The 114,529-nt window shown below is 39.8% G+C and overlaps 10 protein-coding genes, 1 long non-coding RNA gene and 2 other non-coding genes across 18 annotated transcripts; 6 read left to right on the forward strand and 7 right to left on the reverse strand.

Moving 5' to 3' along the window:
* The first annotated feature begins 1,447 nt into the window (after positions 1-1,447).
* On the forward strand, positions 1,448-3,506 carry LOC122043468. Its single transcript, XM_042604086.1, has one exon. It carries the CDS (start codon positions 1,493-1,495, stop codon positions 3,368-3,370), a length of 1,878 nt encoding a protein of 625 aa, XP_042460020.1. The 5' UTR covers positions 1,448-1,492; the 3' UTR covers positions 3,371-3,506.
* Positions 3,507-20,203: 16,697 nt separating this feature from the next.
* LOC122040330 lies at positions 20,204-21,206 on the forward strand. The gene is made up of 3 exons (XR_006128585.1): positions 20,204-20,276; positions 20,356-20,550; positions 21,091-21,206. It is a non-coding gene; the product is annotated as an uncharacterized LOC122040330 (long non-coding RNA).
* A 3,487-nt stretch (positions 21,207-24,693) lies between these two features.
* On the reverse strand, positions 24,694-26,495 carry LOC122040332 (agmatine coumaroyltransferase-2-like). The gene is made up of 3 exons (XM_042599655.1): positions 25,547-26,495; positions 24,882-25,381; positions 24,694-24,778 (listed from the first exon to the last, which is right to left on the reverse strand). The coding sequence occupies exons 1-2, from the start codon at positions 26,444-26,446 to the stop codon at positions 24,890-24,892; spliced, it is 1,392 nt and encodes a 463-aa protein (XP_042455589.1). The 5' UTR covers positions 26,447-26,495; the 3' UTR covers positions 24,694-24,778; positions 24,882-24,889.
* Positions 26,496-27,480: 985 nt separating this feature from the next.
* Positions 27,481-30,689, reverse strand: LOC122043470. 4 transcript variants are annotated; one of them, XM_042604090.1, is made up of 3 exons: positions 29,700-30,689; positions 29,540-29,598; positions 27,481-27,948 (listed from the first exon to the last, which is right to left on the reverse strand). In XM_042604090.1, the coding sequence occupies exons 1-3, from the start codon at positions 30,676-30,678 to the stop codon at positions 27,799-27,801; spliced, it is 1,188 nt and encodes a 395-aa protein (XP_042460024.1). In that variant the 5' UTR covers positions 30,679-30,689; the 3' UTR covers positions 27,481-27,798. The 4 variants fall into 4 exon arrangements, with proteins under 4 accessions (XP_042460024.1, XP_042460023.1, XP_042460022.1 ...); XM_042604089.1 differs by having other exon boundaries at positions 27,481-27,969; XM_042604088.1 differs by having other exon boundaries at positions 29,480-29,598.
* Positions 30,690-30,872: 183 nt separating this feature from the next.
* Positions 30,873-35,604, forward strand: LOC122043471 (eukaryotic translation initiation factor 3 subunit M-like). Its single transcript, XM_042604092.1, has 10 exons — positions 30,873-31,086; positions 31,467-31,596; positions 33,285-33,423; positions 33,495-33,707; positions 33,791-33,935; positions 34,532-34,682; positions 34,755-34,864; positions 34,924-35,021; positions 35,148-35,217; positions 35,388-35,604. The coding sequence occupies exons 1-10, from the start codon at positions 30,994-30,996 to the stop codon at positions 35,472-35,474; spliced, it is 1,236 nt and encodes a 411-aa protein (XP_042460026.1). The 5' UTR covers positions 30,873-30,993; the 3' UTR covers positions 35,475-35,604.
* Positions 35,605-36,105: 501 nt separating this feature from the next.
* On the reverse strand, positions 36,106-38,045 carry LOC122043476 (1,4-dihydroxy-2-naphthoyl-CoA thioesterase 1-like). Its single transcript, XM_042604096.1, has 3 exons — positions 37,737-38,045; positions 37,482-37,673; positions 36,106-36,364 (listed from the first exon to the last, which is right to left on the reverse strand). Exons 1-3 carry the CDS (start codon positions 38,028-38,030, stop codon positions 36,209-36,211), a joined length of 642 nt encoding a protein of 213 aa, XP_042460030.1. The 5' UTR covers positions 38,031-38,045; the 3' UTR covers positions 36,106-36,208.
* Positions 38,046-39,066: 1,021 nt separating this feature from the next.
* On the reverse strand, positions 39,067-46,299 carry LOC122044312 (serine/threonine-protein phosphatase PP2A-2 catalytic subunit-like; the record flags this gene model as incomplete). The annotated part of the gene is made up of 6 exons (XM_042604817.1): positions 39,067-39,423; positions 39,734-39,841; positions 39,924-40,013; positions 40,094-40,285; positions 45,288-45,354; positions 46,244-46,299. Coding segments are annotated over 6 exons (579 nt in total), but the record flags the coding sequence as incomplete, so codon positions are not given.
* A 298-nt stretch (positions 46,300-46,597) lies between these two features.
* Positions 46,598-50,756, forward strand: LOC122043472 (eukaryotic translation initiation factor 3 subunit M-like). Its single transcript, XM_042604093.1, has 9 exons — positions 46,598-46,748; positions 48,437-48,575; positions 48,647-48,859; positions 48,943-49,087; positions 49,684-49,834; positions 49,907-50,016; positions 50,076-50,173; positions 50,300-50,369; positions 50,540-50,756. Exons 1-9 carry the CDS (start codon positions 46,649-46,651, stop codon positions 50,624-50,626), a joined length of 1,113 nt encoding a protein of 370 aa, XP_042460027.1. The 5' UTR covers positions 46,598-46,648; the 3' UTR covers positions 50,627-50,756.
* A 501-nt stretch (positions 50,757-51,257) lies between these two features.
* LOC122043475 (1,4-dihydroxy-2-naphthoyl-CoA thioesterase 1-like) lies at positions 51,258-53,197 on the reverse strand. The gene is made up of 3 exons (XM_042604095.1): positions 52,889-53,197; positions 52,634-52,825; positions 51,258-51,516 (listed from the first exon to the last, which is right to left on the reverse strand). Exons 1-3 carry the CDS (start codon positions 53,180-53,182, stop codon positions 51,361-51,363), a joined length of 642 nt encoding a protein of 213 aa, XP_042460029.1. The 5' UTR covers positions 53,183-53,197; the 3' UTR covers positions 51,258-51,360.
* A 1,020-nt stretch (positions 53,198-54,217) lies between these two features.
* On the reverse strand, positions 54,218-65,719 carry LOC122043473 (serine/threonine-protein phosphatase PP2A catalytic subunit-like). The gene is made up of 11 exons (XM_042604094.1): positions 65,337-65,719; positions 64,288-64,344; positions 62,367-62,450; positions 62,187-62,258; positions 61,694-61,765; positions 61,403-61,443; positions 60,439-60,505; positions 55,245-55,436; positions 55,075-55,164; positions 54,885-54,992; positions 54,218-54,574 (listed from the first exon to the last, which is right to left on the reverse strand). Exons 1-11 carry the CDS (start codon positions 65,430-65,432, stop codon positions 54,509-54,511), a joined length of 945 nt encoding a protein of 314 aa, XP_042460028.1. The 5' UTR covers positions 65,433-65,719; the 3' UTR covers positions 54,218-54,508.
* A 313-nt stretch (positions 65,720-66,032) lies between these two features.
* LOC122043477 (splicing factor 3B subunit 3-like) lies at positions 66,033-79,406 on the reverse strand. 3 transcript variants are annotated; one of them, XM_042604098.1, is made up of 16 exons: positions 79,111-79,406; positions 76,940-77,074; positions 76,702-76,781; positions 76,500-76,583; positions 74,546-74,633; positions 74,258-74,415; positions 72,123-74,118; positions 71,096-71,406; positions 69,585-69,715; positions 69,403-69,506; positions 69,111-69,266; positions 68,837-68,978; positions 68,122-68,198; positions 67,375-67,514; positions 66,989-67,097; positions 66,033-66,633 (listed from the first exon to the last, which is right to left on the reverse strand). In XM_042604098.1, the coding sequence occupies exons 1-16, from the start codon at positions 79,285-79,287 to the stop codon at positions 66,436-66,438; spliced, it is 4,086 nt and encodes a 1,361-aa protein (XP_042460032.1). In that variant the 5' UTR covers positions 79,288-79,406; the 3' UTR covers positions 66,033-66,435. The 3 variants fall into 3 exon arrangements, with proteins under 3 accessions (XP_042460032.1, XP_042460031.1, XP_042460033.1); XM_042604097.1 differs by having other exon boundaries at positions 69,403-69,715; XM_042604099.1 differs by lacking the exons at positions 66,033-66,633; positions 66,989-67,097; positions 67,375-67,514; positions 68,122-68,198; positions 68,837-68,978 and having other exon boundaries at positions 69,124-69,266; positions 69,411-69,715.
* Positions 79,407-81,903: 2,497 nt separating this feature from the next.
* TRNAH-GUG lies at positions 81,904-81,975 on the forward strand. Its single transcript has one exon. It is a non-coding gene; the product is annotated as a tRNA-His (tRNA).
* Positions 81,976-110,750: 28,775 nt separating this feature from the next.
* Positions 110,751-110,899, forward strand: LOC122044488. Its single transcript, XR_006129573.1, has one exon. It is a non-coding gene; the product is annotated as a 5.8S ribosomal RNA (ribosomal RNA).
* The last annotated feature ends 3,630 nt before the right edge of the window (positions 110,900-114,529 follow it).

A 114,529-nucleotide genomic window follows, 5' to 3' on the forward strand; every position in this document is an offset into this window, starting at 1 on the left:
GATTTCTGGTCTCTAACGACTCGTGGGCTCGTCTGAGTGTGCGCAGAGCAGCAACGTCATCGTCCTAGTCATCTTCCTTCGTCAGCCGTCCGTGCGAACCTCTCCAGGGGGTACCAGGTAGATTCGACGTCTCGACGACTTTTCGTCAACTTCCAGTCCATCAAGACCCGCCTCCATCCGACTCAATTTCCGGACGGGATCAAATGGTATCTTAAATTTAATGATATCATTATGTTGTATGATTTTATAGAAAACACTGTTAATCAATGTATCTATATGAAAATTAGTGGGAACTAGTTTATTATTTTAATTCTATATATTGATGATATGTTTCTTACTGTTAGTGATATCACTATGTTACATAATGCAAACAAGTTTCCCTCTAAATTGATTAGAATTCTCTCTAAAAAAACAAAAGTCATTAGTGAAAAAGGATACCACACAAAATCCCTCAAATCTCATGCCCAATCATGTGCCTCCACGTCGTCCGACAGTATCATTGTCTACAAACCACATCAGCTTCCCTTCCCGATTTGGAAACTATATTTGAAAAAAAGATGTATATTTATTTAGTAGATAGGAAAACACTTTAGCGAATTAAAAGGTTGTTTACCCTTCTCCTCAGACCTTGTTCTCTAATCCTTCAGATCTATTACCATAGACTTCTATGGACACTATATGTGTACACCTTGATTCATTATTGATGGCATGGATCTATAAATTTGATTCTTCAATGTATAACTAACTCCGGTTCGACCGTAAGTGTTTGTGCGATCGAACCAGTTAAACCGGTTAAAGGAAAATTTAAAATTGATGTTTTTTTATATGGTATAGATTGATGTGAAAAGAATAAAGATTGCCGACCTGTTTTTTGTTTGGTTACTGTTGAAGTCACACTCATGAAATATGATTCATGCAAGATAATATCACATCTACTCATTGATTTTGTTCATCATGAGAAAAAAACAAAATTTGGCATTTTATTATTATTATTATTATTTCTTTTAGATGGAATTTATATTGTGAATTCCAATCAATGGAGAGCCAAAGTCTTCATGGAGTCGACAAATTATCCTAAAATTGAGGAACCCTATAGCATTATTCAATTTTTTTGCATCTAAAATTATTTTTTAAAAATATATTTATAATTTGGACCATAGGATTATTTTAAAAATAAATAAGTTGTTTTTTATGTGGTAAAGCTTATGTATTGAATTAATTTTTTATTTATAAAAAAAAATAGGTCACTTTCGAGGTCAATTTTATCTGAAATTATGTATGTAATTCTAAATGAATATAAAGTAAATATATTTCTTTTGCCAGTTCCTTCTAAATAAATAAAACCTAATAATTTTATCTTTTTATTCTCCTATTTTGCCCCAAATAATTACATTAAACTAAATTTTAATATTAAATAATTTAAGGCATTAAAGCTTTCTCTCCTCCAAAACAGAGCATAAAACAAGCAAGCGCCACTGACTCTGTGTGAGAGATGGACTTTTCCGGCGGCCGCGCCGCCACGGTGTCTGGAGACGGCATGAAGCTCGACGGATTCCTGTTCGCTGTTCAGGTGGTGCGCGGCCGGTGGTTCATGTTCTTCTCTTCGTGCCTGATCATGGCGGCCGCCGGCGCAACCTACATCTTCTCCATCTACTCCAAGGACATCAAGACTTCCTTGGGCTACGACCAGTCCACCCTCAACACCATCTCCTTTTTCAAGGACCTCGGCGCCAACGTCGGAATCCTCTCCGGCCTCATCAACGAGGTGACGCCGCCGTGGGTTGTCCTCTCCCTCGGCGCCGCCATGAACCTCTTCGGCTACCTCATGATCTACCTCGCCATCACTGGCCGCACCGCACCGCCCCGAGTCTGGCTCATGTGCCTCTATATCTGTGTCGGCGCCAACTCCCAAACGTTCGCCAACACCGGCGCCCTCGTCACCTGCGTCAAGAACTTCCCGGCGAACCGCGGCATCGTCATCGGCCTCCTCAAGGGCTTCGTCGGCCTGAGCGGCGCCATCATCACGCAGCTCTACTACGCCATCTACTTCGACGATTCCAAGTCACTTGTCCTTCTCATCGCCTGGCTCCCCGCCGCCGTTTCCATCGTCTTCGTCCACACCATCCGCATCATGAGCGTCGAACCTTCCTCGCCGTCGGGGAAGACTCCCCGCGCCTTCTACTACTTCCTCTACATCTCCCTTGCCCTCGCCGCCTACCTCCTAGTTGCCATCGTCGTCGAGAAAACCACCGGCATCTTCTCTCGCCCTGAATACGACATCAGCGCCACAATAGTAGTCCTCCTCCTCCTTCTACCCCTCGCCGTCGTCGTCAAGGAAGAATTCAATATCTTCCACCGGAGAAAACACGACCTCCGAAACCCAGCGCCGATCAACATAACAGTCGAGAAAGAACCATCGCCGACGGTTCCAATTGTCGTCACCGAGGGAACTGAAAAAGAAAGAGAGCATTCGGTGGCGCGGTGCGCGAGGGAGATGTTCCGGCCGCCTGCGCGCGGCGAGGACTATTCGATTCTGCAAGCGCTGGTGAGCCTTGACATGCTGGTGCTTTTCCTCGCCATCATCTGCGGAGTCGGCGGGACGCTGACGGTGATCGACAACTTGGCGCAGATCGGGGAGTCGTTGGGGTACCCGAAGCGGAGCGTCGGCACGTTCGTCTCCCTTATCAGCATCTGGAACTACGCCGGCAGAGTTACCTCCGGCTTCGCGTCGGAGATTCTTCTCAACAAGTTCAAGTTCCCACGGCCACTGATGCTGACGGCGGTGCACCTTCTCTCCTGCGTCGGCCACCTCCTCATCGCCTTTGGCGTGCCCAACTCCCTCTACTTCGCCTCCGTCGTGATCGGTTTCTGCTTTGGCGCGCAGTGGCCGTTGCTCTTCGCGATCATCTCCGAGCTCTTCGGGCTCAAGTACTACTCGACGCTGTACAACCTCGGCGGCGCCGCCAGCCCGCTGGGGTCCTATCTCCTCAGCGTGAGGGTGGCAGGGCACTTGTACGACGTGGAGGCGAGGAAACAGAGAAGCGCTTTAGGCATCGCCGGCGATGACAGGGACCTGACCTGCATCGGCGTGGAGTGCTTCAGGAAGTCGTTTCTCATAATCACGGCGGTGACGGTGGTCGGCGCCGCGGTGTCGCTGGTGCTGGTATGGAGGACGAAGGAATTCTACAAAGGAGACATCTACGCCAAATTCAGGCAGCAGAGGGAGGGGGCGGAGCAGGAGACGACCACGGCATGGTTCAGATTCGAAGGAGAGCTCCATGATCGAGATAGGAAGAAACAAGCTGCTCCGGCTCCGGCAGAGGAGAGCCCTGGAAATAGCAAAACAGTAAAATCAAGCGACGCCGATTAAACAAAAGATTTCTTGTAAACTCTTTTACTAATTAAGTACTTAGATTTTTGTTAGAATCAAATTACTATTAGGCCTGTGATCCTATCTGAAAGTTGGAAAGTAGAAAGTTAAAGATGTGATAGCTTCGCTGACTGTAGATCACATTTCGCTCTACAAAATAAGTAATGTTAGTGTCGAGTCAGCGAAGGGGTCTCCGACGTTGACCTTCCGACACTCAAGTCAATCATTGAAATTGTAAAAGAAGTGGAGCATCAATAGAACTAACGCAAACAGTAATAACGTGTACCTCCGCCGGTGATGGATCCTCCCTTTATATAGAGCTTTGGTGGGCGACAAGTACGCTTCTCGAGGCATGGATGCATTCTCTCATATTTCCTATGAAAGAACATGTCAGAAAAGTATTTATGATACCATATCTTAACAGGGCATGCATATCCTTGACAAGACAGTAGAAACTTCCACCGTATGATCCGCCTGTCGACCATGCCTCGTGTCAGCGGCACTATCTCCTAAAAGGATGTCGAGAGATATTACAATAATACCGTTGCTTGGCCGAGCAGGGTCGCCGCTCGATCGAGACTCCTACGCTTCATCCCTAGCCAGTTTTCGCTGCTTGGTCGAGCGAGGTAGCTGCTCGGCCTGGACTTCTCTGCTCTGTTGGTCTCAATCACTCTTCCTTGTAGTGACTGTGTAGTAACATGCCCTCCCCCATTCAGACAAGCTATCCGATCTCCTTCAGCATCCTGCTGCTCCATACTGAGCGTTGACTGTCTTACGTATTATCATAAGCTGGGCAGGCGGTTTGCTCGGACATGTCACTAGCCGGTCGGGCCTTGAGTGACCAGACCGGCCCTTGCGATTATCTTTTGTTCGACCCTTTGACACCTAGGCGTTGACCACCTTGACCTTGGCAGTTGATCACGTGCTAGGTGAGCCTCCCTCTCTCGCCGCATCAAGTTGTAAATGAACCAAAATTTCGTGAACAAGTTTGGTGTTTGACTTGGTAAGAACTTACTAATATTCGTTCAATATACATAAGATTAATTAAACAAACAGGCTTGAATAGCTCATTAAGATAAACAAACAAATTTGAATACATATGTGTTCAGCTTGTTAATGTTCGTGAACAATATTTGTGAATAACGTTCATGAACCATATTCATTAATAGAATTATTTTCAATATGCTAAATAAATAATAAAATAAAATAATTAAAAAAATAAATTAAAATTATCAAACTCAATAATCAATCAAACAACTAAAAGTTTCAAACAATCAAACAAGTTTAAATTAAGAGTTCTATAATATTTAAACGAACCAAATTCGAATCAAACCCAAACCAAACTTGAATTGAGAGTTCGATAACATTTAAACGAACCAAACTCAAACTAAGTTTTAAATAAGCTCAAACTCATAAAAGTAAATCAAGTCAAGTTTTAATAATCATTTAAAAAGCTTAATTTATTTTAAGCTCGGCTCTATTATTTTATCAAATAAGTTTGAATATCTTAAAGTTCGACTCGGATCGATTTATTTACCGCCCTAATTACTATATTAAATTTTTTATTTTAGTATGATTTTTTTTTCTTGTACAAGTTTAGATGAGAATAGTGAGGTGAGAAGATGTCATATAATCTAAGCAATCTCACCTCAATCTTTTTAGATACTTGCTACCAAAGTATCTAAGATGAGATTGCTTAGATTATGATGTTCATAAATAATATTTTGAGGCCAACATTTGCAGAGGAGTAAAGCTCAAGATGGAGTGTTTGGCATTGCCTCTGCTACTTCCCACTCTTCTGTCCTGTTCTGATAATTGAAGTTGACTTCAACTTCGATATATAAATGTAGTGTTTATCCCTGGACAAGATGTGCTTGTCAGATATGATTCTCATACAATGAAGGGATTAGGTGTCGTTGTAAGATGCAAAAGCATGGTTCATACGGAACGAGGATTCCAATTTTTAAACGTAGAACTACTGGTGACACTTCCTGAATTTATCGGGTGACCATATAGGATCGGGCTGTCCATCGGACTAGTTAGACCCAAAAACTCAAATACCTAATTAATAAAAAAATAGTATTTTTAAATTAATCTTCACATTATTAAGTAGGATTTTTGTTAAGCATGCTTAATATTAAGAAGGCTTTTAGCTAGTTATAAAATCATTATTTTTAAATATATATTAAAAGGGTATACTATGGAAAGATCCCTCGGCTTAAATATATAAAAGTTCCTTTCAAAATGGATGGTGTTGGGCTATTTGAGCTTTAGTCATTCATTATTGGGGCCCCAATGTTGTAGGCTTTTGAGAGCTTTAAGGCCTTCTTTAGCGGTTAAATTTTAGGGTTTTATAAGACAATTGTTTTAGAAAAAACCCTAAAATTTTAGATGTGTTAGATAGTTTTTTACAAAAAAAAAAAGGGTTTCAACGGACCTTTAATACGTGGAAGACAATTCCTTATTGAATCTATAAATTTGCTACAAGACTCTCCTACGACCGTAAACAAGAGGGCGTATTTAAGTGCACATAAGTTTTATTCTAAATTTATCCGATAGATAGATGAATTAGAGGGAAAGACAGTAGAGGTACAAGCCAGGAAAAAGGGATTCAAATTTTATCATGTGGTAGAGATTTGCTTATTGAATATGCAACCTAATCCACCTCAAACAAGCTATAAATTTGTTACAAGCCTCTCCTATGAGTGTAAAGAAAGTACTAGAGTTTGAATTCAAGTAGAAATGAGGTCGGTCTTTAAATGTGCATAAGTTGTATTCTAGATTTATTTGGTAGGTGAATTAAAGGGGAAGATTTCCTACCTCTCTACAAGATAGTAAAAAGGGATTCAACTTTTATCATGTGGTAGAGATTTTCTTATTGAATATGCATTTGCTGTTGCAGCAATCCCAATAGTCCGTGCGACCATATGTTTTGATTTTGGGCAAAGAGTTTAAGTTAGATTCACCCTTATATTTGATATGTGTATGTGAGTGTGCATGTTTACAGGATACACATATGACTCAGGTTGATGACTTCAGGTCCGATCAAAGATGGAGCATCTGAGGGATCGTAGACAAGGCAGCAAGGACAAGGGCAAGGGAAGCGACTTCGTGACATACGCGAAGGATGACATTGGGGACGATTCGCGGGCTTGAATACATCCGAGGGACGAGAGCCAAAGGAAGTAGGCTTGAAAGCAAGAAGTCAACAAGGTTGCAATGAACAAGAGTCAAGTGAGTCATAAGGGTGAGTGTCCGAGTGTTGAGAGATTGTACTTGGGGTACCGGTCGACTGATGAAAATGACAGTCGACTGGACAGTCAATTGGGAGCAAACAGAATATTTCTGTTCGCTCGACCAGTGTGGAGCAGTCGACTGGTACTTTCACCAGTTGACTGATATCGAGCCGTTGAGTTGTAATGGTCGAATCTCCACAAAGGACAGTCGACTGACACTTTCACCAATCGATTGGTAGGCGGAGTTTTCCAACCCGTGACCTATATAACCAATGCTTGCATGTTTGGTTAAGGTTGACGAAATTAGAGGTAGTCAACCCTAATTAGTAGTCACCAAAGTTATCAAGTGCTTGTGTAATCCAAGAGGTCTTGGTGAGTATTGTGGTGAGGTTTCTCCACCCACAAGGAGCGACTTGAGATAGCCGGAGTTTTCGGGGACTAATCCACCGACGGATTGAGGGATCATATACCTTACGGACAGCTGTGGAATAGGAGTAAGTTATCTCCGAACCACGTAAACAAACGTGTTAGCGGTTTGCATTTCTCTTCTTGTCTTTACTTTAGCTTTCATATTTTTTATTTAATATTAGATTTCCGTTGTGCAAATTTACAAGTATAGAAAGCTATCGAATTAAAGGCGCCGTCTATTAAATTCCTTCTAATCGGCCATACAAGATCCCTAACATTTACTGCATGGCATATATATTGAAAATAGTTCAAAGTCATCAAACGACGGTATATGCTAGATACAAACACGGCGATGAAATTTTCTCCACCATCAACATCCTTGACCCCCCTTAATTTGAACTACTCAACCGACATAGCTCCACTAACCTCCTTGGACCCACCTGATTCATCACAAACATGGCTAACCAAGCCACTTCAACCCCCACATTACACCAACCCTCTTTCGTTACACAAGTCCTCGACTAATCGAAAAACCTAATCCACCTCAAACAAGCTACGCACTCACGACTTAACCGATCGAACCAAACTAGGACCACACTAGGCTAGACTTGATCGATATCGGTTTATCGTAATTCGACCGCAAAACCACCCTTTCCGCCGAGTGAAGAGGCCTAAAGAAGGTTGCAGCTAATACATATAAAATGATCAGTGGCCAACCACTAAGTTGTAACCTTGTACCTCCTGCACGCTCTTGGTCTCCTTGATGTTGATCTCTTTCTATATCTTTGACAAAACAAAGCATCGCGATGAACCTGGCTCCATAGTTTTCCTGCCCAATGTCTCCTTACCCGGATAGTCAAGTTTCCAGCTGAATTCATTGAACCCCACCACCTACTTATCCATATGTCAAACTCGATTCAAGACTTCACAGTTGTTGTAGTTCAACTGTTGTAGTAGCTTCAAGACTAGTGTCAAATGAATTCTAATTATTTCAACCTTTTAAGATGATTCAAGACTTCACAGTTGTTGTAAACCGATCAAATTAACTTAATCATCAGTTGGACCCCCGGCTAGAACTCGAATAAGCTGATGCTTGACTCCGCCATTAATTGATAGAACACGCTTTCAAACCATATAAGAAGAAACTTATCGCGGAGAGAGTCATCTATTTTGTTCAGAACCGCCACTGATTTTGGTCAATAAAGCGGTTTAAGCTAATCATATAGGTTTTGAATTTTTGTTTACTTAAAACCTACTCATTTGGCCTGTTTCACCTAATGATTTGGACTTTTATAAAATGCTGATAATATATTAAATTTATAATGCCATTTATACACACACAGGTCAACACTTGGTCACTTTATATTATTTACAAATAAGATTTATCTGTTAATTAATTAACACATGGAGCCTGTTCAGTAGACACTTGCTTAATCAATATTCTTCTAATTAAATTTATTTCCATTTTTTAAAAATTAAAATAGTTATAATTAAGTTCACTGACATGGAAAAGCATACCAATATAAAATTCTAACAAATCTACATTCTTTTTTAAGGATCACAGTTTATTAATTGTTAATGGAAATCAATGTAGACAGTAATATATATTTTTTTCCAAGTAGGAAAAGGAAATCTGAAAGGACAGTTTAAGTCAACTTCTTTTGTTATTCTCTTTGAAAAAGATGAAGGGGACCATGGAAGAAAAAAATTAGCATTACTCGCGATATATATATATCATAATCAACATCCACCAAACTAATTAATAATTATCAAACATTCATAAATGGTCACAACCTATCGTCACTTATGATTCACAATTTAATTATAAGTTTCTTTATTGGTTAAAATATATTTAGATAAACAATAGAAGATGGTAGGAAATATGTTAATTAATTAGTTGAACGAGTTTAATTTATGGGTGGTCTGTTCTGACCGGCAAAGATTTGGTTTAATTGATAAGTTAATCAATCCATCTTATTGATTGTCATTCATTTTGTCTTAAATTGGAGAAGATGATGAGCTAGATAGGTAATCGTGAGAAGACTTTGAGATGGAAGAAGATGACACCGAGCGCTCCTTTCTACACACATCATAAAAAGAGCAAACATAAACGTTAGAGTAGAATCAGGAAAGAGATCTCAGGCGCAGATACTCCGACTCTCAAGCCAGAATCGTATCCAAAAAATTAGAGAAAAAGATGAATAGTAGAGCAGTAAATCTAGATGTGTATGCGTGAGTGCGCGTAATGTAACGTAAATGAGCGTACATGACCAACAGAGACGACTTCCCTTTTTATACTAACCCTCATAATCTCTGTAATAATGAGGCGTCAGAAAATGTCTGGTGTTAGAATATATCGAGTAAAGGTAGAGGTATGACCACCCTCAGAGGAAGGTTCCATTATCTGCATATGCCAGGGTAGTGTAATATTTCCTGACGAGTAATCGTTATTCTCTGGTAGGTTGTTATGATTCTCTAACGCTGCTGTCTCCTGGAAGAAATCTGACTGACCCTATAGCCGATCAGCTATAGGCTGGGAGATTGGCACATGAGAAGTGGGGAACTGAGCTCCATAGGTCTAACCAATAATTTGGGCCCACCGACCATATGCAGGCTGCTTTACCCTTGAGGAGTGGGAAATTGAGTCTTGTAGGTCCGACTGATACTTCAGGCCAACCGACTATATGCGAGGGGCCTTGTCCCTGAGGAGTGGGGTGTTGGTACAATCAACTTTTAGGGTTTTGATGTCTGACAATATGTTTAATAGAACTTGGTTAAAGTTGACCTAGTTAAGCGAAAATTCTAGTCAGGTCAAGGTTTACTAGATGACTGGCAAGTGATGAATAGTCTATCAAGTGACTAGTAAGTCCAAGCAGATAAGGTGACTTGATACTTGGCAAGAGGAAAAATTCTAGGGGGAGCTAACCCTAAGTAAAGAGGAAAACTCTAGGGAAAGTAACCCTAGGTACTTAAGGGAGGTAACCCTAGGTCTTTGAGGAGTGAACTCCCAGTAAAAGTTCTAGTAAGTGAAGCTAGGCCCTAGTGAACAAAGTTATATGGTGAAAGCCCTAGTGAGTAAAGCCAGACAATAAAACCCAAGGGGGAGGTAATCCTAGATACCTACGGGGAGGCAACCCTAGTGATCCTGTCCGAGTGCTGAGACTATGGTCGCTGGGGATGTGGCGCTCCCTGCTGGCTTCACGTAGGCTCTGAGATGGTGTAGACCTCTATCGAGAACCTACAAGCACAAGACCGAGCCAGGAAGGGGTTCCCAGTGACGCCCTCCGACACTCAAGTCAGTTCCCCGCGGCGAGAAATCGAAGCAGAGTAACGAGTACTGTAACTACAGTGGTGAATAACGCATACCTCCGTTGAAGCCCGGGGACCTTATATAGGACTCCCCGAAGGTGCGTGCATGCTTATCAAGACGTGCGTGCTTCTCAAAGCATACCTGTAATGAGTGTGTCAGAAAAGCGTGTCTGACGCCATACCTTAACAGACCGGGCATATCCCTGACGTGACAGTGGAGGTTTCCACCGTACGATTCTCTGTCTGACCATGCCGCCAACCATGCCGCTTGTCGGTGACACCTGCCCCGAGGAAGATATCCCCTCCTGCTCATCTGGTCGTCTACAAGACTGAGCAGGGGGTCCGCTCGGCTGCACCCCCACACTGTTGAGGGAGTGACCGAGCTGAGTGGGAGGCCCGCTCGTCCCCTAGTGCTTCATCTTGCTCTCGTCTTGTCGCGTGTAGTCGAGTCGTGTCCACCGTCCGGCCGAGCGGGGACTCTGCTCGACCCTTGAGCATCGGAAACCCAACGTTGAGCTGGGTTGTTGCATTGCAGCCCGGGTAGTACACCGGCCGCTCGACCGAGCCCTGGATGTTGACCGTGCTGACTCTGACCCCCACGCGTCATTGGCTCCTCTACTATCCGAGTCCCACTTTACCCTTGGATCACCTAGGTAATGAGAAGTCTTAGAGGAGTGAACTGTAAGCATGTGTGATCGAATGGTTTCCGATCGACCGAGTGTGGTCGACCAGACTAGCAAATTTTGGTAAACCTAAGTATAATTTAACCAACACTATTTTTCATTACTATTATTTGTTGTTGTGCTAATTTATTATTGAGGGAAATATTTTAGTGGATCAAGCGATCTGACTCTGAGCAAAGAAAATCCAAACATGTCTGAATGACCAAATGTTTGTTGGAATGTATACTAAAAGTTTAACTTTTTGTATAAATATTTATTTAGAAATAAGAATAACATTGATCAAATGTCTACATTTATGCTAAATGTAGTTGTTCATTTAATTTATATTGTAGATAACATGGTGTGAGGAGACACACAGAAGATCATATTATCATATCCTTATAAATTATAAATAGTAGCACACAACCAAGATGGAATGGACAAATCATTGGAGTAGTTGTAGTGTAATTTGGTATTAGTTTATCTACACTATAAAATTACACTAGTACACTATGAGTGTATTGAGCAGGACCATTTGAGGTAGTTTCTTTTTATACTAACTATATAAGAGAACAAAACCTCTATTATTATGGAAGTGTGTGCTCTTAATCATGATATAATAACAAACACGTATATTTAATATTTATTTCTTTAATTTATCAAAGGGTGCGATTTAGCTCGTTAAATCAATAGGTCTGATAAGTTGGGAAATGATATTATTTATATGGTGTGTTGTTGATTATAGAATGAAACTGTGTCCTAGTAATCTAGGTTAATGATGTCCCCTTGAGGAGCTCATAAGGATTGTCATATAAACCCTGCAGGTGGACCTAGTCCGGCATGACAATGAAGTTGAGTAGTACTACTCTTGGAGTTAGATATTAATTAAGTGAGTTGTCAGTAACTCATTTAATTAGTCGACATTCTATATCTTAAACACAGGGAGATTAATGCACTCATAATAAGAAGGACTTCATAATGTAATTTGAGATTGGTGCGGTAGTTCAATAATAACTCTTTAGTGGTATGAGTTATTATTGATGAACTTGAGTTGGGTGTTCGGGGCGAACATAGGAAGCTCAAGCTCATCGGGAGACCAAAACCAATTTATCCTCTCGGCCCTTGTACCCTCTATAAAACCTTGTATCTACTAAGTCCACTTCTTATCCAAGTAATGGGTCGGACACAACCTTACTTGGAGCAAGGGGGTCGACCAAGCAATGACTTGGAGCTCAAGTAGTGGCCGGCCAAGCCATGCTTGGTGACCAAGCATGGGGCCAGCCATAGGAATAGGATTAAAGGAGATTTTAATTTTTGTTAAAATTTTTCCTCTTGGAGTCATTCGTGAAGGGATTTAAAAGAGAAATTTTAATTTTAAAAATTTTCCTTTTATAGTCATCCTCATGGTTTTAAAAAGAGAGATTTAGATTTTAAAATCTTTCCTTTTATAGCTATCTACAAAAGATTAAAGAGAGATTTTAATTTTATTAAAATCTTTTCTTATTTGTAGTTATCTATAATGCTTAAAAGAAATATTTTAATTTTTGATAAAACTTTCCTTTTATGTAACCATGATTTAAAAGGAGAAGTTTTAATTAATCTTTCCTTTTTTGTAGTTGTCTATATGTTTTAAAAGAGAGAGATTAATTTTAAAACTTTCCTTTATTGCCATGTACAATAGTAAATTTAAAAAGAGAGATTTTAATTGTTATTAAAATTTCCTCTTTTAAAGCGAGGTCACAAATAAGAAGTTTTAATTATGTTTAAAACTTTCCTTTTTATAAATATCATGGTTTAAAACGAAGCTTTAATTTTTGTTATAAAAATTTTTCCTTTTTAGCATACCATGATGTGGTCGGCCATAAGAAGATTAAAAGGAAGTTTTAATTAAACTTTCCTTTTTTGCCATGACCAAGGATTATAAAAGAGAGGTGTAAGATGCCTCATGAGAGGAATCTCTAATGAATTGATCTCTCTAAGTTCCCTCTCTTCTAATCTTTTGGTGGTCGGCCATCCCTCTTCTTGTTTCTCCTTGCTTGTTCTCCTTAGGGTCGGTTCCTATCTCTAGTTTGTTTTCTTCATCTTGCTTGGTGGTCGAAACCTAGCTTGGAGGAGAAGATCTATAAGGGACAGCGGCACACTTGGAGAAGAAGGAGAAGAGAAGGAAGTTTCCTATTTTGACATCCCTTAATGGCTCAAGAGTTTTGGAGAAGAAGAAGTGGTCCCAGTGGAATTCATCTTGGTAGATCATCGCCCACACAATGCCTAAGAGGAGGTGAGGAATACAACAGAATATCAAGAGGTCTTGAGCTACAAAGAAAAGTATAACTAGTTGTCTTATTCCGGATCATACTTTGTATGAATTTTGAAATACCAAACACAAGAGGCTAACGATTCTAGGTAATCGAATTTATGTTTCGATTTTGTATTTCTTTTGTTTTTCGATCTTGTGATTCGATTGTTCATAGTGGTTAAATCTAGGGTTATTATAAGGAGATTAAATATTGAATTTCGTTGAAAGGCTTTGTCTAGAAAGTGGTGGATGATCCCATACCCAAGAAGGCCTAGTGTCTCGCCATGTTTAACCTGGAAGTCGATCCTTAAAATAAATATTTAATCAACTTTATAACATGGGTGGATTTGGATTATTAATGTTAAGCATCGTTTGCGATCCAAGTCTAAACATCTAAGAACAGATAAGTTAAACTTGGAATCAATAATGTTAAGTTCTGTTTGCGATTCCAAATTTAATTTCTAAAGAATACAATAGGTTGTTAGGAAAGGTTCGAGACTTGTACAAAATTTTTGTACAGGGGAACCAGTACGATATTTTGAATAGCAACCAACAATGTTTTGCAGGTGAGTTGAGGTAAACTACTGGAGATAGTGAAGTGAGGTTGTGTCCCACTAGGGACAAACCTTAGGTACTGATCTAACTAAAGAAACCAACGGTGGTTTTTAAGTTGAGATCAGGATAGTCCAAACTGTCTGAATCATGCATACTATATTTGTACTAAACTTATCTTGAAGAATTATGTCCTAACTCTATTTTGCAAGAAAAATATTTTTTTTTTTTACTAACACTATTTTACAAAAAATGATATTCTGTCAACAGAATAAAGGTGTTCAGTCAACGGATCGATGAAATATCAGAATAGTAAATTTGAATTTGAGAACAAAAGGAAAAAGTTGTTCAGTCGACGGATAAAGTCTGATCAGTCGAAGGAACAATGTAATCTTAGGGATTGAGCGGATTAAATCTGATCAAACAGGGAAAGTAAAGTTCAGCTAACGGAAAGATCTTGATTCGTCGACTAAATAGAGAGATTTCCACAATCGAACTGATCGCATCACTGTAAATAAGGAAGGAACAGAGGATAGGTCGATGGATAGAGTGATCAGTCGATGGATCAGTTCAATCGATTGAAATTCTTATCAGTTGACGGAACGAGACCTAAAAAAGAAGCCCTCAAGTTTCGAGTCAGATAGAACTCCAGTTTTTCAATTTTCCACTGCACTTATTCTCTGCTCATGCAAGCTACAACTACTACGATGCCGAGAGACCTCCGACCACTTACGCTTCATCTTCTATACGATTATTGTTAGTATATTTATTTTATTTGCACATTGTATTCACACTTTTCTTATTCTATCATTTAGTGGATTGCCCAACTAAAGTGATCAAAAATCATCGGCCTTGGAGTAGGAGTCAGTTGGATTTCAAACTAAGTAAAAAAGAGACATGTCCCTTGTTTTTCTTTCTTTGCTTTATTCCGTTGTATACTCTGGTTTTACAAAAGAAAAAAAAAGTTTTTAAAGCTACGAGATTCACACCCGCTCTCTTGTACTCTTATGATCTAACATGGGGAATTGAGCCCTTTAGGTCTGACTGACACTTTGGGCTAACCGGGATATATGCGGGGGCCAACAACCTCCTCCTGAGGAGTGAGGAGTTGAACTCTAGATGTTCAATCAACGCTGAGTTCGACCGACTGTATGCTGGAGCCTTGCCCCTGAGGAGTGGACAACTAAGCTCTATAGTGTTGGTGCAACATCCCTCAGGTCAAGGTTGACCTGGTTGACCAAGCTTGAGTCTTGGTTTGTGTTTCAATGTTTGACAATGCAAGGTTGATTGAAGAAGAGTCAAGTAGGTCAAGGATGACCGGATACTTAACTGGGAAGTCCTAACTGGGATGTTAGGCAAAAGGAAAGACCTAGTGAGTGAAGCTAGGCAGGAGGAAAATCCTGGTGAGTGAAGCTAGGTGAAAGACCTAGTGAGTGAAGCTAGGCAATTGTGAAAGACCTAGTGAGTGAAGCTAGGCAGGAGGAAAATCCTGGTGAGTGAAGCCAGGTGAAAGACCTAGTGAGTGAAGCTAGGCAGGAGGAAAATCTTGGTGAGTGAAGCCATGTGAAAGACCTAGTGAGTGAAGCTAGGCAATTGTGAAAGACCTAGTGAGTGAAGCTAGGCAGGAAGAAAATCCTGGTGAGTGAAGCCAGGTGAAAGACCTAGTGAGTGAAGCTAGGCAATTGGGAAAGTCCTGGTGAGTGAAGCCAGGCAAGAGAAATCCAGATGGGTCAAAGTTGACCAAACATTTGGTGAGAGTCCAAGTAGGTCAAAGGGATTGACCAGATACTTGGCACGAAGAGAAAAGTCCAAGTGGGTCAAAGGGATTGACCGGACACTTGGTGGGGAGTCCTGGCAGGTCAAGGGAGTGACCAGATGTTAGGCATGATATACCAATAGGTCAAGGTTGACCGAATGTTGGATTGAGAGGCTTGGGATTTGGTTTTGGGCAAAAACCAAGAGCTGGATCGATCAGTGGATCGATCCAGACCTTTCCCAGCGAATAGAGAGCCTCTGGATCGATCCGTGGATCGATCCAGAGGTCCCAATCGATCAGCCGATCGATTGGGACCCTGCTGGTTCACGCGATAAGCGCTGGATCGATCCGTGGATCGATCTAGGCGTTTTCTCCAGAGCACAGAGGCGCTCTGGATCGATCCGTGGATCGATCCAAAGCCTCCCCGATCGATTGGGAGTTTTCGAATCGATCGGGATCCGACCGTTGCGTCGTATTTGAGCTGCAGGCGTGCGATGGCTGCGGCATCTCTTCACCGATTCATTTCAGATCTTCACCAGCTTCTCCACAGCTCTTCTCAAGCTCGAGATCGCCAGTTCTTGAAGGCTCTTGGAGGTTCTTCCAAGTCAAGAGGCGGATCAAAGCAAGAAGAAGAAACTAGGTTTAGGGATTTTGCTCTCATTGTAAGCTTGTTAGCTCGTATTTCATTACCTTTCCCTTTCTTCTTGTATTGAGTCTTGTAGGACTTCTCCGCCCTTGGTAGTTACCATAAAGGAGAGTTTTATTAGTGGAGGGTGTGTGTGTAGGTGTGGATCCTTGGACTAGTCACCTCTTGTGAGGTGGATACCAAGTAAACCAACCTTGTTAGCGTTGTGTGATTTGTTTCTTATATTTCCGCTGCGCATCTTTGAAGAAACAAGCAACGCCGAGCAACGAGCCAACGACGAGCTATTCACCCCCCCCTCTCTAGCTACTTTTCGGTCCCAACATATAGGTCTGACCGACACTTTGGACCGAACGACCATATACGGGGAGTCTTACCCCTGAGGAGTGAGGAACTGAGTTCTAAATGTTTGACTGACGTTGGGTCTAGGGCTGTAAATGAACCAAGTGTTCGTGAACAAGCTTGATGTTCGACTTGGTAAAAGCTTGTTTATGTTCATTCAATATGCACAAGATTAATTAAATAAACAAGATTGAATAGCTCGTTAAACTAAACAAACAAGCTTGAACACATGTGTGTTCAGCTCATTAACATTCATGAACAACATTCGTGAACAATGTTTACAAACTATATTCATTAATAAAATTCTTTTTAATAGGATAAATAAACAATTAAATTAAATAAAATAAACAAATAAATTTGAATTATCAAGCTCACTAATCAATCAAACAATTAAAAGTTTTAAACAATCAAATATGCTTAAATTTAGAGCTTGATAACATCTAAATGAACCAAACTCAAGGAAGCTTGAATTGAGAGCTCGATAACATCTAAACGAATTAAGCTCAAGACAAGCTTCAAACAAGCTCAAGCTCATAAAAATAAACTAAGCCAAACTTGAACAATTATTTCAAAAGTTGGTTCATTTAAGTTTGGCTCGGCTTGACTCGGTTACCTTATCAAACAAGTTTGAACACCTCAAAGCTTGGTTCAGCTCGACTCGTTCACAACCCTAGTTGGGTCCGACAGGCTGTATGCTATGAGACTTGTATAGGAGAAGTGGAGAACTAAGTTCCATGAGGTTCAACCGGCGCTGGATACAACCGACTGTATACCCTGACTACCTCCTTAAATTTGACTGTCATCTCCCCTTAACTGTCGACTCCACATTAATTTCAGGATTACCCATAACATGTCCTATCATAAGTCTCCCTTTAAGTCTAGTCGAAGGAGGCTCATGATTGACTGACTAGACCCGAGTCCTATTACCGCCTGATCATTTGAATAGATGTTGAATCTGCTCCTCGTCCCTCGATGCCATCATTTATCTTTCTTAAAATATGATTGCTAGGCATGTGCCATGCAAGGTAAAGCGAAGGTGATGAGTGTGAGAGTGTATCAAGGAAATAATTTGGTTGTCTCGTCCATCATAAATGTCGTTCTATGGACAAGCACCATGTATTGCATCAACTCTTCATTCTCCGATGTGACATCACTACAACAAAAATGTTAAACGACAACACCACAAAGACAACGGTTTTAGAAGAAACTGTTGTAAATTTGGTAAAAGACAATGGTTTTAGATAAAACCGTTGTCTTTGAGCTCCCATAAAATACAAAAGACAACGGTTTTGTGAAAACCGTTGTCGTTGAGCAATATTTTTTTAAATCAACAACGCATTTTACAATGGTTATCTAAAACCGTTGTCTTTAAGCACTTTTTTAGGCGATACGACAACAGTTTTGTAAACCGTTGTCTTTTACTTTATTCTTTCGGTGTTTTTCCCTCTCTGTGAAAAATTTTTGGCGCCGTGTTTTCCGCCTTAGCCTTCCTGAACCCTTCTTATCCATTTTTATTTCCCTCTCTCCATACGATTTCTTCACGCCCCTGTTGCCGAAAACCTAAGCATCTTCATTCAACCCCTCTCCGGCGAACCCCTCTCCACAAATTTTTAAGTGGAGAGGAGGTGGAGGAAGGTGATGAGTTTGTTCACCGGAACATGCGCCAATGACGAGAACTCGCCGAACCTTGTTTGCTAGCTTGACTGCGTCTAGGGCATGGTCGATGCTCTCTCTTTTGTCCGGTGGAAGTGTCATCAGGTTAATCTCTCCCTTCACCTCTTTCCTCTGCTTACTCATTAGGGTTTCATCTTACCTGCTTCTTGATGAGGATGTTGTCGTTGAGATCTCCGAACATGAACTCGTCATCATTGTGGAGGAGTTTGGGTGAGGGGGACGAAGAGGGGACGAACCGAAGCCAATCCCCAAGGGGAAAACCAAATCTCCGGAGCAAATCTTCCCGGTCATCTCGCCGTCGAGTGCATTCTTGATTTGTTCGCCCCCCAGTTTTCAGGGCTGCGTTAGTTGAGCACCGTACGACAGATCGAGATGTGGATTTCTTGGGCGACGCGGATGTGGGCCTCCTTCGGAGCTTTCTTCCTTTGGCTCATCACTTTGGTCTACTTCACTCAGGTTCCCTTCCTTTGGCTCTTATTTCCAACCTTGTAGAGTAAGGCTTCTTTGTCGATTCATTCTTGTACCTGCCTTTTTGGTAGTTTTCATTGATCTTGTTTCTCTATAAAAGACGTAATTTCGATCGTCATTTTTATATACTTTGGCAGGGTTTCAAATCCTTTGTGTGGACTGCAATTTCTTACCAGATGAAAGACATACTGAAGTTATCGCCGTCTTCATCACAGTTTCTAGTTTCTGTTGCTCATTCTCCATGGAGTATCAAACCAATGTATGGGTAACCACTTAACCGTCTTGTGTTTGGTCCACTTAACCGTCTTGTGTTTGGTGGTTCGATGGATCTTATTGCCTGCTGCTTGTGTTGTGATTGGTACTTCAACACTTACAGACAAATGATCTGCATTTTATGTTAGCAATCACAATATGTAGCCAATTTATCTTATAAAATTGTTTTAGTAATCTGTACGCAATTCTAATTCATGACTCTTTTGTTGTTGATGTGCATGTTATCATGAGCTTGCTAACGGTTAAATTATACTAACTCGACGTGTTTATTTCTTTTGGAACACTAAACTTTAAATGACTTGGTCTTTGTATATTTTCTCATAATAGATACACATAGCTGGACTCACAAGAACATTTGGGCATTATGTGTGAGATCATACTGTTTTTGATATTGATGCATGAAGGTGCATAACTTGTTGAGCAACACAAGGCACATATGTCAGTATAAATTTCTTAAAACATAATATTTCATATCAAATTGTTTCCATATTTGTGATGCTGCTAAATGCATTTCTATTACTTACATTTGCATTGCTCGTATGAATTAGCTTATCCACCCAAATCAAAGAATAAAGGAAAACAAATGTCAAACACGATTGTTCTCATGGTGATAATTATTTTTTCTTGTTGAACTCACACAGGATATTACTCTTGGTGTTTCCCTTGGTTCAGCAACCCAGATCTCCATGTTTGTTGTAAGGATTTAATTTGATGTAGCTTTGAAATGAAATGTTGTGTATATGTTAAAGAATAGCTTACAATGTACTAATTTGCCCTTTTAAGGTTCCATTATGTATTATGGTGGCTTGGATAACGGGAATCAAGATGGATCTTGATCTTAATCTGTTAGAAACTGGCTCATTGATCATGGCAATACTAGTAATAGCATTCACATTACAGGTAACTCATTGGGGTATGCTTGTTAGTTACACTAACTTCTGTTGTTGTTTTTCAGTTATTTTGAAATGCTAGGATTCAACCAAAATTCTTCCTGCAAGACTCAACTAATGGTACTTTTACAGGATGGAACTTCACATTACTTAAAGGGGCTTGTTCCCTTGCTGTGCTACTTGGCAATTGGTGCATGCTTCTTTGTTTTCAAATCCCCACTTGAGTAAGTCTCAAAAAAATTAAGTCTCCTCCTTAAGTGCATCTTTTTCATCATTATGGTTCAAATTTATGAACATTGATATAAATTTAATTGACGAATACATGAAGGCATCAGCCAACAAGTTCCATAACCAGAACAGCTGTAGTGATTGTGGCCTAGCTAATAGCTAGTAAAAAATGGTAAAATATTCTTCATAATTACCCATTAATTTCCTACTTGTTGGCTTTACTCTTGAATTCAACACGTACTTGCTTGCAGAGTAGGAGCTGGCGAATTGCTGCTTCAACCAAACCATATTCCCCTGAACAAATTGAGTCTTACAATAACTTTTTTACATATACTTTTAATTTGAGTTTTGCTTAGTTGCTTTCGTTTACCTCATGACAGGTGATGCTGAGACGGTTTTGTCCTCGTAAGACTACTCTACTGTTTGTTATACGAGATAAAACAAGGGTGAATATTTTCATATGTGCATTTTTCAGCTTCCGTATTGGAGACTCCTAATCTAATGAAAATGAGTATTCATGTGCATTTTTAAAACAACGATTTTTAAAAACGAAAGCAACATATGGTATAGGTCACGAATATTTTCACTTGTGACGAGTTGAAATGATATCAGCTGGTTCTAACAGTTATATTGATCCATAAAATTGGTATAGTTAGCACAATTTGGTTTATGCCAATGTTAGTTCAGATCTTATTATAGGTTTGTAAAGGTTATATGAAAATGATTCACATGGTATAGGCCATCAACTAGTTGGTAAAATCAGTCTTGTTCAAAGTTTTGGACCATGGTCACTCTGGCTTGTTATGCCCAAAGAGAGTAGCACAAACAACACCACTAAATTAGAAGTTGAAGCTTAACTAAATATACCAAACTTGATTTCCTCTTGTTAGAGTCAAGTTTATTATGTTCTAGTGTACAATTTTGTTCATACTACTGTGGCTTTAGTTTTGCTGATAGTTTCATGCTATGTGATGGCCTTATTTCAGTCACAATTGAATGAGGCTATTTTAAGAGAGGATTATGGAGAAGCTGCAAAGCTGAAGTTGGCCATAACTGGTGCTACAAAAAGGATATTGTTGGAGCATCATTGACTATTATGAATGTATGAAACTTGTCTTATACACTTATTGTATTTAATTTATGTTCTAAGCACTCTTGTTGCCACAGAGAGCTATAGAGGAAGAGCGATACATCGATGCAACTTTCATTCGTGATCATGTTGGGGCAGGACTGGTCAGTTTATTGGAATTAACTTGTTGCCAATTCTTACATCATCTCCATTAAGCTATGCTTGTCCCAATTTTTTGGTTTCAGCTACATGAAGCTATTCACTCCATTGAGCTTTATTCATTTTGCTATATGCAAGGCTATAACAATGGTTGCCAATTCTTATATATTGATTGAAAAAAATTCTTCAAATATTGAACGCATACAGAAACTTAAAGCAATGTTCAGAAAGGGTGCATGCGACTTAAATACTGATGAAAAAGGTAGTTGCTCAGTATACTGCTTTGTGGTTTTTATGCAAACTGCACATCCTCAAGCTTTGAGATCTTACTAGAGTGTTGCTGCTGTAATGTTGAGACATAAGGTACATGACTTCCTCTATGATTCCTTCTTTCTGTTGCTGCTGTTAGCTATTCGATCTAGCTGCTTTCACATAATACATGGTTTAAGATATAATGTCAAGTTTATATATTCATCAACTTTTTTCATGCTCACTTGCTTGACTACTCATGAAAATGTGAAGCGACAACGTTTCTCGTGCTTATTTGGCCATTCTTTTACTTAAACATTTCAGAAGGTCCAGATTTATGTACGTACTTCACAATTTGGTTTCTACTGTACAAAAGATGCAAAGCTGCAAGAAGTTTATAATTATTTATACATGTTGATAAGTTTTCTACTTTTGGAGCTTGTTTGTTTCAATTATCAATTTAGTTTGTAGTAGTTTATTAGATTTATTCGTTTCAATTATCAGTTTGCAATGATTATCAGTTTATACATGCATGTTTATACTTTTTTCTATGGCTTTAACTATATTTTATTTTCAGAAAAGGGAGAAAGCTGGGTTTGCAAGCTAAGTCTATGAAATTCTGTATGCAGAAAACGGACCAGTACGTGAAGATTGTTGTGGTCTGATAAACTTAATTTTATGGTCTTATCTTTTGTGGTTATGGTCTGATAAACTACTTGTGGTCATGTTTGGATAGCTTGTAGTAATTGTAGAAGTTTATAAATTTAAGTGAATGTACATATATGTTGTACCAGTTTTTGATTGAGACAAGATGTATAAAAGACAACTGAATGTATATATGTTGAAAACAGTTTTTGTGAATGTATATATGTTGTACCAGTTTGTGTGCAAAAGAATTATAATGTTTTATCTATTCGCGATGCATTTTCTAATCAACATAGACAACGATTTTTTAACCGTTGTGAAAAGTATTCAAAGACAATGATTTTAAACTAAATTTTGAAGAAAGACAACAGTGTATTTGTTGTCAAAAGCATATCTGTGATCAAATTTTTGCAAAACTGGCAATTACAACGGTTTTATACTGTTGCAGAACTGTTGTCTTTGGTATTAAAAGACAACACTTTAAATCCGTTGCATGACTGTTGTCTAATGTGGTCAAACACAACGGTTTTAAACTGTTGTCTTTTACCGCACATTTAACAACAGTGTCAATTACAACGGGTTTAAAGGGCCTATGACAACGGTTTTTAACCGTTGTCTTTTAATGTTTTTGTTGTAGTGCATCTAACACATGCCTTTTTATATTGAATGACCCCCTGATCTAATAGTTGCAACCATTCAGGCTATTTTGATCTTTTATGCAGTCATAAGAGTACGCACATCCATAATAACAGAGGTTCTGTTCTTTTATGCAGTAAGTATAAAAGGAACGACCTCAAATGGTTCTGCTCTATACACACATAGTGTACTAATGTGATTTTATAGTCAAGATAAACTAATACCAAACTACACTACAATTATTCTAATGGGTTATCCCAATCCATCTTGGTTGTGAGCTTCTATTTATAATTTATAAGGAACTGATAACATTATCTTCTGTGTGACACCACACACGTTATCTACAATATAAATTAAATGGACAACTGCATTTAACTAAATGCATACATTTGATCAATGTGATTCTCATTTCAAAATAAATATTTATACAAAAAATTAGGCTTTTAGTATACATCCTAACACTTTTCGCTCGGCCTATATCATCAAAGGGTGGCAAGGACAATATCCAGTGATACACGATAGGAGAGGGTGGCACGGGCGACAAGCTGATCGACTACGCAGGCTCTTGCATGAAGCCGACTGGAGGAGGAATTAGCAGGTGTTGGATCGAGATAGACGAGAGAGGGGGGGGGGGGTGAATCTCATTCGTTAAAAATATTTTCTTTTCATAAAATCATATCAAAGTAAATAGCAGCGGAAAATAAAGAACACTTTTGTTTTTTATTTGGTTCGCAGTCCCGTGACTATTACTCCAAGCCCCATAATCTTTGACCGTACTCGTTGGGTAATCCACTAATAATAGTTCTTCCACAGGAAACAAATTTGTACAAAAATGAATACAATGAATATGCAAGTATGAAAAGAATTTACCAACAACACAAGTATGAGGATTTAGCAAAGTTGTTGGAGAGCCTTTGAAGCAGATGTATTACCACTTGCATAATCAGTAGCAGCACGTAGAGATAGAATGAATCCAAGTAACAAGTATTTCTCGGCTATAAGCTTGAGGCTTTCTTTTATAGACTTCGTTCGATTGATTGAAAAACTCTTCAGTTGACTGAACTTCCTATCGGTTGACTAACTCCGTGCCTTTCTTTGTTTGCCTCAATTCAATCCGTCCGATCTCGTGATTTTCGATGTTCGGTCAACTGATCAAGTCTATCGGATGACTGATCACTCAAAATATTTTCTTCGCTGAGATTCGATCTTTTGCATGATTAATGTCAACTAATGTTCAGTCGGCTGATCCTAGTGTTTGGTCGACTAATCCGACTGATTTCCTTATTTGCCGAGATTTGATCTGGTCAATCGATCCTTGAGTTTGGTCAATCGATAGGTGCTAGATCGAACTGGTTATATGTTAGGAAACTTATAAAAAAAAATGGAGAACTAAGTCCCATAAAATCTAACTAATACTAGGTCCATTCCATTGTAAATCCTAGCTAACTATCTCCTTAAATTTAGCTGTCATCTCATAGTAACTTTTATTACTATCTCACTTTAATTTTAAGTACCACCTCTCTTGAACTATCGTTTCGGGTCATCCATTACATGCCGTATGAATCATAATTAAGAGTTGGTTATCCCTCGGATTGTCTGATCTCCTACATGCAAAAGTCATGTTCCGTTAGGAAAAATGTTCCTTAATTTACCCAAATAATAACAAAACATATACATCATTACGTAGTTAGCTACTCCATCACTGCATTTCCTTGCATGGCTTCTATTGAACAGTAGGTTTTTTATATAATACATTAATTAACTGTGAATTAATTTTTACAATATCAGAGAAAACATTATATTATCCTGCAGATATTTTTTTTCTCCATGCAAAAATATAAATATTTAATTTCTTTAGCTTCATAAATATAAGTATATACGGAGCTTTCATGATTTCTCCACGTGGCTACCAACTCCTGCATCACGTAAGAAAAATGAATTAATAAATTAATTTTTTTAATGGAAATTAAAAGAGATAAGAGCGATAGGAATTTTAATTAATTAATTAATTACGTGTACTTGATTAATTAGTCGAGTTGATAACAGAGTTGGTTAAAGGCGGGCAAGTTGTGGTCGAAGAGCGCCACGTAGACTTCGATGCCGGCGGCTGAGTCTCCGGCGACGGACGGAAGGAGTACTATCATCCCCTCGGCCGGCGAGTAGGTCGGCATGAAGCAGAATGGGTGGCCGGCGCCGAAGTCGACGTCGTGGAAGGGGAAGCGGAGCCAGCTGTGGACCTCGAGGTGGGGGCTCATGACACACTCTACGGCGTCCGCCGTCGTCTCCAGGTCCTCCTCCCGCACCGCAGGCGAGCTGGCGAAGTCGATGAAGGAGCGGAAGTAGCGGTCGTCGGCGACACGGGCGATGGCGTCGCTCACGATGGTGGCGGCGTGGCCCAGAGGGCGATGAGACACATCACCGGCCGGAGATCGGGGGAGGGCCCACAGGACGAGGTTGCCGAAGTATTCGTCGGGGACGGGCGGCCGGAGGCGGGCGCGGCCGTCCACCGAGATCCGCACCTGGACGCAGCGACTCGTTTATTATATTAAAAAATTTGCATTTCGCCCCTTCTAATTTTCCTTATTTTTGAAATATCCTCTAAGTTTCAAAAATTGCTATTCATAGTAAAAAAAAATATTGTTTTTAAGAAAATAAATGAGAGATATTAATAATTTTTAGATTACCTCAGTGGTCGTCCGCGGGTCGAGGCCGCGTGCGCGCGTAGTGACGCGCCACAGGTGGGCCACCAGGCACTCGAACGTGGTGAACCGCCGCCTCGAGTCGCCGCCGCTGGCGGTGGCGGACGCCTTGGCCTTGAGTCCGGCGAGGAATTGCTTCCCGAAATGGGTGCGGTGCACCACCACGCAGTCCTTGCGGGGGTCCTCCTTGGAAGCGCCGAACATCTTCCTCGCGGCGAACTCCGCGCCGCGGTGCTCGAACTCGACGCGCGGCGGCCGCCGCGGCGGGAAGAGCGCCGCGCGGTCGTAAATAACTTGAGGGCGACCAATCGGGAGCCCGCGCGTGGCGCGGCCCCAGGCGACGAGGAAGTTGCTCGCCGCGTGGCCGTCGGCGACTAGGTGGTGAGCCGTGAACCCCACCGTGAGGGTCCCGCACGCGAACCTCGTGAGCTGGACCTGCACCAGCTCGGGGCCCACGGGGTGGATCGGCGGGTGCAGGGCTAGCAGCGCCGGCGAAGGCTTCGTCAGCGCCGCCCGGTCGAAGGCGGCGTCCGAAGAAGCCTCCACGAACCGGGCACCGCCGTCGTTGAGGAGGACGAACGGCTCGTCCTCAACGTCGACGTCGAAGGCGAGGCGGCCGGCCCAATCGCGGTAGCGGGCGAGGGCGCGGGCGAGGCCGAAGGCGATGTCGGCAGTGGAGACGGCCACCGGAGGGGAGAAGCCATAGATGACGGCGATGTGGGTGTCGTAGGTGATCTTGTCGAACTGGCTGAGGCGGACGCGGAGGTCGGTCGCGGGCGGTGGACCGCCTGCGCCGGCATCGAAGAGGGGCTTCACGAGGGTGGAGCTCACCACTCGAACCCTCGACGGAGTGGACGCCGGGAAAGTTTGCTCCGGCACCGGCATTGCGTGGGTTTTAATATAAACCTTAATTAAATACCTTAATTAAGTTTTAATTTGGTGAGAGGAAGTGACTAACTGTGGTTGGAGTGGAGGAGCTTAAATAAGGCGAAGGCAATGCAAATTTTGACGTCAGCATGATGTATGCAGGCAGGCATGCATGCATGGATATTATAAAATTTAACATAAAACTCTAAATATATTTGATGAATTATTTTTTGACTCTGGTTTTTGTTTGGTGGGGGAATATAATAAAGGTTATTTTTGACTTTTGGATGCATATATACCTGACTAGTTGTTCCGTGAAGTCCGTATAATTTATATATGCTTTGAACGGCACTCTCATCTCGTTGAGTCGGCAACTGAGAAAGGGCACATTAATTTTCTATTTTACCCCCTCTTATTATTTACTATGATGTTGAATTTTTAAAATAATAAATACACCCTTCAGTCAATTGCTACGTTAAGTTTGAATTTCTTGCCAGAAAATTATATATCTATGCATATTTAATTTCTAGAAATGTTCGGTGCCTGAAGAAAATATGTGCAAGAGTAGTATCGGATGAGACTTCTGAAAGAGCTTCTCGAACATATGGACAACTAACATTACATCATATTTTGGAGAATATATTGAGAAAGATTAGTGTTGTATTATAAATATGTCGGCTGATCGCAAATTCATTTAAAATATGTATTATGGGGAATGAGGATACACAAATTATTTGATTTGATGCCTAAACTATTCACTTTGATGCAAACAAAATGATTATAGAATTAAGTTGTTTGGTGTAAATTTTGGTAGGATGATCTTGCAGCCTGGCTTAGAATTGAACTAGCTTGTGATAAATTGTGAGTTTATTCTCACCTACTTTGCAGCTGTATAATCTAATGTTAGAGGTAATGATCTTCTGTTTTCAGAATATTCTCAATAATCTAAAGATATTCCTGTGCAAGCATCATATTAACAGAAGCACACAGAAGAGATTTGAACATAAAAATTGGAGATCAATTAATATTGAGCTCGGCTCAAACTCCTTTACTAAAACAAATACAAACACAGTGGAGTTCACTTATAGGTTATGTTCATGCAAAACGATATTTATATCAAACATGGGAAGGTTGTAGATACAAAGACCTTGTAACTTTATTGAACCCATTTTGTAGCTCGACCTCACATTTATAATGGGAAGATTCGTGGATACACGGACCTTAGGATGTATCGAAGATCAGTTCATGAAGGCCGAGTCTTGAATTCTTTTGGTAGCTCAGAATGCTGACCATATTTGAAGGTTGACTTCCGGACAATTAGCCTCAGTAGATTAACTCGGTCCCAATCAGTGAGTTTAGAAATTTGGATCTTAATCATCACCACCCAACTTCCTAAACTTTAGAGGAAGAGAATCATCAAAATTTGCAGTTCTCTTGAATCTCCTCATGTTCCACTGTGAAGCATGTTTTTGTGGATTGTCAGCGCAGACTGTAGTGTCAAGAGGGTTTGCTGAAGTTTTCTGATGCAAGACATGAAAACCCTGCCGGTGAGAAAGAAACAGTAGGTTTCATGTCATATACTTTTGGAATTTCAGATTAAAAAAAGAAGAAGAAGAAATGGAAGATAAAGAAATCAATATGCATTTTGGTTGAAAGTAGACATGAAATATAGCAACTGGAAATCAATAAGAATTAGGTTCAGTAAGCCAGAATATCAGTTGGTGATTGGCAGATAAATCTTGTAGATTAACACATGAAAAATCTAAAATGACCATTCATAACCATCCGAATTGTGGAGTGTTATGCTGCTAATGCTTGATTGTAATCAATGTGTTCCTTGATTTTTTATTTGCTAAAGAAGGGGATGATATAAGCAAGGCACATAATTATGTCAATGAGGTGGAATGTAGCTTTCAGTTATGGTTTCAATGCATTGGACGATCCAATCTTAAGATAAGAACAATATGAACTCAATAAATGCACCAAGTGACCTATTTTATCTCTCAACCGCCCTGTGTGTGTATGCTCGATCAAACTCGTTTATGTAAACACATTGTCAGGTACTGACATGCTGAAAATATTCTCATGTGCTTCCTGAGAGGACTGGAATTTTCTTAAACTTTTGATCCTTTGACAATGAAATATACAGATGTACATTCCAAGTATTTCTCCTGATGAGCACATAAATATAGACGACAAAATGTTGATTTTACCTTTTAAAAACAATTTTCTGACGTTTTTGGCTGGGAGTATTATATGATAAAATTGCTAAATTAATGTATCTTTCTTATGTCAATGTTTATCAAATGGTTACTGCATTGCAAAGTGGCATATCTTGTCCCCTAAATATCCATGTCCTATATAGCACAGAAAGCTACCTTTGGTCTTTATTTCAACTATGATCCTATCCAAATCCGTAAAATAAGTAACAAAGAAGAAATTTAACATTGCCCAAATAAAGAGGGAGCAGAAATTTAATCTAGAGACTGGCTGAATCAAGTGAAACAACACTCTCTCTAAAATGAGTGAATTTAAGACACATATTTGGATTATTCTTTTACCTTTTTTTCAGATAATGAATATTTCTTTATATTTATATATCAAACTTGAAACTCTTTCAAGCTGTCAGATTCCAGAATGTCACTACTCTGTATATGCAAAGCCAGTTTGAGGCATTTTATACCATTGGTTTTCTTAACTTTCTTGAGGTGAGAAAGAGCTCTAGTTTAATCATCTAAGTTAGGGATTCATGAATTCTCATTCTCCTTCACACCTAAACCTAATGTTTCTACTTATCTTCTTCCTCCACTATTTTTCAATTTTCTTCCTTTGATTCTATATCAAGTAGATATACAGAAGTTTAATCCCTCTGACCTACTAATTAGGCCTAAGAGCATGTGATGGTGGGTTCTAATCAAAGATCGATAGTTGGCATACCCAAAAATGGTATAAACCATGAACAATGTACAGAAATTCTATTCACTATTACGTTATATAGTTATTGTCACCAATTAAATTTAAGGCAGTAAGGTAAAGACAACATGATCTTACATGAGATGTTCTAACTGAAGAAGCCATGCCGGCAGTAAGGTAAAGACAACATGATCTTACATGAGATGTTCTAACTGAAGAAGCCATGCCGTCACCGCCAGCATCACAAGGTCCAGTGCCTGAGGAGGAAAACAGATGACGACACTTTCAGTAATTAGCTAAACTACTCAAATTAAAGTAAATGTCTCAGGGAAGTTTTATCCACCCTAAAAATGCTGACCAGAAGTGCTCGCTCGCCATGGATCAATTGGGAATTGTCGTTCGAATCCTCTACAAGATGGTAAATGTTCAACCCCACTTGGTGGTAAGAAGGAAATAGGCAATGGCAAATCCCAATTTCTTGGAGGTCTCATTCGATTTCGATTCTCCAAAATTCCTGTGCTTCCAATTCTTGTTCCTCTACTCCTATCTATCAAGTGAGCAGAGTTGAAGAATGGAGATACCGAAACCCGACTGCGCCGATCAAGTTTCCTCCTTGAGGGGCAGAGAAAATTCCAGTTATCAGATTTCTTGCCAGGGGGAAGAGGTTCCAGTTTCCTTCCGTTACCAGATCCAAAAACTTCTCGTTCCCTATCGAATTCTTCCCCGAGGTGAGCCATCTTGCGAAATAGAGGAAAACGACCACTAACCTCACCATAATCGTCCTTAACAAAAACTCTTCCACCGCCATTGTAGCTGCCTGCAAGGCGTCCAGGTTCCCCTCGAGGAAGGGCTGAGCTCGGCCTAAACTGAAAGGGGCCAAACCCATTGAGCAAATCGTTTCCTCCGCAGTCCACCACAATCCGATGCGGAGGCTGCGGCGGCGGTGGTGGAAGAGGAGACTGAGACTGGGGGACGAATGTGAGCCTCCGCTGTAACAGATCAAAGTAGCCGCGGGCGACGAAGGGCGAATCGAGATTCGGAATCGACATTCGGGTGCGGGACTCGTCGGTGTCGATGGTGACGACGTCCAAGGTGGCGCCGGGGTGATCGAAGGGCGTCCGGAGCTTTCTTCCATCGGGAATAGGGGGCTGTGCAGCGGGGGGAAGAGGGGGAAGCTTGAGATTGAGGCGGGAGACCCAAGAGGACGCACGTAGGGTTCGAACTTGCCCGTCTGGGAACGAGAAGGAGCCTCGGCGACCTTCGCCGCTGAGGCGGGCGGCGGAGCTCTTGCTGTCGACGGAGCCCCTCGAAGAAGAGTGGACCGAGCGAGTGGCCATGAACACGAAAGGATAAGACGAAGCTGCTTAATAGGGAGGTTATTGTTCTACAGAGGCATCTAATGTGATAATTTGATGGGCCGGGCTTCGGTCTTTATTTTGGACTTTGGTGCTAATGGGCCGAGATTAAATATTTAATTTAGCCCGGTCCAACAAGCTGGCTCACCAAACCGGGTCTAGTGCCGGACCGGTTAACCTGGTCATTTGAATGGTCACTGCATTCACTCGTCGTCTGTTTCCCGAGTTGAAGGTTTTCGCCGTCGTCTCTACGAACAAACCCTAGCTCTCTCCGCTTCTCACCTTCCGCTCGCCGAGATGTCGACTTTCGTCCCTACGTCGGAGGAGGATCCGGTGCTCGCCGTGGTTCGATTCACTTCCGAGCTTTCCTGGGCCGACGCAGGGCCTGAGGTATGAAAGGAAATTGACCCTTCGATGTCTGTTTGCCTGCTTTTGTTTTTTTTTTGGGTAATGTGTTCTTCTGATCTGATTTGGCTACGGTCTATGTTTGAGGTACTATATAATGTTTTTGGTATTTTTCCACATAGCCTACTTGATGCTATTACAGATTTGCGTTTTTTCGTTAAAGAGTAGAATCGAATTTGTAAAAGCAGAGTTTTTGTTTGTGATAGTTGATGATTTTGCACTTATGAACCCTAAACGGAGGTTTTTTGTTCGCGTATATAATCTGTGAACGTAGAGTTTCTTTTTGTCTTTTTTTTTTTTATTTTTTATAAGTTGCTTACTTGGGTAAGTTTTGTCTGAAACTTGTTTCATGGTTTCCTTGCTAGGTCGCGGACACTCAGGTGAGTGGGTTATGCATGGAAGCGGAAGAGTTCATGCTTAGTGGCAGATGGCTGGACTTGGCTTCTCTCATCCTAACGACGGTTGACTTGATAACATCTCGTGTATCTGAGAAAGGTATTACTTGCAATTTGAACAGAACTTTTAGCATTCCAATGTGATTAAATGTCTGACTCTTTGTTTTCCAATACAAAGATCCTCCACTAGTCTTGTTTTAAGGACTTTATAATTTTTATTTTAGTCACCTTAATCTTGTATCTTCTGCAAGGGGGAAAAAAGAATGGCAGAATGACCTACAATCCTTGCCAATGAATAACCTTAGAGATGTCTTCTTGTTCTCTTTTCCTTGCAAGACAGAATCATTAACCTTGTGTGTAGGAGGAATTCAAGTGCTTGGGCTTTTGTTTCTAATATTTTAGATCAAGGACTTTCACGACAAAGCATTTTGTTTCTGTCAGGGAAGATCATAGAGTTTCTTATATCCAACCCTTAATAGGGAACCATGTTTCCACTTTCCAGAAGTAGGAATTAGTAGACTTTTCAACATGTAGAAGCCCAAAAAATCACTGATTAGTTTCCATGTTGTTTTGTGAGAAGTGGGAAAATCTTTATATTGAATGAGTAATAACAAGCTATATGTCACAATTTGAAACTTGTGTATAGCTATGTGCATATGCCATAATTATTCAATCAACAATTGATCATGGTTATGAAATTTGCAAAATTTAAAGTAATACTACTTCATACTTTTTTAAAATTTGTAATTTTTCCATACTGTTCATCCAATAATATTCACATTGATGTCTTTATTTACTAAACTAGTACCTTCTTGAATAAATTTTTATATTTAAAAAAACTTGTACTGAGAAATTGGCAATCATGTTTTTAAGACAATTATTTTCTTCTTTGTGAACTAGTATTTAAATGTTGGTAATTAGGAAACTACATCTATCAAAAATTAGTGCTAATGATAATATTAAAATGGATATATGAGGTATATGAAAAGGTAAAATTAAAAATATATATATATTCAATAGCAATTAAGAGAAGCTACAAAAATGAAATTTAGAGAAAATAAGTGAAGATGTAATGGGCATGTTCCAATACTTATATCTAGATTCTAGACATTAGATAAAGTGAATTTGTTGGACTTGGAGAGGTAAGAGGTAGAGGAGGACCCAAAAAATAATAGTCCATGGAATTAATAGTGATTTACAAGATTTGGGTATTAGTGATATAAGATCAATGTAACCTATCCCTAGTAACTGGAACTAAAAACATGGTTTGTTGATGTTGATGTATATGTTTGAACAACTGGTGTTTGGTTTCCATGTGCTCATACAAAGAAATGGGTCAAAGGGCATCTATTACTCAGTTATTAATTCTTGTGATGTATATGAAATAATTTTATCAACAGTTTTATAGTATCAAGAAAAAAAATATGTATGAATTGTTACCATTTTGTATGTATATACTATTTAGCATAATCAATTGATTTCCATTGTTATCAACTTGCAACCTTCTCGAAATTATAATAACACAATTATTATTATTATTATTATTATTATTATTATTATTGTAAAGCTATCCTTTAATTCCTTTGATTATACAAAAGAAAACATTTTATGCTCTATAACATTAGCTAAAAGTTAAGATATATCATTTCATCTTACTATTTACTTTAAAAGACAATTTAGTGCATTCATGCTTGGACACACAGGTTGTGGATATTTGTCATGGTAGATTAAGAAATTTTAACTTTTTGTTTTGCTCAAAACACATTGTTGCTTGTTTGTATATTGCAGATCTTGAGTGTATCTTCACTGTTATTTGCAATCTGGTAACAAGAGCCAATACCCCTGATGAAGCATTGGAGATGGCACAGTTGATATCTGCAAAAGTTGTCCAACAACCAACTGATAGACCAGCTTTGAGATTAAAGATGTGAGGTTTTCATTTTTTCTCTTTGGGTTTTATCATTCTCTGTTACTAACAAATGCACTTGTTTGAACCAGTTTGTTCAATCTCTACAATCTGCTAGAAAACCCATACAGCAAATTCTTTGTTTACACAAAGGCACTTGATTTGGCAGCCAGTGGGAAAGTTACTGAAAACATCATTCCTTCATTTAAAAAGATAGATAGTTTTCTGCAAGAATGGAACATTGGAAGGTTGGACATGAGGCAGCTTTTTCGGTCTATTTCTAATATTTTGAAGGATAACAAAAGGTGGAGAGAGAAAAAAAACCTATTGTTTTTCTTATACTTGTCTCTCATCCCTATTTCTTAATGTTCTTGTTAATTGCTTGCAGTATGGCAAAAGATTCTTTTGCCTTCCTGACAAGGTATTTGGCCACTTTTTCTGGTTCTGGTGAGGATGCCTCTTCTATGAACGAAGCTAAAGAAGAAGCTGTTCAAGCTGTCGTTGATTTTGTTAGATCTCCAGATATAGTGCAGGTATCTCATTTGAGCAATTTTGTGCATCCATTGGAGTTTGAGTACTCAGTTTAATAGCTACTTAAGGTAAAGACAGAAAGAGAGAGTAATAAATTCATTCTCAGCATAACGAACCCCTTTTGCTTCAGACAGGAGACATTTTAAAAGTGTTTTAGGAAGATATTATGATTGTCTTAGTTACTATTTTACCAGTTCTTGACATCGATATCTATTATCATCTGTTTATAATCATATTTATGCTAACCAAGTTGCAATAGTATCTTATCTTCTTTGCAATCATATCTGACCAAAATAAATAATGTAGCCAGCGCTCATTAGAATTTGCTCAGCCTAAAACTAAACTCAGAGAATCTGTAACACAATATTTTGTTGGTCAGCATAGGCTTTGGCTTTTGGGACTTGGACTCATGATGTCATTTTTGTGAAAGACCAGTCATCCAAGATTTTGGCACAATAGAATTGTTTGCTTTTTAAGTGTTGCTATTTTGCGTTCAAAATTTTGCAATGCTGGTCTTGGAAGCACTCGTGGCATTTATATTATAGGCATATGGTTTAACTTATATGTGAGCATATATTCCATGTTGCTATTCTTGCAGTGTGATTTGCTTGATTTGCCCGCTGTAGCACAACTGGAAAAGGATGCAAAATACTCATTGGTTTACCAGCTTTTGAAGATATTCGTTGCCCAAAGGCTGGACACATACATAGATTTCCATGCTACAAATGCAACGTTGTTGAAAAACTACGGTACGTTGCACATTTTTTTCTGCCTGTCCTATTCTTTCTACACTTCTTTGTCTGACATCTGTGGTTCTGCAGGTCTAGTTCATGAGGACTGCATTACAAAAATGAGGTTAATGTCACTGCTAGATCTCAGTTCCAACGAATCTGGAGAGATACCGTATTCTCTTATTAGAGACACTCTACAGGTAATAAAATGCCGCATATTATGCTTGTCACTTGCTATTCTTAATTATTGCCTTTACAGATCACGGACGATGAGGTAGAATACTGGGTTGTTAAAGCAATCGCCTCCAAGCATCTAAGCTGTAAGATGGATCAGATGAATCAAGTTGTGATCGTCAGGTATGTGAAATCCGCTTCCTCCCTAAGTTCGTGATCAATGTTGCTAGAACTTGTCGGATGAAGCCCTTCTATGGCTGTTTAATGTATCTATACTTAAACCTGATGTGTCCTTTTCCTGATTTGCAGCCGACATACAGCGCGGGTATTTGGTTTGTCAGAGTGGCAAAACATTCATTCGAAACTCAGTTTTTGGAAGGTAAAAGTCTGTCATTTCCTCTGCGTGATCTTGAGTTAGTAGAGCCTCAGATATATTACAAGTTACTACATCTTTGTGATTGTTTCTTTAAAATGAAGTGGTTGAGGATTTCTATTAAATTCAAAGAACCGCATCAGTATTAATTTTTGTAAAATTTCTTTTTTTTTCAGCGCAACATTGCAAATGTGATCAGCACACTTCAAGCAAACAAGATATCTGAAGGAGTACAAGGAGTGCAAGGACAAGCCATTCGTTGAACTATGGAAGTTTTTGAAATTTTTCTAGGAAGTTCATGTATTCTTCTTTGTAATGTTTGAGAAAGGATTCGACTTATTATGGATCAATGATATCTTTTGAAGTTCAATGTTAAATGATATTATGGAGTTATAAGTTTAGAAAATTTTTAAAGATCGAATTAAATGCTGATTTTCCCCCTTCAAAGTATGAGTTCGATTAGTTGACTTGTCAGTAATGTAAAGATTATATGTTTATGATTTTGTGATTTTTATGTGATAAATATATTGTTAAAATGAGGGTGTGGCCTAGGGAAGAAACGAGCGTACTGTTATTTCAGTGTTTTCTTGGGCGGAAATAAAGAACTGAAGAAATGCATAAGGGAAAAATCTGCTTTATTTCCTCCTGTACCTGATGAAAATATTACTACACATGATTTGGACTAGAAACTCAGATCATATAAAAAATAAATTAATTTTTTAGGTTTCTAAATAACTAATTCAGAATTTTTGTCAAGCATTGTCAATTTTTCCGTGAGATCAAAACAAAATTTATCTGTCTTTGTTTGCTAATTTCTACCATGAAATTAGACACCTAAGCAAAAATTTTTGACGAATATTAAAAAGAAAATATATGCACACCGTAACAACAAACTGGAAAAATGATCATTGAACTTCCATTTGGTAGAGAATACGTGATGAAATCCAACAATTACACATTTATTCAACTTGTACAGGAAGTGGTTTAGTTTCTATGGCTACAACCTCGCATATTTTTTCAAAGTTTCTTCAGCTTCTTTTGCATGGTCTGGTACGGGCAAGTTTACTAAGAGGGTGACCCTTGCTGAGGATATCAGGACCCCTTTTTCTGAGCCAGACTCCATGTCCATCTTCCATAGCTGCACCTCCCACACCTTATCCAATTAATAATTTCATTAATCTTGCATTTGCTGACTGTTAAGGCAATCAATGAACAATTTTAGAGACTCCATATTTGTCACCATGAAGAATGAACCTGTCTACATTAATGGGTTGTAGTATATAAAAAAGGACTCTATAATGAACCTCTCCATGTTAAAGGGTTGTAGAATAGAAAACAATGGAAGAGTAATTTAAGCTGTCATGATCTCAATTAGCTCTAATTTATGATAATTGATTTTCTTGTCCCCCTAGTCTGCCCACCCTACCCAACCTATAATTACTTCTTGTCTACTTCCATTGGTCCATTAACTCAAACCAGCCTAGACTGTTGCTTGGCTTTATCAGCCTTCATAGAGCAATTGAAGCACCCACTCCAACCTCTAATGTCATCATCAACCTACCAATCCTCTGTATTGACCCTGAGACGGATTGACAAGACGCTGGGAACAAATGTATTTATTTTTTTACCATCATCAACCCACCAAAGTTTAACTCTCTCAATTGGCCTATTAAATATTGTAATAAAAAAAAAGAACTCCTTTTCCACTTCACCTTAAAGAATGGACCCTAAAGAACAATACATAGTTGGATAGCTCAGCCTTCTTCATTCTAGTAAAATAAATTATTGCATTATTCTGAAACAATTGCGCCTTACGCAGGAGTGTCGTCATGCCGACGCAAGGATATCACAATTACACTCCTTAACTGCGATATGTACCCAAGCATAAAGGCTGTGGGCCCCTTAAGACGACAAGTAGCGCGACTTGTGTGTGTCTGTCGAAGGGACCGGTAGGACTCCGTCGCTACCGAAACAAACTGTACGCCGGCGATGGCGTTTGGTGGGAAGTGAAAGAGTGAACTATGAAACCGGCAGGACTTACCCAAAACAACACCCGCTGGTGGAAAACTAAGACGATTACCTATATAGTTCTTACGGAAACCGGAAGGACTTTCTCACCCAAAAAAGCACCCGCCCAGAGGACGGGTCCCGCGATCTCCGGCGATGGGGAACGATTAGGAATATTCTCACCCAACGAAAATACCCGTGCGTCGATTGGTGTTTGGCAGTAGGGGAGTCGCCGGAAAAGCAGGGCGGATCGGGTCGCGTACCTGGATGGTCTTGCCGAGCTGGAGCGGCGTGGCTTCGACGAAGACGCGGTCGCCGGAGCGGGCGCTGCGGTGGTGGTTGATGCTGAGCTGAATCCCGGCCACGCGGCGGAACCCGGAGGCGACGTGCGCCCCGATGCTGGCCAGCGCCTCGGCCATCATGGCCGATATCCCGCCGTGGAGCACCTTGAACGGCTGCCATCGATTCCGACCATCCGTCAGAGGGAGGGCGAGAGGGGAGAGGGTAGGAATCAGTACCTGGCAGCAGGAATCGGTGACGGTGAGTCGGCCATTGACCTTGGCGGGGGAGATGAGATCGATCTCGAAACCGATGTTATGGAGGGCGGCGTCGAGTTGGGAGGTCTTCGACTTGGCCGGCGGCGAAGGGTTGCGGGCCATCTCTTCGTCGGCGGATCCGTCGCGGGGAGATCGATCGATCGGTGGGAGGGTTTGTGGAGGGGAATCGGAAAGGGAGAGGTTGCGGTCAATAATGTGGATAGGGAGGAATATGAGAAAGGTAGGTGGAAGTGGGCGATGACTCTGAATAACCATTTTGAAATTTTGAACCGCTCCGCCCGGAAAAGAGATACCGATCGAACCAGACCGGTTCGAACAAGCACTCAGGATGCAAGTCGATGGCACAGACTCGAGCTAGGCCTACCATGCGAGCTTAACTTGGGCTCAAATTTCTAACTCTGCCGTTAAGCATACCGCACAAGTTTAATTGAGTTTGAATACCAGTGGAGTTGGGTACACATTGGGTTGGGTGCTTAAAATATGTTTAAGAGTTAAAAATGGCATCGATCCTACCTGCTTACTCATTCAGCCAGGCTGTGGCATAGATGGCTGAGAATTCGGATCATTTGTTTATTGCCTACTGATCATTCTATCGTTTAAGTTAATCAGCAGGCAATAAACAAAAGCCCGATTCGAAGGGAAAAAATGGCCAACTAATGGTATAGTGGTCAATCACCCACGATCCAAGTATCAGAAATTGGTAATTTTCTAAACTTATCGTTTGGGCCATCTCTTGGAATATATATGAACTATAAACATCCAAATTCCCTACAATCTGGAAGGGCTTTCAGTTGATTGCTAACTCCCAACAATTCCATCATCACGACTAGACCAGGATCTTCTCAATCTTCCATGCGAAACCTCACTTTGCTGACCGACAAATCCTCTGCCCGGGCGACGAATAATGGGTCTGAAACCTGGCAGCTCAAACACACGTCCGGCCGAGTGCAGTATCAGTGGTGGATCCATGGGTACGACGTAGATTAGGCTTCGACAGGAGCAATGTATTATATTGTTTAATTTCAAATCATTTGAAAACAAAATCTTGTCCTTGACATATTTCGATATGTATAAGGATATATTACATTATTATGTACCCTTTTTTTCTCAATTTGATAAAACAAATTCACTCCTCAGAATTGATTTAGTCTCTTCAATTGTTTCTCGATTCTCCCTACAACTTCGAAAGTCGTCTTTGCAGTTTACATCAATGCCTGAATCTAGACAAGGCAAATGTTTGACTTTAACATGATCGGCAAAGTATAGTTACCGAGTACGGTATCAGAGCATCTGCACAAAATCAAATTGTTAATAGAGCTAACTCAAGTCCCTCTACAATATTAAAGAGCAGCAACAGAGAATGAAGGGAGAAGAGCCCTCAAAAATGTGCGATGCTTCTACACTACCACACTTCGACCTCATTACTTTCGATGAGAAATGGATCATGATAAACGACATGGGGCCGAAACTTACAAATAAAAAAAAAATAGCATCAAATCTTGAGGATTCTGAATCACAATCTTGTCTAGTGAGCATTACACACCGTCGTCGGAATCCAGCAGTAGGTTCTTGGCCATCTTGCTTAGAGAAAGTAGTCAGGCGTCCTTCGTGTTACGTCGGGCTCTCCTCTCCTAGGTGCTGGGTCAAACTGCAAGAAAGATAAGATACTCTCAACCTATGTTAATTCGATACACTTAAGTTTCAGGCAAAAGCAAGAAATGATAACACCTACTGTACAAGCATACTATGTTTGTAAACAAAGAAGGTATAAGCATACTATTTTTTGTAGGAAAAAAAAAGTAGAACAGGGTATTGTATGCTGGGGTAACGACATCAAAGTATACTAAGTTAAAGATTCGATCAATTATGTTTAAAAAAATTCCATTGAAAATATACCAAAATATGACAACAGATTCACAACACTGTGTTCCTTTGAAGAGAGAATTCAGGTAACTGACCTGAATAAAGGTCTGTCCTTTGCACTCATCATATTCCATTATTGATGCCTTGTTCCCACACCGGTAACAATAATTCGGAGCGCTAAATATGGTAACCACCTTTTGTTCCTGTTATGCAGCCATAAAATTTACACTTGAAACTCATACATGGAAATGAGACGAAAACAAGTTCATCAGCGCAGAAAATTACGTGGCCCCAGTTATATCCCTCCATAACCAATTGATGAGCTCTGGCTATTAACTTGAGATTGTTGGTATGGTTGAATTGCTCAGATATATCCTGGAAGATTCAACATGAGGCGGTAAAGAGAATATCCACACAGCAAAACAGAGAAAATTAAACAAGCCAGGAGAACATACTTGGCCAAAAGTGTAGCCAGCGCCACGTGGAGAAATACCCCAACCACATCTATCGTCAGGGTCAGACCACAAAAGATCACACATGGGCCCCTCATGAGGAACTTCTTGAACACGATCAAAGCTCCTAATGCTATCGAGGGTTTCAACATTTGGCGATAATCCACCGTGCAGACAAAAAATTTCAGATTCAACCTGGACAAACAATATTGCGCAGTTCAAATATACGTAATTTGATTCACTACTGCAAAAGGAATTGTCAGAACAACACAAATCATCTAATAATCCGTCAAGACATCACCAATCAACTAAAAAGGGAAAACAAAATCATTTTTACTATACAGAATAAAACAGAGTACTACAAACAGCTAAATATAAGGTGTATTAAAATGGTACGTATTGTGACATCAAGTAGCATACAATGAATCAGTTGTTAATAGAGGCAGATAAAGAAAAGCAGATATTCTTTGACATAATATCCAGAGTAGCTCTCAGAGAAATGAAAACTGTAAATGTCTATCCATCTAATTGCTAGTGTGTAAGATGGATGTTTAGAAAAATAATTGAATATAAAATAAAGATAAGATGATTGAAATATTTAGCCTCTAGTAGTCTCGTGTGCAAAATTTTCAAAGCACAAAAACTTGATATATTTATGAAAGAGATCAATAACAAAAGTGCCATGTTCTTTTGGGGCCGGGGCCAGGGGCCAAGGGGCCGTTAGGGTGGCGGTTCCACCTTTGCCAATAACTCCGTGATGTCTAATACACGATTTTCTCTTAACATGTATCAAAACATAGTTAAAAGAAAACCCTAAACTTCCTATTGCCCTAGTTTCCGCCATCTCTCTCTTTTCCCCCTCACGATTCCGCCTGCCCGACGTTGTGCCTTCCTCTTCCCGACGCCGCCGATGCTGCGCCGCCCTCAGCCATCTCTCCCCATCCCGGAGAGGCTACGGCGGCTGATGTGGGTCGTCACTGGGGAGCTTCGACATCGCCGAAGAGTCGGGCTGCTGCCCTCTTTCACGCCGGCGAACCGCGAGCAGCAACTGCTGCTGGCACAGTGCAGTGCGTCCGCACGCGGCCTCTCTTCCCCAACTCCGATCCCGCGATCTCCGGCCTCCATCCAAGAGCCCTTTGATCGTTCCCTCCTCTTTCCTTTCGTCTCAACTACCAGCAACTCCAGTCGGGTGTCACTGACGAGCAGGGCGGCGACAGTAGTGCCTTGAACGGAGATACTTCTCTTCCTCTCGTCAGGATCCGAGCAACCTGTGCGTTGATCCAGCAACGTCTCCCAATCCTTATTGAAGAGTGTTAGCTTCAATCTAGGATTTCATTGCCGCAGTGGCTCTGCCCTCTGGAGATTGCTGTGGACTTTTTGCGGGCGTGGTTGCAGAAGCAGGAGTTTTCACTAGAGAAGGGGTCAGCCGGCTGCCTCTTCATCTTCTCCTTCGACATTCTTCACAATTCTTTCCAAATTAATCAATGGCTACATCCGACATCCCAAAGCCAGATACCTCAATCTTTAACCAACCACATCACTGCACCCCTCTCTTCCGAGAGGTTGGATGATAAAAATTACGTCTCTTGGGCATCTCACATTGAACTTTGGCTTGTTGGACAGAGTTATGAGACACATCTCACTCAAACTGAAGAAGATGTTCAAGTCGCCGATCGCCCTCGATGGAAGAAGATTGACGCTCAATTGTGTTGTATTATCCGAACTACCATCCATCCATCTCTTAGGAATATCTTCTGTACTCACAAAACCAACAAAGCCGTTTGGACACAAGCTCAACAACTCTTTACAAACACCTCTCGGCGACTCTATCAAGTTTGTGAAGATATTATAACCATCCTCAGTACCCGTCAGATTAAGGATTCAATGTCAACTTATTTGGGTTTGGTCTCTAGCCTTTTTTGTGACTTCAATGAAGTACTACCACCTGCGGCCAATCCTGTTAAAGAGCTTGAAAATCGGAAGAAATTTTTTTTGTCCCTGACTTTATATGGTCTGCCCACAGATTATTCTCATGTTCGTGATCAGATCCTGAGCAACCTCACAGAAGCTACCCTGGACAATACCTGAGCAACTCTCCTCCGTGTCTCGGCCAAGATCTTGACGATGCCTCCTTCCGTTCCTGTTGACTCGTCAGCTTTGGTCTCTTGGCACAACAGCAGACCTTCGTCTCACAAGGGTGGCAAAGGTCATGCTTGGTGTGATCATTGCTACTGCCCAGGCCACACGATTGATAAGTGTTGGGGTTTGCATGGTCGACCTCCTCGCGTTGCTCAGTTCGTTCAAAGTTCTGTTGCTTCTTCAGCTTTCGCTTCACAGTTAACATCGGATCCGACCCCACAACCTTCCTATAATGACTTTCTAAAATGGTTTGAGGATCGTTAGGCTTCTGGTTCACTGCTACTGTTGCACACGCTGGTAATTCCTTTGCTGGCATATGTCGCTCTTCAGGTCCTTGGGTTCTTGATTCTGGGGCCACTGATCATATCACTGGTATTAAATCTCTATTTTCTTTTCTCGCTACTTCTTGTTATTTGCCAATTGTCACCATGGCCAATGGTTCCCAAACTGAGTCCAAAGTGTATTGGTATTGTTCATCCTTCTCCGTCTCTTTTCATTCATAATGTTCTTTATGTTCCCGGAGCTCCCTTTAATTTATTGTCAATAAGTCAACTTACTCGGTCTTTTGATTGTGTTATTGCTTTTACTAAAACATTTGTTTCCTTATAGGACCAAAGTATGGGGAGGATGATTGACTTTGGATGTGTCTCATGGACATTATCGGCTTCAACAACCCTCTCTTGTTGGTTCGACGGCGACATCTCCACTTCTTATTCATGTTCAGTTGGGACATCCAGGTCTTGATAAGTTAGACACAAATACATCCTAGTCTTTGTCATTTAGAGTCTTTGTCTTATGAGTCGTGCCAGTTAGGTAAGCATGTTCATAGTTCTTTTTCTCCTCGCACTATGAGTCGGGCTACGTCCCCCTTTGCTTTGGTTCATTCTGATATTTAGGGTCCGAGTCGTGTTTCTTCTACATTAGGATCACGATATTTTGTTATTTTTATAGACGATTTTTCCCATGGTTATATCTGATGAAGGAACGTTCAGAATTGTTTTCTATTTTTCAATCTTTTTTTCATGAAATCAAAATTCAGTTTGGTATTTCTCTTCGAACTTTGCAAAGTGATAATGCACGCGAGTATCTTTCTACTCAGTTTCGTTCCTTCTTGGCATCCCATGGTGTACTGCATCGCACATCTTGCCCTCATACCCCTCAACAGAATGGGGTTGCAGAATGCAAGAATCGTTATCTCCTTGAGACCACTCAGACTCTTCTTCTCCATTCTCATGTTCCTCATCAGTTTTAGGGTGATGTCGTACTTACTGCGTGTTATCTCATCAATCGCATGCCTTCCTCCACTCTTTAGGGTAAAATACCTCATCATATGCTCTACCCTCATCATCCTCTTCATCCTTTACCACCTCGGGTCTTTGGTTTTATATGTTTTGCTCATGATCTTGATCCTAGAATTGATAAACTCTCTTCCCGGTCTCATAAGTATATTTTTCTTGGGCACCCACGGTCTCAGAAAGAGTACAAGTGTTATTCCCCTATTCTTCGTCGATATTTTATCTCTGCTGATATCACATTCTTTGATTCGGTTTCATTTTTTGAGCCTCCTGCTTCCCAATCCGAGGTTTCTCCCTCTCCACTTGCACCAGTGACTATCTTTTGTCCTCCGGAGGTGCCTCTATTATCCCCAACCTTGTCTCCTCCTTTGCAGGTTTATCAGCGTCATCCTCGCCCTACTTTGCCGCCGACCGACACTGACACTGACACTGTCGTGGACACATCTTTGGAGTCAAGTCCTTCGCCGTTTCCTCCGATCCCATCTCCTGACTCTGATATTCCTATTGCACTTCGAAAAGGTATGTGTTTCTCTCGTAGATTTAGTACTGTAATTCAACAGTTTGGCATGACTCGGAGCGAGGCTGACCATTCTATTTTTTATCGTCACTCATCTACTAGTTGCATCTACGTAGTGGTTTATGTTGATGATATTGTCATCTCAGGTAGCGATCATCTTGGCATTTCATAGGTGAAACATCTTTTTAAACATTTCTAAACAAAGGACCTCTGCAAACTTAAATATTTCTTAGGGATAGAAGTAGCACAGTCTAAACAAGGGATCGTTATATCCCAAAGGAAATATGCAATGAATATTCTGGAAGAAACAGGAATGTTAAACTCAAAGACAGTCGACAGCCCTATGGATCCTAATATCAAGTTCCTGCCAAATCAGGGCGAGTCTCTTCCAGATCCTGAACGGTATAGGCGATTAGCAGGGAAACTAAGCTACCTTACTATTACTCGTCCGGATATCTCATTTGCGGTAAGTGTAGTAAGTCAGTTTCTCAACTCTCAATGCAAAGAACATTACGATGTTGTGACTCGCATTATTCGATATATCAGAGGCGCACCAGGAAAGAGTCTTTTGTATGCAGACAAAGGGCATACTCGAGTCATAGGTACTCTGATACAGATTGGGCAAAATCTCCCACTAATAGAAGGTCCACTTCTGGGTTTTGTATATTTGTCGAAGGTAACCTTGTTTCTTGGAAAAGCAAAAAGCAAAATATTGTGACAAGATCAAGTACAGAGGCAGAATATTGAGCTATAGTCATAACTAGTCAAGAGCTTATATGGTTAAAACGGCTGCTTCAGGAACTCAGGTTTGGGGAGGTTACACAAATGTCACCTATATGTGACAACCAGGCTGCCATGCATATTGCCTTGAAACCAATTTTTCATGAGAGGATAAAGCATATTGAAGTTAACTTCACTTTGTTAAAAAGAAAGTCATATCAGGAGAAATAGTTACTAGTTTTGTCAACTCACATGATCAACTAGTAGATATATTCACTAAGTCACTGAGAGGTTCCCGAATTGACTACATATGTAACAAGCTGGGTAAATATAATTTATATTCTCCAGCTTGAGGAGGAGTGTTAGAATATTGTAACATAATAACTTGAGGTATTATTGTAATTATGCTGTATATCCTTCTCTATATAAGTCAATAACTCCGTGGTGTCTAATACACGATTTTCTCTTAACAAAGAATATTAGAATATTCAATAAGCATCTTCAAGATATGTTGAAGAGTAAGAACCAATGCTGTCAATGGGAGATAATCAAAAAGATCTGTGAAGGTCTTCCAGACATTTGCATTGCCATATCTGCAACAGAAAATGAAAATCCAATTATTATCAAAATTCTGACTGCAACCCTGAAAATTTGCACAACATTAAAGATCAAAGAAATTAGATCTTTAACGGAAATAACTTTATATTGTGCAGGCAAACATCTTTGCTTGTCAAATGTGTAAAAATATGCAAACAAATCAATGTTAAAACTATTATGTTGATAGATGATATGGCATTGCATCACCAAGAAAATATAAAACATAGAAGACCGTGGCAAAACATATATTACAAATTAGTCCAAAAATAGGCATAAGTTTCCCTTTTCAAGAAATGTGTCCTTTTTCTCTTTTCCACATTTGTTGGTGAAGGGAAAAGGAGAACTGAAACTTTTTCAGGTACCAAATAGCAAACAAATACTTAATAGCATATTTCAATGTTTGAGAAAATCTTATATGCCAAAGGTAGTGTACACCAAAACCAAACTCAAGTGTCTAACTCTATTTGCTGAAAATCTCAATTGCAGCACAAAAACTGAAATAGAAGGAAAATGTGTCCATACGACAGACCAAAAATAGTCGACCAGAATGGTTACTCTTGATCAAAACGTCAAGCATCAATCCACAAAGTCATTTTACAAAATCTCATGTGAACAAAGAGTATGAGGAGAATGTAACTTTCATATTGATGTTACAACAGAAAACCAAGATAAACTCAAGCATAAAAAGCAAATGTATTGCATATGTAACACTATCAACTAACTCTTCTCTTCATACATTATTATCTAATGTCAGGAATACTTATGTAACACAGATGCAATAGTAAAGGAAAATAAATAAATACAAATGAATAAAGTTTCTGTCGGGCAGATATTAAGCTATAAAAGATAGTCACAAATCCAAGAAACACGCAATGTAGGGCTTACTTTCTCAGGCATTCATCATAAAATCCATACACCTGGGTAATCTGCAATAACAGGATACAAAGTTATATTCTCAAAAATAAATGAGATGAACCTAAGCCTGATAAGTTTGTCAGCAAGATATGAAGTACAACAGGAAGAAATCAATATTTTCATAAATACTACCTACCATAAATAGGATATGAATATATCAAATTGAATCTTTTAGGAACAATGATATCTTATTATGCAAAGATTAATAGGTTACAAGAAAAATAGCATAGGAAGAACATAATCTGTGAACGTAGAGTTTCTTTTTGTCTTTTTTTTTTTTATTTTTTATAAGTTGCTTACTTGGGTAAGTTTTGTCTGAAACTTGTTTCATGGTTTCCTTGCTAGGTCGCGGACACTCAGGTGAGTGGGTTATGCATGGAAGCGGAAGAGTTCATGCTTAGTGGCAGATGGCTGGACTTGGCTTCTCTCATCCTAACGACGGTTGACTTGATAACATCTCGTGTATCTGAGAAAGGTATTACTTGCAATTTGAACAGAACTTTTAGCATTCCAATGTGATTAAATGTCTGACTCTTTGTTTTCCAATACAAAGATCCTCCACTAGTCTTGTTTTAAGGACTTTATAATTTTTATTTTAGTCACCTTAATCTTGTATCTTCTGCAAGGGGGAAAAAAGAATGGCAGAATGACCTACAATCCTTGCCAATGAATAACCTTAGAGATGTCTTCTTGTTCTCTTTTCCTTGCAAGACAGAATCATTAACCTTGTGTGTAGGAGGAATTCAAGTGCTTGGGCTTTTGTTTCTAATATTTTAGATCAAGGACTTTCACGACAAAGCATTTTGTTTCTGTCAGGGAAGATCATAGAGTTTCTTATATCCAACCCTTAATAGGGAACCATGTTTCCACTTTCCAGAAGTAGGAATTAGTAGACTTTTCAACATGTAGAAGCCCAAAAAATCACTGATTAGTTTCCATGTTGTTTTGTGAGAAGTGGGAAAATCTTTATATTGAATGAGTAATAACAAGCTATATGTCACAATTTGAAACTTGTGTATAGCTATGTGCATATGCCATAATTATTCAATCAACAATTGATCATGGTTATGAAATTTGCAAAATTTAAAGTAATACTACTTCATACTTTTTTAAAATTTGTAATTTTTCCATACTGTTCATCCAATAATATTCACATTGATGTCTTTATTTACTAAACTAGTACCTTCTTGAATAAATTTTTATATTTAAAAAAACTTGTACTGAGAAATTGGCAATCATGTTTTTAAGACAATTATTTTCTTCTTTGTGAACTAGTATTTAAATGTTGGTAATTAGGAAACTACATCTATCAAAAATTAGTGCTAATGATAATATTAAAATGGATATATGAGGTATATGAAAAGGTAAAATTAAAAATATATATATATTCAATAGCAATTAAGAGAAGCTACAAAAATGAAATTTAGAGAAAATAAGTGAAGATGTAATGGGCATGTTCCAATACTTATATCTAGATTCTAGACATTAGATAAAGTGAATTTGTTGGACTTGGAGAGGTAAGAGGTAGAGGAGGACCCAAAAAATAATAGTCCATGGAATTAATAGTGATTTACAAGATTTGGGTATTAGTGATATAAGATCAATGTAACCTATCCCTAGTAACTGGAACTAAAAACATGGTTTGTTGATGTTGATGTATATGTTTGAACAACTGGTGTTTGGTTTCCATGTGCTCATACAAAGAAATGGGTCAAAGGGCATCTATTACTCAGTTATTAATTCTTGTGATGTATATGAAATAATTTTATCAACAGTTTTATAGTATCAAGAAAAAAAATATGTATGAATTGTTACCATTTTGTATGTATATACTATTTAGCATAATCAATTGATTTCCATTGTTATCAACTTGCAACCTTCTCGAAATTATAATAACACAATTATTATTATTATTATTATTATTATTATTATTATTGTAAAGCTATCCTTTAATTCCTTTGATTATACAAAAGAAAACATTTTATGCTCTATAACATTAGCTAAAAGTTAAGATATATCATTTCATCTTACTATTTACTTTAAAAGACAATTTAGTGCATTCATGCTTGGACACACAGGTTGTGGATATTTGTCATGGTAGATTAAGAAATTTTAACTTTTTGTTTTGCTCAAAACACATTGTTGCTTGTTTGTATATTGCAGATCTTGAGTGTATCTTCACTGTTATTTGCAATCTGGTAACAAGAGCCAATACCCCTGATGAAGCATTGGAGATGGCACAGTTGATATCTGCAAAAGTTGTCCAACAACCAACTGATAGACCAGCTTTGAGATTAAAGATGTGAGGTTTTCATTTTTTCTCTTTGGGTTTTATCATTCTCTGTTACTAACAAATGCACTTGTTTGAACCAGTTTGTTCAATCTCTACAATCTGCTAGAAAACCCATACAGCAAATTCTTTGTTTACACAAAGGCACTTGATTTGGCAGCCAGTGGGAAAGTTACTGAAAACATCATTCCTTCATTTAAAAAGATAGATAGTTTTCTGCAAGAATGGAACATTGGAAGGTTGGACATGAGGCAGCTTTTTCGGTCTATTTCTAATATTTTGAAGGATAACAAAAGGTGGAGAGAGAAAAAAAACCTATTGTTTTTCTTATACTTGTCTCTCATCCCTATTTCTTAATGTTCTTGTTAATTGCTTGCAGTATGGCAAAAGATTCTTTTGCCTTCCTGACAAGGTATTTGGCCACTTTTTCTGGTTCTGGTGAGGATGCCTCTTCTATGAACGAAGCTAAAGAAGAAGCTGTTCAAGCTGTCGTTGATTTTGTTAGATCTCCAGATATAGTGCAGGTATCTCATTTGAGCAATTTTGTGCATCCATTGGAGTTTGAGTACTCAGTTTAATAGCTACTTAAGGTAAAGACAGAAAGAGAGAGTAATAAATTCATTCTCAGCATAACGAACCCCTTTTGCTTCAGACAGGAGACATTTTAAAAGTGTTTTAGGAAGATATTATGATTGTCTTAGTTACTATTTTACCAGTTCTTGACATCGATATCTATTATCATCTGTTTATAATCATATTTATGCTAACCAAGTTGCAATAGTATCTTATCTTCTTTGCAATCATATCTGACCAAAATAAATAATGTAGCCAGCGCTCATTAGAATTTGCTCAGCCTAAAACTAAACTCAGAGAATCTGTAACACAATATTTTGTTGGTCAGCATAGGCTTTGGCTTTTGGGACTTGGACTCATGATGTCATTTTTGTGAAAGACCAGTCATCCAAGATTTTGGCACAATAGAATTGTTTGCTTTTTAAGTGTTGCTATTTTGCGTTCAAAATTTTGCAATGCTGGTCTTGGAAGCACTCGTGGCATTTATATTATAGGCATATGGTTTAACTTATATGTGAGCATATATTCCATGTTGCTATTCTTGCAGTGTGATTTGCTTGATTTGCCCGCTGTAGCACAACTGGAAAAGGATGCAAAATACTCATTGGTTTACCAGCTTTTGAAGATATTCGTTGCCCAAAGGCTGGACACATACATAGATTTCCATGCTACAAATGCAACGTTGTTGAAAAACTACGGTACGTTGCACATTTTTTTCTGCCTGTCCTATTCTTTCTACACTTCTTTGTCTGACATCTGTGGTTCTGCAGGTCTAGTTCATGAGGACTGCATTACAAAAATGAGGTTAATGTCACTGCTAGATCTCAGTTCCAACGAATCTGGAGAGATACCGTATTCTCTTATTAGAGACACTCTACAGGTAATAAAATGCCGCATATTATGCTTGTCACTTGCTATTCTTAATTATTGCCTTTACAGATCACGGACGATGAGGTAGAATACTGGGTTGTTAAAGCAATCGCCTCCAAGCATCTAAGCTGTAAGATGGATCAGATGAATCAAGTTGTGATCGTCAGGTATGTGAAATCCGCTTCCTCCCTAAGTTCGTGATCAATGTTGCTAGAACTTGTCGGATGAAGCCCTTCTATGGCTGTTTAATGTATCTATACTTAAACCTGATGTGTCCTTTTCCTGATTTGCAGCCGACATACAGCGCGGGTATTTGGTTTGTCAGAGTGGCAAAACATTCATTCGAAACTCAGTTTTTGGAAGGTAAAAGTCTGTCATTTCCTCTGCGTGATCTTGAGTTAGTAGAGCCTCAGATATATTACAAGTTACTACATCTTTGTGATTGTTTCTTTAAAATGAAGTGGTTGAGGATTTCTATTAAATTCAAAGAACCGCATCAGTATTAATTTTTGTAAAATTTCTTTTTTTTTCAGCGCAACATTGCAAATGTGATCAGCACACTTCAAGCAAACAAGATATCTGAAGGAGTACAAGGAGTGCAAGGACAAGCCATTCGTTGAACTATGGAAGTTTTTGAAATTTTTCTAGGAAGTTCATGTATTCTTCTTTGTAATGTTTGAGAAAGGATTCGACTTATTATGGATCAATGATATCTTTTGAAGTTCAATGTTAAATGATATTATGGAGTTATAAGTTTAGAAAATTTTTAAAGATCGAATTAAATGCTGATTTTCCCCCTTCAAAGTATGAGTTCGATTAGTTGACTTGTCAGTAATGTAAAGATTATATGTTTATGATTTTGTGATTTTTATGTGATAAATATATTGTTAAAATGAGGGTGTGGCCTAGGGAAGAAACGAGCGTACTGTTATTTCAGTGTTTTCTTGGGCGGAAATAAAGAACTGAAGAAATGCATAAGGGAAAAATCTGCTTTATTTCCTCCTGTACCTGATGAAAATATTACTACACATGATTTGGACTAGAAACTCAGATCATATAAAAAATAAATTAATTTTTTAGGTTTCTAAATAACTAATTCAGAATTTTTGTCAAGCATTGTCAATTTTTCCGTGAGATCAAAACAAAATTTATCTGTCTTTGTTTGCTAATTTCTACCATGAAATTAGACACCTAAGCAAAAATTTTTGACGAATATTAAAAAGAAAATATATGCACACCGTAACAACAAACTGGAAAAATGATCATTGAACTTCCATTTGGTAGAGAATACGTGATGAAATCCAACAATTACACATTTATTCAACTTGTACAGGAAGTGGTTTAGTTTCTATGGCTACAACCTCGCATATTTTTTCAAAGTTTCTTCAGCTTCTTTTGCATGGTCTGGTACGGGCAAGTTTACTAAGAGGGTGACCCTTGCTGAGGATATCAGGACCCCTTTTTCTGAGCCAGACTCCATGTCCATCTTCCATAGCTGCACCTCCCACACCTTATCCAATTAATAATTTCATTAATCTTGCATTTGCTGACTGTTAAGGCAATCAATGAACAATTTTAGAGACTCCATATTTGTCACCATGAAGAATGAACCTGTCTACATTAATGGGTTGTAGTATATAAAAAAGGACTCTATAATGAACCTCTCCATGTTAAAGGGTTGTAGAATAGAAAACAATGGAAGAGTAATTTAAGCTGTCATGATCTCAATTAGCTCTAATTTATGATAATTGATTTTCTTGTCCCCCTAGTCTGCCCACCCTACCCAACCTATAATTACTTCTTGTCTACTTCCATTGGTCCATTAACTCAAACCAGCCTAGACTGTTGCTTGGCTTTATCAGCCTTCATAGAGCAATTGAAGCACCCACTCCAACCTCTAATGTCATCATCAACCTACCAATCCTCTGTATTGACCCTGAGACGGATTGACAAGACGCTGGGAACAAATGTATTTATTTTTTTACCATCATCAACCCACCAAAGTTTAACTCTCTCAATTGGCCTATTAAATATTGTAATAAAAAAAAAGAACTCCTTTTCCACTTCACCTTAAAGAATGGACCCTAAAGAACAATACATAGTTGGATAGCTCAGCCTTCTTCATTCTAGTAAAATAAATTATTGCATTATTCTGAAACAATTGCGCCTTACGCAGGAGTGTCGTCATGCCGACGCAAGGATATCACAATTACACTCCTTAACTGCGATATGTACCCAAGCATAAAGGCTGTGGGCCCCTTAAGACGACAAGTAGCGCGACTTGTGTGTGTCTGTCGAAGGGACCGGTAGGACTCCGTCGCTACCGAAACAAACTGTACGCCGGCGATGGCGTTTGGTGGGAAGTGAAAGAGTGAACTATGAAACCGGCAGGACTTACCCAAAACAACACCCGCTGGTGGAAAACTAAGACGATTACCTATATAGTTCTTACGGAAACCGGAAGGACTTTCTCACCCAAAAAAGCACCCGCCCAGAGGACGGGTCCCGCGATCTCCGGCGATGGGGAACGATTAGGAATATTCTCACCCAACGAAAATACCCGTGCGTCGATTGGTGTTTGGCAGTAGGGGAGTCGCCGGAAAAGCAGGGCGGATCGGGTCGCGTACCTGGATGGTCTTGCCGAGCTGGAGCGGCGTGGCTTCGACGAAGACGCGGTCGCCGGAGCGGGCGCTGCGGTGGTGGTTGATGCTGAGCTGAATCCCGGCCACGCGGCGGAACCCGGAGGCGACGTGCGCCCCGATGCTGGCCAGCGCCTCGGCCATCATGGCCGATATCCCGCCGTGGAGCACCTTGAACGGCTGCCATCGATTCCGACCATCCGTCAGAGGGAGGGCGAGAGGGGAGAGGGTAGGAATCAGTACCTGGCAGCAGGAATCGGTGACGGTGAGTCGGCCATTGACCTTGGCGGGGGAGATGAGATCGATCTCGAAACCGATGTTATGGAGGGCGGCGTCGAGTTGGGAGGTCTTCGACTTGGCCGGCGGCGAAGGGTTGCGGGCCATCTCTTCGTCGGCGGATCCGTCGCGGGGAGATCGATCGATCGGTGGGAGGGTTTGTGGAGGGGAATCGGAAAGGGAGAGGTTGCGGTCAATAATGTGGATAGGGAGGAATATGAGAAAGGTAGGTGGAAGTGGGCGATGACTCTGAATAACCATTTTGAAATTTTGAACCGCTCCGCCCGGAAAAGAGATACCGATCGAACCAGACCGGTTCGAACAAGCACTCAGGATGCAAGTCGATGGCACAGACTCGAGCTAGGCCTACCATGCGAGCTTAACTTGGGCTCAAATTTCTAACTCTGCCGTTAAGCATACCGCACAAGTTTAATTGAGTTTGAATACCAGTGGAGTTGGGTACACATTGGGTTGGGTGCTTAAAATATGTTTAAGAGTTAAAAATGGCATCGATCCTACCTGCTTACTCATTCAGCCAGGCTGTGGCATAGATGGCTGAGAATTCGGATCATTTGTTTATTGCCTACTGATCATTCTATCGTTTAAGTTAATCAGCAGGCAATAAACAAAAGCCCGATTCGAAGGGAAAAATGGCCAACTAATGGTATAGTGGTCAATCACCCACGATCCAAGTATCAGAAATTGGTAATTTTCTAAACTTATCGTTTGGGCCATCTCTTGGAATATATATGAACTATAAACATCCAAATTCCCTACAATCTGGAAGGGCTTTCAGTTGATTGCTAACTCCCAACAATTCCATCATCACGACTAGACCAGGATCTTCTCAATCTTCCATGCGAAACCTCACTTTGCTGACCGACAAATCCTCTGCCCGGGCGACGAATAATGGGTCTGAAACCTGGCAGCTCAAACACACGTCCGGCCGAGTGCAGTATCAGTGGTGGATCCATGGGTACGACGTAGATTAGGCTTCGACAGGAGCAATGTATTATATTGTTTAATTTCAAATCATTTGAAAACAAAATCTTGTCCTTGACATATTTCGATATGTATAAGGATATATTACATTATTATGTACCCTTTTTTTCTCAATTTGATAAAACAAATTCACTCCTCAGAATTGATTTAGTCTCTTCAATTGTTTCTCGATTCTCCCTACAACTTCGAAAGTCGTCTTTGCAGTTTACATCAATGCCTGAATCTAGACAAGGCAAATGTTTGACTTTAACATGATCGGCAAAGTATAGTTACCGAGTACGGTATCAGAGCATCTGCACAAAATCAAATTGTTAATAGAGCTAACTCAAGTCCCTCTACAATATTAAAGAGCAGCAACAGAGAATGAAGGGAGAAGAGCCCTCAAAAATGTGCGATGCTTCTACACTACCACACTTCGACCTCATTACTTTCGATGAGAAATGGATCATGATAAACGACATGGGGCCGAAACTTACAAATAAAAAAAAAATAGCATCAAATCTTGAGGATTCTGAATCACAATCTTGTCTAGTGAGCATTACACACCGTCGTCGGAATCCAGCAGTAGGTTCTTGGCCATCTTGCTTAGAGAAAGTAGTCAGGCGTCCTTCGTGTTACGTCGGGCTCTCCTCTCCTAGGTGCTGGGTCAAACTGCAAGAAAGATAAGATACTCTCAACCTATGTTAATTCGATACACTTAAGTTTCAGGCAAAAGCAAGAAATGATAACACCTACTGTACAAGCATACTATGTTTGTAAACAAAGAAGGTATAAGCATACTATTTTTTGTAGGAAAAAAAAAGTAGAACAGGGTATTGTATGCTGGGGTAACGACATCAAAGTATACTAAGTTAAAGATTCGATCAATTATGTTTAAAAAAATTCCATTGAAAATATACCAAAATATGACAACAGATTCACAACACTGTGTTCCTTTGAAGAGAGAATTCAGGTAACTGACCTGAATAAAGGTCTGTCCTTTGCACTCATCATATTCCATTATTGATGCCTTGTTCCCACACCGGTAACAATAATTCGGAGCGCTAAATATGGTAACCACCTTTTGTTCCTGTTATGCAGCCATAAAATTTACACTTGAAACTCATACATGGAAATGAGACGAAAACAAGTTCATCAGCGCAGAAAATTACGTGGCCCCAGTTATATCCCTCCATAACCAATTGATGAGCTCTGGCTATTAACTTGAGATTGTTGGTATGGTTGAATTGCTCAGATATATCCTGGAAGATTCAACATGAGGCGGTAAAGAGAATATCCACACAGCAAAACAGAGAAAATTAAACAAGCCAGGAGAACATACTTGGCCAAAAGTGTAGCCAGCGCCACGTGGAGAAATACCCCAACCACATCTATCGTCAGGGTCAGACCACAAAAGATCACACATGGGCCCCTCATGAGGAACTTCTTGAACACGATCAAAGCTCCTAATGCTATCGAGGGTTTCAACATTTGGCGATAATCCACCGTGCAGACAAAAAATTTCAGATTCAACCTGGACAAACAATATTGCGCAGTTCAAATATACGTAATTTGATTCACTACTGCAAAAGGAATTGTCAGAACAACACAAATCATCTAATAATCCGTCAAGACATCACCAATCAACTAAAAAGGGAAAACAAAATCATTTTTACTATACAGAATAAAACAGAGTACTACAAACAGCTAAATATAAGGTGTATTAAAATGGTACGTATTGTGACATCAAGTAGCATACAATGAATCAGTTGTTAATAGAGGCAGATAAAGAAAAGCAGATATTCTTTGACATAATATCCAGAGTAGCTCTCAGAGAAATGAAAACTGTAAATGTCTATCCATCTAATTGCTAGTGTGTAAGATGGATGTTTAGAAAAATAATTGAATATAAAATAAAGATAAGATGATTGAAATATTTAGCCTCTAGTAGTCTCGTGTGCAAAATTTTCAAAGCACAAAAACTTGATATATTTATGAAAGAGATCAATAACAAAAGTGCCATGTTCTTTTGGGGCCGGGGCCAGGGGCCAAGGGGCCGTTAGGGTGGCGGTTCCACCTTTGCCAATAACTCCGTGATGTCTAATACACGATTTTCTCTTAACATGTATCAAAACATAGTTAAAAGAAAACCCTAAACTTCCTATTGCCCTAGTTTCCGCCATCTCTCTCTTTTCCCCCTCACGATTCCGCCTGCCCGACGTTGTGCCTTCCTCTTCCCGACGCCGCCGATGCTGCGCCGCCCTCAGCCATCTCTCCCCATCCCGGAGAGGCTACGGCGGCTGATGTGGGTCGTCACTGGGGAGCTTCGACATCGCCGAAGAGTCGGGCTGCTGCCCTCTTTCACGCCGGCGAACCGCGAGCAGCAACTGCTGCTGGCACAGTGCAGTGCGTCCGCACGCGGCCTCTCTTCCCCAACTCCGATCCCGCGATCTCCGGCCTCCATCCAAGAGCCCTTTGATCGTTCCCTCCTCTTTCCTTTCGTCTCAACTACCAGCAACTCCAGTCGGGTGTCACTGACGAGCAGGGCGGCGACAGTAGTGCCTTGAACGGAGATACTTCTCTTCCTCTCGTCAGGATCCGAGCAACCTGTGCGTTGATCCAGCAACGTCTCCCAATCCTTATTGAAGAGTGTTAGCTTCAATCTAGGATTTCATTGCCGCAGTGGCTCTGCCCTCTGGAGATTGCTGTGGACTTTTTGCGGGCGTGGTTGCAGAAGCAGGAGTTTTCACTAGAGAAGGGGTCAGCCGGCTGCCTCTTCATCTTCTCCTTCGACATTCTTCACAATTCTTTCCAAATTAATCAATGGCTACATCCGACATCCCAAAGCCAGATACCTCAATCTTTAACCAACCACATCACTGCACCCCTCTCTTCCGAGAGGTTGGATGATAAAAATTACGTCTCTTGGGCATCTCACATTGAACTTTGGCTTGTTGGACAGAGTTATGAGACACATCTCACTCAAACTGAAGAAGATGTTCAAGTCGCCGATCGCCCTCGATGGAAGAAGATTGACGCTCAATTGTGTTGTATTATCCGAACTACCATCCATCCATCTCTTAGGAATATCTTCTGTACTCACAAAACCAACAAAGCCGTTTGGACACAAGCTCAACAACTCTTTACAAACACCTCTCGGCGACTCTATCAAGTTTGTGAAGATATTATAACCATCCTCAGTACCCGTCAGATTAAGGATTCAATGTCAACTTATTTGGGTTTGGTCTCTAGCCTTTTTTGTGACTTCAATGAAGTACTACCACCTGCGGCCAATCCTGTTAAAGAGCTTGAAAATCGGAAGAAATTTTTTTTGTCCCTGACTTTATATGGTCTGCCCACAGATTATTCTCATGTTCGTGATCAGATCCTGAGCAACCTCACAGAAGCTACCCTGGACAATACCTGAGCAACTCTCCTCCGTGTCTCGGCCAAGATCTTGACGATGCCTCCTTCCGTTCCTGTTGACTCGTCAGCTTTGGTCTCTTGGCACAACAGCAGACCTTCGTCTCACAAGGGTGGCAAAGGTCATGCTTGGTGTGATCATTGCTACTGCCCAGGCCACACGATTGATAAGTGTTGGGGTTTGCATGGTCGACCTCCTCGCGTTGCTCAGTTCGTTCAAAGTTCTGTTGCTTCTTCAGCTTTCGCTTCACAGTTAACATCGGATCCGACCCCACAACCTTCCTATAATGACTTTCTAAAATGGTTTGAGGATCGTTAGGCTTCTGGTTCACTGCTACTGTTGCACACGCTGGTAATTCCTTTGCTGGCATATGTCGCTCTTCAGGTCCTTGGGTTCTTGATTCTGGGGCCACTGATCATATCACTGGTATTAAATCTCTATTTTCTTTTCTCGCTACTTCTTGTTATTTGCCAATTGTCACCATGGCCAATGGTTCCCAAACTGAGTCCAAAGTGTATTGGTATTGTTCATCCTTCTCCGTCTCTTTTCATTCATAATGTTCTTTATGTTCCCGGAGCTCCCTTTAATTTATTGTCAATAAGTCAACTTACTCGGTCTTTTGATTGTGTTATTGCTTTTACTAAAACATTTGTTTCCTTATAGGACCAAAGTATGGGGAGGATGATTGACTTTGGATGTGTCTCATGGACATTATCGGCTTCAACAACCCTCTCTTGTTGGTTCGACGGCGACATCTCCACTTCTTATTCATGTTCAGTTGGGACATCCAGGTCTTGATAAGTTAGACACAAATACATCCTAGTCTTTGTCATTTAGAGTCTTTGTCTTATGAGTCGTGCCAGTTAGGTAAGCATGTTCATAGTTCTTTTTCTCCTCGCACTATGAGTCGGGCTACGTCCCCCTTTGCTTTGGTTCATTCTGATATTTAGGGTCCGAGTCGTGTTTCTTCTACATTAGGATCACGATATTTTGTTATTTTTATAGACGATTTTTCCCATGGTTATATCTGATGAAGGAACGTTCAGAATTGTTTTCTATTTTTCAATCTTTTTTTCATGAAATCAAAATTCAGTTTGGTATTTCTCTTCGAACTTTGCAAAGTGATAATGCACGCGAGTATCTTTCTACTCAGTTTCGTTCCTTCTTGGCATCCCATGGTGTACTGCATCGCACATCTTGCCCTCATACCCCTCAACAGAATGGGGTTGCAGAATGCAAGAATCGTTATCTCCTTGAGACCACTCAGACTCTTCTTCTCCATTCTCATGTTCCTCATCAGTTTTAGGGTGATGTCGTACTTACTGCGTGTTATCTCATCAATCGCATGCCTTCCTCCACTCTTTAGGGTAAAATACCTCATCATATGCTCTACCCTCATCATCCTCTTCATCCTTTACCACCTCGGGTCTTTGGTTTTATATGTTTTGCTCATGATCTTGATCCTAGAATTGATAAACTCTCTTCCCGGTCTCATAAGTATATTTTTCTTGGGCACCCACGGTCTCAGAAAGAGTACAAGTGTTATTCCCCTATTCTTCGTCGATATTTTATCTCTGCTGATATCACATTCTTTGATTCGGTTTCATTTTTTGAGCCTCCTGCTTCCCAATCCGAGGTTTCTCCCTCTCCACTTGCACCAGTGACTATCTTTTGTCCTCCGGAGGTGCCTCTATTATCCCCAACCTTGTCTCCTCCTTTGCAGGTTTATCAGCGTCATCCTCGCCCTACTTTGCCGCCGACCGACACTGACACTGACACTGTCGTGGACACATCTTTGGAGTCAAGTCCTTCGCCGTTTCCTCCGATCCCATCTCCTGACTCTGATATTCCTATTGCACTTCGAAAAGGTATGTGTTTCTCTCGTAGATTTAGTACTGTAATTCAACAGTTTGGCATGACTCGGAGCGAGGCTGACCATTCTATTTTTTATCGTCACTCATCTACTAGTTGCATCTACGTAGTGGTTTATGTTGATGATATTGTCATCTCAGGTAGCGATCATCTTGGCATTTCATAGGTGAAACATCTTTTTAAACATTTCTAAACAAAGGACCTCTGCAAACTTAAATATTTCTTAGGGATAGAAGTAGCACAGTCTAAACAAGGGATCGTTATATCCCAAAGGAAATATGCAATGAATATTCTGGAAGAAACAGGAATGTTAAACTCAAAGACAGTCGACAGCCCTATGGATCCTAATATCAAGTTCCTGCCAAATCAGGGCGAGTCTCTTCCAGATCCTGAACGGTATAGGCGATTAGCAGGGAAACTAAGCTACCTTACTATTACTCGTCCGGATATCTCATTTGCGGTAAGTGTAGTAAGTCAGTTTCTCAACTCTCAATGCAAAGAACATTACGATGTTGTGACTCGCATTATTCGATATATCAGAGGCGCACCAGGAAAGAGTCTTTTGTATGCAGACAAAGGGCATACTCGAGTCATAGGTACTCTGATACAGATTGGGCAAAATCTCCCACTAATAGAAGGTCCACTTCTGGGTTTTGTATATTTGTCGAAGGTAACCTTGTTTCTTGGAAAAGCAAAAAGCAAAATATTGTGACAAGATCAAGTACAGAGGCAGAATATTGAGCTATAGTCATAACTAGTCAAGAGCTTATATGGTTAAAACGGCTGCTTCAGGAACTCAGGTTTGGGGAGGTTACACAAATGTCACCTATATGTGACAACCAGGCTGCCATGCATATTGCCTTGAAACCAATTTTTCATGAGAGGATAAAGCATATTGAAGTTAACTTCACTTTGTTAAAAAGAAAGTCATATCAGGAGAAATAGTTACTAGTTTTGTCAACTCACATGATCAACTAGTAGATATATTCACTAAGTCACTGAGAGGTTCCCGAATTGACTACATATGTAACAAGCTGGGTAAATATAATTTATATTCTCCAGCTTGAGGAGGAGTGTTAGAATATTGTAACATAATAACTTGAGGTATTATTGTAATTATGCTGTATATCCTTCTCTATATAAGTCAATAACTCCGTGGTGTCTAATACACGATTTTCTCTTAACAAAGAATATTAGAATATTCAATAAGCATCTTCAAGATATGTTGAAGAGTAAGAACCAATGCTGTCAATGGGAGATAATCAAAAAGATCTGTGAAGGTCTTCCAGACATTTGCATTGCCATATCTGCAACAGAAAATGAAAATCCAATTATTATCAAAATTCTGACTGCAACCCTGAAAATTTGCACAACATTAAAGATCAAAGAAATTAGATCTTTAACGGAAATAACTTTATATTGTGCAGGCAAACATCTTTGCTTGTCAAATGTGTAAAAATATGCAAACAAATCAATGTTAAAACTATTATGTTGATAGATGATATGGCATTGCATCACCAAGAAAATATAAAACATAGAAGACCGTGGCAAAACATATATTACAAATTAGTCCAAAAATAGGCATAAGTTTCCCTTTTCAAGAAATGTGTCCTTTTTCTCTCTTTTCCTCATTTGTTGGTGAAGGGAAAAGGAGAACTGAAACTTTTTCAGGTACCAAATAGCAAACAAATACTTAATAGCATATTTCAATGTTTGAGAAAATCTTATATGCCAAAGGTAGTGTACACCAAAACCAAACTCAAGTGTCTAACTCTATTTGCTGAAAATCTCAATTGCAGCACAAAAACTGAAATAGAAGGAAAATGTGTCCATACGACAGACCAAAAATAGTCGACCAGAATGGTTACTCTTGATCAAAACTTCAAGCATCAATCCGCAAAGTCATTTTACAAAATCTCATGTGAACAAAGAGTATGAGGAGGAGAATGTAACTTTCATATTGATGTTACAACAGAAAACCAAGATAAACTCAAGCATAAAAAGCAAATGTATTGCATATGTAACACTATCAACTAACTCTTCTCTTCATACATTATTATCTAATGTCAGGAATACTTATGTAACACAGATGCAATAGTAAAGGAAAATAAATAAATACAAATGAATAAAGTTTCTGTCGGGGCAGATATTAAGCTATAAAAAAGATAGTCACAAATCCAAGAAACACGCAATGTAGGGCTTACTTTCTCAGGCATTCATCATAAAATCCATACACCTGGGTAATCTGCAATAACAGGATACAAAGTTATATTCTCAAAAAATAAATGAGATGAACCTAAGCCTGATAAGTTTGTCAGCAAGATATGAAGTACAACAGGAAGAAATCAATATTTTCATAAATACTACCTACCATAAATAGGATATGAATATATCAAATTGAATCTTTTAGGAACAATGATATCTTATTATGCAAAGATTAATAGGTTACAAGAAAAAATAGCATAGGAAGAACAACCAAAAATTATGCTATATACCTGACGACTCTCATGGTTTCCTCTGAGAATGGTAATTCGCTGAGGATAACGCACCTTGAGAGCCACCAATAGCTGTTCAAACAAAACCAGTTGATACATCAATATGTCATCAAGACTTCATTGTTTTTAGAAAATAAATATTGACAAATGCTAAATAAACAATTGTATAAAAGTATTTTTTTATGATAGCCAATTTATAAAGAACATAGAATACAAGATCAACAAATGGAAGGAAAAACATCTAGAAAGTGACATAGAGCAATCAAGCAATAATGCTGTTCTAAGATAAGTTTGATTCTGTTTGTGACACTTTGAGCAAAAACTAGGGCTGGCTGACCAAAAAGGAATTAATTCTGTTGTGTGTAGCATCTGATGAACTTCCAACTAAGATTGTGCAATTTGTAACTTGAAAAATATATATCAAGTATGTGAAACTTATTAATACAACATAGCAAGAAATTCCATAGGAACAAGAACAAGATACTTTTCTTACCGTAACTGTCTCGACAGAATAGTACCCACGATCCACATAATCACCCATAAATAAGTAATTGGTATCTGGACACTGAAAAAAAAAAATAAGATGTGATTAATCCATGAAATCCTTGGGATGATTAAATGGTCATGATAACTTCATTTAGTTGGTTCTTAGTTTTCTAACTCGAACAAGTACCTTTCCACCAATTCGAAATAGCTCTGCAAGATCATGAAATTGTCCATGAATATCACCACAGATTGTCACAGGGCTTTTCACTGACTGCAATACATCCAAAATTGTCACGAATACGACAAAGTTGCTGACTAGAGCACTTAAATCAGAAAATGTAACCATGTGCACAGTGAGGCTTGTCCAATATTTGGTTCAAACAGAAAAGAACGAACTGTATTAAATCTTATTTGATATGAAAAAGCTAGACTTCCATTTTAGAAAATTTCAGGCTATATTTAAAATGGCTAAATTCCACCAATCAAGAAACAAGATTTGTATTATTCAAAATAAATTTAATAAATCATTAATATGTATCTTTCTACATTTATACATTTAACTAATCAAACTAAAAATTGTTATACAATTCAACCCGAACAAAAATAAGTCATTTCAGTTTGGTGAGGTGGCTTCACTAGAACTTCAGTTAAAACCTTTTTGGTTTCACTAGGTAGATCAGATCCAGTTTGTCTATAATCGATTGGGCAGCCTAGATGAACAGATTTTACGAGGAAACGCAGGGCAAGGAAACTAGAAAAAATATAAAAGGATCAGAAGCAAGGTCTGATATCTCGACCCGTGCCGAGGTTTCGATCCTAGACCGGAACGATACGGTTTCAGTATCGTATTGTACCATACTGATATGATTTCGATATTTTTTTATTTATATTATCTAGTAATTATTAGATAAATATGTTTATTGTGTATAATTTAAAAATAAATTGTATATTGAATTTATATAAATTCTCAATTATTGGACAACTTAATATGGTTAGAAAATTTTTTAAATATCTTAATATTCATTGATCTAAATTTTAAATTGATTCTAAGACAAAAAAAAAATATTATCTATAATAAATATATAAATTAATAAAAAATACTATGTTATGTACAATAATTATATAAATTAATTATTTATTCATTTAATTAATTATTATTTTAAAGAATATATATTTAAAATGATAAAAAAATGAAAATATTAATTAAATACTAAAACAGTAAAAAAATATTAAAAAATTAAAAATATATAAGATTATTAATCTGATTTAGACCCTTTGAGGCGACTCCGGGATGCCAAGGCTTCCGACGGCACCAAAGGCGTTGACGCTGGGACACTTCCTGGGCGCCTCCACTTGGTCGCTGCCTTGCTCACTGCCTCGCTGGATGCCTTCGCCGTTGATTGCTCGCCAGATGCCTTTGGCGCTGCCCCTCCCCTTCCTTTTGTCGCACGACGATGAGCGCGCGCGATTCCTTCTATCACATGACGCACGACGAAATCGTCACTAGTCTAGTGCCGGTTTCGGCGAGTGGGCGGAACGGTAAGTTTCGCCCGTTCCGCCGGGCACGGAACGAAATTTTGAACATGGATTAGAAGTATTGAAGTAGGAAGCATCATTTTGATGTAACGCCAGCAGAAATATGATAAACGTGTGCCTCAACTGAGTTGTGTGCTTCAGTCAGCGTCTCCCAGTGAGAAATGATGGTAGAAAATCAAATTTTTATTAATTGGAAGATTCTAATAACAAAAGGTTTCTTTAAAAAGCCTCAATCATGACCAGTCATCCTTAAAATAAGTAAAAATTAACCTATTCCTAAAATACTTAATCAAATTTGGACCTACTCTAAATAATATTTATGAAATAGTATTTAAAATTACTAATTTGCAATGACTTGATCAAAATAAATTTTACAACCAATAAAAATTAAAACTCATCGAATTAAAATTTACAAGTCCAATTTACAAAATGTAAACCACATAAAGCACCTATAATAGAGAATGATCATGGCCAGCATGCGAGTGAACAACTTCAAGGAAATTCAACAGTGTTATACTTTAACAAGGGCCTTAACTAGATTGAATAACTTACTTAAAAGAAGTAATGTCTACCTGAACATTGCTTTCTTCCATTAAAACCTGCTTAGCTTTTTCACAAAGCACCCTAACCTGAAATTTTATTTAAAAACTTATAAATATAGTTATTAACTCACAATGATAAACTACAAGAAATTCCAAATATTATTTTCATAGGGAAAAAAAGAACACTAAACAAACATTGGACTGCAAAAGCTAATGTCTTAACAATGTGAACTCATTGTGAACTTTTAGCAATTAGCAAGACACAAGAAGGGAATAGAAGCATTTACCTCTATTCCTTGTTAATAGAACAAACAATTAATGCATGTAACTAGAGGAGTCCTCCTATAACTTGAGTAATATTTCATAAATTTCCAGAGGCTTATGAAAAGATACAATACAAACCTCTACGAATATTTTTTCTATATAACTTACAAGAAAAATCAGCTCAATCAAAAACTGAATTCCGAATGACATGCTGATCAGATAAACTATTTCCCATCGTCTCTAACAAATTAAAGCATTTATAATTGTATTAAGGAGAAATAATTAAGTCACATCGAATAAATAAATCATCAGATTATTCATTAACAAGCGACACTAACCCACCCCATAGTCCAACAAAGAAAATCATTACAGTCCAAGAATGAAATATGGACTGGCCAGTTCTACATTAGCAGTTTCAAGTCTGGGAAGAGCTCAAATTTCTCTACAAACTCCATTGTTTAAAGCTTGAATAATAGGATATGTGGAACAATCCAGGGAACCGGATCAAAGACCTGCAATCGAACCAATTTGTTACGAAGAAAGATCGACTAAAGATTAAAATAGATCTAACGCCAATATCTACCATTTTACATATACAGATCCCAGTGATCACTAGAAACAAACATCTCAGCCAAACCACACGCCATAACAGCATCGCAGATCTGTAAATTGCTAAACACCCACTCAACCTCAGATCTGTAAAGAATACGCAAGAATCGAGCAGAAAACCCCCAAAACAAACATCCTGTCCAGAGAAGGAATAAATCGAAGGAGCGATCGGACGAAAATAAGCGAGGGAAAGGGCGAGATGTAACCTCCTGTTCGGCGAGCGGCTTGCACTGCATGAGCTGCGCGATCTGCTCGTCCAGGTTGCCATGGGTGTCCGAGGCCGGCGCTGGACTCACGCTCATCTTGTCCTCCTTATATACCAGTCACCGCCTCTCTCGCTCGCGAGACGCCTCCGCAACCCGGAATTGGCACCTTATCGCCGCCTTTCGATCCCGACGAGCTCCTCCCCGCTTTTCTCCCTGGAGAACGACGAGCCGTAGCTTCGAACGACGACGAGGAACGTGGGAACCCTCGTTGATGGTGGAGCCTGCGTCGTGGCCTGCGGATTTTGGGTTCGCTATCGTGTGGGATTTGAGGCGCGTCGCACTGGACAAGATCCGAGAAGAGAACACGCCAGAAATGATACGATCCATTTTCGATATAAATACGATTAATATCAATAATTGAAAAATCACATGACACGCGATTCAAATTATAAACAAAGTTTTCGTCTTTAATTGTCTACAAGTTAAATTAATTTATATTTATATAAAAATCTACGTGAGCAATTAATCAATTATCAACCTTACATATCATTTTTCTACGACTTAGTTGAAAATAAAAACTAAGTAGAATGGAATTACAAAAATTTCAGGTATGAAAAGACATGAAGTACTACGTGTTCTATCATCCATTTTATGACGTCATAAATAATGGAAAAAAAATTCATAGTATCACAAAAATTGAAAAGAAAACTTCCATGGTAAATAGCCAAGAAACATTATTCACACAATGAAGTATAATTCAGTGGGAGAATTGTATAGCTTTTTCCTTTTAATACAAATTATTGCTCAACAACTCTCTGCATCGACTATAAACCACTTCCATCTAACAAGCTTGGTACATATTTCATATCGGAAGAACAAACAAATCAGGGCACTCGAAACAAACGCGATGCAGAGTCGAAAACTCCAAATGAAAGTCGCAGTGAGATTGGTTTTACTTATTTGGGGATTCCGGATCCATCTCTGCATGCGGTGCGACAAAAGGAGATCACTGGTGTTGATCACTAGCAGCGTTGCAAGTCCTCGAGTTGTATCAGTAGACACCCGATGAGGGGATGCGCGAGCAGACGGAAGGGGGAGCTCAGTTGAGTGTGTAATGAATTTGTTCGAGTAGGTGTACAACCTGGTTGGAGTAGAGAGGATGGCGATGCGACTCTGAAGCCAATGCATGGGAGTTTGATCCACCTCCTGATGAAGCGAGTACAGATTCTTGCTGCATGCTTGTTAGCTCCAAGAACTGCATGAGCATGTCTCCGTCGAGTATGCTAGGAACTCCCGACTGCAACACACAACTTATGAATCTTAGAAATCACATGTAACACAGGCATACCAATGATAACAATTAGAAAAGGGGGTCATGAAGAACGAGAACAAAGATTCTGAAAAAGGCATCAATACTCGTGAAAAGATAGCGTAATTCTTACATGTTTGGCAATATCAAATCCTAGTTTAGAAGGGGTTTTATATTACTATATCGCTATGGTTAAGCAAGTCTCGAAACTGGTCGGTTGGATGAACCGTTTACAGCTTAGTTGGAAGGAAAAAGAGGAGATAAAATGAGATGAAAAGATATAAATAAGGCGACCTTAAACAAGATTTGGATAAAAGATTCATAAAACAGTAATTGCGCATACCGGAAATCCACGCCCACGGTATTCCCTGTGGTTGTTTCCTAGAACAGGAGAAGTCAGAGAATGAACTGCAAGTCGATCTTGGACGGCATCTAACAATGCATATTCTTCACTGCAAAGTAAAATACTATTAGCAGACCACAAATTAACCTTCTGCAATTTAAGATGTTCAAAACTGCAATAATATCATAGTCCTATTCATGCATGCAAACGAAAACCGTCGATCAGGATACTAATTAAAGAAGCTAACAATGACTTGACTCTAGAAGCAGTAGCCAACGGTAAGATATTTAAAGAAGATGCTTATCTGGGAGAAAAAAAAACATGCACATAAAAAGACGCACAACTGATGAATACTATGGGATCTGAGAGCGGATAGTTCATCTGACCTTGTAATAGGAATGAGGATGAAGACACTTCCTAGCAACGTGCTTGCGACAATACTATCATAGGAAGATTTCTGAACTATCTCCACACCAATAGATTTATTGGGAAAATTATCTACTGGAAGTTTACATGGAACTGGAGCCTACAGAGCACATTAATGGATTAGAACAAGTCATTCTAAATAAAATAGAAAACTTAATTGGCAAAAACAACCCAACATGAAGAAAAATAGAACTGATAAATCTCAACCAGTAACAGAAATGATAGAAACATTTAAATGAAAACACACACAAAAAGCTGACAAATCTGCTTAAAAAAATTTTGGAGGCAAGGAAGTTTTGTGATTGCAAGTCAAGATCAATAATAGTGACATCATGCACAACCACCACCATTGGCAGAGTAGAGGACGGCAACAAATTTGCACTTCCAGTTACCTTCAATTTTTCACATCATTATTAAATATTAACCAAAATAATTAAGCTTTTGGAATCACTGGTATGGAATAACTAGGATGTTAATTTAATACAGAAACCAAGAAGGGCATCTAATTTCACCCAAACACGAGTTAAAAGGACAGCATTGAAAGAGTTCAAAGTCTGATCCATGTAACTAACTAAACAATTGTTTATCTACAGTATACCAGAAGGTTTAATTCTTCCTGTTACAGATAACCTAAATACAAAGTCATTGAGGCATACTATAAGTTTGATCACACAATGTCCCCATGAAGATAACATCCCAGAAATTACCTTTACAATGCTCATAACAGTTTCACCCATATAAAATGAACAATTCAGCACCAGGTTCTTCTCAGGGTATTCATTGGCTGCAAGATACAAACACAAATTTAACAGTCACATAGAAATATAGCGAAATGACTACATTAGGCAAAAAAAAAAAAACAGTAAAAAACACAGGAAATACAAAACGAGAACCAACATAAGTCACCAAACTCACACAACATCATTGTGAGTGGCAAAATATCTATGATAATAGACATTAGGTGTAATTCCAATACATAAGAAATGTAAGAAAAGACATTGAGATGGTATGGGCATGCCTAAAGATGATCAATCATACCTACAGTAAGAAGAGTTGAATCTATTGGAATACATTGAGTTAATCTTCATAGTCATTGGCATGCTTAAAGATGACCAATCATCAATGAATTATAAGAATCATAATACATTGATCAATGTAAAATAAAATAATTTAATTAATTTGAATATTGACATTTGTGTGCATGTATTTCAATATGCATATCCATTAGGACGGAAGTTATCTTATAAATTTTGTATGTCTCTTTGAAATGCAAAAATGCAAATCTTAATGGGAATGAAAAAAAAAACCATTTTTTAGAAAGATGGGCAAATGGAAGTTTAACTTATAAAAATTTTACATCTTGAGTGATAAATTATTACCATTCCACAAGCTAGAAAAGGCATTTGAAAAGCCAAAGCATACCTTCTAAAGTATTGGGACATGACAAAACAGAAATGTTCCCTTTACGATCTGATACGATGGCAGTATCACGATTCATCAGAGCACAATCAGCAACCAATCTCTGAGCAGGATCAGAATACAAGAGTTCTAATTTTTTAACATCCTAAGCATATAATACATAAGAAAAATTAGTTCAAATTGAAAAATCAAGAGATAGCAACACCATACTATCTTTGCTCTTATATGCCTTCAGAGGCTTACAATAAAACAGCTAAGCTTAGAAGAAAAACCATACCGCATGATACGAATAAAAAAGGATACCATCACGGCAATCACCAACTGCTATTCTATTATAAAATGTCTTCAAACAAGTAATGGCAAAACGTGTCCTGCCCGTAGCAAACTTTCTCAGCCGCTGAGGGTTCTCATTTGCAAAGCCAAAAACATTAAGCTGTTAAAAACAATGAGCTTTCTTAGATGTTTGAATGGGGAAAAAAGGTAGAGTCAACTGAAGACATTAGTTGACATGAGAGATCAGATAATACACAGCTATCCTCAATAAAAGAGTTTCTAGAATGATAACTCACAGTATTACCAGCAGAAGCCAAGATAAACTGGTCTAGATAAGAGCAGACTGACAGTACAGCACCAGATGCTAAGGCCTGGGAAACTAATCGCAATTGCCCTGCCCCTGTTTCATCAAGATGAATACCATCACAACAAATATCACCTTGGCTGCTGCACTGACTATTAAGTGACAATTCTTCACCAGCATGGCCAATTATCTCCCCAAATGTAGAGCCACTTTGGGAAGATAGATTCAAATTAGAGCAGTGGTTTGGGCTCCCCTCGGAACTATATGTGAAATCCAAGCTCAACACAATCAGTCGGCCCTTTGTACTGTTTATTCCCAGTAGAATACATCATATAAGTATAAACATTATATATGATGAAAAAGTGTAGCCCCTTTCAGCATAAAGAAAACAATGTAAAAGTTCAAATGTACATAATTATTATAGCTAAAAAGTATTTTGTAGATAAATTCTCCAGTTCTTCAAGAAGAACAAAACACTGATCCACACAAATTAAGCATATAGGCAAACACTTTAATGTATGGTCGAATGAAATATAAAGTCTATATCAACAAAAAAAGTAATGCAATTTCAGAATTGAAGTGTCTCATTACAGTTTATGGATGTTTGTTGTAGATTCAACTTTAATTGTGATTCTAATTGGAAAACAACTCTTGATGATGTCAGAGGGATAAGATTCATGTAGCAACCCCAAATAGTTGGAACAAACGCTGATAATTCCTAACTGGAAAGTACTCTTGACTACCTTTGTTAATGGAGATTTTAGGGTGTTTAATCTATATTTTCTCCTTTCCTAATATCTCCCCAGCGGCTGCAAAAACTCATAATTCATAAAATTAGGGTGCTATGAAACTTTCACGGTTTCATCACATAAGTGAACTCTACCGGAGTACTTTCTGAATCTGTATATGATGGCAACTAATAAAGAATTCCTTCTCAGTTCTAGCTTGTAATCTGAAATCAGGACTCTAGCTGAAATGGATTGCCAGAAATCCTGCTTAGAGGTTGTATTATGTCTAACTTATAAGCCCTTTTCATTAACTCATATACCACTGAATTTTTTTCCCAAACCAAACAAACAGCACTCATCAACCTCTCCAACTTTCAATGAAAAGGTCAATGTCATATAACAGATCAATTAGCATTCCAGTAACAAGGTAGCATTTGCATGTACCAAATGCAAAGTATTATGCTGTCACATGCTTTCCAATGCAAGCTAATCCCAATGTCAAGGCTAAATTTTCTCACCGTTGACTTTGCATGAACCCAGTGCTAACACCAACTACAACAATAGTAGATATTTAGATACCCAATACACCTAAACATTACTACACCAATCCCTCGAGAACTTCATAAATGACAACACATCACTACATTATCTTAAAAGCCAAGAGTGACATAACAAAATAATACAGATGTGCAAAGGAAAATGTGACAAGGAAACTGCAAAGTCGAGGATTCGCAAATGTAGCCTAGGTAGAACAGACATTCAGATAACCGCCATTAATTTATTTAATTTTTCAAGCAAACCACAGTCATTTCTGTGGAAAAAGCTAAAGGCATAGCACATACAAACATGGAAAGTCCAACAGAAAAACTATAGATTACAAGAGTCCATTGGACATCCGAAAACAATTGGCATAGTCTTCTTGCAAGGAAAGATAACACAAGAAATTCAACTGCGAACCTTTCAGCTTCACCACTAGGCATAATAATCCTGCCAGAAGATTGACTGGTTCCCACAGCCAAGACTTGTTCATTTCCTACCTTCACTATTTGCATGCATTTTGCTGTTTCCCCAGGTTCACACTGAAATTTTGAAAGCAATGTTCCACTAAGGGGATCTACACGACATATGTCTGATGAGCATGGTCCACCCTTTAGTCCAGTTCTCAGCACCAGTAAAGTCTTACTTTCATTATGATATAAAAGTTTCCTTGGAGTGCCATGAATGGAAAACTTTTGCACATTAAGTCTCTTGCAATGTATCATTTCAACCTGCATGACAGAGAACCAAGCACAGGAGCATAATGATAGTTCTTGAGAGAAAAAAAATATCTCCAACAAAACTTCAACGGCATATAAAAGAAATGATTAGGACAGTCAGCCTAAGTGAAGAAAATAAATGCTATTAAAGAAAATAAATGCTGAAAAAAATACAATCTACAGCAAAGAAAAGGCAATAACCAAGTTACAAAAATATCATTATTTGCAAATCTATTACTATCAATATCAACCTCACAACACAGAATATATAACCAAACAACTAGACTTGCCAATACCTCAGAAAACTAGCAATCAGGTAACCCAACAACGACACCACTCCACAACTCCCAAGCCCCTCCTAAATATAAAATTCAATTTAAAGAATCCCTCTGAGCATATCAGCAGCAAAAAAACTGGTTAAGGCATCACTATAATAAAGCAATCTATAAAGATAAGTGTATATCCTTAGTTTTAACAGCAATCACCAATTACACTAACAGAAAGAAGATAATGGTCAGTCGTCGATTATCAAACCAAATTAAACCAGATTTCTAACCCCAAAACAAGAGATCACAGTTGTGTAATAATCTTATTATTTCTATCAATTATCAGAAAATTATGTTACTGTATACACATCCCTGAACAGGTTATATTAAAGCAGCAGTATTCATTGGTTAAGATGAAAAATTAAACGTTGAATATGATAAAATCAAGTATAGGACATCTACCAGATGTAAGCTGTTTTCTGCAACAAACAGAACCCCCTTAGGACAGTCAACAGAACTGACAGGAGACACATGAGTAGCAGGCTGAAATGAGATAGATGTATATGCAAGGCTGTGCCTTGCTGTATATAGTAACCAAGGCCTATCACTGAGTACAATTATGTCTGCATCAAGTGATTCTTTCATTGGTACCAAAACAGCAGGAGTAATTCCTATGCGTCGAATAGCAATCAATTGCAAAAAAATAGGCGTGGGAGCTTTAGTATCTTCCATTGCACTATAATAAGAATTTAAACTATCCACACTTGATGAAAGACTTCCAAAGTCATTAAAACAAGACCTAGTAAAACCACTATGCCTGCTTGGATCTGTCTGAGCAGACCACTCAAAACGAAGAAGCATTCCATTTCTCAGCCCAGCGAGAACATAAGGATGATCCACTGATACAAGCCTAACATCTTCTGGAATACATCCACTAATAGGACTACCAAGTGCATTGCTCACTTCTATAGCTCCTACAGCAATCACTCTGAACACATCTTGATGGCCATATGATAGAAGTTCAACTGATGGCTTATGTGTACCAATGACAAAAGCAGTATTAATATCACATTTATCAATGTAACTAGCTTCATGATCCTTGACATTTGGTGTAACTTCTGAGGCCAAATGTTTAGAATTGGCATTTCTCAATGGAATAGAAATGCAAGAAACTTCATACTGCAGTCTGACATGCTGAATCTCATATATTTCAAAATTAAATGCTGATATTGATCGGACACCAAGAATGTAAAGAAAGCAAGGATTAGAGGTAGCTACGATTACCAAATTTTGACCTACAGCGCCAACACTAATTGTCATATTATTGGGAGACCAACAAGAAAAAAATGGTTGAGAAAGAGGTATGCCCTCAGGATGAGCAGATGAAGAAGGTAAACAGAGTTTTACACCACACCTATGAATTTGTACAAGCATTCTATCAGCAAACAAACCACAGGCCAAAGTACATACATCAGGCTGAAAGCCAACTGCTTCACTTACATCACTGAAGCTTAAACCAACTGATAATATTCTAGTTTCTTCAACAAAGGACAAAACAAGGAAAGAGTGATAAGAGTCACTTTGTTTCATCCTCAAGGTCCACATACCAGTTACTCCTGGATAAATAGGTGCAGTCCTCAAAAGTTTTTCTACAGATATACCACTTCGAACGGTTCTTAATGAACCTCCAGGATTCATTCCACAACAAGCAAACATTTGATCTTGGTTCTCATCGTAATAATTAGCAAGTGATATATCCAAAATTGGAGCGATATTTTGGATAGAACTTTTGTAGGATAATCTATCATGTTCTAGCTTAAGAACAAACCCATCTCCCATCTCCACTAGACCTGCAATTAATCCACAACTTGTCCATAGGAGTGCTTTACAAGCCATGCCCTTGTAGAGACAGTCTGACAAATTAATTTGAACTCCACCAGCACCAGAAGAAATTTCAACCTTAAATAGTTCCCCGGTGTCTAAACACAATAACAACTTAGAATCCAAGGAGGTAGCAGGTTCCCAAGTCCATGAGCATACAAGCTTAGTAGTTGAAGAAATTTTTCCATTGCTGCTATCAATGCTCATAGGATCATCGTTTTTATACATATCAGCTGCTGAATCTTTTAACTCCAGCAAAGCACAGGCAGCAACATTAAACATACCTTCATCATCAACATCTAATATCTTACAAGACTCATCAAAATAACCTTTATCTTCAACCAAAAGAGGCACATCAAAGCTTATCTTGTGATAGCAACAGACATTTTGAGGGTCTGTAAGATCCATCAAAAGCATCTCACCTATTCTGAAAAGAATAGCAAAGCCAGGGAGATGAGGGATCGCAGATATATCAAGTGCTAAAGGGCCACTTTCAAAATACCGAGAAATGATTTGAATAATCCGTGAATACGGATCACATCCAAACAGTAGCAAGTCATTCATTAATGAACCTTTCCTGCATTATATTAATTAAAACTGCAATCAGAGGAAGGCAAAAGCATCATTTTAAGAATGGAGAAATAATAAATTTGTTTGAGATACATTTACAGCTTCTAAAGGTTCACAATAAAATCCGAGTCAGAACTGAATCACACCTGTTCATAATAATCGCCATAAGGGGATTATATCCTTTTGTCTGATAAGTACCATGTGAAATGAAGCACATACTCCATATTGTACCCCGGACAATGGAGCCCAAAGTGTCCCGTCCATTGCTTGCATCAATTTTGCTTTCCGGAGGATAATAAATTTTCTGAAATTACGACATGGAAGATCTTCAAAATCTGAAATAAGTATATGCCATATTAGACAAGCAAGAAGACAGAACCTGGTTTGAAGTCTAGATGAGAAGCAACATCTTTTAATCATTTGTAGAGACTCACCTCATAAACAACATTCCTTTCAGAAGATATGGCTAGATTTATTACTGCAAATTGATCTTCATATGCACTAACAGCGACAAAACATCCTCTGCAAAATGTATAAAAAAGAAGGAAAGCTAGCTGAAAATGACAATTACGATTACTACAGCACATACATAAAGCCAAAGCATAAGAGCATATAGGAAACCAAGCAATATGAGACTCAAAATTTATTCACATAATTACGAATAAAAACTGGCATGAACTTATGTACTGGTGCTGTACAAACCATAAAAACTTCAAGAATTATCATGTTATTTGCTTATTGAGTAATGACTAGAACAGAACTGGTAGGACCAGACAAAAAAGATGGTTCAGCAAAGATTTAAGTCAATGTGTAGATGCATGGCATTTTGCAGTCTGGTTAAAGAAGAAGATATATCACTTCATCTTTATTTCAGTCTAGAGTTGATTAGAGGGATAAGATCCAAGTTACCAACCAAAGATCCGGGACTGACATGGACTCTTCTTGTTATATAATCAAAGTCACTAGTTCTAAAATTACTGGAAAAGCTAAAACATTGGCAAAAAAAACCAAGGGTCATATGTTTTGGAATAGATATAATACTTTCTGCTAAATAAAATTATATATATATATATCCTGACAAACATAGAATTTCAGTTGAAGTTGGAAGTTGAAATCCCTAGATCCAAATTTACAATAGTGAAAAAGGATTGATGTGACAGTCTAAAATGAAGAATTAGAAATTCAGTTAGATTCAAGTCCCCATGGATCATGAAGTGTGTCAAGTCAACCTTACCTATTCCTGCAAGGTCTAGCTTTCTGTCGCCGACATCATCCTTGCTCCTCACATGAAATGAATCCCAATGGAGAAGAAACCTTGATTAATGATTATCTATCAACATTCTGCTTACCACCCTCTAAGCCAACAAGAACAGGGGAATGAAAAATGTTTTCAAGAGTGCTCTCCAAGGACAAGTTTAAAAATGGTAAAATTGTATTATTTCCACCAATGAGATATGGAATACTCATACTCGATGCAGTAACACTTTTCTCTATCTCTTCTATGACGGAACCATAAAATAGCATAAATCTAGAGTTCAATTTTAGGCAGTAATCTATCGTATCTTCCAACAAATAAAAAATTCAAATAATTAGATTCAAGAATAGAATACTTTTTCAGTAATCACATTCTTGATCATCCAAAACTTTGGAAACAGTGTCAGCTCATCAATTGAGAAGTCTGATCTAATAATAGTTTTTTAAAAGATGAACACATTTATTTATCCAAAACATTGATATTTTAATTCATTAACTGTGGGTACCACCAGAGAAGGAAATCAAAAAGAAAATAATTTTCCTTCAACGAAAAAGTTGGATGAAAGGAAAAGACTGGAAAATCTTTCCCTGATTTTTTTTATATCACTTCCATCCATGTGGCCCAAAAACTCACTTTCGCAAGGAGTGGAGTTCAAATTCAAAGTTAAAAAATTAAAAGAAATATTTTTTTATCAAATCTATTTTCAGTTTGTGTTTTCTTTCTTTATTTTTGATGAATAAAGTTTTAAAAACCCCTCATCTTTTCTTCCTATTTTTAATTTATTTTTTCTTTCTTTCTTTCCTTAGTTGTTTACTTCTTTTGAAAGATAAGAGCCTAAGAGTAGACTTTTGTTCTAGCAATATTACATCCTAATGCATGAATCCACAAAAAAATATAATTAAACTAAAATCTTTAACCAAGTAGAATCAGGCATCCAACTTAGTTGAATCTACTATATTATGCAAGACATCCAACAGATCAACAAACCAATCCCACTAAGTTCAATTACTGCAATGTAAACTGAATGTAAAAATAATATTAATCGAGTTTACTTAATTACAAAATACAAGAACTTGAGATCATCAATACCAAGAAATAATCCACTAAAAAATGAAGATATGGCCAGTACTAACCCAGGATCGACAGCTAACATTCTACCTAGTTGATGCCTTGTATTTCCAGGTTTGGATAATTCAATATGTGTCATTGCAAAGAACCTACCAAAAGCAAAGAGAACCACAAAAAAATCATGTCGATTAAAAAAATCATGATACAAAGCTGTATCTAAAAGTGAAGTCGTGTCTATTAATAAAAAGACCGTAGTTCTATAACAACCTATGCATCTCCGAGCAGAAAGTAAGCAATGAAAGTTTTCCAGAATCAGAAAGAACAAGCAAGATGTCTTTTCCTTGTCCCTGCAAAGGAAAGGAACATCATCAAGAATAAGAGCACCTACTTACATGAGATCAAAAAGGCCATTAAAAATAATGAATATGGTATAAAACGTTAGTCCAGATAATAATTGAATAAAACAAATAACAAGAAAATAAAATTTAAGGAAAAAACAGTGTACTTGACATGGAGACCCTCGGTGTCTGTCCTTCAAGGGTAGGACTGCAATGTCTTTAATTGTACCAAAAACACTTTGTTCAAATATTGATTGTATGATGCCATCTTCGTTAATTGATGCCAATTCTAGTGATGTTTCCTGAGAGAGATCGATAAATATAAGAGATAAAAAAAAGGCAACCCAATGCACGAAGCTCCCACCATGCGGGGTCCCGGAAAATGATCCACTATACGCAGCCTTATCCTGCTTTTTGCACGAGGCTGTTTCCAGGATTCGAATCTATGACATTTAGGTCACAAAGCAACAACTTTACCGTTGCGCCAAGGCTCCCTTCTCGATAAATTTCAGAGATATATAGAAAAAAATCATATTAATCGATATAGAACTCATAAAAACAGTAGGATCATTTTGATTCGAATCTGTGACCTTTAGGTCACAAAGCAACAACTTTACCGTTGCGCCAAGGCTCCCTTCTCGATAAATTTCAGAGATATATAGAAAAAATTCGTATTAATCGATATAGAACTCATAAAAACAGTAGGATCATTTTGAGTTTCTGAACCTAAAAGAACTATTTCCTATTAAGTGTGATATCTTAATGTTAACAAAAAATCCATCAAAGTAAGGAAGAGTGATGAATTGACATTTGTTTCATGTATCATAAGTTAAAACCAAAGAACAACAGCAAACAAGCCCATTTCAAGATGAAAGATTAACGCCTTAAAGAAATTGATTGTCGCTTATTTGGGAATTCCTAAAAATACATAGTTAGGTAGGCTAACTTAAGATGACTTCTTAAAGTTAATGAAGCTATTACTGGATATCCCTTCCCAATCAACTGTCACAATCAAAACCTTTAATGCACTCCTAATTCCTAAATATGTACAACAAATATATATCAGATATTATTAATTGTCAAGTTCAGTGTGGTGGTCTCCGAATATGAGCTTTCCTGGACAGATCGATTTGACCATCTTCCACATATAGGACTTCTCAATTTATCTGGCATGTTGATGCACCTAGAAGCTACCTATACTCCAAAATTAGCAATTGAACTTACCCGTAATGTTTATTAAATGGCCGCATAAGAAACCAGAATTATTACATGTTATTTCATATCTGATATAAATTAAGAAACATAAAGTCAACCATTGCCAGACTATCAAGCTAAAATTTTTGCTAGTTAATACAGGTGGGACATAGTCCCCCATGGAACCAATGTTGTTCAAGTTTAATCAAATTTTAAGATATACGCATAGAACCAAACAGCCATTGGTAAACAAGCTGCAACTCAAGATGTTTGCAATAGGATCATGAGACTATAATTGTTGACTACATGAGAACATGTACATGGCCTATATTATCCACTATGATTCATGGTGATGTGCAAATCTTGGCCCTTAAATTAACCACTTTGTATTAAGTTGATGAAGGCTCACCAATAAAACAATTATTAATGATAATACATTCATATGAATATGTTGAAATTTGTGTGTATATTTGTATAAGCATCAACACAAAATTATTAAGATTCATAAGTTTTAGAAGTTGAAACTGTTTTCCTTTGCACACGTGCTGGTCAAACTTTCGTTGATACTACTACAAGAGGGCAATTAGGTATGTTTTTGATGAAAAAACAAAAACATTGAATGCAACTAATAGACTTTATACTTAAAAGAACCCAATCGATTAGAGTTAGTTGATGGAGTAAGCGATAGAAAAAGATCAAAGACAGTTCATAATAAAAAAAAAAGCAACTTGATAGATATAAATATTATCAATAATAAAGTATTACATGGAGTTCAATGGAGGAATAAAACTCATCTAGTGAAGCATAGATAGACAGGGATGTGAGGATCACGACAAAATGATATCACTTCTGCTTATTAAATAGAAGTAGGTCAAAAGTGGGTTGAAAGATGTCGAAGAGGAATGAATCTTCCTATATGTTGATCAAACAAGGTACTGTCGAGGTGATATTAAGCCAGCAGTTAGGCACAAGGCAAACAGCCGGCCAAATCAACAGTTCTGCCCATTTTTGTCACGCAAGCAGTAACCTTTTCCAATACTCGCACAAAATAATAAGAGCAAAAGCTAAAAAGGACACTAATGGGAGCAAAAACCATCGAAAGAAGCTCATTTGTGATCACGGCCAGCGACACCGACGCGAGTACCTTGCCAAATACGATGTCCTTGGAGTAAGGCGAACGGAAGTGGCCCTGCACAGCGTGTAGAACAGCGCTTCCGCGTAAGACACACTTGGCGAGGTAGTGGACGCCGCGGCGGGAGTTGGAGTCCGAACTGGAATGACTGGCCAGCGCAGGCGATCCCTCCTCTCCCATGCCTGCCATCTCGATCTCAGTAGACGTTGGAGCCTGAAATCGATGGCTGGAGAAGAGCACCGGCGATAGACGGGAGGTTTCTAGGGTTTGCCTCGGGTCAACGAGGTTTGGGAAGGAAATCGAGTCGATGAAATAAATTATAAATGTGGCAACGTCATAATCTTGTTATAATTTATATTATCTTGTATTATATATGCTAAAAGAATTTCAAAAAAAAAAAATACTTTAAATGGGACCTATAAAAAATAAAATAGTGATCCTAAATTTATATATCTATCCTTCGATAATTTTTTGATATTTTTTCAATAAATATAGATTGCTTATTGTCTCGATAATTTATCCATAGCATAAAGGGACCAATAAAATATGACTTCATTGTTTTTTCTCCGATATAATTATATATTATACATTTATACCCCCATCAATTGATATCGTTTGATAATTACATAATTATTTGATCTAATAAATATTAGAATTAATTTTTAATAGTCAAAAATATCTCGTGTTGACATACTCAACCGCGGTAGATAATATATTATTTTTTATTTCGATTATATATTATGCTTGTTCGAGCTATGATATCATGGTAAGAGATAAGAATTTTCATATTGTAATACTCTTATTCTGATATTTTGATTAAGTAAGTATGGTTTAAAAATGTTAGATGGTATTATTTATATCATCAAAGTGTATCTTTTTTTCGGAAGTTTAAACTTAAGAACTCCAAAATTAAACGTGCTTGGCTTGGAGTAATCTAAGGATGGATGACCTTTTGGGAAGTTTTTCAGGGTGCGTGTGAGTGAGGACAAAGCATGTTGAAAAGACCTCCGGTGGTTTGTAGAGCTAGTTGTCAACCCGATGGGCAATTCTGGTGGGGGCCGCCTGATTCGATCTGGATGGGATCCGTTCGGGCCGAGGCATTACAGATAGGGCTACAAATGAATCGAGCCGGCTCGAAAAATATTCGATTTGTATTCGATTTGTATTCGAATTTATCGAATTTGAGGCGAACTCGTACATGTTCGAACTTTTTTCCGAGCTGAACTCGAGCCCAAATTATATTATTCGAACTGTTCGCAGCCGCTCGCGAGTCTTAATATTTATTAATATAAGTTAAATATATATTAAATAAATACATTTCGAGCCTTTCGAACTTATTTTCGAATAATAATTTGAATAGTTCACGAACATGTTCGAATATTTCGAGTCGAATTCGAACCCGAGTCCTAATTTATACCAAACTTGAATAAGACATTTTAAATTTTTCGAGCTTCGAATCGAGCTTGAACTCGAATATACTATTTCGAGCCGAATTCGAGCTTTACAATTTTCTATATGTTCGGCTTGATTCGATTCATTTGCACCGCTAATTACAAATGGTATCAAAGCGATCTTACGACCGTGAATACGTTTGTGATAGAAATGAATTTGAATCTCTCACAAGGTAAATAAAAAATCACAAAACATATATATATATATATATATATATATATATATATATATATATATATATATAATTGATTAAACTTAATTAAAATTAGTCATCACATATACACATATGTATATGTGTAATATAATACATAAATATATATAAATTACTACTATAAATAAATAACTCACTTTATATTAAATTTTCACAATGCTTTTAATCTTAAGAGCATTCATGTCAGTTTATGTATCTATATATCTAAAATTTATGGTAAATAATTCATTTTATTAAATTTAAATAATTATTTTTTACTATACACTACATCAACTATCTTAAAATTTTCATTATCTTCAATTTTTTATTATTTTCTCCCTTTTCATTTATTTTTTATTATTATATTTATGGAATGAGTGGAGGGGAAAAGATTGAAAAGAATGAGTGGAATGAGAGATTGAAAACAAATATTATTTTATTTTTAGAATAGAAGTTTTATTTGCTAAATTTACAGTTATTCATCAAATTTAAATTGTGAGAATAGATAGGATAGCTAATGTAAATATTTTTTTAACTAATCTATCCAAAATTTAATATAAAATCTTTAGATAAAATAGCTGATGTTCTAAGACGAGAGACTAAAGATAATCTTACATATTTTTATATAAAAATAACCAGAAAAAATAATTAATAAAAATTAAATTTATTTTAAGGGTTAAAAGAAAATTGAAGGATATTAACATAATTTAATTTTAAATTTTATCAAAGTTAGTAAAAGGTCTGATTAAAATATTTTTATTTAGTTAAATTTTTTTTAACCACCGCTTGGATTTTATCTAAGTTAATTAAATAATCTTACCGCCCATTCCCACTGGAAATATGAAGCATATATATAATATAAAATATATTACAATAGCTATAATCATAATAAACTATTTAAACTTATTAAAATTGTAACAATCAAACATTTGTATATCAAATTACTTTATATTATTTAAATTTAACCATAATTTTTCCAATTATGATCATAAATAATTGTAGTCAACTTTGTCAAGTTGATTTGTTTTGACTAAATTAAAATGTGTAGTAATTCTGATCAACTTAAAATAACTTTATTTTATTACGACTATAATATTTGGAAATGAAAAATTAATTCGATGTTATTTTTTATTTAAACAAATATATACATTTTTGAATCAACTGTGGCTGTAGTTTAGTGGTTAGAATTCCACGTTGTGGCCGTGGAGACCTGGGCTCGAATCCCAGCAGCCACACTTATAATTTTTCCTCAATCATATTTTAGCCTGAAAAGTTATTTTTTTTTGGCACCGTAACGCGGATCGGATGTTTCAGGATTTGGGTTCGGATTCTACTTGGATCCGATCCGATATGCAACCAACCGGGCAACCTTCTGGAAGACCAACCTAATCCACGTGCAAATGCGAAGAAGAGCGATTTGATAGAGGGCAATTAGGTATGTTTTTGATAAAGAACAAAAACATTGAATGCAACTAATAGACTTTATACTTAAAAAAACCCAATCGATTAGAGTTAGTTGATGGAAAAGATCGAGGACAGTTCATAATTAAAAAAAAAACCACTTGATAGATATAAATATTATCAATGATAAAGTATTACATGGAGTTCAATGGAGGAATAAAACTCATCTAGTGAAGCATAGATAGACAGAGCTGTGAGGATCAATATTCAATCATGACAAAATGATATCACTTCTGCTTATTAAATAGAAGTAGGTCAAAAGTGGGTTGAAAGATGTTGAAGAGGAATGAATCTTCCTATATGTTGATCAAACAAGCTACTGTCGAGGTGATATTAAGCCAGCAGTTAGGCACGAGGCAAACAGCCGGCCAAATCAACAGTTCTGCCCATGTTTGTCACGCAAGCAGCAACCTTTTCCAATACTCGCACAGAATAATAAGAGCAAACGCTAAAAAGGACACTAATGGGAGAAAAAAACATCGAAAGAAGCTCATTTGTGATCACGGCCAGCGACACCAAGGCGAGTACCTTGCCAAATACGATGTCCTTGGAGTAAGGTGAGCGGAAGTGGCCCTGCACAGCGTGTAGAACAGCGCTTCCGTGTAAGACACACTTGGCGATGTAGTGGACGCCGCGGCGGGAGTTGGAGTCCGACCATATGTTTGGCATCGGGGGTTGCCCCGTGCCGCGCCATGGCTGTGTGTGTTGTCGGCTTGTTCCTCCGCTTGGTTGGTGCCTCTCTTGGGTTGCTTCTCGTTTCGTGCTCGGCGGTGCTTTAACTTGGATTGCTCTTGACCCCTTTTGCTCTCATATTTGTCGAGTGTGTTTGGGCGATGCACATCAGGCTGAATGTTCGCGACGACACGTGAGTTGTTGTGTACTCCAATGCTTTGATGGACACCTTGCCATCACGCGACCAATTGTATTGCCTCTGAGTTCTTTCATCTTTGGTTTGCTCACGTTATTTTTTTCGTGGGCTGCGGGTGTTGCTCGTGCTATGTGCTAGCTTCCAAAGGAAAATGAGCACTTTCAGACATAACTTTCCCTTCGATCACCTTATGGAGTTTGGGGTGAAAATGCATTTGATCCGTGCTCTCTTAACAGATGTTGTCCTTGACTCATCTCGTCAGGGTCTTCTGACCCGTGCCACTCTATAGGTGTATGTGTCAGTCGGCTTGTCCCTTCTCATGGTTGGTGATTGGCAAAAAATATCATCCTAAACAGCCCCTTTGAACCATATGTCTGGCACCGAGGGTTGCCCTTGTGCCACTCTATATGTGTATGTGTCTGTCTGCTTGTCCCTTCGCATGGTTGGTGGTTGGCAAAAAATGTCATCCTGAACGACACCTTTGAACCATATGGCCGACACCGGGGGTTGCCCCCGGTCCACTCTATAGGTGTATGTGTCTTTCGGCTTGTCCTTTCGCATGGTTGGTGGTTGGCAAAAAATGTCATCCTGAATAGCCCCTTTGAACCATATGTCTGACACCGGGGGTTGCCCCCGTGCGACTCTATAGGTGTATGTATCCGTCGGCTTGTACCTTCGCATGGTTGGTCGTTGACAAAAAATATCATCCTGAATGACCCCTTTGAACTATATGTCTAGCACCGGGGGTTGCCCCCATGCCACTCTATAGATATGCGGGTTTTGTCGCCTCGTCCCTTCGCAAGGTTGGTCGTTGACAAAAAAAATGTCAACATGAATGCCCCCTTTGAGCCATATGTCTGGCACCGGGCCTTGCCTCTGTGCCACTCTGTAGATGTTGGTTTCGTTGGCTTTATCCCTTCGCAAGGTTGGTCGATGACCAAAAATGTCCCGACATCTAGGGTTGCCCTTGTGTCGGTCTATGGTTGTGTGTGCCTTCGGCTTGTCCCTCCGTAAGGTTGGTTGATCTCGAGTGGCCCCTTTGAACCAACCATATGTTTGGCACTGGGGGTTGCCCCCGTGCCGCACCATGGCTGCGTGTGTCGTCGGCTTGTTCCTCCGCTTGGTTGGTGCCTCTCTCGGGTTACTTCTTGTTTCGTGCTCGGCGGTGCTTTAACTTGGATTGCTCTTGACCCCTTTTGCTCTCGTATTTGTCGAGCGTGCTTGGGTGATGTGCATCATGCTGAATGTTCACGACGACACGTGAGTTGTTGTGTACTCCGATGCTTTGATGGGCACCTTGCCATCACACGGCCAATTGTATCGTCTCTGAGTCCTTTCATCTTTAGCTTGCTCACATTATTTTTTTCGTTGGTTGCGGGTGTTGCTTGTGCTATGTGCTGGCTTCCATAACTTTCCCTTCGATCACCTTATGGAGTTTGGAGTAAAAATAAGTTTGATCCATATTCTCTTAACGAATATTGTCCTTGACTTATCCCGTCGGGGTCTTCTGACCACGTGATCTCTTTAATGCTCTCTAGTGTCGTTTATGCGATTCTTGTTTTACCCTCAGGCTCAGGCGTTGAAATTGGTTCCTTCGGTAAAAGTTAAGCCCCCTTGCACTTTGGCTCGCCTCATGGCCGGCTATCGTCATGATGGGCTCTATTTTTGGAAGATATGTTGCCTGGTTGATCCTGCCAGTAGTCATATGCTTGTCTCAAAGATTAAACCATGCATATGTAAATATGAATTGATTCAGATTGTGAAACTGCGAATGACTCATTAAATCAGATATGATTTGTTTGATGGTATACCCCTACTCGGATAACCGTAGTAATTCTAGAGCTAATATGTGCAACAAACCCCGACCTTTGGGAGGGATGCATTTATTAGATAAAAGGTTGATGCGGGTTTTGCTCATTGTGTTGATGATTCATGGTAACTCGACGGATCACACCGGTCCTCGTGCTAGCGATGCATCATTCAAATTTCTGCCCTATCAACTTTCGATGGTAGGATAGTTGTCTACCATGGTGGTGATGGGTAATGGAGAATTAGGGTTCAATTCTGGAGAGGGAGTCTGAGAAACGACTACCACATCCAAGGAAGGCAGCAGACGCGCAAATTACCCAATCCTAACACGGGGAGGTAGTGACAATAAATAACAATATCAGGCTCTTTGAGTTTGGTAATTGGAATGAGTACAATCTAAATCCCTTAACGAGGATCCATTGGAGGGCAAGTCTGGTGCCAGCAGCTGCGGTAATTCCAGCTCCAATAGCGTATATTTAAGTTGTTGCAGTTAAAAAGCTCGTAGTTGGACCTTGGGTTGAGTCGATCGGTCCGCCTTGTTGTATGCATCGGTTGTCTCGTCCCTTCTGCCAATGATGAGTGTCTAGCCTTAGTTGGTCGGGTCGTGCCTGTGGCGCTGATACTTTGAAGAAATTAGAGTGCTCAAAGGAAGCTCACGCTCTGAATACATTAGCATGAAATAACATCACAGGATTTTGTTCCTATTGTGTTGGCCTTGGGGATTAGAGTAATGATTAAGAGGGACAGTCGGGGGCATTCGTATTTCATAGTCAGAGGTGAAATTCTTGGATTTATGAAAGACGAACCACTGCGAAAGCATTTGCCAAGGATGTTTTCATTAATCAAGAACAAAAGTTAGGGGCTCGAAAACAATAAGATACCGTCCTAATCTCAAACATAAACGATGCCGACCAGGGATCGACGGATGTTGCTCTTAGGACTCCGCCGACACCTTATGAGAAATCAAAGTCTTTGGGTTTCAGGGGAAGTATGGTCGCAAGGCTGAAACTTAAAGGAATTGACGGAAGGACGCCACTAGGAGTGGAGCCTACGGCTTAATTTGACTCAACACGGGGAAACTTACTAGGTCTAGACATAGCAAGGATTGATAGATTGAGAGCTCTTCCATGGAAATAAGTACATATGTATAAAAAATTAATTTGAGAGATAAAAACTCTCAAACAGCATGACAAACCATACAAACATCATGAATTTTAATCCTCAACAGTTGAGGTAAACTCACCAAGCAACCTACTCTCTGTTAGGGTGTATGCTAAAAGCCTAGCTTTTGGTATAAACATTTATCTAGTAATAAGAATCACATTGGTCAAATGTCTACATTTATGATAAATGTAGTTGTTCGATTAATTTATATTGTAGATAACATGGTGTGTGATGTCACACGCAGAGGATCATGTTATCAGTACTTTATAAATTATAAACAGTAACTCACGACCAAAATGGAAAGGAACAAACCATTAGAAGGTCGTAGTGTAATTAGGTATCAGTTTATCTTGACTGTATAATTACACTAGTACACTTAGAGTGTATTGAGTAGGATCATTTGAGGTCGTTTCTTTTATACTGATTTTATAAAGAAACAAAGACTTCGGTTATTATGGAAGTGTGTGCTCTTAATCCTAATATAATAACAAGCACATATATTTGATATTTATTTCTTTAATTTATCAATGGGTGAGATTTAGTTCGATGAATCAATAAGCCCGATAAGTTGGGAAATGGTATCACTTATAGTGTGTGTTGTTGATTATAGAAGGAAACTGTGTCCTAGAGATACTAGGTTGATAATGTCCTCAAGAGGAGCTCATAAGGATTGTCATGTTAAACCCTGCAGGTGGACTTAGTCCGACATGACGATAAGGTTGAGTGGTACTACTCTTGGACTAAGATATTAATTAAATGAGTTGTCAGTAACTCACTTAATTAGTGGACATTCGATATCTTAAACACAGGGAGACTAACACACTCATGATAAGAAGGAGCCCAAAATGTAATTTGGGATTGGTGCGGTAGTTCAATAATAGTTCTCTAGTGGAATGAATTATTATTGATAAAATTAAGTTGTGTGTTCGGGACGAGCACGGGATGCTTAATTTTATCGGGAGACCAAAACCAATTCCTCCTCTCGGTCCCTATCGTAGCCTCTTGTATATAGAGATTTATACCCACCACATACCCACCTTCTTACCCAACCAATAGGGGTCGGCCAAGCTAAGCTTGAAGCTCAAGCTTAGGGCCGGCCAAGCCTAAAGGTTGGCCGGCCAATAGCTTGGAGCCCAAGTTTAGGTGGCCGGCCACATCATATTAAAAAGGATTTTTTATTAAAATTATTTCTTATGTGGATATCATAGTTTTAAAAGAGAGTTTAAAAATTAAATCTTTCCTTTTAAAGCTTTCTACAAAAGATTAAGAAAAGATTTGAAATCTTTCCTTATTTGTAGATTGAAAGGAGATTTTATTTTTAAGAAAAACTTTCCTTTTTAACCATGATAATAATTTAAAAGAGAAGTTTAAAAATTAAATATTCTCTTTTATTAGTTTCTACAAAAGATTAAGAAAAGATTTGATATCTTTCCTTATTTGTAGATTAAGAGAGATTTTAATTTTTTAGAGATAACTTTCTTTTTATCCACATGTTTAAAAGAAAGATTTTAATTTATTAAATTTCCTTTTTATTAACCACCATGAAGGGAAAAATTATTTGAGAAATTTTTTATAAATTTCCGAAAGCAAAATAAGGAAGTTTTAATTCTTGTGTGAATTAAAATTTCCTTGATTAAAGGGATTAAGGTGGCCGGCCATTACAAATAGAAAAGAAAATTTATTTTTAATTAAATAAATTTTCCTTTTTAATGGCAAAAGAATTAAGGAAGTTTTTAATTAAATTTCCTTATTTGCCAAGACCAAGGATTATAAAAGAGGGGGTAGAGGTGCCTTCATGGGTGATCAACTCTATTATTCTTCTCTTCTCTTTTCCTCCTTGGTGGCCGGCCCTAGCTTCTTCCTCTTCTCTTCTTCTTATGGCCGGCGGCAACCTCTCTTGGAGCTCTTGATGGTGGCCGGTTCTAGCTAGGAGAAGAAGGAGAGAAAGGTGGTTTTGTTTCTTGCATCCCTTGGAGCTTGGTGGTGGTGGCCGGACCTCTACTTCTCTTGGAGAATTGTGGTGGCCGAAACTTGCAAGGAAGAAGAAGGTGCTTGGTGGTTCTCATCTCGGAAGATCGTTGCCCACACAACGTCCGAGGTTAGAAGAGGAATACGGTAGAAGATCAAGAGGTCTTTTTAGAAGGTATAACTAGTAATTTTTCCTTTCCGCATCATGCTAGTTATTTATGGAAATAATACCAAATACAAGAGGCTTACGATTCTAGTATTTCGAATATGTTTTTCGAAGTTGTGTTCTTTTGTTTTTTCTTTTCCTTGTGATTTGATTGTTCTTTTCGGTTAACCTAAAGTTATTTTAGGAAATTAAATATTACCTTTCTATAAAAGGTTTTGTCTAGTCGGTGGTGGTTGCTCCCATATCCAAGAAGGTCATGTGCCTCGCCACGTCAGTACTGGGAACCAATTATGGAAATTAATATTTAATGGAATTAATAACTTAAGGTAATTTGGGTCGAACGTGTTAAGTTCCGCAGGAGACCCAAGTCAAAACCTAAAAGAACGAATATATTAAGTTTTGGATCAAACGTGTTAAGTTCCGCAGGCGATCCAAAATTTACTTTAAAAGAACACATGGTAGCTAGGAAAAGGTTCAGACCTTTGTACAAAATTTTTGTACAGTGGAACCTCTAGGTTTTCCGAGTAGCAACCAACACTCTCATGCCTCAAGACCAATGTCACATTAGCACATGACACTCAATGTGGTGCATTCACACTTGCATGCACTCAAACACATCCCACAATTAGATTTTGCATTCACACTTGCATGCAAACAAACACAACTCATACATGACATCAAGAAAAGCTACCCAATCAAAACACGTGTAGTTACCAAGCTTACCAACCCTTGCACGAATGTGAGCCAAACTCACAAGCAACAGGGACAGTAATCCAAAAGCATAGATGCAAGTCAATGTAAGATCGAAAAGAATTTAGATATCTCCACATTTGCATGATATTGTTCACTTTGGGCCCAAACCCTCATGATTTTACTCTTGGGCTCTACCCAAAAGTCCTCATGCCAATGGAGATATTTTTCTCTTATAAACTCATGATATTTCCCATGTGTTTTATAATGTGGGACTATGTTTGCAACCTTACAAACTCAACAATCCCCCCTCAAACAAAGGACCACATGCTTCCCAAGTCTGATCCTTCGACCCACCAGGTCCTCCTGCCCTTCGGTCCACCCGACCTACTAAGATTTCCTTATCTGGTGTCTGGTCCTCTTAATTCAAACATAGGAGCCTCCACTTTCTTTGTTCGAGGTAATATTATACCCACATGGCTTAATCAGACCATGGCTGTTGTGCGCAGTCGGTGGTTAAACCTTCTGGCAGTCCGGGCTCTGATACCACTTGTAGGATCGAAAAGAATTTAGATATCTCCACATTTGCATGATATTGTCCACTTTAGGCCTAAGCTCTCATGATTTTGCTCTTGGGCTCTACCCAAAATGCCTCATGCCAATGGAGATATCCTTCTCTTATAAAGTCATGATCTTTCCCATGGGTTTTATAATGTGGGACTATTTTTGCAACCTTGCAAACCCAACAACCAACTCCAATGCAATCATCAAACATCAAGCTTCGGACAACAAGTTTCGGACTCCAAATGCAATCATCAAACATCAAGCTTCGAACAACAAGCTTCAGACAGCACAGTGAGCTCCAAAATTTAGACAGCAAGCATAGTGAGTTCCAAAACAGCAACATCAGCTTATAGGTTTTGTTTCCTTCAAGTATAGCCAGCATTATACCTTTAAACACCCTCCAACAACAGCTTACAACCTACAAAAGAATAGCTCTAAGAGGGTTTCAAGTCCATAAACCGATAAGTATGTATTTGGACCTTCCGAAATAGTCAATCCACATCCGGTGCAATGCCTTGATACTGACACCTATTTCTAGCTTCCCACATATAATAGATTGAGTTAGAGAGGGATAGATGTCGGGCCTTCATCTTTCTATCATCACCCTTGTAATATTTTCCAAAAATTTGATGCAACTTCTTAAAGGATTTGAAGTTGTACTTGATCTCCAACTATCGCTTCACCTTGCACCAAAGTTCACAAACCACCGGGCATTCAAAGAAGAGATGTTGATTTGATTATTCTTGTTGTTGGCACATACAACACAATCCTTGTTTGCCTCATACTCCATTCTATCCTTGGTTCTCAACCTCCCATGAGCTAACATCCATAATGTGAAGTAGTGCTTTGGCATGATTTCCGGTTTCCACATCATAGATTTCCATGCTACTTCCGACCCCCTTGGTATGAAGAAATTATATGCATTTTAACTCCATTTTCTATCCCAACGAACCAATCCATCATCCTCATATTTGCACTTCCAACACCATTTGAGGTTCTCAAGACCTTGTTCCAAATTTCTATAAGCCTCTTGATCAAAGGGGAGTCCGAGGCCTTGCTTTCCCATGCCAAAAAATCTGCACCTTTTATATAATGATGGTGTACCCAATTTATCTATAAAGAATCTATTTTGGACTTGATATCCCATAAGATTTTGCTCAATAAAGCCACATTCTATGCAAGTAGATCTCTAAGGTCATATCCCCATCTTGCTTTGATAGACAATTTTTTTTTTTAAGATATAGGAGGGCATTTGGAGGACCAAACAAACATACGGTAAAGTGCTTTAATCTTGTCTACAACTCTATTAGGAATTAGAAGCATTGAAAGCCAAAATCATTTTATTCCTTGTAGAACCATACCTATCAATTCTAATCTTTCGGCATATGACAAAGTATGTTTGTGCCAAGCATTTATCTTTCTTGTGATAGCCTCTAGGAGTGGTCCATAATTAGCAAACCTCATTTTTTCTGTCGCTAATGAAATGCCCAAATATCGGAAAGGGAAAGAACCTTCTTGAAAACCCAAAAGATCAAGAATTTGAGCCTTCACTCTTGCTTCTACACTGGCCATGAAAATCTATGTTTTTTGTGAATTTACCTTTAGTCCTGAAGTCTTTCCAAAGAAATCTAAACAATTCGCTAAGTGTTGTGTAGAAGATGTATCCGCTCGGCAAAATAACATAAGATCATCTGCATAAACAAGGTGAGTGATGCCCACCTCCTTGCACATTGGGTGGAAGTGAAAAGATGACAATCTAGAGATAGCTTTGAGTTTTCTTGATAATACCTCGATACATAATCCAAACAATAAGGGAGAGAGGAGATCCCCTTGCCTAAGTCTTTTTTGCCCACTGAAGAAGTCATAAACTCCACCATTAAGAGAGATTGAGTAAGAGACCGTTGTGACATATTCCTTGATCCAATTGCAATATTATTGGGGAAGCCAAAACCAACGAGTGTCGACATAAGAAAATCTCAATCCACCATGTCAAAAGTTTTTTTCAAATCAACTTTGATCATGCATCTAGGAGAAACCCTTTTCCTTGTATATTTCCGAAGCAATTCCTGAGTCAAGTATATGTTGTCACCTATGGAACGTCCCTTTATTAAATGCTACTTGAGCTGGATCGAATAAGAAATCCATAACTTTCGTTAATTGGGCAGCAAGTATCTTTGAAATAACTTTGTAAAAGACATTGCAACATGAAATTGATCTATAGTCCACTACCCCCACCGCATGGTCCCCTTTCAACACAAGAGATACTAAGGAGTGGTTCCATTGCTTTAGTAGTTTACCACTTTGAAAAAATTCTTGCACAGCTGCAATAAAATCATTACCAATAATATCCCAAGATGAGGTAAAGAATTTCGAGCTGTAGCCATTCAGACCCGGGGCTTTTCCACGCCCAATATCATGCAAGGCGACTTTTATTTCTTCTAGCATGACCGACTTGATTAGATTCTCAGTTTGTCCCAAGGAGAGCTTCCTTTCGACGATCTCATTGCTGTCCAAAAATGTGCACACCTCTTTTTTACCAAGTAAGCCATGAAAGTAGTCCACAAACTCCTCCGCAACTTCACTTATACTTGTGGTTTGGTCCCCATTGCATTTCTTGAGTGTGATGATTGCATTCCTCTTTTTGTTCCTCTTTGCCACACCATGGAAAAAGTTTGTGCATTTATTCGCACTATTCAAGTATACATTCTGTTGGACCCCGTGGTAGTTTTGATGTGATCAACCAAGTTGGTTAGGTCCTGCCGTGTTTGATCCCTATGTCTGAGTGTGCAAGAGCTTAGGAACACAGGAAGTCGAGTGGAAGACGCAGCTAGCGAGAAGGACGGCACGGGAAGGGAGCTGACGGGCTCGGTGCGTCCGAAGGACGAGAGAGCTGCGGAAGAGTACTCTGGTGGGCGTGAAGAGCGTGCACGGCATTCGAGAAACGTTAAGCCGGGATGGAAGGCTGCTCGAGGAGAAGGTCGGGAATTAGGTTTGGGTGAGCCCTATTCTGGTTGGCCGAAATCACCCAAAAGAACGAAGCGTCGGAAGCTGGAAAAACCAAGCTGGAAACTGTGCTGCCAGCTTGGAGGCGCCTCCAGCAGGTTTGGAGGCGCCTCCATCATGAAGGCGCCTTCAACAGGTCAGTTTTGACTGTTTACGTTACGGATAAAGTTTTATCCGCTGACCGAGCTGGAGGCGCCTTGAACCTTGTTGGAGGCGCCTTGGACCCTCAGGATAGACTTTCCAAGAGCTATATAAAGGCCCCTGGAGCTAGGAATTCAATAACAACTCAAGCAATCAATCTGTAAGCAATTCCTAGCAGTAGTTCTGAGCAATTAGAGTGTAAAAGGCTTCTCCGCCTTCAAAGAAGGAGAATTTTCTTAGTGCGCTTTTCACTGCCCTGAATTAACAACCCTCTTGGTTGTAACCAGGTTAAACTTCTGCTTCTGCTTTTATTTTCTGTCTTTATTATTTTACTACTGCATTTATTCTGAGTTGAAATCCGAGGAGGGTAGTTTCATTTTTGTTTACAACAATTCACCCCCCTCTTGCCGGTCTCCGCTACACCAACAAGTGATATCAGAGCTTGATCGACTCAGAAGGACTAACCGTCAACTGAAGCACAACGATCAAAACGATGGCCGGAGATAGTGACTACCCACCTGCATTCGAGGGGGAGCTTGCTTCATGGAAGCAAAAGATGGAGGTATACCTTAACTCTGATTTTTCTATTTATTTAATAATGAAATCTGGTTATGAGGCACCAAAGAAAGCAAACGGAGAAGAGCTTGAGAAATACCTCTGGAACGAGAAGCAACGTGACGAGTTTATGGCAAATGCACAGGTTGAATTTCATCTTCTAACCACAATACCAAATGAAGATCTCGACAAAGTCGGTGAGTACAATAGCGCAAAAGAACTTTGGGAAAAGTTCTTAAAACTCCACGAAGAACAAATTGAAGTTGAATCCGACTCCTCGATGGACACTGATCCGACGTCAGAAGAGTCCGAAATTGAGGTAAGTGACGAGACAGAACCAGTAATCGAACTCCAACTTGAAGACCTAGAATGCTCATCACAAATGAGCATCGATGAAGGGGGAGAAACATCAGAAGACGAAAACAACTCAACAGGGGGAGAATCAACCGCCGACAATGTAAGTCAGGTATGGTCTCCACCTCTTGGCAAATTAATTGTTTCAATTGAAATACTGTCGAAAGGTTTTCTTGAATTACAAATTATTTCGTCGAAAGAACATTTTAAATTAAAAACTGAAAAACTATTAAAGAATATTGAGTTAAAAGACACAATTTGTCAAGTAAAAGATTTTGACAAACTAACAATAGAAAATGTATAATTTTTTGCATGCTCAATATTTTTTGCGATAATTCTAAAAAACTGTGAATTAAGAACTTATGAGAAGTTAAAATAGAAATTTAAAAAACATAATATTTGATCTTAGTTGAAATATTAGACTTAGCGCTTTCAGAGAAGAAAATTAAACATTGAAATTCTTTATGAAAGCTTTGTCTAAGGAAGTGGTTGTTGCTCCAATAACCAAGAAGGCCTAGTGCCTTGCCACGACCTGGAAGCTAAAATATTGAAAGAAAATGTTTAATTAACTTTCTGAAAAAAGCATTAAACAAGAATTAAATAATGCTTTGAAAGTTTATCAAATATTTGTTAAAACAATCAAAAATTCCTTAGAATTTTTTTTAAAAATTCTAACTTAATTTTTTGGGTTAGAAATTTTCTTCTGGAAAATTCTAAAAGTTCATTCACTTGACTTAGAAATTTTTTTGGAAACATTTGAACATTTACTTAGGATTTTTTTTTCCTTAGAAATTTTTTTTTTGGAAAATTCATTTTAACTTAGCAATTTTTTCAAAAATTCATTTTTAACTTAAAGATTTTTCAAAAACTTCAATCTTACTTGAAAATTCTTAAGACCCCATTTTTGCTGTGATCAAAGGGGGAGAGAAATGTACAAGTTTAAGGGGAGTTAGAGAAAACTTAATTTTTTTTAAAAAAGTGTTGCAATTTTTACTAATTGCAAAAATTATTCTTAACTTATTAGTTTAGTAATTTTTCTTTAAAATTACTGTTTATGTCTATTTTTACCCCTAACTTGAACTTGGGTTGATGCACATCAAAAAGGAGGAGATTGTTGGACCCCGTGGTAGTTTTGATGTGATCAACCAAGTTGGTTAGATCCTGTTGTGTTTGATCCCTGTGTCTGAGTGTGCAGGAGCTTAGGAACACAGGAAGTCGAGTGGAAGACGCAGTTAGCGAGAAGGACGGCACGGGAAGGGAGCCGACGGGCTCGGTGCGTCCGAAGGACGAGAGAGCTGCGGAAGAGTACTCTGGTGGGAGTGAAGAGCGTGCGCGGCGTTCGAGGAACGTTAATCCTGGATGGAAGGCTGCTCGAGGAGAAGGCCGGGAATTGGGTTCGGGTGAGCCCTATTCCGGTTGGCCGAAATCACCCAAAAGAACGAAGCGTCGGAAGCTGGAAAAACCAAGTTGAAAACTATGCTGCCAGCTTGGAGGCGCCTCCATCATGAAGGTGCCTTCAACCCTGTTGAAGGCGCCTTCAACAGGTTAGTTTTGACTGTTTGCGTTGCAGATAAAGTTTTATCCGCTGACCGAGCTGGAGGCGCCTTGAACCTTGTTGGAGGCGCCTTGGACCCTCAGGATAGACTTTCCAAGATCTATATAAAGGCCCCTGGAGCTAGGAATTCAACAACAACTCAAGCAATCAATCTGTAAGCAATTCCTAGCAGTAGTTCTGAGCAATTAGAGTGTAAAAGGTTTCTCCGCCTTCAGATAAGGAGAATTTTCTTAGTGCGCTTTTCACTGCCCTCGATTAACAACCCTCTTGGTTGTAACCAGGTTAAACTTCTGCTTCTGCTTTTATTTTCTGTCTTTATTATTTTACTACTGCATTTATTCTGAGTTGAAATCCGAGGAGGGTAGTTTCATTTTTGTTTACAACAATTCACCCCCTCTTGCCGGTCTCCGCTGCACCAACACATTCTTGGTCCTTTGTTGATAGAATTGTCTTTCCGCTTCAGCTAATAGATTTGCTTTCTTCCTTATGTGAAGGTACTCAATAGGAGTTGGGTCACCATCTAGAATGCTCCTTTGGACCTCATCTAATTCTTCTTTTACTCTCTTTGCCTTCGCCAAGATGTGCCCAAAGTTATTCGTGTTTAGCTCCCTCAAGCACCTTTTCAAGCAGAACATCTTTGCCTTGAGAATATATTGAGCATTTCCTTGTATAGGGGCTACCCATGAGTCCTTCACAATCTTCTCAAAGTCATCATGCAATGTCCACATGTTGATAAATTTAAAAGCTCTATTCAGAGGTCGGTCTTTGGACAAGGTGTGCATAATAGTACATGAATGGTCTGAGAGACACCCCGACGCCGTAAACTTTGCATATGCATCAAAATCTGCCATCAACTAAAAAGAATTAACCAAAGCTCTATCTAGCGTGCAAGAAACTTTATCATTAGACTATGTAAAGCGGCATCCAATGGAACGGAGATCCACCAATCCACAAGCTTATGTAAAAATCTACATATCTCTCATCTCATGATTTGTGACCGGAGAACCACCTTTATTTTCATCAATAGACAATAATGAGTTGAAATCTCTCATAACCATCCAAGAATCAGTAATATTATCCCCCAAATCTGCAAGTGTCTCCCATAAAGGTCTTCCTGTGATAATTGAATGAAGTTTATGGACAAAAGTTATAAAGAAGCTCCTGCTAGAGATGCGACATCGAATATGACAATGTATATATTAATTTATAGTCATAACAATATCCATATCAACCTTATGTAAATCCCAAAGAAGTAGTATGCAACCATGATTAGAAAAATTGAAGTTATATGCATGCCTCATACCTGAGAACTGTTGAAGCAATCCCAATGGTCTATTGTGGGCGAAGGGTTTAAGTTAGGTTCACTTTTGTATTCGATATGTGTATTTGAGTTGTGCAAGTTTGCAGGATACACATGTGACTCAGGTTGATGCCTTCGGGTCCGGTGAAGGATGGAGCATCTGATGGACCGTGGACAAGGTAACGAGGATAAGGGCCGAGGGAAGCGACTTCGAGGCATACGCGAAGGATGACATTGGGGATGAGCCGCGAGCTTGAATGCATCCGAGGGATGAGAGCCAAAAAAAGTATGCTTGAAGGCAAGAGCTCAAGGCTGCAAAGAAGCGTCAAGTGAGTTATAAGGGTGAGGGTATGAGTGCACGAGAGATTGTACTCAGAGTAAAATCCTAGTTTTAGGGTTTTACTATAGTGTTATTGCAACAGTACTGTAGCGTTACTGTACCAGTCGAGTGCATGTTTTATCAGTTGATTGGTGTAGTCGACCGTACAGTCGATTGAGAGCGAATAGAATGCTTTTGTTCGTTCAGTCAGTGTGGAGTAGTCGACTGCTAGTTTTAGCAGTCGACTGGTATCGAGTCATTAGGATGTAATGGTCGAATTTTCAAAGAGGACAGTCGACTACATTTTTGACAGTCGACTGGTAGACGGAGTTTTCAACCCACAGGCTATATAACCAAAGCTTGGGAGCTTGGTTATAGCTGACAAAATTAGTGGTGGTAAACCCTAATTAGTAGTCTACTTGTGCTCAAGAGATCTTTGTGTGCCAAAAGGTCTTGGTTGGAGTTGTAGTGAGGTTTCTCCACCCACAAGGAGGTTGACGATCCACCTCAAGGACACGCCGTGGAGTAGGAGCTCTAATCTTCGAACCACGTTAAACGAATGTGTTAGCGGTTTGCTTGTTTTTCTTTCCTTTAGTGTTTAGCTTTCATATTTGTAGTTAGTTTGTATTTCCGCTGCACATACTAACGAGTGTAGGAAACAATCGATTTGGGGGTGTCGTCTATCCAACCCCCCTTCAAGCCGGCCACCGATCCCCTTATAAGAACCTCTTTTATAATATAGGACTTAGTGCCTCTTCATTGAGTTTTGTTTCCATTAACGTCATAACTTTAATGTCTTTTTGCTGAATGAGATGTTGCACCTCTCCATGCTTTAGAGACTTGTGAAAGCCCCTAATATTCCAAGAGGTAACATTCATTTATGACCATTGCGGGCTGCTCGCACCCGTTGTCTTGTACCAATCGTAGGGGCAGGTGTACTACTAGCCGTATCTCCACTCGTAGATGATGTAGCAGTAAGCAATGAGGAAGATGTTGATGCCTCCGATACAACATGAATAGTCGAAATTGCTACCCTATCTTCTTGTGATGCCATGGAGGAAGAAGTAGAGGAGGAGGATGAGCTCCCTTTACTTGAAATTGCCGGTCGCTGGACCACTTTTGGTGGCTGCACTTTCTCAGTTTCTCTAGGCACTTCTCCATTTGTTTCCACCTCTTGAGGGGGTTGCTGTTGTGGATTTTGATCCTCTCCTTGGTGGGCTTCATTCTCACAATTGGGAAGAATTATATCCACCGGTATAGGATTGTTCACAACTACAATTGCAAGCTCTTGTTGATCAACTGACACCTCAACATTTGGTCCTTGTTGCGTTGGTCGCCATTGTTGCCTTGTACGGTTTCCATATCTCGTTCTTGTCCTCCCGCAACCTCTAGTTGATTGAGATCTTGATCTCCCATATCCTTGCACATTTAGATCAGTTTGAGAGTTGTTTAGTTGTTGCCCAACTGGTGTAGCCTTTCCCCGATAATTCTTCGATCGATGACCCAATTTGTTGCATGTTTGGTAAAAATCCGAGACCATTCATATATGATTTTCAAATCCACTTGAACACCAGTAGGTAGGGTGATGGGGACTTCATGAACACGTTCACCAATAGCCAAAATCTCCACCATAAGCCTTGCATACTCCAACCGTTCCCTTGTCCTAGTTAAATTATCGGTGTACAACAATTTGCCAACTTCCGATCCAATCTTGCTTAGCACAAATTGACTCCGACAATCTGGTGGGAGGCCATGAATTTGTATCCACGCCAGCACAAAATGTCTATCTTCATCAAATAGAAAACATTTGGGCATAATCTTCAAGAACATCGGAACACCGAAGGCAAAGTAAGGTCCTCCTTGAAGAACTTTTTGACGGTCTTCTTCTTTATCAAACTTATACACTACCCAACCACTCTTGTGTAGAAAGAATTTATGAGGTGTCTTCCATTGAGAACCAATGTATCGGACTCCATCTTTGTCTGGATGACGATCCATGAAGCATCCAACCAAACAAAACCTCATTGCTTCCTCCACATTGTCTATGTCTTCAAAACGGAAGACTAATCTTTTTCCTTTTGCTTCGTACTGATCTAGATTCATGGCGAGCTTAGTTTTGCGATTATTTTTGAAGAGTCCAGCCCAATCTTGCTTCTTTGGTGGCTGATCAGTCCTCTCCTTGTTCATAGCATCATTCCTTCGTTCCGACAGGGTGTTTGGCACCAAAGTTTGTTGTTCTTGCATCTCCGACAAGGTCTCCACCTCCTCCACTGGAGAGGAGTTCCTCGGGTGTGAGGTTGCTGGAGAGGAGTTCCTCCTTACTGTGGCGTGGCCACATCATCAGCCACATGGATCACATCCTCCATGTCATCAAAATCTGGTTGGTTCACATGTTCAAGTGACTTTGCCACATAGGATGCTTTATTTGCCACCTCACCTTGGTTGGCCACCTCATTAGTTGGCTTTTGACCTGAATGCCTCTTTCTCTTCCCCTTCCCTTAGCCATGCAAGGAGAGGAAAATAGCTGGATGTTGGAATTGCTTCACCTCACAAATTGCCCAATGAGAGCCTTTGCATGTGTTGCCTTTAACCAAATTTCCAATGAGTAGGCAGCCTCCACACCTCCCCCAACCACTTGGCAGCACAGGAGTAGAGGGGAGGGCTGACCCTGACCGGAGAAGATGGCTGGCATCGAAGAAGTTCGTCGGAATCCATAAAAACTGCCAAAAGACACTAGATTGAGGGGAAAACCACTATATGCACACTTACCTTGTTGTTTGGTCCACAAAACAACCATAAGAAAGTCCCCCACAGGTCGTGGAGGACACCCACAACGAGAACGAGGCCTCATCCTACCGGTGAGGAGGAAGAAAACCTCCGTCGGTCATGATGAAGGGTTGTTCACGCAAAGAAACCACCGGAGCACCAAGAATCCTAGAGAGAAGTTGGAGCTTCTCTCATTACTGAGAGCTCTTTTACGGAAATAGATACATATGTATAAAAACTGATTTGAGAGTTAAAAACTCTCAAACTGAATGTCAAAACATACATCATAGCTAGGAGTTTATCCTCCACAGTCGAGGTAAACCCCTTGATTATCACATAATTTACTTACATGCTCATGCACTCAATGTAACTCACACCATAACAAACATAAGCAAAGTCAAATCAACCACCAATCGTCCACTCACACAATATCACACAACACCATGACATGGATTATATATGATGAACACGTATTGTGGAAACAAACAATGACCACAAGCTAAACCAAATGTGAGCAAGTGATACTCTGTCATGGCAAAACACGGACTGAAGCAATTGCATGAATAGTGGCATCAAAATATGAACAACAACACATCCATCCACAGATTCAAGCAAAGGGCACCCTGTACACCTTGGATTGGAAAAGACGGTCGCCCCACATTTAGCAAGTGGTTAGCTATCAACAGATTTGCCATATCTTTAGTGCGAACCGTTTGTTGCGGACTAGATAGATTTTTATGGTTGATCTATAAACCCTCTTGAAGTTTTTTGCAAAGCCCCAACCATCAACGGATTTGGCGTTGTCCTTACCGTGAGTCATTTTCTGCGGACTAGATAGATCGTTATGGTGGATCTATTCACCCTCGTGAACTTTTTGACAAAGCCTCAGCCATCAACGGATTTGACATTATCTTTATCGCGAGTCGTTTGCTGCGGACTAGATAAATCAATTATGATGAATCTATTCACCAAAACTTCACAATCAAACCCTCTCTTATGCTACAAGTAAACACCACATAGGCACATGACAACTAATGTGGTGACCATCACATCTCTCTTGCATGCAATCAAAATGCAAACCACACATTACCTTACACATTCATTGGTCCTCACTTGAAATTTTGCATGCACTTTCACACCAAGAACCCATTTGCACGTACAAAATCAGCCACCATTAAGTTTATCACAACCACCCATTGATGCAAGCAAAAGCCAACATGTATACCTTGGATAGTAAGAAAACGATGACCTTCAAACCAGCGACATCAACAATGTCAACAGCAGCTTCCTTCCATGAGCAGTCAAGATAGAGGTTTCCAACACCAACCAACAGAGGACTACAATCCACAAGTGAAGATGACTATAAAGGTTTCATGTCCACAAACCGATGGACATGTATTTGGAGCTTTCGAAATAATCAATCCACATCCAGTACAATGTCTTGACACTGGCACCTATTCTTAGCTTCCCACACATAATTGATTGAGCTAGAGATGCCTAGATGTCAGACCTTCATCTTCCTACTAGGCTACTACCACCCTTATAATGCCTACCAAAAATCTGATGTAACTCCTCAAAGGATTTGAAATTATGCTTGATTTTCAACCACCGCTTCACTTTGCACCAAAGTTCACAAGTTACCGAACATTCGAAGAAGACATGTTGATTGGATTCCTCTTGTTGATGACACATGCCACAATCCTTGTTTGGTTTATATTTTATTCGATCCTTAGTCCTCAACCTCTCATGAGCTAGCATCCATAGTGTGAAGCGATGCTTCGGCATGATTTCCGGCTTCCACACTATAGATTTCCATGCAACTTCCGGCCCTCTCGGCATGAAGAAATTATATGCATTTGTAACCCCTTTCCATTTCCAATAAACCAATTCTTCATCCTCATATTTGTCTCTCCCACGCCACCTGAAGCATCTAGTATCTTGTTTCGGATCTCCAAAAGTCTCTTAATTAAAGGTGAGTCTGAGTTATTCTTTTACCATGCCCAAAAATTTACACTTTTGATATAATGTTAGCACACCCACTTAACTCAAAGTGAATATGTATTTGCTTGAATATTTCATAATAATTTGCATGACAAAGATTCATTCCGTGTTAGGAGGTCCCTAAGGCCATAACCCCCATCATATTTAAGCAAACAAATCTTCGACCATGAAATGAGTGGATGCTTTGAGGACCATACAAATGTTCGGCATAAAGCATATATTTTGTCAATCACACCACTAGGAGTAGGGAGTATGGAAAGCCAAAAACATTCATACCTTGAAGAACTTGATGGAACCCCAAGGTTGGTTTTGGTGTGATCAACAAGTTAAGTTAGGTCCTGCGTTGTTTCTAACCTTGTGTCTAAGTGTGCAGGAGCTTAGGAGCACATGTACTCGAGCGGAAGACGCAGCTAGAGAGAAGGACGGCACGCGGTGCGTCCGAGGGACGAGGTGCTGCGGAAGAGTACACCGGCGGACGAGAAGGAAGTGCGTGCAGTGGTTCCGAGGTACGAAAGCCGGAGCGGAAGATTGCTCGGGGAGCAAGAGACGCAGCTAGCGCGAAGGTCGGCATGGGGTGCGACCGAGGGACGAAGTTTGCGGATGAGTACGCTGGTGGACGAGAAGGGACACGCGGGAATTCCGAGGGACGAGAAGCCGGAGGGAAGCACGCTCGAGAAGACCGGAAGATGGGTTCGGGTGAGCCCTATTCCGGATGTCAGAGATCACCCAAGCAAGCGGAGCCGGAGCAGAAAGACCCGGACCAGAGGCGAGCTGAACCGGAGAAGAGAGCACGGACCAAAAGTCAACTGGGTTGACTTTTGGTCCGGGCCGACTTTTCCGGGATCGAGTTTTGACTCGATCCAACCGTTGGGGGATAAATTTTATCCCCCCAGGGCGCTCGGAACCCTTCCAGGCGCCCCGACCAAGGCTATAAATATAGCCTTGGTCCAGAAGGTTTTCAACAATCACGATCATTCTATTTCCAAACACTTGTATGCTTTAGTTGTAGTTAAGCTTCTGTTTCCTGTGCCTAAACGCTGTAAGAGGCTTCTCCGCCTGAAGGAGTTTTTGAGCTTAATCTTCCTTGGATTAACAATCACATCAGTTGTAACCAAGTAAACATCTGGTGCCTCGTCTTTTCTTTTATGCTTCTATTTATCTGCTTAATTCATTTTACAAGTGTTAGCTTAATCGTTCGAGGAAGGGTTGTCTGTTTTTAATTGACAGGTTATTTACCAACCCCTCTAGCCGGCCCAACGGTCCTACAAGTGGTATCAGAGCCGAGTATGCCTCAGAAGGACTAACCGTCGTCTGAAGCAACAAAACAATGGCCGGAGCTAGCGACTACCCACCAGCATTCGAGGAGGAGCTTTCTTCATGGAAGCAACAAATGAAGGTATTTCTTAACCCTGATATTGGTATTTCTCTAATAATGAAAACAGGTTATGAAGCACCGAAAGACACGAACGGAGAGAAAATCGGCATACGCCTCTGGAACGAGAAGCAACGTGAAGAGTCCATGGCGAATGCTCGGGCAGAGTTTCACATTCTCAGCGCAATACCAACTAAAGATTTCGACAGAGTCGGAGAGTACAAAAGCGCGAAAGAACTTTGGGAAAAGTTCTTAATGCTCTATGAAGAACCGATTGAAGTTGTCTCCTCAATAGACATCGAGCCGTCATCAGAAGAATCTGAGACGGAAGAAATTACCAAGACAACCCCAACAGCCGAAGTACATCCCGAGATCGATGAAAGGGGAGAATCTTCGGAAGAAATTAATTCAACAGGGGGAGAACCTACGGCCAAAAAGGTAAGTCAGATATGGTCTCCATCTTCTAATCAATTGGTTAAACCAGTCGAAAAGCTGCCTAAAGATTTTTTCGAATTAGAAATTGATTCATCAAAAGAGATTTTCGATTCAAAAAAACTTTTGTATAATAAATCTTGCAAACTAGATTCTTGCGAATTAAGTACTTTATCAAAAGATTTATTTCCAAATATGTCATCGAAAGAATTTTTCGGATTAAGAGATCGACTGTTAAAAGATTTTTGCAAGTTAGAATTTTTGTCGTCAAATTCTTGCAAATCACAAAATAGTCTTTCGAACGAATTTTGCACCTTTCCGAAAGAACTTCTTTTATTGTCAAAAAATTTTATCAAGTTAAAATTTATGCTATTCAAATATTTTTGTGAAGTAGAAATTAACATGATACAAATTTTTACATGTTTAATACTTGCGGTTTTAAATCTGAAAAAGATTGATTTAAGAAATTATGATAAGTTAAAATGGAAATTTAAAACTTTCTGATAAATAGAATTAAGAACTAAATAAATAAATAAATGCATAGAAATTTTTTTAATGTTTAAATTTTCTTGCATAAAAGTCTTTTTGGGCTTAGAAAGTTTTTTTTAACTTAGAAACTTTTCAAAAAGCTATTGTTGACTTAGAAATATTTTAACAGATAACTTTTCAAAATTTCCTAAGAATTTTAAACCCCATTTTATTGTGATCAAAGTGGGAGAATTAAAGTATAAGTCTAGGGGGAGGTACAAATTGAAAATTAAAAATTTCTGAAATTTAATTTTTTCTATCGTGTTGCACATTATTGCAATAAATTGTTTAATTTCATATCTATTTTTGACCCTAGCTTAACTTGGGTTGATCACACCAAAAAGGGGGAGATTGTTGGAACCCCAAGGTTGGTTTTGGTGTGATCAATAAGTTAAGTTAGGTCCTGCGTTGTTTCTAACCTTGTGTCTAAGTGTGCAGGAGCTTAGGAGCACAGGTACTCGAGCGGAAGACGCAGCTAGCGAGAAGGACGGCACGCGGTGCGTCCGAGGGACGAGGTGCTGCGGAAGAGTACACCGGCGGACGAGAAGGAAGTGCGTGCAGTGGTTCCGAGGTACGAAAGCCGGAGCGGAAGATTGCTCGGGAAGCAAGAGACGCAGCTAGCGCGAAGGTCGGCACGGGGTGCGACCGAGGGACGAAGTTTGCGGATGAGTACGCTGGTGGACGAGAAGGGACACGCGGCAATTCCGAGGGACGAGAAGCCGGAGGGAAGCACGCTAGAGAAGATCGGAAGATGGGTTCGGGTGAGCCTTATTTCGGATGTCAGAGATCACCCAAGCAAGCGGAGCTGGAGCAGAAAGACCCGGACTAGAGGCGAGCTGAACCGGAGAAGAGAGCACGGACCAAAAGTCAACTGGGTTGACTTTTGGCTCCGAGGCGCTCGGAACTGTCCGGGGCGCCCGGAAGTGACTTTTTCCCAGGATCGAGCTTTGACTCGATCCAACCGTTGGGGATAAATTTTATCCCCCCAGGGCGCCCGGAACTCTTCCAAGCGCCCCGACCAAGGCTATAAATATAGCCATGGTTCAGAAGCTTTTCAACAATCACAATCATTCTATTTCCAAACACTTGTATGCTTTAGTTGTAGTTAAGCTTCTGTTTTCTGTGCCTAAACACTGTAAGAGGCTTCTCCGCCTGAAGGAGTTTTTGAGCTTAATCTTCCTTGGATTAACAACCACATCGGTTGTAACCAAGTAAACATCTGGTGCCTCGTCTTTTCTTTTATACTTCTATTTATCTGCTTAATTCATTTTACAAGTGTTAGCTTAATCGTTCGAGGAAGGGTTGTCTGTTTTTAATTGACAGGTTATTTACCAACCCCTCTAGCCGGCCCAACGGTCCTACAGAACTGTCCCCACTAGTTCCAAGCGACTGACATAGGATAAAATGTGCTTAGGATAAAAATGCTTAGGCCATGAGTTGATCTTCCTTGCAATAACATACAAAATTGCCCATAATTCACGATCCTTAACTTCCCCGCCGCCAAAGGGATGCCCAAATATCTAAAAGGAAAATTTTCTTCTTGAAAACCTAAAATTTGCAATAATCAGTTCTTCAAGCTTGCGTCCACACCCGCCATGTAGACTTGTGTCTTTTGTGGATTTGCTCTAAGGCCCGAGATACCTCCAAATTGATTCAAGCAATCCACTAGGTGTTAGGTGGATGTCTCATCTGCTCTACAAAATAGTATTACGTCATCGACATATACAAGATGAGTAATACCAACCTCCTTACACATAGGATGAAAATGAAATGAAGACATCGTGGAGGTTTCCTTTAGCTTCCTTGAGAGAACCTCTATACACAAGCCAAATAAAAGGGGAGAGAGTGGATCTCCTTGCCTTAACCCTTTTTTCCCACTAAAAAATCCATATATTCCGTCATTTAATGATATAGAATATGATACCGTGGAGATGCATAACTTGATCCAATCACAAAATCGTTGGGGAAATCCAAAACCAACGAGACTAGCCATGAGAAAGTCTCAATCAACCATATCAAAGGTCTTCTTCAAATCAACCTTGACCATGCATCTAGGGGAGATCCTTTTGCAAGCATACTTCCAAAGTAATTCTTGAGTTAATTATATATTGTCCCCTATAGAGCGTCCCTGAATAAACGCCACTTGAGCCGGGTCCAATAAGAAGTCCAATACCTTTGATAACCGGGAAGATAGTACCTTTGATATTACCTTATAAAAGACATTACAACAAGATATCGACCTATAGTCTGAAATCCCAATAACATGATCTCCTTTTGGCACTAGTGATATCAAAGAGTGATTCCACTATTTGAGGAACTTGCTATGTTGAAAGAATTCCTATACTACTGCGACAAAATCCTTACCAACAATATCCCATGAAGAAATGAAGAATTTTGAACTATACCCATCCGGGGCCGGGGCCTTTTCACATCCAATATCATGTAGGGCAACTTTAATCTCTTCTTCATCGACCAACTTGCACAAATTCTCAGATTGACCCTTTGTGAGTTTCTATCCCATGAGTGAGTTGCTATCCCATTCGGCACACACCTCCTTTTGGCCAAGTAACCCATGGAAATAATCAATAAACTTCTCTGCAACTTCACCTAAGCTTGTGGTTTGTTCCCTATCCATTTTCTTGAGCATAATGATAGAATTTCTCTTGTTGTTTCTCTTTACCACATCATGAAAAAACTTTATACACTTGTCCGAACTCCTCAAGTAAATGGTCTTTGCCCTCTGTTGATAAAATTATCTTTCTGCCACTATAAGTAGGGTAGTTTTTTTCCTCATATGACTGTACTCTAAGGGAATTGGACCACCATCAAGAATACCCTTTTGTATCTCCGCAAGCTCATTTTTGGCTCTCCTAGCTTTCTTCGAAATGAGACCAAAATGATTTTTGTTTAACTCCCTCAAACATTTCTTCAATCGAAACAACTTTGTCTTTAGGATGAATTGCGCATTGCCCATCACCGGGTTTGCCCATGAATCTCCCACAACCTTCAAGAAATCCTTGTACAATGTCCACATGTTGAGGAATTTAAATGGTCTATTTAGGGCACAGTCTTTGGCTAGCATATGAACAATAGTGCAAGAATAATCTGAAAGACATCCAGGGGTCGTAAACTCCACATACGCATCAAAATCTACCATTAGCCAAAAAGAGTTTACAAGAGCTCTATCCAACTTACAAGAAATATTACCATTTGACCATGTAAGGCGACATCCAACAGATCGAAGATCCACCAAACCACAAGCTTGAGCAAAAATTTGCATGTCTCTCATTTTATGGTTTGTAATCAGAAAATTACCTTATTTTTCATGAATAGATAAGAATGAGTTGAAATCCCCCATGATCATCCAAGCTTCAGAAATAGTATCCCCAAGATCAGTAAGAGCTTCCCACAGCAGCCTTCTTGTGACAATAAAGTGAAGTCCATAAACAAAGATCACCAAGGATCCCCAGCTAGAGATACGACAACGAACGTGCCAATGTATATATTGTTCGGTGGTCAAGATAATATCCACATCTACCTTGTGCATGTCCCAAAGAAGAAGTATCCTACCATGGTTAGACAAATCAAAATTATGCGCATAACCCATACATACAAATCTTCTTTGTAATATAGGACTTAAAGAATCTTCATTGAACTTTATCTCCATTAATGTCATAATTTGGATATCTTTTTGTTGGAAGAGGTGTTTCACTCCCCCATGTTTTAGGGGCTTGTGAAAGCCCCTAATATTCCATGCAACAACCTTCATTGACCACCTTGGCGGGCTGCTCGCGCCCGAAGTTCTCCCACAACTTGGTGTCGGCATCACCTCCTTAGCAGCTCCTTTTGTGTCTTCATTTGCGGTAGAGGTAGAAGCTGTAGGAATGGAGGAGAAATAAAGCTCATTATATGTAGATGATAATGATTCACTTGATGTCGTGGAGGAAGAAACGGAGCTCCCCCTGTTGGATGTTGCCTCCTGCTGCCGTATTTCTTCAATAGCACTATTGTTGACTAATGGTGAAAGGTTTGCAACATGGGCCTCTCTATGGATGCCAACCTGATCAACATGGACTTTATCTTGCCTTTCAAGACTTTAGACTTCCACGGATTGGTCAACAATAGTAGCTTCAAAATGTTTGACTTCTATGGTTTTAACAAATTTTCCTTGGACACCAATGTCTTCAAAATCATGGACAACATTTTCGTCGACACCCTTGGCTCCAACATCTTCAATATTTTGGACAATAACATCATGAACAATCTGGTCTCCAACGTCTTCAACACTTTGGACAACAACATTATGATCGACATCACCTTGTAGTCCAACTTGATCAACAACACATTGGACTCCAACGACTTGGGCTTCAACAGCAACTCCCACATTCTGTCTTTGTTGAGTCGGCCTCCATTGCTGCCTTGTTCTCCCTCGTTCTCTTACTGATTGCGACCTTGGCCTCCATTGCCATTGTCCATTTGCACCATGTTGCACATTAGCACCTACCCGATTTACATGCTGTCCCGCCGGACCATAATTTCGACGACAAATGTCCGAACAATGGCCTAATCTTTTACACACTTCACAAAATTCCGGTAAGCTTTCATAAATGATACAGAGGTCAATTTGAACTTTAGTATGCAAAGTGATGGGGACCTCATACAACCTCTCTCCAATCGTCGGAGTTTCCACCAAAAGTCTAGCATACTCCAAACAGTCTCTTGTATACGTCAAGTTATTTGTGTGCGATTTACCCACCTCCAATCCAATCCTACTTAGTACCTTTTGTGTCCAACAATCCGACAATAACCCATGGATTTGAATCCAAGCAGAGACAAAGTGATAATCTTCATTGAATAGAAAACACCTTGGCATGGTTTTCAGAAAGATAGGTATAACAAAGACAAAGTATGATCCTCCCTTTAGAACCTTTTCACGATCATCCTCTGTGTCAAAACGGTAGACCACCCACCCATTTTTGTGCAAGAAATATGTGTACTTAATCTTCCATCGAGCACCAATAGTTCCGACGCCATCTATCCTAGGGTGTCGGCCTATGAAGCAATCGACCAAACAGAACCCCATTGCATCTTCGACGTTATCAATGTCATCATAGTCAAAACTAAGTATTCCCCCTTACCGTCATATTGATCCAGCGACATGGCGAGCTTTGTCTTTCGATTATCCTTGAAAATATTAGCCCAGGACATCTTTTGCTGAGGTTACTTGTCCTCTCCATTTCCCGTAGTCTTGTTGCATTTTTCCGATTGACTGTTTGCTATCGGAGGTTGTTGTTCCGACGACGTCTCCACCACATCTGGCATTGGTGAACTAGGCACTCCTTGAGTCTGTCCTAGGGGAGAAAACTTCGATGTCCCATGTGGCAAAGTTGCCACACCAGTTGCATGATCCTCATCAATTTGACATTCCATCGTATATACCACATAGGACCCATGAGCCACCATGTCATCAATCTTAGCATCAACCACGCCAACCACATGAGATGAACCACTAACATCCAGAGCCACATCATCACCTTTGTCCATATCACACTTTATGATGTCAGCTGTCAAGTTAGCTGTCGCAACCTCCATGTTGGCAAATCTTGATTCTTCAAATGAGATCTTTGCATGAATTTCACTCAATGGAGAATATTTGAAACTTTTCTTCTTTTTACCCATTGCCAAGTGTCCTCTTGAAGTCTCAATCACAAATCAAAAAATGCCACCAAGCCTTCCAAATGTCAAAAAAATCACAAAACCGTGCAAATTTGCCACCAAGCCTTCCAAGTGTCAACTAGTCACAAAGCCTTCAAACATCACCATATAAACATTGCCACCTAGCCTTCCAAATGTCAACAAGTCAACAAAATCTTCAAAGATTACCGTGTAAGACCAAGCAAGCTAAAGAATTTGCTACCCAATACTTCCAATTATGCACCACTCCAATTAAATCCAAAATTCCTTAGAATTAATGACACATTAATGCTGAGTAATTATGTAGAACTTTCCTTCTTTGCAATAACTTGGTCGGAGAATCCACTGGCTGCTCAGTTCACCAAAAAACCCAAGGGAAGTCCTTCGTTGATGTGTGAAAATGGAGACCAGCAAGTAACAATCCTTTGCACGTGAACCAAAATATTAGAAGAGGAGGGCAAAACACGGAAGAACCAAGGAAGAAACCTAGAAAAACACAGTAAAGGATGGGGAGAGGAGAGAAGTAGGGTTACCAGATTACTAAGAGCTCTTACACGTGACAAAAAGGTGGTGGTGCATGGCCGTTCTTAGTTGGTGGAGTGATTTGTCTGGTTAATTTTGTTAACGAACGAGACCTCAGCCTGCTAACTAGCTACGCGGATGCATCCTTTCACGACCAGCTTCTTAGAGGGACTATGACCGTGTAGGTCATGGAAGTTTGAGGCAATAACAGGTCTGTGATGCCCTTAGATGTTTTGGGCCACACGCGCGCTACACTGATGTATTCAACGAGTTTATTGCCTTGGCTGAAAAGCTCGGGTAATCTTAACAAATTTCATCGTGATGGGGATAGATCATTGTAATTGTTGGTCTTCAACGAGGAATTCCTAGTAAGCGTGAGTCATCAGCTCGCGTTGACTACGTCCTGACCCTTTGTACACACCGCGCGTTGCTCTTACCGATTGAATGGTTCGGTGAAGTGTTCGGATTGGGGGGACGTGGGTGGTTCGTCACTCATGACATCTTGAGAAGTCCATTGAACCTTATCATTTAGAGGAAGGAGAAGTCATAACAAGGTTTCCGTAGGTGAACCTGCGGAAGGATCATTGTTGAGAGAGCATATAGAATGATAGATGATTGTGAATGTGTGAATGTGTCCCTTTCCTCGCCCTACCCACGTCGGTGGGCGATTGACCGTAGCTTGGTGCGATCGGTACTAAGGAATAATGAACTCGGAAGCGGAGGGCCCCTTGGCGTACACCGAGGAGCCCAATGCGTCGGAGATTCCTCGGAATCAAATGACTCTCAGTAATGGATATCTCGGCTCTTGCATCGATGAAGAACGTAGTGAAATGCGATACTTGGTGTGAATTGTAGAATCTCGTGAACCATTGAGTCTTTGAACGCAAGCAGACATGCCCTCGACTAAGGATAGATATATAAATGATGATGCACACAAAAAGTAAAATGGACCATGAATTTATATGTCTATCATTAAAAATTTAATTTTTCTTTGAGCATATCATACAGGTTATTCTTCAATATTTTCTTGAGATTTTTCAATAAATACAGGCTACTTATTGTCTCAATAATTTATCTATAGCACAAAGGGACCAATAAAATGTGGCTTCATTGTTTTTTTTCTCTAATATAATTATATATTATGCATTTATGCCCCCATCAATTGGTACCGTTTGATAATTACAAGATTATTTGATCTAAAAAATATTAGGATTAATTTTTAAGAGTCAAAAATATCTCATGGTGACGTACTGAACCGCTTAGGGTAGATAATATTTTATTTTTTATTTTAATTATATATTATGTTTATTCGATGTATGATACGATGATTATATATATATATATATATATATATATATATATATATATATGATCCTGTCCGAGTCGCTGAATCGACGGACGCTGGGCACGTGGCGCTCTCCTCTGTCTCCGACCAGCTGCACCGACCTCCGGCGAACCTGCACAGAAGTCGGGCCGGGGAGGGGTCCCCGGCAACGACCCTCCGACGCTCAAGTCAGGCAAGCAGACAGCAGATATGAGGCTCCAACATGCGAGAGAGCGTACCTCCAGCGAAGGGTGAGGACCCTTATATAGGGCTGTGAAGAGGCATGTGCACTCATACCGAGGTGCACACGTGTTCTGTGCCATACCTTAGTATGGGCTTGTCAGATGAGCTTGCCTGACCCCTTACTGCTACAGTCCGAGCACGTCTCTGATGGGACAGTGAGCCCATGCCCTAAGATCCTGCATATCACCTGCTGTCAGAGGATGTTTCTGTCCTTGTCTCCATGCCGAGCGTCCGACCGGTCGGCGGTTTCCTCACGTCCGACCGGTCGGATGTGCTGATCCGCTCGGGAGCTTCCTGGTCGCGTGCTCGGGACTGTTCGCAGTGTTGATACTTTATTCTTTCGGCCGAGCGGGCCATCCGCTCGGCACTACTATACTGTTCATCATGAGCGTCGGAACCCCGACTCTCCGCCGGGGTGTATCGCTTCCGCTCGGAAGCTTCAGCCGGTCGTCACCATCATAATCAGCTCGGCCAAGCTTCTGGTTGGCCTTTTACCTTTCGACCTCCACGTGACGTTGACTCAGCTAAATGGGGTCCCCCATTCTTACTGCCGGATCACTGTTGACTCTGCTAAATGGGGTCCCCCATTCTTACTGCCGGATCACTTGCCTCCCCTTCAAGTCTAGTCGAAGGAGGCGATTAAGTCCGACTGACTGGACTGTGTGTCCGAGCGGGTGCTCGTCGCCTTTTGTTTTACAAGTAATCCACAGGTCGCTCGGCGTGTGCACCGAATTCAGCCGTTCGGCGCTCGCTCAGATGTGACTCATGCGGCCTGCCGTCGTTGCCGCCTGTCCGAATCCCCTCGGGAACGGCGGCAATCCATTCCATTAAGGCTGTGTGTCACCATGGCGTACAAGTAATCCATTCAGCCGTTCGGCGCGGCTCTCGATTTTTAACGACGGAGCTCGTCAGCGCGGATATTTATAGCCGGTCGGCGCGGCTCTCGATCTTTAACGACGGAACTCGTCGGCGCGGATATTTATAGCCGGTCGGCGCGGCTCTCGATCTTTAACGACGGAGCTCGTCGGCGCGGCTCTCGATCTTTAACGACGGAGCTCGTCGGCGCGGATATTTATAGCCGATCGGCGCGGCTCTCGATCTTTAACGACGGAGCTCGTCGATGCGGATATTTATAGCCGGTCGGCGCGGCTCTTGATCTTTAACGACGGAGCTCGTCGGCGCGGATATTTATAGCCGATCGGCGCGGCTCTCGATCTTTAACGACAGAGCTCGTCGGCGCGGATATTTATAGCCGATCGGCGCGACTCTCGATCTTTAACGACGGAGCTCGTCGGCGCGGATATTTATAGCCGATCGGCGCGGCTCTCGATCTTTAACGACGGAGCTCGTCGGCGCGGATATTTATAGCCGGTCGGCGCGACTCTCGATCTTTAACGACGGAGCTCGTCGGTGCGGATATTTATAGCCGGTCGGCGCGGCTCTCGATCTTTAACGACGGAGCTCGTCGGCGCGGATATTTATAGCCGGTCGGCGCGGCTCTCGATCTTTAACGACGGAGCTCATCGGCGCGGATATTTATAGCCGGTCGGCGCGGCTCTCGATCTTTAACGACGGAGCTCGTCGGTCTTCTGCTCGGGGATTTATAGACGCCGGCTCGTCTCCCGGTTTCCCGGCCGGAGGGTTTATAGCCGGTCGGCGCGGCTCTCGATCTTTAACGACGGAGCTCGTCGGCGCGGATATTTATAGCCGGTCGGCGCGGCTCTCGATCTTTAACGACGGAGCTCGTCGGCGCGGATATTTATAGCCGATCGGCGCGGCTCTCGATCTTTAACGACGGAGCTCGTCGGCGCGGATATTTATAGCCGGTCGGCGTGGCTCTCGATCTTTAACGACGGAGCTCGTCGGCGCGGATATTTATAGCCGATCGGCGCAGCTCTCGATCTTTAACGACGGAGCTCGTCAGCCTTTCAAGGCTAACTCCTTACCAGGCCGAGCGGCCTGGGTCTTCGTATCATATCCTGCGCTCGAACAATATTTATGCCCGGCCGAACTGCACGGGTCATTCGCTTACGAGTCTAAATATATACACCTCCTGGCCGATTGCTCGAGGGCCTTCGCTTTTTTGTGCCGATGAAGGATATCGCACGCACGGCCGAACGGCTCGGGCCTTCGTCCTTGAGCATTTTGCATGAATAATTTACCTCCGGCCGAACGGCTCGGGGCCTTCGTTTTTTCGAGCGTGCAGCTCGTTCAATATACCTCCGGCCGAATGGCTCGGGGCTTTCGATCCTTGAGCGTGTGGCTCGATCAATATACCTCCGGCCGAACGGTCCGGGGTCTTCCCATCGAGCTTCTGGCTTGACTAACATACTCCCGACCGAGCGGCACGGGCTTCCCATCGAGCCTTTGGCTCGGCTAATACACCCCCGGCCGAGCGGCACGGGGTCTTCCCGTCGAGCTTGGGGCTCGGTTAATGTGCTCCCGGCCGAGCGGCACGGGATTTATCCCATCGAGCCTTTGGCTCGGTTTCTATACTCCCGGCCGAGCGGCACGGGGTCTTCCTATCGAGCCTTTGGCTCGGTTTCTATACTCCCGGCCGAGCGGCACGGGGTCTTCCTATCGAGCCTTTGGCTCGGTTAACATACTCCCGGCCGAGCGGCACGGGGTCTTCCTATCGAGCCTTTGGCTCGGTTAACATACTCCCGACCGAGCGACACGGGGTCTTCCTATCGAGCCTTTGGCTCGGTTAACATACTCCCAGCCGAGCGGCACGGGAGTTCTTACTTAAACTACCAATCTATGAGCAACAGGTAATTGAAAGAACTGACCTATCGATCGGCACGACTATGACCCAATTTCTCAACTCCTGAATACCCGTGGAGTGAGGAGCATACGTTATACTTGTCGAAACTTATTGGCCAGTTGCCTCGCCTGATGAAGACCCCTTTGTCGGACCGATATCGTGGCAGGAGTTGCTCCCACCTGAGGGCCGATTGGACCCTTATTTTGCTCCCATTTCTAATGTTTCT

This window comes from Zingiber officinale, chromosome 2A (assembly GCF_018446385.1).
Source record: "Zingiber officinale cultivar Zhangliang chromosome 2A, Zo_v1.1, whole genome shotgun sequence".
Lineage (NCBI taxonomy): Eukaryota > Viridiplantae > Streptophyta > Magnoliopsida > Zingiberales > Zingiberaceae > Zingiber > Zingiber officinale.

Excerpts from the sequence above, each read along its gene's own strand:
- LOC122040332 (XM_042599655.1), bottom strand. The coding sequence starts at position 26,446 with ATGCCGGTGCCGGAGCAAACTTTCCCGGCGTCCACTCCGTCGAGGGTT. Across the intron at positions 25,382-25,546 it reads ACCCGCGGACGACCACTGAG|GTGCGGATCTCGGTGGACGG; the intron begins GTAATCTAAAAA and ends CGCTGCGTCCAG.
- LOC122043477 (XM_042604097.1), bottom strand. The coding sequence starts at position 79,287 with ATGGCAGGCATGGGAGAGGAGGGATCGCCTGCGCTGGCCAGTCATTCC. Across the intron at positions 68,979-69,110 it reads TTTTTTATTCGTATCATGCG|GATGTTAAAAAATTAGAACT; the intron begins GTATGGTTTTTC and ends TTATATGCTTAG. Across the intron at positions 67,515-68,121 it reads CTGTTATGAGCATTGTAAAG|GCTCCAGTTCCATGTAAACT; the intron begins GTAATTTCTGGG and ends TGTGCTCTGTAG.
- LOC122043473 (XM_042604094.1), bottom strand. The coding sequence starts at position 65,432 with ATGAGCGTGAGTCCAGCGCCGGCCTCGGACACCCATGGCAACCTGGAC. Across the intron at positions 64,345-65,336 it reads AGCCGCTCGCCGAACAGGAG|GTTAGGGTGCTTTGTGAAAA; the intron begins GTTACATCTCGC and ends ATAAAATTTCAG. Across the intron at positions 54,575-54,884 it reads AAGGACAGACCTTTATTCAG|TTTGACCCAGCACCTAGGAG; the intron begins GTCAGTTACCTG and ends TCTTTCTTGCAG.
- LOC122043475 (XM_042604095.1), bottom strand. The coding sequence starts at position 53,182 with ATGGTTATTCAGAGTCATCGCCCACTTCCACCTACCTTTCTCATATTC. Across the intron at positions 52,826-52,888 it reads TCACCGATTCCTGCTGCCAG|CCGTTCAAGGTGCTCCACGG; the intron begins GTACTGATTCCT and ends AATCGATGGCAG. Across the intron at positions 51,517-52,633 it reads AGCTCGGCAAGACCATCCAG|GTGTGGGAGGTGCAGCTATG; the intron begins GTACGCGACCCG and ends TAATTGGATAAG.
- LOC122043471 (XM_042604092.1), top strand. The coding sequence starts at position 30,994 with ATGTCGACTTTCGTCCCTACGTCGGAGGAGGATCCGGTGCTCGCCGTG. Across the intron at positions 31,087-31,466 it reads GGGCCGACGCAGGGCCTGAG|GTCGCGGACACTCAGGTGAG; the intron begins GTATGAAAGGAA and ends TTTCCTTGCTAG. Across the intron at positions 35,022-35,147 it reads AATCAAGTTGTGATCGTCAG|CCGACATACAGCGCGGGTAT; the intron begins GTATGTGAAATC and ends CCTGATTTGCAG.
- LOC122043470 (XM_042604087.1), bottom strand. The coding sequence starts at position 30,678 with ATGGCCACTCGCTCGGTCCACTCTTCTTCGAGGGGCTCCGTCGACAGC. Across the intron at positions 29,599-29,699 it reads ATGGCGAGCGAGCACTTCTG|GCACTGGACCTTGTGATGCT; the intron begins GTCAGCATTTTT and ends TTTCCTCCTCAG. Across the intron at positions 27,970-29,479 it reads CTTCAGTTAGAACATCTCAT|GGTTTTCATGTCTTGCATCA; the intron begins GTAAGATCATGT and ends TCTCACCGGCAG.
- LOC122043476 (XM_042604096.1), bottom strand. The coding sequence starts at position 38,030 with ATGGTTATTCAGAGTCATCGCCCACTTCCACCTACCTTTCTCATATTC. Across the intron at positions 37,674-37,736 it reads TCACCGATTCCTGCTGCCAG|CCGTTCAAGGTGCTCCACGG; the intron begins GTACTGATTCCT and ends AATCGATGGCAG. Across the intron at positions 36,365-37,481 it reads AGCTCGGCAAGACCATCCAG|GTGTGGGAGGTGCAGCTATG; the intron begins GTACGCGACCCG and ends TAATTGGATAAG.
- LOC122043472 (XM_042604093.1), top strand. The coding sequence starts at position 46,649 with ATGGAAGCGGAAGAGTTCATGCTTAGTGGCAGATGGCTGGACTTGGCT. Across the intron at positions 50,017-50,075 it reads TTATTAGAGACACTCTACAG|ATCACGGACGATGAGGTAGA; the intron begins GTAATAAAATGC and ends TTGCCTTTACAG. Across the intron at positions 50,174-50,299 it reads AATCAAGTTGTGATCGTCAG|CCGACATACAGCGCGGGTAT; the intron begins GTATGTGAAATC and ends CCTGATTTGCAG.
- LOC122043468 (XM_042604086.1), top strand. The coding sequence starts at position 1,493 with ATGGACTTTTCCGGCGGCCGCGCCGCCACGGTGTCTGGAGACGGCATG.